We start from the raw sequence: 144,179 nt of genomic DNA on the forward strand, positions 1-144,179 counted from the left end.
TGTGCTATAGTTTTATGACTGGCAACACCATATGTTTGTTTACACCAGCATCATCAGCACAAACATGTGAGAAACATGTGAGTAACATGTTTCATTTTGATACAGGACACCTACAATGGGCAATAGGAGTATTTCAGTTCCTTTATAATCTTGTAGAACCACTGTTGTATACACAATCTCTCATCAGACAGGTCCTTATGCAGTGTATGACTGAGTGCTACTGTCTGAAACAACACTGCCTAAACTTGATGGATTTTAATACTCAGGTTGTTAAAGACATATGGATACCTAAAATCTTTCTCTTTTTAATTCCAATGCAGTGGAACTGGGTGAAGATCTGGGAGTCTGTAGTTTAAAGATTGGCCTTAGAGAATTAGCAGAGACTATTGTATTTGAAAATTACCATTGGAATTATTGATTAAAGTCTAGGAATCACAGCTGCTTTGGGGAGCAGCACAAATAAATTTAAGTGAAAATATTTTCTAAATTTTCACAAAAATTGTTGATATTTATAGTTTACTTTTTAAAATAATGTTGGCAGTATTTAATAGGAACAACAAAAGTTGTAAGTTAGAAATATAAAAGTGGATTAATTATTGACTTCATTGTAATATTGCTTTTGATGTCAGTGGGGACCAATTGAAGAAGAGTCTCTCTATCTTAGAGTTTGTTTCATTTAATCTATTCATGCAACAAACATTAACTGAATATAATACATCAGGCCCTTGCCCTGGCCAATGTGGCTCAGTTGGTTGTGGTGTCGTCCTGTGGATTGAAGGGTCACAAGTTAGGTTTTTAGTTGGGGCACATGCCTGGTTTACAGGTTCAATTCCTGGTCCAGGTGTATAGGAGAAGGAAGCTGATCTCACATGGATGCTTTTCTCTTTCTCTCTCCCTCCCTCTCTCTTTTCCCCTCTCTTCCTCTGTTTCTCTGGAAGCAATGAAAAAATGTCCTCAAATGAGGATAAAAGACAATCAATAAATAAATATAATACAGCAGGCCCTGTGCTAAGCACTAGAAATAAAAAGTTGGATGAGGCAAACTCCTTGCCTTTGAGAGTCTCACAGTCTATTGAACAGACAGATATGCAGATCTATAGATCATAATATATGTGAGCTATGATACAGTCAGGACATGGATTACATTGTGTGGGAACACAGAAGTGAGAAAATTCAGCTTTACTGAGGTCAAGATAGATTTCAGAAGGCAACCCAGGGTCCTGCCTAAAGTTTTTCTGGATGTTAGTGAGTTTCCAGGATTTCCTTTGTGTTGCATTGACAGCTTCAGGGCCACTCCACCCTTTTCCTGCAGGATCTGCTCAAAAGACAAGTATGTTTCAGAAGTAATGTCACATGGCTTGGTGCTTCCCTCCCTGCTGGGCTTCCCACATACATCGCTTTTAGGGAAAATCTGAAATGAAGTCAACTTTGCCTCAACCAGATGGACTCTGCGTTTGAGTCTGCCTGCCCCCTTCCTAGTTAGGGGCAGCATGGCAGTCGTTAGGATGAGAGCCCATAAATCTCACACAGCATTTTCTTCAGGTTTGAAGGAGCCTGCAGTTCTGCTCACAGGTGTGCATATGCCAGAGAAACTGATGCCAGCATTCAGTGACCTGTGATTCCCCTCATCCTTAAAGCTCTCCATGCTTCTGCCTTGCTGAGCTAAATTCCATGGTCAATAACCCCAACCAGAGAGCTTGGGAAGGGCACCAGGATGAAACTATTCAGACTCACTTCAAGCTACTCTTTAGAGGCCTTCATTGCCCTCACTTAAACTGTTTCCTAGCAGAATTACCCCCTCTCTTATTTAGTGCAAATTTAATTGCTTTTCTCGGGACTGCTACTCTTCCTCCCACTTTCCCCATCTCCCCCTTCTCCTCAAACTGCCTAAATCATTTTTCACCCTTTGCTTTGAAGGCAACCACTATAAATAAAACCAGAGAGGCAGCAGGTATTTGAGGAGAGGGGTGAGGTCACAGAGCTGCCCTTTGAAAGCACCGCTGGCCTCTCTCTGAGAGTCAAACTGACAGCCTGTTTCATGCCCCCATGTCCCTTTGTTGTTATCCTCACCTCAGGCAATATTTTTGTTTTTACTGTTGTTCAGCTCCCTGGAATGTGGAGCTCTTTCAGAGGCTTGTATCTGTGGAACCCTATCTGGTTAGCCTTCCTCCTGACACGGAGAGAGAAGCAGGGGTGGGAAGGAAGGCGGATCAATCGAGTGCAGAGGGAGATGTGGGTTTCTAAGACAACAGGACATAGGTGACCCTATTTCATCCCTGAAGATGGATTTGCTTAAAAATGTTACTTCCTGTTTTGAAGGTGTTGATCCAAAATAAATAAATAAATAAATAAAAGCTTTAAAAAAATGGGCTCCTCTAGAGGAAAAATTATTATTAGCTTGATTAACTGGGTGCCTGAAGCACCCTAGGACTACAGCAACCAGGGCTGCTGAATTCTGATCTTGGATGCTTGAGTAAAAATGAGAAAAATCAAAGTAGAGACAGAACTTAACATAGATTGACTGCTTTTTAGGTGCTCCAAATTTACCTACTTATTTTATTTAATTGTACCATAATGGCCCTGTGAATCATATTATTTTTCTCATGTTATGGATGCCAAAGTGAGGGTTCAGGGAGATTAGGAAGCAGAGCACAGAACCAGTGAAAGAGTGGAGTCCCTGGATATAATCTAAATCCATCTGACTGGCTACTGTGCTGAGAGAAAGTGTTGGTGTCTTACTGACTGTGAGGAGATAGGCACTTTGCTCTAATATGAGATTTTATACCACTCTGATCTGACTGAGGTATTATTTGGTATGTCTGGACAGAAATGGCACCTGGGAAGACAGAAGGCTCTATATAACAAACTAGAGCACGTGAAGAAATTGGGATGCACTAAGACATTCTTAAAACTTATCTTCCTCCCTCCTTCCCTCTCTTCTTTCTTTTTTCTTTTCTTTCTTCCTTTTTTCTTTCCTTCCTTTCTTTTTCTCTTTTTTCCTTCCCCATTCTTTTTCCTTCCTTTGGATATTCATTCCATTTAGAGATGATGAACAATGATTCAGTTCCTGCCCTTGAGAAATTTCATTTGAGGATATGGCCCTATAGTACAGCAAATTGCTTATATGATGTCCTAGGTCAAGTTTTGTTATAGAGGTTTATATACAGTCTACAAACATAGATGTGGGAGTGAGTAAGTTTGCTTGGGGAGGTTAGGAGAAGATAAAGAGAGGAAGTGACATTTCATTTGGCCCTGAACTTTGGGCCCTTTATATTTGGGAAGCAGTTAGACCAGGAGGGCTGGATTTAAAAGTTGGTCTGAGGGCTGAGACTGAGAAGGTGGTCTTGGCATTCAACATTCTCTTCAGGAAGGGCTTGGGAATATTTTTTGGAGTTTGGGTAAAATTTTGAATGGTCATACCAGGCCAACAGTTGAAACTGGTTGTCAAGGCTGTTAAAATCTACACTTTCATTCTCTTCTCTTGACTTATCCATATTTTTCACAGGACAGTGTAACAAGTCATTCACCTCACATAGACCTCTGGAAAAATGGTAAAGAAATTTTGGAGTAATCTGTTTCTACTTTCAATGGATACAAGGATTTCTTTCCATAGCCCAGTCCATTCGCATTTAACAGAATTGCCCTTGAAGAAATCCCTGAAGTCATTGGGAAAGAATTTCTTTTGTCCTGCAGAAATAAATGGAGACCAAGGAGAACAAGCAAAAGCTATTTATTATCCTGACCTTGCTCCAGCAAGGGAGTCAACCACCATCATTTGTGTTTGGCGGAGGCTGAAAGGCAGGCAGAGAAGTGGGAACATTTTCTACTGGGAAAAAAAGGCTTCAGGTGTGCCCTGATCAGAAGCTGATGGCCTGAAGAAGCTGTAGGCAGGTTAACCAGGAGCAAGATCTTTTGCAGTTGGTTAGGGGTACATTCAGGGGTGGGCAAAGGTAGGTTTATAGTGTGAGTACGTGAAACACAGAGTTTATTCTTACACTATTATTTATTTATTAATTATTGCATTATTTGTCTTCTTATTTTTCTTTTCCTTCTTATTTTGTATCTGTACTTACGATTTATCTCTTAGGTAATAATGGCTTGCCATTTAACATAATTTTGCATGCCCCTGGTATTTTTGCTTTCCTGGTTGGGTCTAAGTTTTAAATGTGGACAAAATTAGGGAGGTTGTCAATTATTAATTAAATCTTGACCAATTGGGCATGTTGATACAGAGTTTATTGTTTAGCTTTCTAGTTATTATGAGAGATAGTGGTTTGACTTAAAGTTAGCAGGCTAGCTTCCTGGGCTGGTTACAGTATATAATGGGTCGGTTTCCTGGGCTTGTTGCCGTAGGTTGTGAGTCAGAGTTTTATTTTTATATATGGTCTGGCCATTGCATTGTCCCTTTGTATTTACAGGCTCTTAGTCCATATCCATGAAATGCAGACTGGCTTCTGGATTTCTAGCTGACACCAGAAGTAGAACCTGTTTGGTAAATGCATAAGCATGTGGGGTAGAAAAGGCATAGGAGGAGCTCCATGTGGAGTAGAACTGTGCAAGGCCAAGGTGTGTCAGGTGCTGACAGGGGCGCAAAGCTGTAGGGGCTGGAGTGGGGCTGAGCTCAGGCTGCTGCTTCTAGGGCCACATCCCCTGAAAGAAGCAACACTTTTTTAAGGTTCAGGGTTTTGGGTTAGGACATCCCTGGAAATGTCCTACATGGATTTTTTGGTATCTTCATTCCTTTTGCTAGACAGTAGTTTGGATTCTATCCCAGTAAAATGCTTGGCCTCTGTCAGATAGAAACCAGGAGCTGTATACCTATTGTTGCTGTTGGAAATAAAGACAATGAGAAGAAAAGAGACTATGTTTTGATGAGACATTATAACGGATGTACAGCCTGCATGCATCTTTAGCAAAAAAGTGGCTTTTCTCTTCTCCAGCCTCGCCTGGATTCTGGAAGGCTTGTCTGCAAAGGGGAATCTTTTTTCTTTTCTCTTAACTTGTTTCATGTGTCTTACTCAGGTAGCTGGGTAAAATAGTCAAAATATTTTTATAGTGCCTATAAATGATTTACAATACACTTACTGTTTATGAGGAAGGCCAGACCGTTAGGAGTTAGTTCTGAGGCTGTGAAAGGCGCACAGCAGAACTGCCAGCGTTACAGAATTTTGCTAAAAATGCGTTAATCCTAAATCACAAAGTCAAGTATAAAATTTTAGTAGCTTCTCTGTCGGTCTTTTTTGTGTTCCTTGTCTGAAGCTCTCTGGAAACCAATGGGATCTGACACAACTGAACTTACTTGCTTCTGTGAACTCTCTTTATGAGGCTGCATTCACTTCCTGACAAAGGGAAAATGACAAGTGTAAATATCGCCTTCTAAATAATTAGTGGAGTGAAATAAAGCAATACTACTAATGTTTGGGCAAGATTTTTTAAATCTAAATTGAAGGGTTTTTTTTCCAGTCAAATGGTGTCATTTTACATAAAACATTTTAACAGTTGAAAAATTGAAAAAAATAATTAAAGATAAGAACATCTAGTTTTAAACAAGGCCACAATGAAGATACAAGGAAATAGGATGCCACATTAGCTTTTTTTGCAGGATCAGGGAGTAAGTTTAAATTATTAGCATTCTCTTTAATAACCCATAGCAAATAACATTGTTTAGTGATCTTAATGACATAAATTCTTGTGGATTAACGATGTGCTAGAAAATTATCAAGAGATCCTCATTAAATAGACACCCACAACAAATATTCAGAGATGATTACAGTTTGGAAGAAGTTTGCTTTAAAAACAACTGTGAAGTGTGGTTAGTTACAATGATTATTTTTCTTATTTATGTTAAGGTCAGTGCATAAGTCCTGAATGATGAGTGTACAAATGGTGCATTGAAGTAGAGGGTTCGACACTGTGCTCTATGTTCAAGGAAAAGTAGTCTTAGAAGTTCAGCCTGCAACTTGCTGGTCAAGAGACAGAGATGTCTGTTGCTTTGACCTTGCTTCAGTGGCCTTTATTGCCCTGATTTGTCTGCCTGACAATTGTTATGCAAACACAGATTCAGAGGGATACTCAGTTCTCTAATAACAACAAATGGAGAAATTCTAAAGTTCAGAGAAAAATACTCTGAGAATGAATCAAACAGGCATTACATGAATAATAAAGTTTTTTTTTTCTTTACAGTTGTCAGAGCTCTTTAGCAAGGGTTAAGAGATTTAGGAAATAAAAAAACCAGTGTTTTAATGGGCAGTTCTACCTTTATTCCATATGATTTCCATATCCTACAATTCACTCATTTTAAGTGCACAATTTAATGACTTTCATTATATTTAAAGAGTTGTGCAACTGTTGCCACAATTGATTTTAGAACATTTTCATTAACCCAAGAAGGTACTGAGTACTCCTGACCTATAACCTCCTATATTTTTCACCCCAATCTTAGGTAACCACCATTCGACTTTCTATCTAGATTTTTCTATTCTAGACATTTTATATAAGTGGCATCACAGAATATTTATTCTTTCATGTCTGACTTCTTTCACTGAGCATAATGTTTTCAAGATTCGTCCATATTGTGGCATGGTTCAGAATTTCCTTCCTTTTTAAGACTGAATAATAAAAACTCCATTGTACATACATACCACATTTTGTTTAGCCATTCGTCCGTCAGTGGACACTTGGTTTGTTTCTGCCTCTCGGCTATTGTGAATAATGTTCTATAAACATAGGTATACAAGTATCTGTTTGAGCCTCTTCTTTCAGTTCTCTTGGGTAAATACCCAGAAGTGATACATAGTGCTGGATCATGTTGTAACTCCATGTTTAACCATTTGAGGAACTGCCAAGCTTATTTTCAAGCAACATATTTTTATCTATACTTTAAAAAAGTAAACGGGACAATCCTTTAAATCTCTTTCATTCTTGCTTTTCAAATTGAGTAATGTTCATGTGATGCTATGAAAAATTTTCTTATTATTTGCCCTTCTACTACTAATAAAAAGGAAAACAAATTAGAATTATCTTTATGTAAGATAAAAAGCAAAACATAATGGGAAATCCTTGCAAAATTACATTAAAACTGATAATGTGCTTTTGAGGAATATTGGAACTCCTCCAAGTCCAGGAATATTTATGAATTTTTAAGACCTTGCTTCTTTGATACCAAAACACAGTGAAGATATTTTTTATTGTTTTGAAGCAAAACCCTCAAGTATCCTTCATGCAAATCTCGCCATTAATCCAGTCTTTTTTGTGTGTTGCTCCTTGAATCATTTATTTAAGTGGCAATAATAAAAGATGTTAGCAATTCAGTTGTGAGCTCTGGAAGATTTCTGTGCGCATTGACCTTTAAGCATTTACGTCTTGACAGATGAGCTGTTCTTTGCATTTCCTGTGAGATATGGTGTGGCCAAGGGGTCAGGCATGCTAATGATAAAATTACCATTTACCTTTTACCTCAGCAGGCCTGGTGCCTGACGTTATTACTGTAGGTAACCTTTCACCCGAAGCTCTCTTTCTTTTGCTCCACTAGAGATTCTGTTGGAATGAACATGCTTAGGGTGGCAGAAGACTTACAGGAAAAAGGACTGAATTTAGGGCACTTTTTCTTTTTGTGTTTCTTTTTGGGGATGCCCTTTCTCTCTCACTCAACCTGGATAAAACATGGCTGTTTATGAGGGTAGGTCTGGTGGGGAAAGGCTTCCCTTCTTGTCTTGTGTTCTTGACATTTTTGAAGCATGCCCATTGCTCATGTTCTTTCTCTAAAGCTGCAGGTATTAATGAGGCTTTATCAGTGGCCTGCTTTCATCTGTAGCTGTGACCCCCTTCCTGCTGATTCCAATGGAATGGCATTTCGGTGCTACTGGATGCCGGATACGGTTAAGTAATTAGAGAATTGCTGGCAATTTACAGAAAGTCATGCCTCAAGTTGGTGCAGAAAAAAAAAAAAATAAAACACAGAGGAACACTGGTTATAGAAGGGGCTGAAGAGGCAGAAGGCAGTTTGATTGAGTTATAGAAAGTTAACGAAAAGTGGTGTTAATGAAAACTTCCCAGGCTAGCAATTTGATGCTGTATAAACTGTATTTTAAGATATTTATTGATTAGTCTTTAAGGTGTCATGGGATGATCTAATTCTCTATAAATAACACTTAGCTAAATATCCCGAGACTCTGGGCTAGGGTAAAATAAAAATTGGAATGCTTTCATTATTAAGTAGTAAGGATCATTATTGAACGTTTACTGTTTAGTATGTTGAGAGTGGAGAACATCATAGGCATGGCATAAGTGAGGGGAAAAGAGGAAGAGAGAGACACAGGAAGGAAAAGAGGAAGGAAGACAAGAAGGAAGGAAGGACAGAGGGATAGAGAGGGGAGGAGAGAGAGTGGGAGAGAGGGCAGAAGATAAAGTGGGAAAGATAAAGAAGGAGGGGGAGGGGGAAAAGAAAGAAGACAGGAAAAAAGGAGGGAGAGAAAAAAAGGAAGGAAAGAAGGAAGGAAAGCCTTCTTTTGCACCCTTGGCTACATTTCACCTGTGACACATTTCCAGAGCAGGAAGCTCAGGCCACTGCAACCTAAAAAGAAAGAGCAAGTGCTTCCTGGGCCCTGTGGGTTAGCTAGGGGGATGCATGTGGCTCTCTGCAACCTAATCCTAGTTTCCAATTTGGGAGAGATGGATGTTTAATAAGAAACAGGGAACCCTGTGATCTCTGGTCTCTGCAAAGGTGTCTGTCACTTAGATCCTCTCTCTAACATTGCACATGTGACTTTAAGGACATTTTTCTGGTGGTTATAATAATATTTTGTAAATAATGATAATTAAATTATAATTAAATGAACCCAAGAAATACTGCCTGGTTACTTAATGTGTTTATTTAGTACATTGTAATTGTTATATGGAGTAAATCTTCAGCCACATAATCTTATTATGGTTATGTTCCAATGAGGAAATATAAATTTTTTGACCATTTTTAGCATATTCAAATGAAAGCTGGTGCTAATAAATTATTCTCATGTAGTTAGTTATATTAAATAACGTCCAAGGTTGGTGCCATGACATGATCAGGCTGCTAATTTTTATTCTTTCTAGGCATGAAGAGCATTTTCTCTGAAGGTCTGTGCCGCAAACAGCCTCAAAATCTCGCTGGGTTGGAATCACTGTTAAAGGCAGAGTCACAGCATCATCTTTAAGAAAATTGGGTCTTCCTATTCTTCCTCTTTGCCCTGATGACCTGGGAGAAACACACAGGAAAAGCCTTTTTTTTTTTTTTTTTTTGCAACTTTTGAACTTAAGTCTAATGTGTTGACAAGGTCCCAGTTAGAACCTCATTCAGGCTGAGTGAATTGGCAGAGTCACTTCACAGCTTATCAGATCATGGTCACCTTGTCTTGTTTTATTTTTCAAATCAGCCCCAACTCAGGAGACCAAAATCACAACATGAATCTCATTTCCTCTAGACAAAGGGCTCAGCCATGCATACAGTCACCCATTTTTCCTTCTTCCTTTCCTGGGCTGTGAGTGACACAGCGTGAGACAGGGGCTTTGTGTCCAACAGTCCAACATTACTTAAGGTTGGACCTTCTGGCCATGCTCCTGGGCAGAGAGGACAGGATTGAGCAGGTGTAGGTGTAGGGGGCAGGGGAGCCAAGGGTACTTTGCCTTTGTAGTGAATTCCCTTTTTTTTCCTTTATACGTTTAAACCTTGCCAACAAATTATTTCATTCATTTTATTTAGAAAGGAGCCCTAACCTTGAAAATACTTCAAGTCATGGCTTTATCTTTGAAGATGTTTCCATGTAATGATGTGGAGAAGAGAGGATTCCTAATAACCTCTTCTCTCATCTCTTCCATGTCTGCTGCTTCATTAGCTCTGTTCTTTCTTGGGCCCTTGCCTGTTGGACACAGTTGGTTTATACACAGCAAGGCCACATTTTTCCCCTACTGAATAGGCGGAAGAGTTTACTTCTCAACCTAAGTGAATGATGTTTTCTGGAACAAGGTGGGCCTTTAAACACTCAGAGATGGTACTGCCTGTGAGAGACAGAGAGGGAGAGGGAAAGGGAGACAGAGAGGGCAAGAGAGAGAGAGAGGGAGAGATTTATCTCAGTTTTGTTCTTTTAAGAAGACAATATCGGCAGCATTACTTGGTCATGCAGGGATGTGTGTAAACCTGTGTAAGTGTAATTATTCTTCTAAGCCACAAGGGAGATTACAGTGTACTCCTAGTTATAGGATTTTCACACTGAAAAGGATAAACAAATCTGAACAAAATTTCTGATTCTCATCAACCAGCCAAGCCTGACCCTTCCATTCCAAAGGGTAATGCATTTTGTAGATTGAGTGGGAAACTAAATAGGCAACCCTCTTTGGGGATGTAGATATCTCTGCTTCAGAAAATGTTTATTGATTCTTCAGGTTTTTCAGAACAACATTAATCATGCAAAAAGGCAAAGACATGAGACTCAGAATCCTGGTGTCAGGAGACAGGGGAGCTGATTTTCTTTTTACAGAAAGACTTATGTCAACACATTTCTGAAAATTAATCAATAGTTAAATAACTCAAGTGACAGATTGCTCATTCTGGTAGAGACCAAAGTCTATAAGATGCTATACAATGAAAACAGAAACAACACATAAGGCATTTTTTGACATTACTCAAAGTTCTACTGATCCTATCACATTCAATTCATCTTTTTCCATTAGCTTCGATTTAGGAAGATTAAAACCACAGTAAAATGAAATTTAGCTATTGTATTAGAAATAAAAACTCAAAGAATGTTTACCATAATTTCGGTTCCAACTTTTATAACAAAAAGTAAGGTTAAAAATTCCGTATTAGTTTAAATAGATTGTATAATATGTTTATAAGGTCTTTGATAAGAAAATGAAGCACTTTTTTAAAACATCATTTTAATTGCAATCTTGTTTCCATTTAGCTATTTTTCTTTGAAAAAATATTTTTATAGTTTTAGCATTGTGGTTTTTTGTTGCTGTTGTTATTTTTTTGTAAAATGGTCTATTTTTCTACTTACTTATTAATACCATAGTTCTTTTTCTTCTTTTTTTGAGTTCTTTGCATGTTGAAAGTTGTTGTGGAAGCTCATGAGCTTTTAGTAAAATAGCTTTGAGGTGGATAGGTCAGGGCTCAAATTCCTATCTCTGTATTTTACTGGATGCATGACCTGGGTAGGCTTCCTTGTTTCTCGAAATCTCCAAATGTAAAAGGAAATCATAGAAAAGTCTGTTAGGATGATTGTGGGAAAACATTAGTTATGTGCTTGGCATGTAGTTGGTGCTCACACTACTATCTATTGTTGCTATGTTCATTATGATTATCATTATTATCTCTGAATTGAAGCTCTCCGTTGTCTGTAAATTTTTGTCACAAAAAGATGATGAATAACCCTAAGATAAATGACATTTCAAGATAATGATCACAAGGCATGGAAAATTCTGAATTACCTTGCATTATCAAAGAAAGTTACGTTTTGGGCAATATAGTTCAAGTGATATGTATATTATAGTATATTTTAATTCTTAAAAATTGTTTAGTTATATGCTATAAATAATGACCTTTTGTCTCCTGGAATATTTAATTGAACATCTGACTAGGCTGAATAATTTTGTTTCCTATGTTCTGTGTGTCATCAGGCAAATCAACTATGGACAGAAGTTATGATTCAATTATGAATAGTGAGTAAAGTTTATAAATAATAATTGTAAATGACATTCAATAAAGATTGGTAATAATTATATAAGGTCAAACTGGTTATTCCTAAATTATATTTATATTAAAATATAAATATCTGTAATATATTTATATATACAGATATAAGGATAAATATATATATACACATACATATATTTTAATCCTTACCTGTGGTTTTGTTTATTGATTTTAGAGAGAGGAAGAGAGAGAGAGAGAAACATTGATGTGAAAGAGAAACATCTATCCATACTCGCCCTGACTGGGGATCAAAATTGCAGCCCAGGGTCTGCCCTGTGCCCTAACCTGGGATCGAATCCACAACTTTTTGGTGAATAGGATGATGCTCCAACCAACCAAACCACCTAGCCATGGCTTGTCTATAATATTTTTTTGACCTTTGAGAGAGAGCTGGCTATATAAAATACTATATTTTTAATTTGACAAAATTATTTCCTTGTGAACAGACTATTTGGAGATTATGTGGATAGTGTTTATACCAGCAAGGGTAGGCCATTATGAGTCTAAATCTCAGTGGTTTAACACATAAAAGTTTATATCTTGCTCATTTTACATGTATTGTACAATATAATTTGGCAGAAATAGGTCCAAATTTGAAGGTAAGAGAAGATCAATGTCCCAGTTCAAAGACAGTTGGGCAGAGAGAGACTTCCCTCGTACCCAGCCTTTCTACTCTATTTAGGCTTTCATCTGATGGGCTACCCACATTAAGAAGGACAATCTGCTTTACTCAGTCTATTGACTCAGACGTTAATCTCACCCAAAAACACTCTTATAGACACCACAGGAATAATGTTTGACAAAATATCTGGGCATCGTGTGGCCCAGTCAAGTTGACACATGAGATAAACCATCACACCAGGTGGTGCTGATGTTGCTGGTTGGGAATGGCACTTTGGGTACGATTGGTTCTCTTCTGTCTTCCCAATTTTCCTTGTGGGTTTGAATCTCAGCCGCCCCACTGGTAATCTGTTCCATAGCATACTCTTTATTGACTTCTTTTCTCTCTCTCCCCCATTATTTCCTAGGATCATCTTCCAAATAAATTACTTACTTTCAAAGGCAACTGCTGGGGGGGACCCAACCTAAGTCGTTTGCTTCTAATACAATTGTTCCTGGGGCCACCCTGTCTATGACCATTATCTGAAATAGTTTACGAAGAAGAGGATATTTATTCATGGTCTTTGTGGACATAAAAATGATTAGTCCTGTATTTTCAACCTTAAGTTTTAGATTACACATGATGGTCACTGTAAAGCCTGTTGAAACTCTGTACAAAATTTTCAGGTAAGGCAGTGCTGGTCTTTGGTTCTTTCTACTCTGACTTTCCCTTTTCTTCCTGCTCTTTCCAGTTTCTCCTGGCCTCTGAGGACACTCACACGGCCCCCAGCTCCTTCTGTTGCATAAGAAAGCAATTGCATGATGCTATTTCACAGGAAATCTTATTGACAGATGTTTCCTCTCTCAGTTAAATTAAAAACATTTATTGAAAACCTGCTATCTGCTAGGCACATTAGCTAGGCATAGGGAATCCTAAGATAAATCATATATACACATGTCTTGGAGGAGGAGCAAGTCTAGTTACTAAACCTACTTATACATTGGAATCACTTTGGCAATTCAAAAAGTTCAGTTTCTTAGGCCACATCTTGGGAGAGAAGATAGGTCTAGGGTAGGACTGAAAAGCAATCATTTATGAAAGCTTTCCAAGATGTATGTGATGTGCTGCCAATCTATTGGTTGTAAGATCCTAAAGAGTACTTTACCTGAAGAAATTTATTTCTAATGAGGAAATTCAGACACAGTGACAGGACAGTTACTGGGGAGATAATTTGGGGCTCAAAGTAATCTTCCTAGCACCTTAGAAATCACAATTGTGTAAGGTCAATATTACTGTATTTTGCCGTGTATAACGCACACCCATGTTTTTGTGCTCATTATACATGGGATTATACCCGCTATTATACCCATGGCATATAATCATTATACCCATTTATAATATGCATCCTTATATTTCCCTCAAAAGTTTGGGCAAAAATATTGCACATTATTCACAGCAAAATACAGTATTCTCTATACCAGTATTCTCTTTAATGTGCTTGATGCGATAATAAGGACTTACAATACCAAACAAAAGATTAGAGCTGAACTGTAGCTAAGAATCTGGTTATTTTATGGTGTTGTTGAGCCAGCCCTGGCTCAATTATTTAATTAATAACTCAGGAGACATTATAAAGCTACTGCCCTGAGAGTGACTCCATGTGTACATTTTTCCATGGCTTAGGAAATGCACCATTACCTGAGCTGTGAAAAATGCAGAAGTAAAACACAAAAGTGGTCACCATAGGCCATGTTCTGATTCTATTTAAATCAGAACATGGATTTAGAGTTAAAGGTTGAAGCCCACAGCGTGCCCTTCAGTTCCTCAAAGACTAGTTTGATTGGCTCTTTCTCTACAAAACTTTCTGTAATTATATTTTGGGCTTTACCCTTGAATAGCAAAGATACTTGACCTAAGGGGAACTATGCTAGGGCCATTTATGAGTGAGTCTGAGAAACTTCTTCAAGCTCGGCTTCAGAATCTACAACAGAAGTAAAGGGGTAAGTGAGAGATATGCAAAGCTCCAACTAGCAGCAGATAGAAGAGAATCGCTAGGACTCCACACAGTAGCCTTTAAGTACCAAGATGCTTAAAATATCATTCTATTTATTGTAATTTGATGTGTGGAATTCTGGCTTGCATTTACAATTCAGATCCCATTCCTAGGGGATTCCCATTTAGGGCCTGTTTGTAAGATTGATTCTGGGCCTTCCTTCCCTTGTGGATGCCTGAGATCGTTAGGCAAAATGCACATATATACTCAGAGACAAATGTTTATCATCATTACCTCAAGGAATCATTTGCAAGCCCTGACATGTTCTAATGTTCCTGGCACTTCAGCAGCAACGCCTCCCTCCGCCCCCCCGCTCCCCCGCCAACTCTTTCCTGCTCAACGTGTTCCCCTTCCTGCTCTCCTCCAGTCCCCTACGTCTCAAAATTTCAAAGTATTGCCCCTGTTATTCATCAGAATTTTGCTGGCAGCAGGGAAGTGGGGGGAGGAGAATTATTACCCAAATATCTCCTTCAAAAAATCAAAAGATAATGTTCTTTCTCCATTGAGGGAGAAGAGAGGATGTGGGCTCCTTGAGATATCAGACTCAAGCTGTTTTCAAGGTGTTGACTGTGTTTAATGACAGCGGACATGTTGGTGTCAGCCCCTTTGCTAAATAAGGAGAGAAAGGCCTCTGTTCTCTGCGCTGGACCTCCACACACTTCAGGGCCCACCTCAGTGGCTTTCCCAAGCAGAGGCCTCCATCCCAGGTGATAGTTGAGTTGATTCTGTCTCCATTAGGTTGTATTTTTCTCATTGCTGGATCAAGGGATGGTGTGATTCTCATCATTAATTATATGCTCTACTTTCAGCTTTTTCAACTGATGCATAGAATGACTCTGACCTCCCAGGTCCCCTCCGCCTGCCCCCCACCATTCTTCCTGGTATCTCCTCATCTGGCAAGAGCACAATATATATTTTTTATTTGTTTAGTTGTTACTGCCATTTTGTTTATTTGACATGACTATATTATTTAAAAATTATAAGACAAAAGAAAATGTGTTATCATGAATATAAAAAAATCCTTGTTAGTATTTTGTTGTATTTCTCTGCATTCTTTCTTTTACACTTTAAAAATATAGTTGCAATCATAGTGAGTATTCAATTTTGTAGCTTGCTTTTGTGCATTATCCTGTGTTGCTAAATTATCTTCATGACCATGATTTTTAATGGCTTTATTTCTATTTATTCCACCTAGAAAAGATACTGGAGTTGAGATACAATTTCTCTTCTGGTATTTCCTTAATTGACTTTCTCCTGTTGAAATATGGGCAGTTTCTTTTTTATAATTGGAAATTAGCCCAGTGCCTTGGTGCTAAAGTAAACAAACAAACCCAAAACCTGGTTGATCTTTTTAAAAGTTTGTGTGGTCATATACTCAAAGCAAAACATTTGATTCTTCCAATTTTGGGTTTAATATATTCCAATGAGAATTCCTTGAATTTTGCTCCTAGAATTGCTTGGATGTCCACTCTGCCCAGTAAATACAGGAAATTCTGCTGGGACACAGAGACTGGGACATAGGCTCTATGTAGAGCTGCTTAATGCAAGAGCTGCAGATGTCCAACCATGCAGGGGAGGAAACTTACAAAGACCTGCAATAGGGATACGACTGAATGACATGCGTGGCTCCTTCCATCTCCAGGTCACCTGGGGAAACAAGTCACAGGATTATTTGATCCTGCTCTGCAGATCATAGAGAAAACAGATGGTGCAAAGTATATGCATATGAGAGTTCTTCTCATTGTTGGCTTCTCTTTGAAAGGCCCATCACCTAAGAGGCTATACATTCTCTGGGTGCCTTTGCACTCACTGCAGTCATGAGACCACTGTTCATACATGGAAGAAAGCAAAACCTTTATTTTAATTATTAAATATTCAACAACAATTGGAGAAGGTGACTATTTTTGAACAAGATGTTTTTCTTTTTCTTTGATAACTTATTGTTTCCAAGTGAATTCATCATGGCTGCATAACACATATCGCTGTTCCTTCTTCCCCTCCTCTGCACACCAAGCCCAATTGCTGCTCTCCCCCACCACTATGTTTTATTCAAACCGGATAATCAGGGGTCACCTTAGCTTTGTCTTCTAGTTCTCAGACCCAACATTCACATTATCCTATTAATTCAACCGTGCATAGCTTGCATATCGACCTACTTTTCTACTCCCCTACTGAACTGTACTACTTCAGTCATGTTTTCTTTGCTAGTTGACCAGATTTCTCCTTTACCACACTAGGCCAACTAATCCAATGTACGTCTGTCCCTCTCCTTGCACTTCATCCTGCCTGGTCTCACAACCACTCGGTTTATTCTCTTCACTTATATCAGAATCAACTTTCTCATATGAGACCATGTTACGCATCTGGTCATGAGCCACATTGCTTCTGTGGCATGGCATACACGGAGCTTCATCACCTGCTACCTGCTTCTCTTCCCTGACCTTTACTCCCAAGTCTACTGAATCTAGACAGGTATATTTGTAACAAGCTCTGCAGGCATTTCTGGTGCATCTGATGCTGTTGTGTGGCAACTCCGATTCCAGAAGCACAATAAGGTGCCACCTGTGCCTCCATTTTTCTGTAATCAAGTCTTAGGAGAGGATGCATCATAACATATTTCAGTTACTGAGCTCTTTCAGTTTGGATCCAAGATAGAATCCTATTATGGTTAATTCTGCACTGAAGGTTTTGTTTAGAATTAAATTGTAGGACATTGATGTTGTTCATACCTAGAATGTTTGTATGTTGTAAGGCTGCCTCTGTACTAAACCAGTTACAATGTTATTCTCCTGTCTTGTTTCTGAACAGCATACTCCTCCTGATGCCCATGCCAAATATTAATTTAAGAACAAGAGAGGGGAACATGGAAATAATAGGGTGAGAAATAAGAACAAAAGAAGACTACCCACATGATAATATGGCAAAACAGAAGAAAATCAGAAATATGGGTATCCAAAACTGCAGAAATGTATTTTCATTCCCATGTTCATATATCTTCTGGCCACATCAAACATGAAATGTTAAAAACATGAGTTTTAATGATATGGCAAATACTTATTATTTAATAATAGGAAAAATGTAATCGTGTGGAAAGTGTTAAAGAAAATGTCAGGATGCAAAATTGCTGTTGCAGTATCTCTGTTGTGTGGCATATGTATAGGAAAAGAAACTTTAGAATATGAGGTTAATATTGGATCTGTCAGGTGCTGAGATTATTGATTTTTTTAAAACTATTTTTTTCTCCCCCCTGATACTCTTCAAATTTATGAGTTAACATATTACTTTTAGAATCAGGAAAATATAACTTGTTTTTATGATTGTCATCATTAAGACTGCAGCAGAAAGAGATATGAAGATGAGAGAGAAGCTGGCAAAAGTGGAGTTGAGAGAGAGAGAGAGAGAGAAGGAGAAGAGAAAGAGGGAATGGAGGTAAGATGTGAGGGAGAACAGAGCGTGGCAATAAGGCAAGGGCATGTTTTGTTTAAAGCCTTCAGGAAGCACACTCTCTTAGGGCTCCATCTTCAAACTGGGACTTCTGATTTTCTAAATAGCCTAGTATTCTCCCTGATCAGAAGACAGTATAAAAAGACAGATTTTATTATTTATTTTATTTCATTTTTACAACTTACTGGTTCTTTACAATGATATGTGCTAATAATGGCTTCTTTAAATTACCTCTAGTGAAAACAGCAATGAGATCCTGGACATTACTTTGAAGTCATTTGTGTATTGATAAATGAGTCATAAGATGGTGAAGCTCCAGTGTTTCAGGAAAATATTTCCTTATGTCCTTTCTGATTCTTTGCACTGTCCAGAGCCCTGTCCAGTCAATTAAGGAGGATATGAAGTTCCAAGCCTGAGCACCAGTCTGTTCCCTTGTCCCCAGGGTGAGTCCAGGACCTGGCTCTTGCTGTAACAGTCCTGACCTGGAGAGAGGCTCAAGTCACTGTAAGACTGGCAGGTGGATTAGGCTATGAATATGCAGAAAGCAGGAGGAAGGGAATGACTACTCAAGGCATAATGACTGAATTACAATTTTAAAATGGAATGAGTTAGATAGTTATTATCAGTGTAATTATTCATAAATGTGCCTAATTATTCATAATTATTCAGAAGCATATTATTTCCCTGATTGCCATAAGTGATCTCTGAGGCCAATTATGATTCGATTCTGGTCACGGGACTCAGTGAGCATTACGCCTTCTGTCTTGGTGAATCCTGAGCTTGGTCTCTGGCCTGACAGCATTGGGAGCCCTTTGTGTCATCTGGCCCTTTAAATACACACAACAAGCTCATTGCTTCAAACCCAGCTGATTTCAAAGCCCCCATTGTCTTTTCCCCCTTTCCAGTCCCAAGCTCCTCTTATTTGGGTTCAAGCTGTTCCTTCGAGGGCCTTTGCTGCTGCTGTTTAATTAGGGCTTTCTTGTTGTCATTCTTGGATTTGATATCTTAATAGCATTGGAAGGCACATGCAGGAAAACAGGGTAAGAAATGAAGGACCCTTGTCCAGATACAGGTTGTGTGGAGGATCCAGAAGACATGGCCATTCTTAAGAGGATATGCTGTTTGGTCAAGGGTTTCAGATTTCTTGTAAATCTAGAAGCCCTCTCAGGTGGGGTACTGCAGACATTTTTAACTCATCTGCAATAGGCTACAGCTCACTGCCTCCCTAAACAACTACTGCCTCTGGGATAATTTCAAAATAGCGTAGCCTAGGAGAATATTTGCAGTTTTTCCAGAATAATTTCACTTGACCTCAATGTTGCAAACCACTGATGTGGGCTGTGCTTTATAACCTGCTCTTTGTGTGCAGGTTCTCACGAAGGCACAGCCTTCAGAGATGGAGACACTGCTCAATTTCTACTTTTTTTTCTCCCTGGAAAACATTACAGCAATTACCATATTGTGGGGCGGCATTATCAAGTGCAAATTAGCATATAGATTAGTTCTGGGGGGCAGGGAGAAGGAGAGGTGGGTTAAAATCCTTAAAATCATGTATAGTTATGCTACACAAAGAGTGGCATGCAGAAATCTCCCAGGTCCTGGTTTACCTAGCCTAGCGTACACATTAATGGGGCCAATGGGTGTCAGCCGACAATTTCCACGGGAACAAAGACAATTGGGTTCTGATTACAGCTGAGACATGACTGGGAATTGGGCAGCATAAGAAGTTGCAGGTCAGTTTGGTAGATTTTAAGGCTTTTACCAGCTTTTTGTTCTTGTATAGAAAATCCCTGATTTGGTTCGTTCGAACACCCTTTAAATAATTGTAATTACCAAGTTCTGGTTTCCATTTGGTCCAAGAAATGAAAATGGTTACATTTTTACTGACAGGGTAAAAAGAAAGACAGAGAAAAGAGGAACATTATCCATAATTGAGCTTTGGAGATTGTGCTGAAAGAATGCAAAAAGGAGATAGTTTAACTTACTATCTTCTAACATAAGAGTATTAAAATAGATTTATGGAAAAATAAAGATTTATAGGACCCACTTTTTCTTTTTAGTTTCTCTCACAATGCAGGGGACTGACTGGTTTACAAACAATCAGTCACTTTGTCAGGTATTTATGGTGTTCCTCGCATGCGCACAGCACTGTGAGTGGTACCCTATGTAGCACATGGCACTAGCCAGCAACGCTCCAGAATGCAATGTGAGTGTTAACTCTACAACTGCTGTAGGAGAGAGTTCAGAGGAGAGGGAGAACTTTGAGGACACTGTGGATGAGAAAATTTCAATAGGATTTGGGAACTGACTTGGCCATAAATGATAAGTGGGGTGTGGATAAGCATTTGTGAGGATGTTCCAAGCTGGGGCTATAGACCCCAGGACTCAGGGGTCGAGGGGCATGTATGAAGGGAGTCTAAAATGGGGTGGCGGGAGGTAAAAATAAAACAGCTTAATGGCACTCAATGCCAATATAAACCTCTTTCAATCTTTGTAATAGACTTAAATGGATCTAAGAATTGCCTTGAAAAATTACTGTGGAAAAAGAAATCAGTTCTTTTTTCTATGTGTTATTCCTGACACATAGTTGGGCAGATAGCATTTGCTTTGTAAATTAATTAACAAATTTAATTCATTTTAATTTAATTAAATTAAAAACCACTAAGGTCAGCTCAGAGCTAATAAGCATGCAACTTTCTCTTTAGTAAGTATTATTGCTAAGTAAAAAGACAAACATTTTATTAAAATAAACACAATTCCTCTTAAAAATAATATTGCCCATTTTTTTCTGGGATTGTACCCCTCTTAGTGCTCCTGGCTGGGAGTAGGCTTAGAATGGGATGTAGAAGAAACTGCCACAGCAAAACAGAAAAACAAAGGGTGTGTGTGCAGGTGAACTGTACGACAGATGAGAAAGAAGGAGCTGCAGAGAGCTTTCTTTCCTCCCAGTGACATGAAATAATAAAAAGAAGGACATGGCTCCAGAGCCTGCAGTTTAGCATGGCTACAAAGCAGAACAGGTCTGCATAGCCTCTTTGATTGCTGGAGCCAACACTACACATTTCACGCCACATTAGGTAGATTTTAAAACCTAAACTAGTCTCATGAATGTTTTATGAGTGGTTTTATCAAGGTGCAGATTGCTCAACCAGGCAGGAATGGGGTGAGGGTATGAGAGAGCCATCTGGCCACGTGTAATTCAGCATGACGTCCTGGTTCCCAGCCCCGCACTGTTCACTGTCCGAGGATGGCTGCCTCAGCTCTGTGTGCCACAGGCTCTGAGAGTCATCTGGGGGGTCCTTTAGTATCTCTCCCACCTCGAGTTTCCAAATTCTGTGAGAATCTGGGTAAGAAAAATATAAGAACTTTGTTCTTTTAGAAAAGTGCCAACACATAGTAAGTGCTCAATAAATATTTGTGAAGAAATATTTGTTCAATCGTCCTTTTAGTTCTGTTTCATTAGGTCCTGTAGAATTTTTTTTTTTTTTGGCTTGTACTGTCTTTCATTATCTATTTTCCAACATTTAACAGGGTTGTTAGAATTTTTCTCTCCCATCCAAGTACTAACCAGACCTGACCCTGCTTAGCTTCTGAGATCAGATGAGATTGGGAGCATTCAGGATAGTGTGGCCATAGACTAGAATTTTTTTCTTTTTTTCATAAAATGAAATGTCTTATTCTCACAATTAGATTTCAAGCTATTGCAAGACAATGACTTTTTCTCTTGTCTCATCTACACCATGCAGTGAAATGCTTTGCTCAAACCAAGTACAGGGTCTGGCAGAAGTAAGGCCTATTTGAGTGTGGTTGGTAAAGTAATACTATGGGTGTAACAAGTTCTAGTTTTAAATTGAACATTTCACCTAAAATGTCATGTGGTGTACTTGAGTGTGATATTGTTATGTTACAGAATTACACGCTTGTGATTTTGTAATAAAAGATTTTATAATAAAAAAGGGGTGCTATTTGTGTTGAACCCTGCATATTGCTTAGTGACTGTGGAGAGCACTTGAGACCTGGTAGAATGGGCATTAGATTAGGAATCAGGAACTCACAGCTGTCTGTGTGCTGACAGGCTGTGTGATAGTGAGGAAGCCATAATCTTTTTGAGCCTCATTTTTGATCATATGTAAAATGGATATTAATTCATGTGCTACCTGCATAACAGGATCAAATAAACTGGATTCGTGAGGATCAATTAAACTACTATTTGTGCCTAATTTAAGGTGTTCCAGCAACTACTTCGCGAATTTAGCTGTGATGGTAGTATACCTACATGATCATTTCTTAACTTGAGGCATTCCCATTCTAAGGAAAGAACTGATCCTTGAAAGCTTAATGGATTAGAGATGAGCTAATACTATTTTTTGATTTGGTTGCAACTGGAATCAGGCTTGTCCAAAGCCAGGATGCTCTGTCTTCCCTTCAGATATTATGTGATATGTCAGACTATCGGCTCAAGAACAGACAGACTTGAGTATAAGAAGCACCTTTATCCAAATAAAAGTTTATGCTGAGATTAGAGGCACAAAATTAACAAGATATTCAAATCTGAGCAAACCCAGGCCTATAAGGCATGAGGTTCCTTAGAAGAAAAATCTCTGGGTAGGGAGTTTCTTGGAAAGGTTGGTAACATAAAATGTGATGGAGAGAGTGTTGTTGAAAATGTACAATTTGTTCAGCACTGGGTGAATTTTCCATTGTTTATTAAGGTAATCTTGTCCTACACCTTTTTATTGTGTCTTAATTTCCCTCATGTTGCATGTTTTACTAGCAGGTCCCCAATCCAACATTGGCCAATCTCTACTGTTGAGGATATTTTTACTTCCTGCTTACTTCATTTTATTCTATTTGATATTGAGCATAACATGACTCTGATTATAATTTAATTTATTACTTAGCATGGAGGTCACTCAAACAATATGATACTGACAAATTTTGAAGATGTTTCCTCACTTAAGCCTTAGTCTCTTGAGAGCAGTAGGCTAGTAGCTCTCGCTTTTCGATGAATTTAACAATCTGGAGAACTTGATTAGCTAATCTGGATTAGGGCCAGGTAATAAGTGTTTTTCAAATACTCCTTAAATGATTATAACTATAGGGAGAGCTTAAAAAGTTTGTTACATAGATAAAAATTCTTGAGCCATATTATTGATAGCCGATGTTTAAGAAATAATGCAATGACCCATTTGTGACACAAATAGTGTTCCCACCATCCTGATTTTCCATGTGGAAGTCTGATTGCATATATAATTTTATGTGTGCATGTGTGTATGAATAATATGATGGACACAACCCTATCGACTTCATTACACAAGAGCTCTCTTAGTGCATCAAGAAGGTGTCTTACTCCTGCATTTACAGTAAGTTTCCATTTACACTGACTAATTGACCTATAATCTTGTAAAAAAGTTATCAAATAATATTTATTATATTTACACTTAATATATAAAATGAAAAACAGCTACAAATTCCATGAATTTCAAGAAGTGTTATTCTCCTACCATACTTTCGGTGGCATATTTTTCTTTTTAAAACTTTTTATTTAAAAGATTTTATTTATTTATTTTTAGAAAGGGGAAAGGGAGGGAGAAAAAGAGGGAGAGAAACATCGATGTGTGGTTGCATTTCACATGCCCCCTGCTGTGGACTTGGCCTGCAACCCAGGCATGTGTCCTGATTGGGAATTGAATCAGCGACCCTTTGGTTCACAGGCTGGTGCTCAATCCACTAAGCCACACGAGCTAGGGCTTTTTTTTTTTTTTTTTTTAATTAATTTATTTATTTTTAGAGAGGGAAAGAGAGGGAGAGAACCATCAATGTGTGCTTGCATTTCCTGTGCCCCTTGCTGGGGACCTGGCCTGCAACCTGGGCATGTGTCCTACACTGGGAATTGAATGGGTGACCATTTGGTTCTCAGGCTGACACTCAACCCACTGAGCCACACCAGCTAGGGCTTAAAATTTTTCTTTAAGGACATTTTCATACACAAAAATAGAGAAAATTGTACTTGGTTCCCATTTACTAATCATCCAACTTCAACAGTTATCAGCAGTTTTGTTTATTTGGTATCTTGTCTTCATTCTTTACCTTTCAATCCCCAGTATCTGATTTAGACAACCTTATAATTCTTGCTCTGCCTTTTAAAAATCTTAATAATTGTTTAATATTATGTTGCCAACAACTCTCACTCATCCCTGATTGAAGAGGCAGGCTGTGATTCAGTCCCTGGTTTGCAAGGTTTCCTGCTAAACCTAAACCCTTAAGCTATGTTCTTGCAGACTGGGACATTAGCAAGATCTCTCGATTGAATTACAGAATTGCATTCCACCAAGGATTCAGATTTGTAGAGTACTTAACACTGAACTACATGAGGAGGCACAGGAGTAATGGGTCTTTTCAGTAATGTCATCTTTTTTTCCTTCCTTAAATCAAAGACAGTGTTACAAGACCTTTAGTTTTGTAGCATGAATGGAGCTACAAGTATACAGGGGCTGCAAATAGCCCCCAGATTTAAGTATTTGTCACCTCCTTAAGGTTTATTCTTTTAGCTGTAGTTTTTAAATATGAATCTTTGAAGAATCAGATCTTTTCTGTAACTTGAAACTTTTTGGGGGATACAGATTCAATAGTTTCCAGTGCCCTACAAGCTGAAACAGAATAAATTACCTACCTGGTTTACTCCTTCTGCTAGTGACCTGTTTTGGGACTCTGTGATGCAGTTCCCATTTAGCAGGGTGCTGGGCCCTCTGGCCTTGAGGATTGAAGTCTATAGGTTACTGTGGGTTCTAAGACAGCCTGGAGTCTCTTCTGGGCTTACTATGGCAGTAAAATAAAGAAGTTGTTGAGAATCACCCATCCTCAGGGAGGCCCACATGGAGACCAGTTTGACCCTGCCTGGGAGCTCAAGGCAGGAGAGTGTGTTTCCTGGATTCAGTGAAAACTTCATAGTTTTATCACAGTGGTTCTGAGCCTCAGAGTTTCAACTCTCTGACCTCCTGCTAGTTCAAGGAGAATGTAAATTTTCTGGAATTTTCTTAAAATGATACTTAATTTTCTTTATTTTGATTTTAAAAACCAAACACTTACAATGCTGCCTGAAAGTCTGGGAACAAAGAAAGGAACTAGAGAAAGTGGGGAAAAAAGAGAAAACTATAGAAATTTGGGAACCAAATCCTATGTCTTTTTGGGGGTGTGTATGGAAATGAACTGGTTATGGTGCTATTTAAGCAAACCTATACATGCATTAAAGTTCGTAGACGCATACACCAAAAGAAAAAAAGTCAATTTAACTGTGTTATAATTTTAAAAAGAAAATATTCATTGATCAGGAGAACAGTAAAACACTCAGTCCTGTTGACGGTTGAAAATAAAGAAGCCAGTAAATGAATATGGAAAATTCTGGAAAGAGAAAAGGAAAGAGTATCTTGAGATTATCAATTATTTTGAAAGTTGTTTAAAAATCTTAAAAAGTTAAAAAAAATTCTTATACAAATGATATTGTAAAGACAGATTTTAAAAAGTTGCCAATAATCTCCTAACTATATCACATCATCTATTTGTGTTTAAAAAATTCTATAGGCTTCAGTCAAGTTCTGTTCTTCCTTCCCTTTGCTGCAAAGGCTACCTGGCTCAACATTTCGTGGAGAGAAGGACGGAGTCCTCTCTACTCCCAGGGTCCTCACTGCTTCTCTAGAAGCTGCTGAATCAGAAGCTGCCTTTTACAATAGATGCAGATTAAAGTTTGAGGATCACTGGCTAGAGGTAGCAGGTTGCCTTGGAGATTGCTACTGAAGCCTCAGGTAAATTCTTCTTCTGAGGCTGACTACCAGCACACACCTCCCCTGTTCCCTGAAGTTGAGAGCGAGGGCATATTCCCCAGGATTTCTTCCAGCAAAATGAAACCACAATATTGGAATTGCCCACAGAAGCTTATCTTAATTACATTTTTTAATACCACAGGCAGTATTTGAGGATTATTTTTCCTTGTTATCCTAAAACATCTGCTTTTTCTCTTAAATTGAAGTTTTACATCATCTCCTTTGTCAGGTTGAGGAGAGCAGGCTGATGGGAGTGGATAGAGTCTGGGAGAAGTGGCATCTAACTGGAAGTTATGGAAGGTGCTAGTTAGCCGAGGTAGGTGCCTGGGGTAGAAAGAGTTTCCTGTGGTCTCCCATTGCTCGGCGGGGACAGAGTGGTTCCATGCAGAGCTGCTGTGTTCATACGCTCTGTGTTGGGAAGCTCTGCTGTGAATGCTTTGTCTTGAGCATGATTCCTGACTGCTAATGTCCAAAGGAGACTCCCTCTGTGGGCCTTGGATATTGGTGCAGAGAAGCTCTGGAGCTGCTGTCACTTGGTGAGCAGCAGGTGCAAATGCTGCAAGACCAATTGGTGTTTCTCCAAGGATGTCATGGCTTTAAAGGCATAAAGGTCCATATGCCTTTAACTTGATGCAGAAAAAAAATCCCAGTGAAAAAAAATGAGTTGGCAGCAACTGAGATTGTTTCCATCGTATACTTTTCTTTTTAATTAATATTTAATGACCAGTTAACCAGCAGTCTGTTATCTTTCTAATAAAGAAAAAGATATTATACCTGATAAAATACATTTATTGCCCTCATTTTAAAGTTTTAATTAAAGACCCATCCCTCATGAAAATCTTTTGAAAGATACAATCAGAAGTGCACAATAAAGAGGGAAAGAAGTCTTTGCATGCTAAAAAAAGAAGCATTTTTCCCTCATGGTTGGCCCATTAAATGTGTTTCTTGGACAAGTTTGTAAACTCATGTAGTAATTAGTTGTTTTGGAAGAGTTAGAAATGTAAGTCTGTAAGGACAAAATGTGAACCTGTTGTTTGCTCAGTGTACATTTTGTACACAGCACATGAATGCCATAGAATCATTCTCAAAGTTGAGGAATTCAGAGATTTTTACTTTTGTAAACTCCATATAAAGATATAATGGAGCTCTAAGTTAGCAGAACAATTCAGGAACACATTATAAGAAAAGGAGCTTAGTCCTTACAGGATCATCTTAAATGAACATAATACATCGTCCTAAAACCATGGATATCATTCTTACCAGACACTTAAGCTGTGCATTGCAGGAAGTGGAATCTGTGGAGCAGATCTGCATTACTGAAGATTCTGTGCAAGATAGCTAAAGAAAGAGCACAGTGAATTTGTTTTGGGTGACTAAATATCAATTAGACCAGAGTTAAGTAAATACATTCTAAACCAAAGGTTTCTCCTTCCTCTGTGTGTTTAGAACTCTTTGGGTCTACTCATCAGAGAAGACGGGAGGCGGTCTGTACACGGTTATCTTCATTAGGGTTGGTCTTAGATAATAAAATCATATATTTTTAAGTGAAGTAGAGGTGTAGAAAGTGTCTACTTTACTTTTTAATTTGAGAAAAAAAGTTTAAAGAGTTTAAGTGATTTGCTCAAGGCAGCACAGCTAGCTATTGGCAAAAGTGGGACTAGAATTCACCAATTTCTGTCCTGTGATCATTTTGCAATGGAAGAAAGGAAAATTCCTATTTGTGTAGTCTGTTTGATCAATGGGCATTAAAAATTCTGTGTAAAATGCTGTTTAACCTATGCTTGCTAGTTTTTAGTCAACTGAGGTAAATTCAAAACGTGTTTTCTATACTCCAGCAAACACAAAGGGCACCTTTTTCAGTAAATTGAAGTTAGAGACATATTTACTTTTAGACAAGAAGGATTATTTCTACGGCATTATGACAATCTTTATCCCTGAATCTGAATCAGTATCAATGGAGAATCTATTTACAACTTTTAAAAATTGGGATGATTTTGGCAATAAAGTAATTTAATAAATGTTGGAAAAAACTACCAAAATCTTTACAATGTTCAGAATTCTAACTAGATTGTATATGATATTTCTCTTACCATATTCACTTTTTGGAGTAATTACTTATGAATTTATAGTAATATACTTGCAAATATAAAATGCAAGTGTAGAATATTAAATGCCAGTAATTCTTGTTTCAGTATCCTGAAAGGTAAAATTATTTTTCAGTTGTTTCTGTTTCTTTGTAATCAGTGGGTTTATTTTATTAGCATTTCGGCTCACTGGTGTGTTTATTATCTTGTGGACTCTAAGCTTAACAAAAAAGCCCAGCAAAGTAACTTCCACTGGCAGTAATACAAATCTTAAAGCTGAGCAGGAGCCACTTGTAGGTGCATAGTTTTATAATGCTAAATTGGTTTTGGTGAGTATTCAGCATAAAAATCAACAAACAATAAACTAAAACCAACATCTTCCAATGGTATTTTCTTTTTCTATAGTAGAATGGTGGAAAGGAGGCAGTAGTGTTCCACCTAGTGGTTGAAAATGGATTGGCATGGTATACTCTGAATCCCGTTTTACAGAATATGCCGGTTATCAACACGTCCTCAAACACCAATGCTTTCTTCCTCAGATAGACTTATTTTTCTTAGATATTATTATTCTGTGTGAAGACCATAAATAATTTAACAATGATTTTAAATAAATAATCATCTCTAATGTGCTTCTCTAATGTATATTCATGGACATTTGCCATTGAGTTATATCAATAAATTGTATTTAAATTCAGGTACAGTTAAAAACTATGTATTAAAAATAATTTCAGGTTCAGCTGCTTAATTGTTAGGGGCTTTATGTTAGGATACTAGGAGTTATTTTATTTCTGTGATCTACCAGTTCATTTTTGAAATAAACATTGATTTCTATAACTTGATGTTTAATCAAATGCTCAGCTTCCTCAGTATATGTTTTATCTATTTGCTGGAATACACTCAGTAGTGACCACAAACTATTACTCTTCATATTTAACCTTACCTTTCTCAAGTGTGGTAAGTTTTTATATTCTAGACTATGGTTATGGGCATCATGAGTATGGCAGACTTGTTATAGAACTGCAGCCCAAAGAATCTGAAGGAACCTGTTGTTGAATTATCCTTGAGATTAGTGTAGGAATTTAAGATTTTCATTCTACATTATTCTGTGCCTGATACAGCTGAAACCTTGGCTGAAGTTTTATTGAGTATGAATGTGGGGGGTCTCCTAATCATTATCGCTGAAGAGAAATTCCAGAATAGTTATTTATTTACTGTCACAGACTTGGGTGTATCCTTAGGTCTTCTGTCTTTTTGCACAGACTGCCTTTAAAATCAGAGCTGCAAGATTTTTAGATAGTGCAACTAAGCCAACGTCATGATGTAGTGTCCTGAAGTTCTCCTTATGAAATTGAACTTGAAATCACACATTCTCCTATTCCTAAAAATGCTAATTTGTTCTGTTGGAAATTTTTAGACTTTTTTAAAGGTAAAAAATGTACCTTTTTTTTCCTTTAGCTTTACACATGCTTTTGGTTAAAAATAATGACATTCTTATTAACCTGTCTTACCCTTTAGAATCCTTGAGGTTATGAAGGCTTTTCAATAGGTTGTAATCACAGAAATTATAGCATACGCTTATATTCCATTTCAGCAGAAGCAAAGACACTAATAGATAAAGAGTAAAATACATTATCTGATAGCTTAAAAATGTTAATTGTGGGTAATTATTCTTTTTTGTGTAGGAATGTAAAATAGAAAATATGATTCATTTCTGGTTTTGAAACTTTGATGTTCTTTATTCTGAGATTACTTTATCATTTCCAGTCAAAGAAACAATATCTTATTAATCTATGTTCATTTCTAACATAATGGTATTAGTGAAATGCCATATAATATTATAATAAGTCCTTCCTTCCATCTTTTTTCTTTTTTCTTTTTTCTTTTGCACAAAGTCAGATGATTAAATGTTGCTAGTGAGTGGCATCCACAGTTTTTGGTGCACTCTTTGAAAAAAAATTACAGCTTAAGCTGTGATATGGTTGAAAGTCACTGTCCAAAGTTATTACTGATTAGAGAAAACATCTTTATTAGGATATAGTCAAGTAAGTTATACATCTTTTATGGACTTTTCAGAAACTAGTAGGAGGTCACATGGTGCAGAGAAAAGAATATTTAGCTTGGAGTCTTGCTCTGTTGGTAGAAATGCTTTCAGACTTTGTTCTCAGAGAGGCTTATTTCTAACTAGATTTCCTATATATTAAACTAGTTCTGTAAGACATTGAACAAATCATTTGACATACCTGGGCCTCATGTGGAGCATAAAATAATTTGGGGCAAAGTAATTAAACAGTAATTACAACTATCAGATTCTGTGGTTCACTTTCAGTTCAAACTTTAAGCAGGAAGTGAGGCTTCTTGATAAGAGAGCTTTCACATACCCCTTCATAACCATTGCTCTTCATCAGCTGGTGGGGTCAGATGGAAAAAGGCCACCCAAGCCACACAGATGCAGGATGAGGGCTCAGACAAGAGGAGGCAGTGGGTAGCAGTCTCATGCAATCATCTTTCTTAGTAAGTGAAGCAAGCAGCCAGCCTTTGGAGGAGGGATTTCCTCTTCAGAAATCACATTCTCGTCCCTAGGACAGTGCCTAAAAGCAAAGCTGAAGTTCTGTGCTTGACAATAAGTAGCAAGAAGGCCATTTTCAGAGACAAATAATAAGAGATAGAAGAGGATATAGGTTAGTTTTGAAATGTTTTTCACCAAAATAGATTGTTATCACTTGTGATGAGTGAGGAGGAAACAGTGATTGCTGTCAGAACCCTCCTGTGTACCTTTTATAGACTATGTAGAGTTGACCCTTGAATAACGTGGGGGTTAAGGGTATTGACCACCCATGCAACAAAACATGTACATATAACTTTTGAATTCCCCAAAACTTAACTACAGCAATCCCTCAGTATTCTTGGGGAATTGGTTCCAGGACCTCCACAGATACCAAAGTCCACAAATGCCCAAGTCCCTTGCATAAAATGGTATAGAATAATGCATAGAGTTGGCCTTCTCATCCACAGATTTCCAGCTGTGGATCAAAAACTGTGTTCTGCCCATGGTTGGTTGAATTTGCAGGTGACCTAGAGATACAGAGGACTGACTATGTATTTATTGAAAAAAAAATCTAGGTATAAGTGGACCCACACAGTTCACACCTGTGTTGTTCAAGAGTTACCTGTACTTAAAGGTTTGCTACAAGCCATATGTATTATCATTACGTATATTATAGGCTATATTCTTACAGTAAAACAAGTTAGAGAAAAGAAAATATTATTAAGAAAGGCAAAGGAAGAAAAAGGACTGTCTTTATTTTTAAAAAAAGTCCATGTATAAGTGGACTCATACAGTTCAAACCCATGTTGTTCAAGGGTTAAGGGTAGTTAAGTTAAAATGAGATCATTGGGGTGAGCCCTAATTCAGTATGACTGGGGTCCTTTTTAAAGGGAAAATTCGGACACAGACAGGTACAGAGGGAAAACACCCTGTGAACACGAAGGCAGAGATTGGGATGAAGGATCCTACAAGCCAAGGAATGCCAAAGATCGCCTATAAGCCTCCAGGATTTAGAGGTGAGGCCAGGAATGGATTCTTTGTCTCAGCCTTCGGAAGGAGCCAGCCCTGCTTACCCCTTGAGCTCAGCCTTCCAGCCTCCAGGACTGTGTGATGACAAATTTCTGTGGTTTCAGGCCTCCGGTCTGTGGCATTGCGTTATGACAGCCCTAACACACCTCTAACACACTGTCATTGGTATGACAGTTCTCACTACTTTTTATCATCTTTATGAGTGAAGATTGTCTGACAAGAGACTGGATGCTCAGTTAAATTTCAATTTCAGATAAAAACAAGTATTTAGATAAAACAAAACAAAATAAAGCAAGAGAAAAATGTCCTGTTTGGGACATACTGATTCTAGAAAGTCATTCATTCTTTGAAATTCAAATTTGACTGGCTGTCCTGTATTTTTATTTGCTAAATCTGATGAGCCCTTCTGGGGTAATATTTGTCACAGTCACGTTCATTTACAAGGACTGAGCAGATTCTCTGGTGCCTACTTAAGAGGAAAAAACAGAGAAGTGCAAATGCTTTTAGGCTTCCATCTCAGTGAGGTTTATTTCTGATTATATTTACATATGTTAAACCAGTTCTGCAACTAACTAGCTGTAAGACATGGTGTAAATCATTTGACATATATGGGCCTCAATCTTTTCATTTGTTAAATGAGGGAGCAGAACTAATGCTTTCAAAGTTTCCTTCCAGCTCTAAATGTCTACCATTCAAGAAAATGCTTCTTAAAGAACACTTAAAAAAGCCTAGCTTATCAAAGCGTTAGAAAGTACTTAGCTATTCTTATGGCTTGGATCAAAAGTATAAGCTGTCACTTCTTGGGAAGCTTTATTACCTCTGCTTCTTAGCAGAGGCTGAAGTTTAATATCATTATGGTATCCCTTAATGAGGATTCCCTAATTTAGGAGGGTGTTCATGATAATGATCACTTAAAAAGATCACTGATTTGAGAAATGAATGGTTCAAGTCTTAATGGGTGTTGAGAATGAAAGCTGAGTGATTACTCTTTTACTGGGCTGGTGGTGTTGATGTTTGCTCTGCTAATTGTACTTAATTTACTGTGAAGTTTTTTTTTTCAGAGACTCCTGTTGTTCGAGGAATGTTGTTACTGGGTGAGGCATTGAACTTGGAGCCTTTATTTATCGACTATCACACAAGCCTAAATAGTTAAGGCATCCTGAATTTATTTTTAGGTAACTTATTAGAGGGAGTGCACTGGAGTTAGCCTAGCAGTTATGGATTTTCCCTCCACACTGGAAGTTGGTAAGGTTGCCAATGCTTAAAAAAGAGACCAGATTATTATTTCTCAAAGATGGTTTTAGAAAGCCCATGTGCATTTCATACTTAGAGCCAGTGGGAAGTTGGGATGGTAGGAATCTGAGGTTAAGACTAAAAGGAAGGAAAGAAAATAGTCCTGATGAAAAAGCTATGAGGAGCCCTTTGTAAGAACAAAGGGCTTGGCAGAGCACCGGGTTCACTCTAGGACCTGGCACGCGGGCTTAAGAAGATACTCAGCCCTGGGTCTCTTTTGCAAGGGCTACAGGGAGGCTATTGGCATAACTGAGGTAAAGCTCATCTTCCAATAACCACATCTTGAAGAATCACACCTCAAATTACTAAGCAACCCAAATCCTTATAAAGACACCTAGAAAGTTCTGTTTACCCTCGGGGTGAGTCAATTTATCCTGTCTCATGTATGATGTTATAAAGAAGTTTTAATTACTCCCAAAAATGAGAGTGTGGGAACACCCTGATAGTTACATTCCTAATATCAATTTATCCCTCTTTCTTGATAATGGAATCTTGGCTACAATGTGTCCAGTGTCTGGAGATAAATCGTGATTGCTCCAAGCAATTCTAATAATCTTGCTCTCCAATTTCCAAGCTTCCTTTGCAGTTAGCAGGGGCCATGTGTCCTAATTCTGGCCAATAAGACAGGAGGAAGTCTGTGGTAGTTTCTCCTGGAAAAAGCAAATGTCAGTAGCAAATACATGCCTTCTCATTTTGCCCTTCCCTGAACCTTCTTGCCTCTACCTGGAATATAATATTTGAGGCTGCATGTGGTGAGAGATCAGAGGGATGATAGGGAGGGAAGATTGAAAGAGCTTGCATCTTTCACTTCATTGGCCCACAAATTACTCTGAACCTCCGACCTCTGGACATTTTGTAACAGGTCCTGCTCAGTTCTTGACTCTGGGCTGCATCATAAGAGGAACTATTTATCACCAAACAAACCAACAACATATGGTATTCTATGTTTACTTAAAGTGTTTCTTGATTAGAGTGGAACAGGTCTGTGCCCTGCAGGTTTCGTTTTCTATTTATTTTCTACCTATCACATTGAGGTACATAAATAATCACATATAGTAAGCTCTATCAAATATAATTACAAATGATGGGAGTGATTATATATGTACATTGCAGTCACATTAACAACAACTTGCTTTGCTTTGCAAGACCCCGATCATCCTTAGTCTATGGGAAGTCAAGTCACAAAGCAATGACTGGTCTCATGATTTCGGTTGCACTTTCTCTCCAAGGACTGTGAAAGAGTTGAGACACAAAACAATTAATTAACTGGACGTAGGAGAGTCATCCTGATCTGAGAACCAGGTGTCTGGTTTTTCCACTAAGATTTATTGTCCAGTATGTCAGCCAGGCCAGACTGAACATTCCTGAGTAATTAGGAGTCACTTCATTGGCATACATTCTGACCTCACCTTGCAAAACTCTCTCAAGTGTCTGAGCCAGAAACCACCCCTCCCCAGCATACCTTTGCAGCAATATCCTGGCCGATACTTTATGACATGTTGCCATGACATGAAGCTCACATGAACTGCATTACACTGCCCGGAGCCCCAGGCTACTGGGAAAAATGGTATTTGAAGTTTAAGCTAAATAATATGCTTTTAATGAGCTCATGTGCATTGCAGATCAAAAGTACCACCAAAAGGTAAAAAGTTCAAAAAGGCCTTTACATGCACAGTGAATTTGACCAAAGCAGATTTCATGCTCTTTCTGTTAGAATTTAAAAAGTGTTTTCAAGGTTCTGATCCTAAATGTTACACTTCAGCAGGTTTCCCCTTTTGCTTTCATCACACAGACCTGGACGTTTGGTGGCAGGGTGGATTTATTAACAGGGAATAACAGTGCTTTGCAATCTGTGATGCTGACCTTCTCAGGGTCTGCAAGCATTTGGGAATGTTATCTGAGTGGTCTGGCAATCTGAGAGGATATCATCTCTTCAAATGTTGGGGGGAAAGCACAAAGCAATAGGCAGCTTAGGAGAATTTACGCTTTGCTTAAACCACACCCACTTCATGAGACTCTCTTAGAAATCTCAGAATTGAGGTAGGGAGGGAGAAAGAAATGAACACTTGTTGAGTGGCTATTAAATAATAATTATTATGCATGCTACAGGCTCTCAACGCATTATTTCATTGAATCCTCAAAGTACCTCTGTGAGGTGGCTAGTGTTAGCAATCTGTTTTTCCACTGAACTATATTTTTTAAAGCATAAGTATAGTGTTTATTATAATCCTTGTATTAAATATATTTTGTAAATGTGGGTCCTCACCTTTAGACTGTACACAGTTAGAGAGTAGAGGCCCTGCTACCATCTATGGCCTACTCTGTGACGGCCCATGGTACCAAGACACATCATCTCCTTTAATCTTATAAAAACTCTTGGTGTTTGGTTTCATTTTGCTTATCTTCTAGATAAAAAAATTGTCCAAGAGCTTGGGTAACTGGCTTTTAAAATTACCCGGCCAGTAAGTGGCAGAGCTGAGGTTTGAACTCACGTCTGAGAGTCTATGTTGCTCTATCGTGCTTGGCTGCCACTCATCTTTGCATCACCCTTGGCATCTAGTGCTTCACTCTTTGTTTGACTGAATGCTTCCTGCACTGTGAGTGATCTGTTCTCCAACAGGTAACCCTGCCGTCCAGGTTCTGATCACCTGATTGCAAACCCCCTCAATGCCTTTTGTCATTTTGCTTGCATTTTCTCAACACCTTCCTAAATGCTTATCATGTGAATTGTGAGTCAAAGATCAGCAGCATCAGAACAACCTGGAAACTTGGTAGAAAAGCACATTCTCAGGGCCTTTCTTAGACTTTCTGAATCTGAGATGAGATCCAAGAAACCAAGAAAGTGGTTTTAGTCAAGCTTTCTAGGAGGCTCTGATGCATGCTGACTTCAGCACTGTCTTCGGTAGTCTCTGCCGAATCATAACATGAAACATTCCACCTATTCTTTAGAAAGCTGCCAGGAATTTCCCCCCAAATATTATATATTTATTTCTATACATTGTATTTCACTTTTTTCAAACTTCTATTTTGGACACCCTGTTTCTTTTTGTAAAAACATTATTGAAGTATACATTTTTGTGTAGTAAAGTATGTATAATACAAAATTTACTATTTTAAGTGTGCAGTTCTACAGCATTAAGTACATTTGCATTATTCTTTTTAACTAGGGAAGGAAACTTTATTTTATTTTTCTTAAAAAAATTTTTATATATACAGCTCAGTGGTTAAAGGATCATATAGGAGGTCTGTCTGGAAAAAGTCCAGCCATTGTTAATACAGCAAGAACGATTTGCACGGCATTGATGTAACCTGGCAGCCAAGGAGAGTGGACTGGAACGTGAATGTGTGAACAATGATGACTTCACTATACTGGTCAGTTGGGGTGGTAGACACCGTTGAATAAGCATGTGTACTGTGGGGCCATCACATTCAAAATGACTGAGCAAGTAGGACAACAAATCTGCATCAAATTTTGCATTAAGCTTGAACATTCCTCCGCAGAAACTATTCGAATGATTCAGAAGGCTGCAGCTATGGGCAACTAGTGATTGGCAGCTTCATCACGACAATGTGCCCACTCATACATCACATTTTGTGTAGGGTTTTGTGACAAAACATCAAAACACCCAGGTGACTCAGCCATACTACAGTCCAGATTTGGTGCCCTGTGACTTTTGGCTATTCCCAAAACTAAAATCACCTTTGAAAGGGAAGAGATTTTAGACTGTTGATGAGATTCAGGAAAATATGACAGGGCAGCTGATGGTGAATGGGAGAACTGTGTGAGGTCCTAAGGTGCCTACTTTGAAGGGGACTGAGGCGTCATTGTCCTATGTACAACATTTCTTGTATCTTCTTCAATAAATATTTCTAATTGCCATAGCATGTGGCTGGATACTTTCTGGACAGATATACTTTACATAGTGTTCCCCTTGATATTTCCAGTATCCTAAGTAGCACCATACATTATTCTCACAATATTATTGACTACACTTTCTATGCTTTACTTATTTCCCCAGGACTATTTTGTCAGTACCAATTTGTGCTTCTTAGTACCTTTACCTTTTTCACCCAGTGCCTCAAACTCTCCTCCCCTCTGACAACCACCAGTTCTTTCTCTGTATTTATGCGTCTGTTTTAATTTTTCTGTTCATTTCTTTAGTTCCTTAGATTCCACATATAAGTGAAATCATATGGTATTTGTCTTTCTCATATTGACTTATTTCACTGAGCATAATACCCTCTAGAGCCATCCATTCTGTTGTGAATGGTAAGATTTCATTTCTTTTTATGGCTGAGTAATATTCCACTGTGTATGTGTACCACAGCTTTTTTTCATCCACTCATCTGATGGACACTTGGGTTGCTTACATAGCTTGGCTATTGTTAATAATTCTGCAATGAGTCAGTGATTTTTGAAACACATTTAGCATCATGTTCTATGGGCTACAACTGTTTACACTCCTTATTCAAGGCAATGAACCCTCTACCTGCTTCTATTCAGGTACCTACAACCTTTTATTTGAGGGTTTTGCTGAAAAGACCATTACTCTCATTGACCATGAGTGTTTTGAGGGTTTGGTTTTATTTATCTTCATAGTCCTTGTGCCTAATACCCTGAAAACTGTTTATTGAACAGAGTAAGTGAACTGCTAAGTCACATATTGTTTTCTTGTGGCACAAGGCAAATCTATTAATTAATCTGATGATTTAGAATAATGCGTCCAATTCCTTTTTCAAAGAATTTTTGATAATAGATTTTTCTCCAATTAAAAAAAATCAGGACTGGGTGGGGGACAATTGCACAAGTAAAGCCATTGTTAAAAGTTAGAGTCTATAGGATGGTGTATGTTGATTGTCCATTTGGTCACTGCTTTTCAAGGAAACCAATTCTTCATTCAATGGCAAAGTGTTTTTTGCAACTAAAATGAGTAAAATATATGCTCCCTCCTTCTTCACTCCCGAAATTTTGGTGGGGGGACCCCAAATTTAAAGTTTTGTTACTGACAGCTGCATTATCATTCTTTTTTTCCTCTTTTACAGAATCAAGAGTTGGGAGTTGCTTTCCAAGTAGCCAGGGCAAGAGATTAACAGCGTGAGGCAATATAAGGCTGCTAAGGATTACATTTTTATGATCCATGCACTGAGACTTATAGATTTTCAGTAATTTATCAGAAGTTCTACTGGTGATAAGAAGTGGGACTGGTTTCCTGAGTTCTTTTCCCTGTAACGCTGACCACCCAACAGAGGGGTTCCCAAAGTCCTGAGCCTCAGGATCAAATAAAGATCTTCAAAAAAATAAAGACTTCAAAGTTCTATCATAGCCCTAATAAGTTAGAATGTTGGGGGAAATCTAGAGGAATTTGTATTTTAAAAACATGTTTAGCTACTGTGTGTATGTCTTTAAATAGAGATTCTAATGTTTGCTAAAATTTGAGTAATATAATTGATCACTATAAAAATTCCACATTCCAGGGAGAGACAGATTTCTAAGCTATTATCAGTAGTTTAGTGTAAGTTCTGGAGGCAGGTGACAGGATCCGTGGAGTTCAGAAGGGAGGCAGTTGAACCAAGAACAATCTTTGTGACTTCCCAATCTTGCCTCAGGCCAGCTCTTGCCTTTCTTCTAAGAAGTAAATGTCAAAACTAGTTTTCTTTGAAGGTGACATAGGTATTTAACACCTCAAACAAGGAGAATCCCACCAGACAGCTTTATGATGTGATAATTTACCTCTTACAAGTATGTTTTGCCTAGGTAGAATATGACTAGCTGAATTTGGGTTTCAGAAAGGAATTCTACTGAAACAATTTCTCTTGCTTTTTTGAAGGCCAATCTGATTGACTTTTAAATTTTTAATTGGAAAACTAAGTTCCTTTGAACTCACTGCATTACTAAAAGAATGGGCCAAGTATTGGTCGATAAAACATTGTGACCAGAGATTCCTGTGGTTTAAAAACATTAAATGAAGGCCTCTAATCTTACTTTTGCATAGTATACGGTGAACATGTTAATTCTTCCTGCATTGAAAAATATTTAAGTACAACCTTCTTTACTCTTCATTTGAAAATATTAAAATGAAAACAAAAAAAAATCAAATAATATTCATTGAGTACCAATTGTGTATTGGCACTGTGTTAGGTCTTGGGGGATACAGTGATGAACAAGACAGGATTTTTGATTCCCAAAGAGCTCTTAGTCATAATTAGTATGTGTGTACTATGTGTGCTATATTCTCCATTAGAGATTTTTCTGTTTACCTGTATAGTAGTTACATAGTTGTCCATACAGACTTACCCATAAGAATATCAAGCACATATATCAAGAGAATAACTATCTTTTGAGGCATGCCAAGAGAGGGATTTAAGATAAGATATTGTTTACATAGGCGATAGAACAGCTAAGGCAACATGCCTGAGGTACTGAGAGATTAGCAACACCAGGAACAGCTGGAGGGACTCAGGGAATGGTGGTGGTATCAGACTCCAGAAGCTGGCGCCTTTGGGTGGTTAGGACCACAACGGAGATCTCCTCAGGGAGCCTGGAATCCTGGACAGATGCAGCGGCTGCTGGAGATGTCTGTCAAAATAGAGCAAGAAGGAGAGAAGTTCTGGTTTCCACCTTGTATAACATGCTGAATAGTTCATTTTAGCTCCATTGTGTACAAGAGGCTGGGGGTAAGGGCAGCCAAAGAAGATGTAGGAAGACCCTGAAGGAGGTCATTAGAATTATCCAAATACTGGATATGGCTTTTAGTAAAGTTTGGAGTAGTACCTCTTTTAGGATAATTCAATAGAAAGTCACTTATTAGAACATAACTACTTGCCTAATCCTTTTAGAAATTTCTTTTCCAATACTTGCTCTTTATTGCTGACAGGCTCTTTGACTATGGGTGGCCCTCCAGAAGCCGGGGGCTCCTTTCGGTCTCTTCAGCAGTCCCCTAACTGGGGGCATTTATGATGTCTCCCACTTGTTGATTCAATTCTTCAGAGGTGCTATGAGCTCTCTTTTCCAGCTGCACATCAGCCTCTCTTTTTGGTGCTTGGAGTTTGGTTGAGGAATGTTGACCATGTTGCTTTTCCAGCCCACTTTGACTGGGTGATGATGAACTGTCTCCTGGAGGTGATGACTGTGGTTCTGCTGAGAGCTGTGCAGAGAGATTCGTCTCCATCCTGGGAGTAACATCTAGAAGTCCACCACAGTCTTCTGCCAGCGCCTCCCATTGAACAAATCTAAGAAGATGCCACGAGGAAAAGGGAGTCAGAAACCACCATGTCTGTGACAGAGCAGAGCAAGGGAAGTGGGGGAATGGATTGAAGAACAGATAGTACAATGAGGGCAAACCCAGTCGTCCTCTGAAGGAATTGATTGTCTGTTCCTTCAGAGTAAGAAAGTTGTAGAAGCCAGGATTCCTCTACGTGCACACACGGACCATGAAGAGATGTACCTCCTGGAGAGCAGCTGAGATGTGGAGGACAAAGCAGTGCTGAGGCTCAGTTCCGTCAAGTCCTCTTTCAGAACTGATTCTCTACTATGTCCCACTTTCACTTCGTTTTTTAAAAAAATTTTTTTCATCTTGCAGCAGAGCTCAATATCTGCTTTCTGCTCTCAGAGGAAATCAGCCTAAAGGGAGTCCAGACACGTTGTCAATGTGTCCACATTGACTGGCCTCTTAGATTATCAGAGAAGAAATGCTTAGCTCAAATTACTACATTGCAAGCATTGTAAAAACAAACAGATTTTGTGGCAGAAAATTTCACTGGGACCCACTGTGGGTTCCTGCCTCCCCTCTGTAAAGAGCTTTTCATCGAAGTTTGATTTGTTGCCGTTTTTACCAGGACCATGTCAAGTTGGGTATAATGTCCCCAGCTGAGAAACGTACTTCTTAAGAACCATTTTTTCCCCTGCCAATCCATTGTGGGCACATATATTTATAAAATATAATATATTTTTGAAAGTTTAATAGAAAAAGAAATACAAAGCACCAGTTCAAATATTTTTTATTAGGTTCCATAGACATGAAATTACTCTACTCTTATTCTCTGTTATGTACTCATTGCAGACCAAAGTTTCTGGTCTACTGTCCACCCTTAGAATATACAACTGAGATTGGCCTTATGCTCTCAGGAGGCTACTCTGCAGGAAGCTTGTTTTTCCCACTCCTGCCCTCTGACCTGTGAGTTTTATGGACGTCTTAACCAAGATTTAACAAAAAGTAGGATCTGTGAATCAGCAAAAACAATGTGCCAAGTTGCTCTGAGCAATAGCTGAGAAGACTCTCACCCGTTCTGTTTTTAGGGCATGGATATACAACTGACTCAGTGGAATGGGGTCTGTATCTTTTCTAATGACTTCGTTTTATGTTCTTTCAAAGCTGACAATGTGGAAAAGGCAGCGAACATATCTACAAATGACAGTTATCTTCAGGGAAAGGGAAATGGCAAATATTAGACAAAAAAGTATGAAGCAAATTTTTCACCCTGAAGGGCAAAAGAAATCATTAGAGCTATCTGACAGCCTCAGTCTCCAGGCACATGACCTGCCTCCTGGCTATCTCATTGCTATTTATATGAGCCAGGCTGTCTATCCAGCAGCTGGGGTTGAAAGCAGGTGGAATCTATAGGAAGGAACTTAGATATGGCCCAGAGTGAAAGAAACCAGCAACCCTTATATCTGTCTTTTAAAATTCTGGATTCCAAATTATTCACCTATTGTTTATAATTACTCTTCTCCCAACATGCACACACACACACTCATACACACACATTTTTATATTTTTATTCCTCTCTCCCCTCAAACATTACATTGAGCAAAGTAAAAGTTTAGGAGTTAATTACCATGTCTCTCCCACAAGATATAACTATACTTACAGAGTGGGTATTAAAATAAAGTAAAATAAAAATAGCTGCTCTTTGTTTAGGGTAAGATATTCAAATAAGTTATGAAATGGTAGGTTAAAATCCTTCTCTTACATAATCTTGACATTATTTAAATCTACCAGATTTCTTGTTTAAAATGTTGCCATTATTAAAGCGTTAGTAGGGTAATATAACAAAAGTTAAATACATATCAGCAGAATATATACTCAAATGCAATTACGTAGGGATGGAGTATTTCTTTCCGGTTGAGAAATAGGTGCTCTCTAATGCCCTTTATTAAAGTTTAAAGAAAGTGTTGACTTGGTGGTAGGGAAGTGGGTAGGGAGCGAGCTTTCTTGCGGCTGATCTTTCAGGGCTGGTGTGCTGCCTGCAGCACTGTCATTAAGTAAGGAAGGATACAGAAATGTTTGCAAAACAGAATAAAACAGAACAAAAACCCCCTCACTTCTAAATCAGCCCTAAATTCATCTACCAAGATCACTCTGTGTTTCTGACATGTCTGCATGTGCATGTGTGTTTCCAGTGAGAGCTTGATCATTGTTCTAGCAGCAGCTAAAATCCTAAGCCGCATGTCAGTGTGTATAGCAAAAAGAAGCTTGACTATATTCCCTTCACACTGTTTCAGCAATAGATCCTCATCACCACAACTTAAAAATCTGTTCCCGCAATCTTCTGAACAAGCCAAAGTTTCTCTCTCACCCTTTAGCATGATAAAAAGAAAACCCCAAACTTCTGTACCTATTGAAATTCTTCCTGCTGCCAAACATCTGTTTTCCCTCTGAAGATCACATCATCTTCTTTTAGACTAGGTTGTGCATTTAAGACCTGGAAACTGTGACCTCCGTTGCCTAGCAACCGAGAAACTCAGGCCTCAGCCCTGGTGGGTAGATGAAAAAAGGTCAATTAATGTGGCGGGCCTGTCCTTATCAATATGCCACCATGGCAGCTATTTTTATTTCTTTATAGTAATATATCATAATAAGTTTTGTAGGTCTGTATACTATGGTTCTCCCTTTTGAATAAAAGCATAACTAAGACTTGAGGGGATGTCTGATATAACAGAAAATGTAACCATAAAAAAAAAAAAAAACCAGAATAGAAATCATCTGAGTGCTGAGTACCCTGCCGGGCTGCCTGAGGCAGTTACACATTTCCATTGAGTTATTTTATGATCAGGCCAGTATGTTATTGAAATATTATCTCTTTAGCCTTTCTCATTCTGATAAGAAATGACAGGCTCTCAGAGCAGTAATACATACAGAGTACAAAATATGGAGCTGTGGACAAAATTCAGCTGGGGTAAAGAACACTGACTTTGGAGAATTTCCATTAAAACCGATCATCCCTGGGTCATATTTTCAAATCAGGCACAGTCACATTCTAATGTCACTTTAATCATGCTGAGAATTTGGAGCCTCTATCCGTGATTTAGACCAATTATTGGACTTTAAAGAAAAAAATTTTTTTTTCTTTTTTAGCAACCTCAGTGAAGATACAATTCTTAGAAAATGATGAAATGCTGTAACATTTACGATGCACAGGTAATAGTTACAATCAGGCTTTAGAGGGTCATTCATGAAAACAGGATAAGGAGAACATAACTACGAATAGAACATTTCCAGTTAAATATTCAGAAGGTGGTCTGATTTGGAAATATTTTGGAAATGATATGCAATACATACAGCTTTGTTCCCTTATTTACAAAGGGAGGAAAGGTGACCTTATCATGGTTTACTTATTGTTTTATATTGTTGTTTAACATATAAGCCATTTCATAAATGCATAATTGATACACACAGATTTATAGATATGTAAGGTGCACATGTGGTCTCTTGGTCTGGATGTCAGGAAACCTGGGTTTCACTCTTCACTCCGCATTGATTAGCATATAACCTTGGTCAGGCTGGCAACTCTTGGGGTCTCTGCATTGACTCCCAACCTGTAAAAAGAAGTTGAACTACATAACTGCTAGTGTCCCTTCCTGTAATTCTTTTATCCTCTATCAGCTACATTTTTCTCTGTTCTCTATTCTGCCATCTAGGTACACATAATCACATTTTATGCAAAGTATGATTTATATGTGATTTTGCATAATAGCCACTTTGTGTATTTTAAGACTTTTTGACCTTCTGACAAAGGACATTGAAGAGGACATAGATTTAGGTGTTCCCAATCATTAGCACCATTTTGGGGTTGTATAAATTGACCTTTCACAAACCTTAAGTTAGCATTTCTCTCCGCTCAGCCCAGTCTTCATGAACACATGGGATTCATGACTGTGTTCCTTTCTTCTTCTTTTTTTCTTTCGTTCTTTCTTTCTTTCTTTCTTTTTTTCTAAAGAGCATTAATGTAGAAGCAGATGTTGTCTCCTCCTCACAATGCTGCACTGTGAATCATCTTAGCCTCTCTGTAAAATTTTAACTTAATGGAGTCCTGGCATTTCTGATGAGACAAGGAACTTAATTTTATAGAACAACCTATTGAACAAGCTGTTCTTGGACATTCCCATCTCAACTAAATGTTAAAAGTATTAAAATTCACATTAGCACAAGAGGAAATTTTGCATGGGTAATCCTTTAATACAGTGTTTTATGGCTCTATTAGCTGCACAGCAGCTGGTGACATGATGAATTTAATCCATTAAAAAATTCAGTAAGAGGTTTAAAAGTCAGCTTTTTAAAACATTATCTTGCTGCAAGGAAAGAGAACTTCTCCTCAGGGCCAGAAGCGAGGTGGCTTCACACTGTGGCAGGTATGGGAAACACACCTGCATGACCAACTTCCACATGCTTGGAGGTTTGCACTGAGATGGAGGGGCTGGAGTGATGAGTGAGAACTCGGGACGGGGGAGTCGGAAGGGCTGCTGCAGTGGAACGTCTGACTTACAACTTCCAATGTCTCCTTGCTTTTCAGAGGTTTCACATGGATATTAAATGATGCTGTTGTTTTTAAATCATTAAACATGGTGTGTGTGTGTGTGTCATTGCCGATATGTATGTAAAATGAGAAGTTCCCTGAGCCTTTAGTATTATAGTTATTTATTTTATGAGGACATAAGATAGGATGTCTGGCCTTTGATGTAAGCTTTTGCCAAGTTACTTGGGTATAAAAGCTTTGGCTCAAGAGTTCAAGGTCTCACCTTGAGGAAGTGCTCCTGATTTGTGTATCTATGGGGCATTGGGAGGCATCCTGAGCGCAGAGCAGCTATGCAGCTTGTTCAACAGCTTGATAAAGTGAGGGACCTGTCCAGGACTACACTCATGGTGCTGTCATTTCTGAACCACTAGCCTTAACATTCTTCCTTCTTTTTTCCACTTGTGACCTGTTTTCCAAAAAAGAAATAAAAAACCTACATTGTCTACCCCTACCAGTAGATTTTGTATTGGTAGTTAGGATTAATTCTTCTCAAAGTCAGGAGAATTTCTTTGTAACAAATGTGTATTTCTGCGCAGAGACCATAACAGTTCACCTTGGATCAAATTGCCTAGCATCCTTAAATGAGTTTGTTAGTCTATTCAACCCTGGTGAACTGAAAAAAAAGGTAGCTTAACTTAGGAGTGGTTTTTGCATAAACAATTCATTTATATACTCATTCCATATTCACATAAATTCCCTCATGTTATCCCCTCACTTAGCCAAACTTGATGTAGGAAGTGAATTGCTATTTCTTGTACAGCTAATATGGATCATAAGAGCAAAACTAAAATCCACTTTATCTGCCTTGCAGGAGATCTCTAATGATCCCTACAGTTTAAACAAACCACCAGGTTGAAAACGGAAATATCTATTGTATGCTCGCGTATAAAAATTGGTTTATTTTCTTCCAACATAAAAGGCGTCCTTTTTCTCGAAGTGCATGGGTTACTGAGATATAAAAGGCCCTTCCTCCTGTTCCATGAAGAGAGACATGAACGTTCTCTAAAATTATTTTCCATAATCTCCCCTCCCCCATGCTGCCAAACATTGCCTTTTAATGAAAAGATCAATGTATTTAGAAAACAGTTGCACTTGAGAGCTGATCACCATTCGCGCTAGTGAAATCCCTTCTGATGCTGTCTAATCCTGTGTTTGAGGCTGACTGATCTGGATTCACTGCCCCCCGCCCCGTGCTTTCACAAAGATGCCTTGCATGGGTGTGCAGTAATGTGTTTCTTTTTCCAATCTATATGGTTCCTGGTGACTGAGCCTGTTGTGAGGAGGGTTATGCAGTCTGAGCGCTCAACTAATGATACTGCCTTTTTAAAATAAATAAATAAATAAAGCACAAACTCCACTAAAATGATTTCCTTATTGAAAAAAAGTACATAACTGAAATCCAGTCAATAGTGTCATCATAACCACACACATTTCCATGTATATACTATTTTCATAAGCAAGAGAGATTCTGGTTGACATTTTGAAGTTTATAGTCAAGGATAAAAACAAAAGCAGAAAAATCCTATCTTCTCCACCAGCCTAGGTATTCTGATAGAATTTGGCATATTATAGTCATTTCCAAAGCATTTAAAAATGAGAGCAATTTGTGTTTCTTGATGGTTTGATCAATTTTAATGTTTGTTGAATTGCCACTGCAGGATAATATGGACTGGGCCACGCTGCATTATTTGATGAATAATTAGTTAATCCTAGCTTCTAAGAAGCAGGACTCAGCCTCTTCCATGTTTCTCCGCTTTGCAGTGGAGGACTCCGCAGTAAGACATTCTCTTCTCCTGGGATGTGGATGAGCCATAGATGGCTTCTGCGTATGTACCCCTGGGTTGTTTCTTTTTTCATCTTTAGCTCAGAAGTCCACCCATGCCAAATTAGAAATAATTTATACCAATTATTTTTAAAATAGCCTAAACAAATATTTTTAGCCATTGAGAGACTTTCTGCTTTGCACATCCAGTGACATCTCACCGAACAGCTGTCACCTATTGATGGGGTAGGACCCTGCAGTGACTGACTGATCTCAAGCTGCTCTGCCCTTTTGAGCACGCTGTCCCAGAGACTCCCCACTGTCCTGCTGAGTGCTTTGGGAGCCTTCTTCTCCCGGGAATTGCTTCTTCCTTTTTTTTCCTTCTGAATAGAGACCCCAATGCTGTGAGAGACTTCCCCACATGCAGCCCTCCCAGCAAGTGTCACCTGATGATGGGTGCATTATTTACTACCTCTCACAGTCATGCCATTTTCCCCTGCCAGCCCCAAGCTCCTCCAACCCTTGTCCTCCTCCCCATCCCCTTTTCCTCCCTCCTCCTCATCTTCTTCTCCTCCTTCTTCACAATTAACAAAGCAAATTTGATTGCTTGCTGTGGGCTCAGAGGAGGAGGAGGAAGGGTATGGAGATTTTTAAAAAGGTGCCAGAGTTCACTCAACCTTGACAATATTGATGAACACATGACCACTGACCCTCTACTGGTCTGGCTGCCATAGGAAAGGAACTCCTATCTGAATAAGACAAGGGCTTGTTGTCAGGAAGCTTCAGTCTCTCTGGGTGGACAGCACGGATACCCAGGAAAGAGAACAGATGAGTGGCTCCTCTTGACTTGTGCTTTCATAATTCACAACCAGTTTCTTTCTCTGCTTCCTTTCTGCTAACATTCACTCATTTGTTCTTTCCTTCCGAGGATTTTGATTGATTCCCTCCTGTGTGAATGGAACTACTGTGGGCACTGGGATACAGCAGAGGTATGAATTAGATGATGGTGTATGGAAAAGTCCCACCAGCTGGGAAGGGGAGCTTATAGAATGTTCTAAACCTGTGGGGAGTGGGAGAAGAGAGTGCCTGAAGGACAGTGTGTGGTGTGGAGGCCAGGACCCTTCTTTTCCCCACTCTCCAGCCTGAGATTGAGGGTCCCATAAAACCATCCGGTTCTCTAGGGAGAAGTTTGAGAGAGTTGGACCAAATGACCTGCTCCTGTAGGTGGTGTGTGTGTGTGTGTGTGTGTGTGTGTGTGTGCAGTTCCTCAAGGACACTTGTATTAAGGCAATCTCCAAATGATTCCCCAGGGATCCCAACAAATACACAGGGAAAATAGGGCTCCAAGGACAAATTTGTTTGTCAAACACTGCACACTACAAAACCCATTAAGACAATGTTTCTCAAAATTTCATTGCACACAGATCAACTGGGAGTCTGGTTAAAATGCAGATGCTGACCCAATGGGCCTGTAATCCTGCATCTCTAACCAGTGCCCAGCTGATGTGATGCTGCTGGTGCGTGAACACTATTTTGATTAACAAAGATTACCAGATTCTTTCTGCCTCAGTCTCTAAAGGTATTCTCCACTAATTCACCCAGTTTTGTCTACATGAACATTTTAAAAATTGTGTAGCTACAGAACAGCAATGAGAGCATCTACCCTATTAGAAACACAATGAGAAACATTACACTATTAATCTCATGGTAGCTTCCTGCATTGTCAATCAAGAATCCTATTTATTCTTGCATGAACGTGTGCATTGGGTTATGTAAGTGTGCATTGGAGTGTGTAACTGTGTGGCAGATGGTTGTTTGCACAGATATGTACCACATCCTGTATGGGAACCTCTAAGAACCTTATGGACGACTCATTGCGAGATGATGTCTGTTTCCTCACCTCAAATCTGTGCCTGGGTTACAGTCTCCATGAGCAGAGCATAGAGGGAATGCAGTTATGAGGTCAGTAAAGGTAATACAGTTTCCACCTGCTCTTTCTCAGGATACTTGTTTTGAGCCTTCAGTCACCACATAAGAAGTCTGTTTACCCTGCACAGAGACCGCATGGAGAGATGAGAGGGAGAAGGGTAGGGATAGGGAGGGAGGGAGGACAGATACAAAGGAACCCCAGCTAGTGCACACCCAGCCGTTTGAATTGCCCCAGCCCACGCACTAACACAGTCGAAAGCTTTCAAGATGACCTCAGTGAGACCTCAGCTCTAGCCACAGATTGATTGCAACTGCATGTAAAACCTCCAGTGAGAACTGCCTAGCTGAGCCCAGTTAGCTCCCAGATTTATAAGCAAAATAAATGATTGCTATTGTTTGAAGCTACTGTTTTGGAGTGCTTCTTATGCAGCGATAGATGTGTATAAGAGTCCAAATAATAAAAATTAATCAGATTGGGGGCTTGCTTTTATATATTCAGTTAGGGCCAAAGAAAGACTTGATACAGCCTTTGTTGGAGCTGAGATAAAAAAGTTACTCTTAGCATTTTCCTGTGGATATAATTCTCATCGTCTGTAGTTAGAATCCAAAGCTCAGGCACTCTCTCTCCTCATACCCTTCCAAGGATAAGGTTGTATTCTATAATGCCAGCTGACACATCTGATAAACAAGCAGACACCCATTAAAATGAATGACTGTCAAAGATTTTTTTCATGCTTATTTGTTATTAACGACAAAGAATGTGGAGGTGCAATTCAAATAGTTTATTATTGTTATACGTTTTAGCAATATATTACAGTTTACGCCTTGGCTTGGAAGTTGATTACAAGTTTTATGAGACCGACTGCCTGTTATTGGCAATCTTGATGTTTTCTTTTTCCCTGTAACATGTCACAGGCAATTGATTTATATGTAGTCAATGTTTTTTTATATTATATCATTTCAATAAAAAAATTAAAGAAGAAAGTGTGCAGTAGGGAGTGGGAAGAGGGTAATGAAGGTTACATCAGTCATATGGAAGGATTTTGGAGTATATTAATAATACCTGTGTACTCTATGGAATCATTTCTAAGAACATTTAATATTCTTTGTGAGAGACAAAACAAGTCATCAGAGACTTTTTATAAACACAGGTGGTGCTTATTAACTGAGAAATAAAAGTTTTACATGCCTGATGATTAGGTAGACAAGTGTTCATGTGTTTCTACACCTTTAGAAAATGGTTCTTATTTTCTTTCCTAGTTTTCCTTTTAATTCTGATTACTTTCAATTTATATGAACATCTTGAGTTAGTGGGGCAGTGATACCTAATATATCTGTGACAGATTTTTGGGGGAAGGTATTAGCAATCTATTTTACAATGATCATCATCATAAAATATGGCATTATACACATTTTAACAGACATGGCTGTGAAACCTCAATGAAACAAACAATGACTTTATGTGTGAATAGAGAATTAGGATTTATACCTACAAGTAACAGGCTTAAAGGGAAAATTCAATTTGCCTCTTTTAGCTGTCATTGCTTGTGTGCTTTATCTTAGGATTTCCTGAATTGACTGGTTATTTTGTGATTGTTTCATTACCTATGAAGGGCAGACTCAAAAAAAAGTACAAAAAGTTAAGAGAATTCTGTGAAACAGGACGAACAAAGCACACAAGTGAAAAGGAGACTGCAGGAAAATATTTGAAAGAGGTGGCAATAGATTCTAGAACATTTGGAAAAAAAGATGTATAGTGTAAGGATTTGTGAATTCAAACCTCTGGAGGGCAAGAGAGGTGAGGTGTTGTGTGGGCATTTGGAGCATTTGGTGGAAATGTGGTTCAGAAAGCTGTATGGCATCTCAAAAGCTTGGCACAGAGGCTGAGCAGAGAAATTTGAATTTGAGGAATGTTGTAGAGATAGTTTATGGATGTAGGGGCCCACTTTCTATAAACAAGCTTTACTTCTCATAATTCTTGGTATCAATTCAACTTCCTTCTCAGAGAGCTATAGAAATAATTGTATTTGAGCATAGATTGGTGATTATGAGGTAAACAGGTGAAAAATATTTCTTTAACTGTATAAATATCTATCTGTCTATCTATCATCTATATCTAGTCTATCTATCTGACAGCATAGAAGATGGTAACCTAAAATCATTATTTAGTAATTGGGAGATGAGAAAGTAGCTTCAGAAAAATGAGTCATATAAAAAAGTAAATGTATGCATCAAAGCAGAGCACAAATAAATGAGAGACAGAAGACTTGGTTTTTGGTTTTGGCTACTGGAGGACATCTCTCCAGGTGGGGTACCTCACAGGCAGATGAAAAGAAAGGAACCTCCACTTGCTGCAAATAATTTAGCAGCTGACACTAAAGAACAGGTTTCTGGAAAATGATCAATTCCTGTGCTATTATTTTATGTAATGGAATTGACGCCCACTATGAGGGACTGAAAACAGCGCAAGTCAGAGCAGATCTCAGACATCTTTCACCTCTGCATTCCTTGAGGCATACCTTACTGTCTGCTCGTTTGCCCACTTGCTCCCGAAGCCCGTTAGGCCTTGTATCACCCAACTGCTAGCTTTCCTTGGCTGACACCAAGTGAGCCAAAAATTGAAGGAGGAGAGAGGAAAGAACTATAAAGGCCTGCTGAGGAAGCTCTGAGCCTCTTTGTTTTTAGTTTGTTATCAGTTATATTTGGGATTTAGATATTTTTGCTAAGAGGAAAGATAAGGAAACTTTATTCGGATTTTGAGATTTGTACCCGAGGCAATGCAGAATGTTTAAAGAAGCAATTTTACTTCTTAACGAAGGAGTTTCATGGTTGAAGTGGTGGCCCAAGAATATAAAATTTATGGAAGCATAATATTGGATAAAATCCCTTCATTCACCTGAGTACTTACTGAATGTATCTACATGTCAGCATGTTAGTCATTTTTTTAGTCTACTTTGCATGTTTACTATTTATTTATTTAATTTTAATTAATGTATAGCTGACATACAATATTATATTAGTTTCAGATGTACAACATAGTGATTCAACATTTACATACCCTATGATGTGATCACAATGGAAGGTCTAGCAACCATCTGTCCATGCATAGATTTATTATGATATAATTAACTACATTCCTTGTGCTGTACATTATATCCCCTTAACTTATTTATTTTATAAGTGTAAGTTGGTACCTCTATTCCCCTTCAATTTTTTTTTACCCATCCCCCTCTCCTGGAAACCCTCAGTTCCTTCTCTATATTTATAAATGTTTCTTTTTTGTTTTGTTTGCTTCTTTGTTATATTTTTTTAGATTCCACATACAAGTAAAATTATAAGTATTTTTCTTTCTCTGTCTCACTTATTTCTCTTAGCATAATATCCTCTATGTCCATGCATGTTGTTTCAAATGGCACAATTTCATTTTTTTTATTGCTGAGTAATATTTCACTGCATATATGTACCACATCTTCTTTATTCAGTCATCTGTTGATGGACAAGTAGTTTGCTTCCATCTTGGATACTGGAAATAATGCAGCAATGAACATAAACATGCATATATCTTTTCAAATCAGTGTTTTTGTTTTATTTGAAAAATAGTGCAAGTGGAATTGCTGGGCCATATAAATTTTATTTTAATTTTTTAAGGAAATGCCTTACTGTTTTCTCTAGTGGTTGCACCAATTTACAATCTCACTAACAGCAAATGAAGGTTTCCTTTTTTCCAAATCCTCGCCAACACTTGTTGTTTGTTGACTTTTTGATAATAGCTATTCTGGGTGGAGTGAGATGATATCTCATTGTGGTTTTGATTTGCATTTCCCTGATGATTAACAATGTTGGGCATATTTTCATATATTTGTGGCCATCTGTATGGCTTCTTTGGATAAAAACCTGCTGAGGCTCTTGTCAATTTTTAGATTGGATTGTTTGCTTTTTTGATGTTAAATTATATGAGTTCTTTATATGTTTTGAATATATCATTTGCAAATATCTTCTCTCATTCAGTAGGTTTTTTTTTTTGTTTGTTGATGGTTTTCTTTGCTGTGCCAAAGATTTTTAGTTTGACATAGTCCCATTTATTTATTTTTACTTTTTGTTGCTATTGCCTGGATAGACATATCCAAAAAATGTCAAAGGGTTTGACTAATGTCAAAGGGTTCACTGCCTATGTTTTCTTCTAGAATTTTTATTGTTTCAGGTCTTACATTTAAGCATGAATTTATTTTTTTATATGGTACAAAAAAGTGGTACAGTTTCATTTTTTTTGCATGTCTTCTTTGTCCAACTTTCCCAACACTATTTATTGAAAAGACTTTAATTTCTCTATTGTATATTCTTGCCTCTTTTGTCATAGATTAATTAACCATATAAGCATAGGTTTATTTCTGGGGTCTCTGTTCTGTTCCATTGATTAATGTATCTGTTTTTGTGTGACTACTATACAATTTTAATTAGAATAGCTTTATAGTATAGTTTTAAATCAGGAAGCATGATACCTCCAACTTTATTCTTATTTCTTGAAATTGCTTTGTCTACTTGAGGTCTTTTGTGATTCTATATACATTTTAAAATTATTTGTTCTAATTCTATGAAAAATGCCATTGGTAGGGATTATGCTGCTGAGTCTATAGATTGCTTTTGGTAGTACGGACGTTTTAATTATATTGATATTCCCACTCCATCAGCACCATGTATCCTTCCATTTATTTGTGTCATCTTCAGTTTTCTTTTATTAATGTCATAGTTTTCAGACTACAGATCTTCCACCTCCTTGGTTTAACTTATTCTTAGGTATTTTAAATTTTTTGATGCAATTGTAAATAGAACTGCTTTCTTAGCTTCTCTTTTGATAGTTTGTTATTAGTGTATAGAAATGCAACCAATTTGTGTGTATCAATTTTTTATCCTGAAACTTTATTGAATTTATTTATTAACTCAGCTTTTTGGTGGAGTCATTAGGGTTCTCTTCATATAGTATCAAGTTATCTGCAAATAGTGCCAGTTTGGCATCTTCCTTTCAAATTTGGATGTCTTTTATTTCTTTTTCTTGTCTGATTGCTATAGCTAGAACTTCCAATACTATGTTGAACGAAGTGGTGAAAGTTGACATTCTTGTCTTGCTCTTGATCTTGAGATGAGAGTGAACAGGGACTGAGGAATTATAAAGAGGAAAAACAAAGTGTGAAATGTGGTAAGAAAAAAAGGCATACTTACTGTATAGACAGACACATGAGTATCTCAAGGTATCCTCTATAGACTTCCAATAGTCCATGGTGGCTTATAAGGCGCCCATAGGCAAAATGGCAGTTTCAAGCAAAAGTGATTAAATCATTTTACTCATATGCATGACCCAAATTTGAAAGATTATCATAATCACATAAATCCCATTATATTCTAAATAGTTACTACATTATTAAAGGCAGCATATCATCTACATAGGCTGTGTAGGTTAGTTATCTTGGTTAATATTCATGTAAAAGGATATAGTTTTTCTTTGGGTATATATTTTCATATTACTTGCCTCTTTGTCTTAAGTTTTAAATATCCCTCTTTCATTGTGACTATTGAGTTGCATGGAATCTCCAATGTATAAAAATCACAAATGCAAAAATAATCAAAAGTGATTAATTGGGTAATGGTAGAGTAGTTTCTATCCAGTAAGTTCTAGAAATAATGACTGCAAGCTAAGACAAAATACAAAAGACAACTGCTTAGAGGCACTGGGGAGCAAATAAAAGCAGACAGATAGTGGTGGAACATTAGAAGCTAGAACAAGGGAATGAAATTGAGAATGTCTCACATTTTTTAGGCTTCAGCAGGGGGCAAGTCCCAGTTGGTGCCATGTGGAATCTCTATAACATGGGTAGGAACACATTATTTTATTGGTTTAAAGAACTCCAGCATAGAAATTCAGTTCCACAGCACTTGGTAGTTGAGGTGGGAAATCTCTGAAAGAAGGCCATAGAAGAGTGGGTTCCCCAAAGTCCAAGTAAAAACCCTTTAAATATTTGGATAACCCCGAACAACACATCTAAGGGGGTATATTTCAAGCAGCCCATTTAAAGCTTAAAAAAAAATCCAATCTGTTCTTTCAGAGTTTGATATTTGAGTTCAGCTAGGTTAAGTATCTGTTTAAAAAAATTCATTTTAGAGAAATAAACAAAATTGTTTTTCTAATATAACATGCCTAATGTTCAAGATGCAATCTAAAAGTACCAGATATATGAAGAAAAATGAAAATGTGATTCATACTCAAGCAAGAAAGAAATCAATGGAGAGTGATCTCAAAATGAACCAGATGCTGACATTAGGAGACAAGAATTTCAAGGCAACTTTTATAATTATACTCAAGTGTGTAGAGAAATATATAATAAAAATAAATGTAAATATAGGAAATCTCAGCAGAGAATTACAACCAATAAAAAAAGAGAATCATACAGAAATTCTGTAACTGAAAAATACAATTTTACAAACATTTAAAAAAAATACTGTATGCACTTAACAACATTCTTGGTATAACAGAAGAAAAAGATCTTGACTTTTAAGTTAATAGAAATTACAAGACATAACAATATAAATTGAAATGAATATAACCACATGAAACTGGAAAATATACAAATGTCTGATAGAGATGTAATTTGAATTGCAGAAGGAAGAAGAGGGAGAAATGGCAGAAAAGGTAGTTATAGACAGCACAATATAAAATGACAGTATATAAACCAGCCAGAGAAAAATGACAGTTTACATACAAGGGAATAACATTCTGGATAACCACTGATTTTTTATCAAAAACTCTGGAGACAAGAGAGAATGGAATAATTTTTTTTTAGAGTGCTGAAAGAAAAGCAAAACCTGTCAACCCCAAATTCTATATTCAGTGGAAATATCTTTTTTAAATGAAGGCAAAGAAAAACCATTTTAAAATGAACAACAAGGGAATTTGTCAATAGCAGACTTGCACTAGAAATGCTTAATAAAGTTTCCTCTGACTAAAAGGAAATAATACCAGATGGAAACTTGTATTTTTGGGAAGGAATCAAAAGCTTTAAAGGTAGTAAATATCTGGGTAAATATAACATAATTTTTGCTCTCATTTTATTTTAACTATGTATGTGTGGTTAAAGCAATTATAAAATTTTCTTGTGGGGGTGTATGTTGTATGTAAAGGTAACATATATACAAATTGTAGCATAGAAAATGGAAATAGGTACAATATTAATTGTAAAAAGACTGAAAAATTAAAAGGGTGTATTATAATTCCTGTATTATCCATTAAAAAATAATGTAAAACAATAAATCTAAAGTGCCAATACATAAATTAAGATTGAATTTTAACAATTTGCAAAGAATCTATAATGAGGCAAGAAAGGAAATGAGGACTAAAATCAAAGTAGAAAAACAGAAAATAAATACTAAAATGGCAGACCTAATTCAAAACATATCAATAAATACAGTAAATATTGTTGAACAAAACAATTTAATTAAAAGGCAGATATGATCAGATTGGATAATGAGAGTTAACTATGTGTGGTCTACATGAAATGTGGTCTAAATATAGACATAGATCAAAAGTAAATGAATAGAAGAATATATGCCATGAAAACAACGATCATGAGAAGAATGGAGAGTAATTAAAAAATTCAAGACAAAGAACATTATCAGTGATAAAAGCATTTTATAGTAGTAAAAGAACCTGTTTGTTAAGGTGTAATAACAGCCATAAATGTGTGTAAGCTTAATAGTTTCGAAGTATAACAAATAAAAATTGATAGATTTAAAGGGAGAAATAGTCAATTCCATAATTATAGCTTGAGATTTTAACATGGCCTTTTCTAGAAACTGGTAGAACTAGACAAAAAAATCATTAAAGACAGAAAATATCAGAACAACTTTATTAACCATCTTTACCTGACTGATATTACAAAATACTATAGCCTACACATGCAGAATACGTATTATTCTGAAGAATGCATGGTATGTTCACTGATATAACATAAAGGTCAGCATATGCTGAGCATTACAAATCTCAATAAAGCTTAAAGGATTGAATCAGACAGAGTATTTCTCTGATCACAGAATAAAATTACTTCAAAGCACATTTAATCACATTAAAAATAAAAAAAACAATGAGATATCTGTGAAAACACTAAATATTTCAAAATTAATGAACTCACTCTAAATAATCCAAAGATCAAAGAAAAAATCACAATAAGGAAATATTTTGAACTGAATAATAATGAAAGTATAAAATGTCATAATATGTTGGATACAACTAAAGGAGTCTTATAGGGAAATTTACAGCTTTAACTGTTTATGTTAAAATTTCTATGAAAATCAAAGAAACCAAAAGCCAAAATAATTTTTAAAAAGAATAACTAAATTGGCTGGCTTACATTTTGTAAATTTAAGACTTACCATAAAGCTGCAACAATCAAAGCAGCATGGTTTTCATAAAAGGATAGACACATAGATCAACGAAACAGAACAGAGTCTAGAAATAGACCCATGCATCTAAGTGCAGTTTATAGAGGAGTTCCCAGTAGTATGTTTCAGTTTTTCTTTAACTCTGAAATTATGATAAAATAAAAATTTAAAGTTTGAAATATAAACAATTCAAACCATCTGAACAATAGCAAATTGGAATACATACTTTTTGAACGTGTAGAGAAGTCTGTAAAACACTTATGCTAGAAAATGTGTTTATTGTTCTGAAATGTAAAATTTCCTATTACTATGTAATACTTTCTTCCATTTAAAGAAAACATTACATATTACAATAGACAATGCATATCTTAATGTGTAATAAATGTTTGTATTAACATTATAAAGCATATAAATATACATTTAAAAATTTAAGATCCAAAAGCCATTTGGGGAAAAATTGATAAGTAAAAATAAAAGCAAATCTATATTATACATTATAGCCTATGCCATTTGTGATCATCTCTAGCCCCTCATTCATTGTCTAGATTCACTTGCAGCTGGGATAAACACTATCCATGATAGTTTCCTATCTAGAGCAGCTATGGTTTTATATTTTCTGCCTGAAGGATTTCTCCAGTGTGCTTAGCTCACAGGCATGACGGCTTGGAATTACTGAGGATTTAATACCCCTAGGAGTTTCTATGGGTATATATATTCCAGCTTCCTCTTTGCTCAATGGGACACTTCAAGACATGTTGTAAACATTTTCTCAGAGATGGAGCTCCAGTTGTGCATAGCATTATACCACTTATTAACTCACCATTTTTTGCCCTTTTGTCCAATATTACTACCCTTGCTTTCTCACTTATGTTTCCCAGAATTGCATCTCAGATAACATTCTATAACCAAGTACATTCAGGGTCTGCTTTCAGGGAAACCCAAAGTACAACACATTATCTTAAAATAATGTAAGGAAGGTCAATATGTCTCGAAACTTATAGGATGTGACTAATACACTTTGAGTAAAATTTGTAGAGATATAAATATTCATTATTAAAAAATAAAAAAGATATGAGAATTAAGTAATTTATTTAAAAAGAAAATAATAAATACATATGAGGTCTGTCCAGAAAGTATCAAGCCATTCATTATGAAAAATAGAGACAGTCATTAAAGAAGATAAAAGATACAAGAAACATTGTAGATAAGACAATGGTGCCTCAGTCTCCTTCAAAGTAGGCACCCTGGGACCTCAAACAGTTCCAGTTGCCATTGGCTGCTCCATCATATTTTCCTGAATCTCAACAATGGTATGAAATCTCTTCCCTTTCAAATGTGATTTTAGTTTTGGGAAAAGCCTGAATTTTCAAGGCACCTAATCTGGGCTGTGGCGGGGCTGATTCACCTGGGTGACTTGAGGTTTCAACAAAAATCTCTGCATGAGGTGTGATGCATGAGTAAGTGTGTTGTTGTGAAGCTGCCAATCACCAGTTGTCCATAGTGGCAGCCTTCTGAATCATCTGAATAGTTTCCATACAGGAATGTTCAATCTTAATGCAAAATTTGATGCAAATTCATTGCTCTACTTGCTCAGTTATTTTGAATGTGATGACTATAAAGTATTCATGCTCACTCAACGGAGTTCACTGGCCCCACTGACTTGTACAGTAATGCTATCATTTTCCATGCATGCACATTCCAGTCCACTCTCCTTGGCTTCCAGGTTACATTGATGTTGTGCAAACCATTCTTGTTATAGTAACAATGGCTGGATTTTTTATGGACAGACCTTATCATACATCTAATAAGACTAGAAATTAGAAAATTATACAGAGAAACACAGATGTAAAATAAATTTGTTAGAAAGCAAAAACTAAAATTAATTGTGTGTTCTTTGGAAAAAACAAAACTAGCAAATATCTGAAAATCCTGGTAAATAACAGTCATGTGTCAGTTAGTGATGGGATAAAATTTGAGAAGGGTGTCCATAGATGATTTTGTCAGTGAATGAACATCAGAAAGTATACTTCACAAACCTAGGTTATAAATCTTTACAGCATATTAGTATCCAAAACTACATAAGATTACATCAAACACAAGAGAAAGTGATGTACTCAAGAGATGGGTAAGATGTATGAGGGTGCTGCTAGAATAACAAGGAATACTGTTTTATTTTATTTTTTGAAAAGATTTTATTTATTTTTAGAGAGAGAGGAACAGAGGGAAGAATAGAGGGAGAGAAACATCAATGTGAGGTTCCCTATTGCGCACTCCCTACCGGGGACCTGGCCCGCAACCCAGGCATGTGCCCTGACTGGGAATTGACCTGGCTGCCTTTTGGTTTGCAGGCCCGCAGTCAATCCACTGAGCCACACCAGCCAGGGCAGGCATACAGTTTTATTTATTTATTTATTTATTTATTTATAGAACAGAATGATTATATTTGAATACACAACTTCTTTACAACCAAAAAAATTAAACATAGAACATGGTATAATAACAAAATAAATAACAAAAACATGGTATTTCATTTGCAATGCATGCAATATGGTTAACATTTTAGTCATAAATGAGCTTTTATGGAACCAGTTACAAAGACACTAATAATCCAAGGGAACTGGAAAGATAGAAAATGAAATAATACAAATAACAATTAAGAACTAAGAATATGATGACTGAGCTGAACAATGACAAAAGAATAATTTCTCTGTAGTATCACACTGTCAAAGAACAAAAATGTTGTACTGTATAGTCTGAACTCTCATAAACACTGACAAATTGATGAGAAGTATCTATATTTAAGTGGAACCTACTGTTTTGACTCAAAATATAAATTTTGGATATTCTTTGCCCCAACATGTCTAATTAATTAAAGCATACAGTTTCATAGGAAACTTTTTTTATAAGTAGAAATAATGCTCTTTTAAAGAAAGTATAGAAACCAGTAACATATTTGTTTATTATCATTGTCAAGTATTATGTACTGTTCATAACTGTATGTACTATACTTTTATACAACTGGCAATGCAGTAGGTGTATTTACATCAGATTCCTGCAAACATTGTAATGCGTTGTACTGTGACCTTATGATGGCTACAGCATCACTAGGCAATAGAATTTTTCAGCTCCCTTATAATCTTATGGGACCACTGTTGTAAATGGAGACTGTTGTTGGTCAAAATATTATATGGCATATATCAACAAAAAAAATGACAGAACACAAAGAAGCAAAATAAAAAAAGTGATCATAACATTAGAAATTGATAAATAAAATAATTTAAAGAGAATTTTAGGCATGTTTATCTAATAATTTGAAAAGCTTGGCAAAATGATTTTCATGGAAAATCTGAATGATCATAATTAACTCAATAAATTGATAGCTGAATATAATCATGTAAGAAATTAAAAACTTTTTTGAAGATTTACTTAAAGCTGTCCTAGGGTTGGATTATTTTGAAATAACTTTTTTCAAACTTTTAAAGCATAGCTCATTTGTATGCTACACATGCCATTTCTCAGCATAGATGGGAAACATTCCAATTTCTTTCACAAAATAGTGTAAATTTAATGCCAAAACTTTAAAAAATAAATCAAAAAGGAGAAAAACCACTGAACATTTTTTCTTCTGAATATGCTTAAGATAATGAAAAATATCTACAATCAAAAAGCAATAGTTTACTAGGCAGTAAAGAGCTAGAGGCATTGCCATTAAAATTAAGAACAAAACATGTATGCATGCTATTGTCACTATCAATTTATGGTGGCTTGAAAGTTCCCAATATTAAATATAAGACAAAAATTATGCAAGAGGTAACGTATTTGTTACTGAGAAAAAATATTGTTTATAAAAGACATAGTTGTCTTTTAGAAATTGCAAGAGATCAATGGAAAAACTGTTAACACAAACAAGGTTAGTTAGCTGATTAATTAGGTTAATGACTGTTTTAAGTAAGAGATTCCCAAAGATAATAGATTAAATAAGATAGACATTTCATTTCTCACAACAATCCAGAGGTCAGTGGTCAAGAATAGTAAAACTGCTCTACTCCATGTGATAAGTAATAGACTCAGCCAGGTTCCTTCTATCCTGTCCAATAGTCCACTAGAACAAGGATTGGCAAATCTTTTCTGTAATGGGCCAGCATGTAAAAATTTTAGGTTTTGAGGTTTCGATAATCTCTGTCAAATTTCCTTTCCTCCCTCCCTCTGTCCCTCCCTTCCTCCCTTCTCTTCCCTTCTCCTTCCCCACCTTCCTCCCTCCCTTCTTTCCTCTCTCCTTCCTTCTGTCCCATCTTTTCTTTTTTAAAAACAACCATTAAAAACATATTAAACCATTCTTAGCTCATGGGCCATGTAAAAAGTATGGCCAAAGGTCAGATTTGGTCCCCAGGCCATAGTTTGCTAACTCCTGCTTTATAATTTGTCATCTTTTTCATGGTTAAATATGATTAATCTCAAGTCTGTGTTCCAGAAGAAAAATACACAGATCTTGGAGATGACTTTAAAGCTGCACATACCACTTCCATTCACATTCCACTGGCCATAGTCACCTGTCCACACACAACTGCAAGGGAAATTGGAAAATCTAGATAGCCATGTAAAACAAGAAAAATGGAAGGCTGTACTTGGATAGGACAAGTATAAATTTGACTTACTGGTCAAAGTAAGAATTTAAAAAACCAAGTTTCTGGAATATCAGCAATGGCCAATCAGAAAATATAATGGAAAATGGGTCTTTTACAATAACAAAATGTCTTTAATAAATACCTAGAACATTTTGAACCAGAAATGTTCAGACTCTACCCAAAGATAATTAAATATAGTAAAGAAAGTAAAATTTAACAAATGAAGGAAAAATAAGCAAAAGTGCTAGATGGAAAGACTTTTTAAAATATGCATGTCAATTTCTGAAATTAATTGGTAAGTGTAATATAATTCCAATAGATTCCAATAAGATTAACTCTATGTGTTTGACAGGATAATTCTGAAATAGAGGATGACACTCAAAAATAAATGAGAGAATTTCAAGAAAATATATTTGAAAATAAATGAAATAAGAGGAACTTAATCTACCAGATATTTAGTTATGGGTGCTGTCAGTTAAAGGGAGAGGTCCAGGAAAGATAGTGTGGTTGAAACTGCCAAACCATGACCCCTTCTAAGCATGTTTAGGTCACAGGAGTTTGGGAACAGAAGGTTCTGATTCAACCACTTTTTGGTGACTGTAGGCAAGTGATTAATCTATCTGAGCATCATAATAGTCAACCAGTAATAATACATGTCTTACAAGGGTTTATTAAGAATCAGAATTTGTTCTGTACTACTTCTTTATCTTTCAATAAACTCTTAGAGTAAAAGATTTCATCTAACTAAAACAATAATAAATCTGATGTCCCCAGCAGAGGCACATCACCTAGGATTGTAGCACATGATGTCTATGGTTACTGATTATGATGCTGAGGAACAGGGGGACTCATAACTGGACATGAGTTTCTCATGACATGCTACAAAATGCCACATAGCAGTTCAGCCAAGAAGTGGTTGTCCGTTTGGGGAAAGAAAGCTGTTCTGAGTTTTAGTTCTCTCTATTTCTAGCTATACAATATTGGGATATTAATTTCACTATATCTTCTTATCAATATTCAGATAATGATAGCAGAACAATAATAAATAATTTATTATTTACTCTGCCCTCAGCACGAGGTATTTATAATACATTAAATCATTTAATTTTTAAGAGCCACATATAGTTATTATTTGTATTTTGCAGATATTGAAACAGAGATAAACAGATTTCTATAACTTGACAAAAGTCATCCAGCTATTTAATGTGGACTTCAGCAGCTTCACCATCAGGGTACTGTTATTTGTGTAAGGGTAGCTATACAATAAACAATTGTTGCATTTGGATTAGGATAGAGAAATATGTGTGCTCACATTACAGAGGTGGTAAGTAGAAGCTGGACGCTGTGATCTGTCTAGACTGTCTTGTTGTACAAGCTTTATTTAAACAAAGGGTACTTTAAAGGCTCAATGCATCCTTGAATCAAGGTGTTTGTAAAGCACTTAGGACAGCATTTGGTATATGGTACACATGCAGTAGATGAGGTTCGCCATGATATGAGTGGGTGTAGCAGAGTGCCTAACTCATTATCAGCCACCTAGTAAATATTTATTGAAGAATGCTTTAATAAAATCTCTAATCTTCAAATGTCTTTGATATACATGGTTTTCCTAGAGTTATGATTTTAAGACAGTGAAAGATACTCCACAGTGAAAAGACTTGTAGTCATAAATCAGTGTTTGTCTATGACACAGTCTTCTCTATTAAAATTTGGTTTAGAACAGCCTGAAACTTTGCATCAACAAACATCGCTTAAATGTTTAGGAGTAGTAACTGATTATTTTCCCGTTCTGGTTCATGTGTTTTATTGCACATATTCATTGTAACCAGTTTTACACAATGCAGTGAAATTGTAAATTTCAGCAAAAATGATGGATTTCAAAGCAAACATATTTTATTTGTAGCATTTCATAATATGACTGCTTTCACTTGTGAATCAAATGTTTGAGTTAGGACAACAGATATAGCAATACTATTTTATAAGAGTTTTGTGGGTTCAATAATGCTCACTTGTGTTAATCTTTTCTGAAAGTTTTGGCCAGAGACTGCTTCATGATTACAATGTTTACCAAGTAGAAATGTCTCAGAAAAACATTATTTTGTTGGGGCAGACTAAATAATTTGCTGGGCAAAAATAAAATGCTGAAGATAAACATATATGTTTAAAAATTGGGCTTTATCATAGAGTTTTGTTTACTAGTATAGATGATATCTATATTTCAGAAAGTTGGAACTGGTTTCCAGTATTCTATTGTGCAATTTTAGATTTTCTCTTCTCTAGCTTTAGATAGTACATTGAGTCTCTCTCTATATAGTGACTATCTGTATGTAGTCACTGGAAAATGGGGTGTCTACATAAGAGAGAAGCCTCCCTATTTCACCAACTCTTAAAGAGATGAATCCTTAAAAATGAGAAAAATAATAGTGGGGGTGAGACTGGGAGAGAAAGAAGGAGAGAGAGATGGGGGGAGGGAGAAAGAAAGAGAAAGGGAGAGAGAGAAAAAAAAGAAAGAGGAGAGGAAGAGAAGGAGAAGAGGCTGGGAAAATAATCTTGCACTTTTATTAGCTTCCAATCATTCCTAAATAGCTCTTTGAGACACCAATTTATTGTACCTGATAGAGTTGAGAGACAGAATTGTGAGACTGATAATGATATTAATGTGCAGGTCATGGGCTTGGTTAATTCCCTTTCAAAGGGATGGAAGGAAGAGGGAGAGTGAGAAGGGTGAGTGTAACCATTCAGTCCCTCACTTTCAAGCTAACTGGGAACTGTTTCTAATGAATGTCCCTGCCTCCATCAAGGGCATTTCTTCCATTTTACAAGCACGCGGGGAAGCAGACATTGCTCAAGTACAAGGGTTCAGTTTGCACTGAGCCACAAATCACATTTCATTTATCAGGCCCTACAGATGACAGGATATCATCAAATCCCTGGAGAGTCATATTCATTAAAAAGAAATTTTAAGTAATTACAACAATTAATTGACTTGAAACAGTTTCTGGTGGATAAGGTTTACATAATTCATTTGCCAGACAAAACAAGCCTGATCAAGTTCGGGAGCCTGCTATTTCCGAGCGTCCTCTGTCAGGCACTGTGCGTCCAGGAAAGGGGCTCGTCACCGTGAACCCTCCCTCCCTGACTTTCCTTTTTGAAAGGAAGGAGTAATTTGTAAAGCAAAAAATTTAAACTTAAAAGAATTTGACAAATTCTGTTTGGTGTCCACATTATGGTTCTGTGGCACTTCTTTACTTACCCATGTTACTAAAACTGATGAATGAAAATGAGTTATAGTAACTGAGAACTCTGAGAGCGTGGTTTTGAGGAGCAAGACAAGGCCTTCCTGAAAGCCAAGTAGTCATTTAGGATGAGCTCTAGACCAGCCCAGGAACTCTATTATACACAAAGGAACTTGAGTGAACTCATTTAATATTTCGTCAACATCTTCAACAATTAGTCATAAATTCTTTAAATTTTTAAAATTTAATGGGGCTTATGATTAAATTTGGAGAGAGATATCACAGTGCAGCTATAGCAAATAATTTCTTTTATGTGCTGTGAAATATGATTTTCCAACCACCTGGTAATACTGCAACATAATCTAACCATGTTATCAGGTTTCTGCTATATCAGCACCTATTTTTGGAGAAATGATTTAGAGAACTTCACATAACAAAAAAGAACCCTCTAACATAGTTTTGATGCATCTCGTTAGGGTGGTAGGAGAATGGATCATGGTAACTCTTAAACAGCACAAAAGTTAAACAGCACAAAAAAAGCATATACTATTGAATTTTTGAGATTGTTATATTTTATATAATGGGCTAGGGAGAGTTACTAAGGCTTTTAGGACTGCAGGGCAGCTTCATTAAAAGGGTCAATGATGGGGCAGGTACTTAAACCCAAGAGTGATGGTCTCTGAAGTGTGTTTTTCCCAAATCAAGCCACAAACCACCTGCCTTGGTATCACCTGGGAAGCTTTTTGAGTATATGCAGGGCCCAGAGCAGAATCGGATCTTGGGGATGAGAGTCCTGGACCTCTGCTGTTTTAACAGGCATCCTGAAACCCGATCATCACTGGTGAGTTTCAGAGTAATTGAAACACCTGTAGAATGAATTTCAGATTATTGGTGTTTTTTTGAAATTCTTCTTCTCTCTGTACCAGCCACTATTGTTCAAAGAAACAGAACCAATAGGACATAAAGGGTAGGGGAAAAGTAGGTTTATTGTTGTGAGCATGCAAAACAGTTTATCCTTTTCTTATTATTAATTACTGTATTACTTTCTGTAAGAACAACGCTAAGCCTATGTTTGCCTCACCCTGTACATCTATATTGACATAGATATGATATATTTATTTATTAGAAGAAATTGGCTCATGTAGTTATGAAGGCTGAGACCTCCCTATGCAGCCTGCAAGCTAGAGACCCCGAAAAGCTGTGGATGTAGTTTAGTCCAATTTTGAAGGCCTGAGAACCAGGGGAGCCAATAGTGTAATTCCCAGTTCAAGGTCAGGGGAAGATGAGATAAGATGTCCCAACTCAAGGGTGGTGAAAAAAAGAAAAGAAAAAAAGAAAGGAAGTCTTAAAAAAGAGGGGTGGACAATATTCTCTACATTTTGTGCTACTGAGGCCCTCAAAGGATTGGATGATGCCCACCCACAATGGGAAGGACAATATACTTTACTGAGCCCACTGATTCAAATGCTAGTTTCATTTGAAAATACTCATAGAAACTCCCAGATATAGAGGAGGAAAAAGATGGCGGAGGAGTGAAAGGGAGTCACGCTGACCTCCTCCCAAAACCAAACTGGAATTGCAACTGAATAATGCAGTAATCACCTGGAAAGCAGTGGAGCGATAGTGGGAGAGGAGCCTTGGTGCCGCGGACAGTGGATTCTATTCTCACACATCCCAACGGGTGAGAATTGCGGTGGAGGCTCGAGAGGGTGGACTGGGTGCGCACGGGCACTGGCACCAGAGGGACATTGAAACAGCCAGTTAGCGTCCCCCCGAGAAGAACGGGGTCTGAATCATAAACAGGAACCCCTAAACTACAGCAGCTAAAGCCGAGAAAATACAGACAAAACGCAACCCCAAAAAGCTTAGGGGCGCTCTCTGCCAGAGACAGGTGGCTGAGGATGCAAAAAGACATTTAAAGGGCAAACGCAAAAGTTGCAGCAGCAGCCACCCTCCTTGATCGCTGGGTACAGGCGGCAGCAGGGTGGGCTGGTGCCTGGGAAAAGACTGGTGAGGAAAACTTTGTGAAGAGAACTGAGACTGCGGCCGGTGGAGCCCGGGTGATAACGCACTTCCCACTCTGCAGCTACCATCTCGCTCAGGCATAAGGGAATCAATTAACCTGCCTTTTGTGCGCTCCGCACACAGCTTGTACGCCTGTGAGCTACGGGGCTGAGTGCAGACTGGCTGGGAGAGCCGTGAGGAGAGACTGGAGACGGAGGCATTGGGGAAAGAACAGGAGGAGGAACCGGGGAGTCCCGACTCCCTCCCCGTTCGGTAGTCTCCATTGTGGGCTGGAAAGGCGCGACCCCAAAGAGGCAGAAGCGGGGCGCGCATGAACCAGACTGCCTGCGATTGAAACGCAGTCCGCACAGGGGTTGGATCCTCGGCCGAAGGGGTCACAGAACTGCCCAGAGGCCCCTGAGGGGAGACTAGAAACGGAGGCACTGGGGAAAGAACGGGAGGAGGAACCGGGGAGTCCTGACTCCTTCTCCTTGCCGAAGTCTCCATTGCGCGGGAAGAGGCCACACCCCCAAAGAGCCAAAAGCCGAAAAGCAAACATAGACACCCCCAAAACACCCAGAGCAGGCGCGCACACTTGCGCCGAGTGACTGGCGAGGGTTGGCGAGCGTGTGTGTGACCCACGCGGGCTGGCGAACGCTTGCACCTGCCGGCAAGGCCTCACACAGACTGGCACCCATACGACCTGCGAGGGAGTGCACAGAGGGGCAAGGGCAGGCGTAAATTGACCTACCCACCGCGATTGCGGAGCGGCCCACAAAATAAGTAGAGCTGCCCAGAGTCCCTGGAGGAGAGACCAGAAACAGGATTAACCGGAGAGTCCTAGAGCTGATTTCTTCCCATTTCCGTAGTCCCCATTTGGCGAGGGCAAGCAACGCACCCAAAGAGCCAAAAGCGGGGAAAACACACAATAGAAGACCCTAAACTGACCAGTGCCGGGAAGCTCGCGTGCCAGGGAGGCCAGATGAGCACGGGAGGTCGCGAATAAGCCCCCTGGTCTGGGGCAAACACATGCGAGCCCAGGCAGGTGGGGGACCCTGCCGGGCTGGGAACGCGCTCAAGGAGCTCTCGTGAGAGAGCAGAGAGATCCCAAAAAATAGCTCAGCCCTGACCGAAGGGGTCACAGAGCTGCTCCAAGCAGGAGTCAGACACAGGCATTAGACTCCTGAAAGGCTCAAACAAACAACCCAAGGCCCTATAGGGTCAACAACTGACATCATCAGAGGCAGGCCCAGAAAGAAAAGTAAAGGACAAAAATACTTAACAGACTCTCACAAAAATGGGAAGAAAAAGAAGTTCCCCCCAAATGAGTGGAAAAGGGGACTCCCCACAGAGAGAGCTCAATGAAATAGAGGCAAGGGAACTATCAGATATGGAATTTAAAACAATGGTTCTAAGGAAGCTCAATGAGCTCAGCCAGCTCAAAGATAACTATGAGAAACTGCAGAGAAACTATCAGGATCTTACAGCAAACTACATCAGCCTGGAAAAGGACATAGAAACTATCAAGAAGACACAAGAGGATATGAAGAATACCATTTCTGAATTGAAGAACACAGTAGAAGGAATCCAAAGCAGGCTGGATGAAGCTGAGGATCGAATCAGTGAGATGGAGGACAAGGTAGAAAAAAGCTCCCAGAAAGAACAAGAAATGGAAAAACGGCTCAAAAAGAATGAAGAAGCATTTAGGGAAATGCAGGACAACCTGAAACGCAATAATATCCGTATAATAGGGATACCAGAAGGAGAAGAAGAGGAGCAAGGAATAGAGAACCTCCTTGAAAAAGTAATGATGGAAAATTTCCCTAATTTGAGTAGAGAAAGGCTCTCATGGATCCAGGAGGCACAGAGGACCCCACTCAAGAGGGACCCAAGGAGGTCCACTCCAAGACACATCATCATTAAAATGGCAAATGTCAAAGACAAAGAGAGAATCCTCAAGGCAGCAAGGGAGAAGGAGAAAGTAACATACAAGGGGGCCCCGATCCGCCTAGGAGCTGACTTCTCAACAGAAACACTGCAAGCCAGAAGGGAATGGCAACAAATATTCCAAGCCATGAAAAGCAAGGGCCTACAGCCAAGGCTGCTCTACCCAGCTAGGCTCTCCATTAAAATAGAAGGAGAAATACGGAGTTTCCCAGACAAAAGAAAGCTAAAAGAATACATCTCTACCAAACCAGCACTCCAAGATCTGCTAAGGGGACTGGTTTAAGCAGATGAAGGAAAAGAATGAGACAGAGAGGAACACAAGTACAAAGAGAAAAGATGAGTAAGTTTCTATCAGTAGTATCTCTCAATGTGAATGGACTAAATGCCCCAATCAAAAGACACAGGGTAGCTGAATGGATGAGAAAACATGACCCACACATATGCTGCCTACAAGAGACCCACCTCACAGCAAAAGACCTACACAGATTGAAAGTAAAGGGATGGAAAACAATATTCCAAGCAAATGGACATGAGAAAAAGGCAGGCGTTGCCATACTTGTATCAGACAAAGTAGATTTCAAAGCAAAGGCCATAAAGAGAGACCCAGAGGGGCACTTTATCATACTTAAAGGAAGAATCTATCAAGAAGACATCAACATTGTAAACTTATATGCTCCCAATATAGGAGCCCCCAAGTTTATAAGGAAATTGTTGGATGACTTCAAAAAAGATATAGATAGCAACACACTGATAGTAGGGGATTTCAACACCCCACTGTCAAAAATGGACAGATCTTCCAAACAAAACATGAATAAAGATATCGTGGCGCTGAATGAAACACTGAATCAAAGAGACTTAACTGACATATATAGAATCTTACATCCCAAAGAAGAAAAATACACATTCTTTTCAAATGCTCATGGCAGTTTTTCAAAGATAGACCACATGATAGGACACAAAGCAAGCCTCAGTAAATTCAGGAAAATAGAAATAATACCAAACTTTTTCTCAGACCACAAGGCCTTGAAACTCGAAATCAAACTCAAAGAGAAACTTCAAAAACTTGGAAACTCATGGAGACTGAACAGTACACTATTAAACAATGAATGGGTCAATAATGAGATAAGAGAAGAAATCAAAAAATTTCTGGAAACAAATGAAAATGAACAGACAACTGTCCAAAACCTATGGGACACAGCAAAGGCGGTCCTGAGAGGGAAGTTCATAGCAATACAGGCTTACCTTAAAAAGATAGAAACATTTCAAATAAAAGACCTAACACTACAACTTCAAGAACTGGAGAAACAACAACAAATAAATCCCAGAGCAAGTAGAAGGAAGGAAATAGTCAAGATTAGAGCAGAACTGAATGACATAGAGACAAAAAGAACAATTCAGAGGATCAACCAATCCAGAAGCTGGTTCTTTGAAAAGATTCATAAAGTGGACAAACCTTTAAGCAGACTCATCAAGAAAAAAAGGGAGAGGGCCCAAATTAATAATATCAGAAATGAAAGAGGAGAAATAACAACTGATACCACAGAAATACAAATGATTATCAGAAACTATTATGAACAATTATATGCCAAGAAATTTGAAAATCTGGATGAAATGGACAAATTTTTAGAAAAGTATAATCTTCCAACACTGAAGGAGGAAGAAACAGAAAGCTTGAACAGACCGATAACAGTTGGGGAAATTGAAGCAGTAATCAAGAAACTCCCAGCACACAAAAGCCCAGGGCCAGACGGTTTCCCAGGAGAATTTTACAAAACATTTAAGGAAGAGCTAACCCCTGTCCTTCTCAGGCTATTCCAAAAAACCCAAGAGGAGGGAAGACTGCCAGACTCCTTCTATGAGGCCAGCATCACCCTGATCCCAAAACCAGATAAAGACCCTACAAAGAAAGAAAACTACAGGCCAATTTCGCTGATGAACATAGATGCTAAAATCCTCCACAAAATATTGGCAAACCGCATCCAGCAATACATTCAAAAGATTATCCATCACGATCAAGTGGGATTCATCCCAGGGATGCAGGGATGGTTCAATATACGCAAATCAGTAAACGTGATACACCACATAAATCAAAGAAAAGACAAAAACCACATGATCATCTCGATAGATGCAGAAAAAGCATTTGACAAGGTACAGCACCCATTTATGATCAAAACACTCAGCAAAATGGGAATCAATGGGGCATTCCTCAACGTAATAAAGGCCATATATGAAAAACCTACAGCCAATATCATACTCAACGGGCAAAAACTGAAAGCTTTCCCACTAAGATCGGGAACACGACAAGGATGTCCGCTCTCACCGCTTCTTTTCAACATCGTATTGGAAGTCCTAGCCACAGCGGTCAGACAAGAGAAAGAGATAAAAGGCATCCAAATAGGAAAGGAGGAAGTAAAACTATCATTGTTTGCAGATGACATGATAGTGTACATAGAGAACCCTGTAGACTCTACCAAAAAACTCCTCAACCTAATAAGTGAATTTGGCAAAACAGCAGGATACAAAGTCAACATTCAGAAATCAAAGGCGTTTTTGTACACCAGCAATGCAATAGAAGAAGAAGAAATCAGGAAAAATATACCATTCGATATAGCACGAAAAAAAGATAAAGTACCTAGGGATAAATTTAACCAAAGACACAAAAGACCTGTATGCAGAAAACTATGCAACATTGAAAAAAGAAATTAAGGAAGACACAAATAAATGGAAGCATATACCGTGCACATGGATTGGAAGAATTAATATCCTTAAAATGTCCATACTACCAAAAGCAATTTATAGATTCAACGCAATCCCTATTAAGATACCAATGACGTATTTCACAGAAATAGAACAGACATTTCAAAAATTTATATGGAACCATAAACGACCTCGAATAGCCGCAGCAATTTTGAGAAAGAAACACAAAGTAGGAGGGATCACAATACCGGACATCAAACTCTACTACAAAGCCACTATACTCAAAACAATCTGGTACTGGCACAAGAACAGACCCATAGACCAGTGGAACAGAATAGAAAGCCCAGAAATAAGCCCAGGTCTCTATGGACATCTAATATTCGACAAAGGGGGCAGAAGCATAAAATGGGGCAATAACAGCCTCTTCAACAAATGGTGTTGGGAGAGCTGGACGGCTACATGCAAAAAATTGAAATTGGATCATCAGCTGACACCACACACAAAAATAAACTCAAGATGGATAAAAGACTTAAATATAAGTCACAACACCATCAAAGTCCTAGAGGAGAACATTGGCAGGAAACTCTCAGATATCCCACGCAGCAATTTTTTCACTGATATGTCTCCTAAAGCAAGGGACATAAAGGAAAGAATAAACAAGTGGCACCTCATCAAAATAAGAAGCTTCTGCACAGCGAAAGAAAACATCAGCAAAATGAAAAGGGAGCCAACCATTTGGGAAAATATATTTGCTAATGATACATCAGATAGAGGTTTGATCTCCAAGATATACAAAGAACTCACTCGACTTGACTCCAAGAAGACAAACGATCCAATCAAAAAATGGGCAAAGGACCTGGGCAGATGCTTTTCTAAGGAGGAGATACAGAGGGCCCAGAGGCATTTGAAAGCATGCTCTGCATCACTGGCCATCAGAGAAATGCAGATCAAAACCACCATGAGGTACCACCTCACACCGGTCAGAATGGCCATCATAAACAGATCCACAAACAACAGGTGCTGGCGAGGCTGTGGAGAAAAGGGAACTCTAGTCCACTGTTGGGTGGGAATGCAGACTGGTGCAGCCACTATGGAAAGCAGTGTGGAATTTCCTCAGAAAGCTGAAAATGGAACTGCCTTTTGATCCAGCGATTCCCCTGCTGGGACTATACCCTGAGAACACCAAAACGCCAATACAAAAGAACCTATGCACCCCAATGTTCATAGCAGCACAATTTACAATAGCCAAGTGTTGGAAGCAACCTAAATGACCATCAGTAGATGACTGGATCAAAAAATGATGGTACATATACACAATGGAATACTACGCAGCAGAAAGAAAAAAGAAGTACTAAACTTTGCGACAGCATGGATGGAACTGGAGAGCATCATGCTAAGCGAAATAAGCCAGGGGGCGAAAGACAAATACCATATGATCTCACCTATAAGCGGAACCTAACCAACAATGCAAAGAAGCAAGGCAAATATGACCAGCAACACTGAAAGGAAAACAAATCAACAGAGACAAGAGGGAAGGGGGGCGCAGGGAAAGGGAAGGGAAGGGGAAAGTCAAGGAACATATAGCAAGGACTCATGGACAAAACCAAAGGGGAAGAGCTGAGGGAGGGGAGGTGGGAGGGGGCAAGGGAAGGAGGTGGGGGGAAGGCAGAGACAAATGTATTTAAAAAGTAAATAAATTAATTAAAAAAATAAAAAAAAATAAAAAAAATCAGAAAAATATGTGGGAAGAATAAATAAAGAGCATTCGTCATATATGCCATGAGTACAATATCTACATTCCAATTCATGGAAATTAAATAAACAATGTAAATTGAAATGTAAAAAAAAAAAATAAAAAGAAAAGAAACTCCCAGATATAGTGCTTAATCTGGAGACCTGTGGCCAGTAGAGCTGACTAATAAAATTAACCTTTATATTCTCCAAGAATTCCCTTATCCTTACTTGTTGAAAGTGGCACATTGCTGCACCCTAAAATTCTGAAGAGAACTTGCAATGTTACATATTTTGTCCATTCAACAGGCCTTATTGAACACCTGATGCTACATATCAGTCATACCCAGAGCTGGAGCTGAAGAATTAATAACCTTTCCAAAAATTTGTTTTGCATTTTTTGTATTTCTTCATGGATAGAGAGATTTTAATCTTGTTGTTCTATTTTTTAGGTTTATGATTTCCATTTGGTTAAAAAAATAACTTCTATTTCTTTTGGAGATTTTCTAATTTTTTTAAAGAAACATTTGAATGTTAAAGCATAAAAAACTGCTACATTAAAAAAACAATGGCTGATTTAAAATCCTTGTCAGATTATTCCAGCATTGGATTCATTTGATGTCGGTATTGCTTGGTTATCTTTTCTCATTTAAGTTGTGATTTCCTTGATATGACAGGTAATTTTCTATTGTGTCCTGGATATTCTGGCTATTATATGAAGGGATTCTGGGTCTTATTTAAATCCATTACTTTACTAGGCAGTCATCCCGAACAGGTGAGTAGCCAGCTCCAGGCCTAATGTGGTGGGCTGTGATTCCAATGGCAATTTCACTTTCTGAGTCTTCATGGTATTCTTTTGTCTGCTTGGTTTATCTTGTGCCATGGGGTCTCTCACTGGTCCCCACTGGTGGTGTCTAAGGGGCTGACAGGGGGTTTCCCCAAGTGAGTCCGTTTTCTACTGCCTCCTTTAATGGGGATCAGGCTCTCTGTTGGGGGCGGGATGGGAGGAGAGCTTCCTTGTTGCTGCCAGTAGCTCTGGTATTTCTCAGCAAGGGAGAGGAGTCTGCAGCCCTGCCTAGACAGAGAGTATCTCTCCTGGTGGCTTAACCTCCTGGAGCATGGTGCCGGTTTGCCTTTTTTTAATTGGAGGAACCTCCTGCTTGTTCCAGGGGCAGGAATGAGACTACCTGGGCTGCCTTCTCTTACTAGATTGGGCCTGGGAAATGCTGGGCCTGGGTAACCTTCCTCCACTGGTGGGGGGACATAGGACACACTGCCCTATGTTGTTCCTATAGGTCTTGGGTCCCAAACCAGATGGCTTTCATATCACCACCTTTTGGAGTTTTCCTTTGTTTGCTTTTTGTGCTAGTCCCAGGATTTACAGTTGTACTTGGCTGGGAGGAGCAGGGGGAAATCGGCCTATGTTATGGATAAGTTTTTAAAAATAATTTCCCATGGAAAGTCCCATGGAAAGATTTTTAAAAATAATTTCAAACCAAAGTTTCTTGTTAAGGCCTCAAAGTTATTTTAGATAATTTTCTGTGATGCCTTTTAAATGAGATAAGAAACATTGATAAATTTCTGTGTACCTAATTATATTTCTACTTAAAATCATAAATCAAAAATATGGCAGGGTTTGGATCTTCAAGTCAAAATGGCAGCATAGGTAAAGGCAGTACTTGCCCCCTCCCATAACCACATCAAAATTACAACTAAACTACAGACAACCATCATTCAGAGCCACCCAAAATCTAGCTGAGCAGAAGTCCGACAACTAAGGATATAAAGAAGATGCCACACAGAGACTGGTGGGAAGGACAGAAATGCAGAATTGGTTGATCCCACACCCATGTGTGGCAGATAAAAATCAGGAGGGATATCTCAGTAGAAGAGGTCCTCCCTAAAGAGCATGGGGTCCCAGCCACATACTAGGCCTCTCAGCCCAGGGTTCCGGTACCAGGAAGGGAAGTCCCCATCACTCCTGGCTGTAAAAACCAGTGAGGATTGAGGCTGAGTGAGAAAAAGTCTTCTGGAGTCCCAAGCAGTTCCTCTTAAAAGGTCTGCATATAGACGTACTTGGACTCCCTCCATCTGAGCTCTGCACTGGGGGGGCTGTTAGAAAGCTACCAGGTTCACACAGGGAGGAACTTAATTGTCCATAATCAGGGCAAAAGCTGGGGGGGCGCAGATTTATCCCAGAGAGAAGTATTGGCACAGGCCAATGTTCCTTTGCTGAGTCCTCTCCCCACAGAGCCAGCAGGAGGGTGCCATGTATGAGTCTCCATCAACCTCACTAACACTGTTTGTCCCACCTGGTGATTCCCTGAGATTCCACCCACTCAACTTTCAGGCCTGCCCAAGCTGTTTCCAGTAGCTTTCTCATACAAATGGCCTGTCTTGTCTCCTGTTTCAGACTTTACTAAAGTCTCTCAAACAAGCAGCATCTGGCATTGGCTTGCCTTGCACAACTTGATAAGTGCTCCTAAGCCACACATTAGTGGCAGCCAGCCTTGGTTTAAAGCTTGTCCTTGCCTGTACTTCCAAGTCCAGCACAAATAGCAGCCATCTGCAGATCACTTTATAGCTCATGCTGGGTGACCCTGGGCAGAATACAGGTGTCTGCTCACCTTGGCCTGCACTTTCCTGGAGGCCCCAGAGTCAGAGCATCTGGACACAGACCCAGATGATGTTTGACTATCTCTGGAGCATGATCTCCACAGGGGACACACTCAGGGGGCAGATTTAGCGGGCACCAGAGCCCCACTGAATAAGTCCTGTTCTGTGGGGTGGGCCCCTGCATAGCTGATCTTCCACAGTAGTCAAAACCATTACTTTCAGCCAATTAGCCTGGGGTTAAATCCCTCCCATTGACATGCCAGCAGCAATCATGGCTCAACTACAATAGGAGGGTGTACACAGCCCACACAAGGGCCAACTGTAGTGCCTACCTTTGGTGAATGAGGAGGCTATGCCACTGGACCATACAGGGCACCTACTGCATTAAGCCACTCTACCAAACCTGAAAGATGTAGCAGCTCTACCTAATACAAACACAGGGAGGATGCCAAACTGAGGAGAGATCACCCCTCGCCATAACATGTCCTATATGAAAGAATAGAATAAAACTCCAGAAAAAGAACTAAACAAAATTGAGACAAGCAATTACTAGATGCAGATTTGGAAACATTGGTTATAAGGATGCTCAATGAACTTAGGGGAAGAGTAGATGAACTTAGCGTGAACTTCAACAGCATAGAAAAGGACATGAAATCATAAAAATGAACCAGTCAGAAGTGAAGGATAAACTAACTGAAATAAAGAGTAATTTATAGGGAATCAATAGTAGAGAAGATGAAGCTGAGAATCAAATCAATGATTTGGAATTTAAAGAAGCAAAAAGCACCAATCAGAGCAGCAAAAAGAAAATAGAATTTAAAAAATGAGGATAGCATAAGAAGTCTCTGGGAAAAATTCAAGCCTAGCAACATTTGCATCATGGGGTTGCTGAAAAGAAAAGAGAACAAGAAATTGAAAATCTATTTGAAAAAAATAATGACAGAAAAATTCTATAACTTGGTGAAGGGAATAGACATACAAGTCTGAGAGTTGTGGAGGATTTCCAGCAAGATGAGTACAAGGAGGCCCACTGCAAGACATATCATAATTAAAATTCAAAAGATTAAAGACAAAGAGAGAATCTTTTTTTAAAAATCCTCACCTGAGGATATGTTTATTGATTTATTGAGAGAGAGAGACAGAGAGAAACATTGATCAGTTGCCTTCTGTTCGTGCACTGACTAGGGATGAAAACCACAGCATAGGCATGTGGCCTGACCTGGGATGGAACCTGCAAATTTTTGGTGCACAGGACAATACTCTGTCCTGCTGAGACACCTGGCCAGGGCCAGATAGAGGGTCTTAAAAACAGCAAAAGAAAAGCAGTTAGTTGACTATAAAGGAGTTCCAGAAACTTTGCAGGTCAGAAAGGATTGTCAAGAAATATTCAAAGTGATGAAATGCAAAGACCTACAACCAAGATTACTCTCCCCAGCAAAGCTCTCATTTAGAATTGAAGGGCATATATAGAGATTCGCAGACAATAAAAAGCTAAAGGAGTTCATTACCACCAAACCGGTATTACATGAAATGTTAAAAGGGTATTATTTAAGAAGGAGAAGGGGAAAAAAAATCAAAATATGAACAATAAAATGGCAGTAAATACATATCTATCAACAACTAAATCTAAAAAACAAAATAAATGAACAGGCAGAACAGAAACAGGCTCACAGATACAGAGAACATTTTGATGGTTGCCAGATGGGAGGGAAATTGGGGGGCTGGATGAAAAAGGTGAAGGGATTAAGAACAAATTGGTGTTACAGAATAACCCTGGCAATGTAAAGTACAGTATGGGGAATATAGTCAATAATGTTGTAATAGCTGTGTACGATGTCAGATGTGTATGAAATTTATTGGAATGATCGCTTAGTAAGTTATATAATATCTAATCACTGGGGTGTATACCTGAAACTAATATAATACTGTATATAAACTATAATTGAAAAATGAAAAATGATTTTAAAAATAAGAGACAGAAAAACTCTATAATCTAGGGAAAGGAAACAAAAAGAAATATTTTGTTTTTAATTTCAAGTTATACATGAAATATTCTCATTTAGCACCTTTTTCCTGTTTGTCACCCATGAATGGATAATTACTTGAGACAGAGGCAGTTTTCAGAGTTCAATGCCAAAAGTTTTTCAAGGTCTGGGGTAGTGATGCAAAGCTGTCTGGTGGCAGAACTGCCTAGAGAACTTTAAAAAGTCCCTGCCTCCTGGGTCTTACACTCTAAAAATTCTGAGTCATGGGGTACAGCTTCTGAATGTATACATACATTTTGAACTTCCCCAAACAACTATGGGTGATTGGTTACATCCAGTAACTACATCTAACCAAGAAATTGGTACATTTCCAAAATGTGACAGAACCTAGAAAAAGAAGGCTCTTCATCCAGGCTAACACTTTATGTAGGGAAAGCCAAAAGGAAAATTGAAATATTAACCTTGAGGTGATTTTAGTCAGCACATTGTAAAAGGCAGAATGAAAAATAAAAAAAATATTAAGGAGCATGACAAGGGTTATATAAGGCGTGAGATATCTAGTATGCCAAAAAAAAAAAAAAAAAAAAAAGGAAGTGAAATAATTGAGTTGGTGAAAGACAGCCTTGGCGAAGATGTGAAGATTGTCTCAAATATTTTCAGGAGTGTTTTGAAGAGGACTTAGACTTATACTGCTTTGGAGTATGAACCTGCATCTTCAGCAAACTTCTTAGGCAGCTCTGAAGCAGGCAGTCTGTGGACCTCACTGTGAGAAGTGAGCTGCTGGAGCACTCCCAGTTTGGGAAAGGATTCATCCAGATCTTTATAAAAATAGTTTGGGTGCTTGAGGTTGAACAAGCTGTGGAAAAAATTCAATAGGGTGCTAACCAAGATGGAAAAGGAAGGAAGGAATGGAGAGAAGGAGGAAGAAAAGAAAGTAAGGAAGAAAGAAGGGAGAGAAGGAAAGGGAAGGCAGGAAGATGGAAGGAAGGAAGGAAGGAAGGAAGGAAGGAAGGAAGGAAGGAAGGAAGGAAGGATGGATGAAAGGAAGGAAGAAAGGAAGAAAGGAAGGAAGGAAAGAGACAGGCAGAAATGCTTTGGGTTCAGAGAATCTACTTCTGATTTAATGTTGGTTATATGACTTTCTGCAATAAAGTCCAGCAATCTGGAAACAAAGCAGAGAAAATGAAATTACATAAACTTATAATTGGAAAAGAAAAAGACAGAGTAAAGAAGACTCAAGGAATGGAGGAAATTTTGGCTGTCTGTAAAAGCAGGTTAAAATGTGCGGTCTTGGCAAACTAGGAAGGCCAGTGCACTGAGGAAGAGATGAACAGACCTGGAAAAGTAAGGTCAATGGGCTGGAGATTACCACAGAGGCAAGGGAAATGTTTAGATGTAGTGAGGAAGTAGAGAGGGTTCTAAATTTGGAGTGGTTTCCACTTTTCATGGTGTGTGAGCTGAGGAGAGAGCAGCAGTCCCCACTGGAGTCACCCGTGGAGTGTTTTGCTTAACACAGTGGTTCTCAAATGCTAGTGTGAGTCAGAATCACCTGCAGGGCTTGTTAAAACCCAAGATGCTGGACCCTACCCCAAGGGATGCTGACTCAGTAGGTTTGGGAGATTGCCCCAGGCTCCTGGATGGTGCTTGTGCTGTGGTCCTGGGATCACTCTTTGAGAAACAGCGACCTAGAAGAAGCCAGGCATTCATTAAATTAAAACCCTTGGAGGAAATGAGGTCATAAGAAATTCATTTACCATAGAGGATTTGAAAGGGCAGAATAGCTTGGCTGGGGAATTCTGTGTTACAAAGAGCTGATCTAGGGTGAGATTTGGGGCATTCTCAGGTGGCTGGGGAGGGAGGGGTTAGATGGATTCCAGAGGGTAGCCGAGTAGCTACAGAAGTCTGCATGGGCACTTCACACTTATCCATCACTCGTTATTTAACTTTGGCTCCTTTCTGTTACATATTAGCATGACTAACTTTGTCGATTCCAAAGACAAATGTGAAATGAGAGGCAGCTCATTTCACTCTGCCTAAAAAGGGTTTTGGTTCAGATCCAGAAGTGAGTATGATTGGCACCTTCACAAAGAATGAATAGTTTGGCAATAGATGCCTTTAGCAAAACCTGATAGTATGAAAAGTTTATTTATAGTTTTCCTTCAAGCATTTTTTTTGACTTTCCATAACCACTATAAGGCGCAATCTAGAATCCACAGTGTATGGATGTACAAGGCTTTTCACAGTCTGGCTTTGGAGTATTTTCTTCATGAGGCAACATTTCCCTCCTTCTCTTCACTTTTCCCATAAATGATGAGCCCAATTTCATTACGTACGCCATGCTTTCTTTAGCACCTAGGCCTTCACACATGCTCTTGGGTTTGCTTTGAATATTTTTCTCTTGCTTTATCAGCTAACTTCTATTGATTCTTCTAATATCAACTTAAGGGTCTCTTTCAGGGAAAAACTTCTTTAGTCAACAAACTACAGAATATTTGTCCTCTCCTCTAACTTAACAACTTGCCTCACAGTTGTAATTTCATGTTTATTATCAGTTTTACATTTTATACTGCTAACTCTAGAATGGCAGAGAGGTGACCCACTCATCTGGGTTGTTCTGGTTTTACAGCTCTGAGCCCCATATCTTGGGAACCCCTCAGTCTCAGGCAAACCAGGATGGTTGGTCATCCTAGGCATCCATGGTCACAACACACCCCAGATTTAGCAGTGTGTCCAACATACGCTGCCTGCTCAAAATATTTGCATTAAACAGAACTGCACAGTGCTTAACAATAGGGAGAAGAAGTATCCCTCCCTCTCAACATCCTTAGGACTTCAACAAACATTACTTCAGAAGATAAAATAGATAGCTAAAAGTCACTAATTAAAATGATTTGGGGTTTTTGATTTCAAACTTTGAAAGTCAGTAAGTGGATTTAAAACTATAGACGTATGGGAAGATAATATGTATGGCTGATATGCTGAGTATGGGAATATTCATTCATTCATTCATTCAACAAATAGAACTTGGTTTTTATGCCTGTCCTCAAAATGCACTCACTTTGCCACCAGCTTCACTAGTAAATTATGTTTACCTTACTGAGACAGCTCTCAGAAATTACTTAACAAAATGGAAATACTCTGGTAGGAGATTACTTTAAGCTCTATTTGCTACAAATCTGAAATGGAGAAAGGGGATTGTCATTAGCTTTAGGACAAACAGTGGCAGACACGATCACTTCTAGAGTGGCCAGGGTTAGGCTGTGATGACATCTTATTTCTTTTTTGATGTCCTCTCTCTCTGCATGATCCCTGGGGACATGAATGTCTAAGTAACATATGATCTGTGTCCTTGGAGAAGTGAAGTGGCTCCCAAGGAATAAAATGTACTGAGTCACACTCAAGTGAACAAACTCAGTAATTCACCTGTAACAGCTTCTGTAATTTAAACAGACTCTCCATTGTTTTGAACCTTTGAGTATTTATTAACACAATGTGTTTAGGAGTCAGTGTCAGGGATTTCAGTTTTCCAAACAGGAAAATTACAAACCATGTCTTGTTTCCACAGAGAAAGAGTAAGGACAAATGCTGTTAGTACAGCTCATCTCCTAGAAAATTTAAAACACCCTGACAAGCTTCTCCAGCTCAGAAGAAGGGAGACCCATGAGAGCCGGGTATGAAGAACAGCTGTGGGGCAGCAGTTCACAGGGAGGTGTGTGGTAACCTTGTTACTGCTCATAAAAGGGAGGACAAAGGAAACGAAAATGCTTCTTCTCAAGCCTTTGATTTCTACTTTAATCTCAAAGCATACCTCTACTTTAGGCTCAGGTAGAAAGGTAGAAAAAAGAAGGTGAAAAAAGAGTCGGGGGCGAAAATGGGGAAAGATGCTTAAGAGTGCTTGCTGTTCACCTGCACCGATTCCTTTAATAAAACAGGAGCACTGTTCCCTTTCTTTCCCTCACCTCAAACAGTGAAGATGGAGGAAACTGGAATAATTTTCAAAGTGTTCTTGACCCTGAAAGCTATCTTAAAGATACGTGCTTCTGCACATGATGAATCTCTTGGTGGAGAGTAGAATCAATCAACCCAAATCTATCAGTACTTGTTCTAGTTTACCTGCTGCTATGTAAAAAATTAACCTAAAACTTTAGTTGCTTCAAAAAAAATAACCATTTTATTATATCTATGGCCCTACAAGCTGGACAAGGCAAGGAAATTGATTTTCCTCTAGGTCCTCTGGAGGGAGTGAGGCTCTGCTGACACCTTGATTTTGGCCCTGTGACACTGATTTGGGACTTCTGATATCCAGAATGGTAAGAAAAGAAATGTGCATTGCTTTAAATGATCAAGTGTGGAACAGCAGCCATAGGAGACTTATGCAGCCAGGATGATTGGAAGACTGGGCTGAGCTGGGACTATTGACCAGAGCATCTGTGGTGGCCCCTGCAGCCGGGGAGCTGGCCACAGTGTTCCCTGTGTAGCAATCAGGAATCTCAGAAAGAGTGTCCCCAGAGGGAAGAGTGGAAGCTTCCAGTTTTTAAAGGCTTAGGAAAAGCTATCACAGAACCTGCCCAGGTTCAGGAAAGAATAATTTGAAGACTCATCTCCTACTGATTGGGGATCAACAACATCACGTTTGCATGCTTATTCAATCTGCTGACTATCAAAATCCTAGCTTCGTGGCGGATAAAATCATTTATCAGTTTGATGTTAAAAAAAAAAGAAAATGGTAGAGATTCCTTTGTATTCCTTATGGAGTCCAAAGTCACATTGGCTTGTCACCCTCAAAGAGGTTAAAAAGAAAAAGAGTGAACTTTTCAAATGATATTCATTCATTTATTCATTCATTCACTCATTCATAGTCTTTCTGCATAATTTGCTAGAAGACAGGCACTGTATCAGCAAGTGTGACCAGTAATAGAGAAGGCATTGTGGCAAAATGGATGAATCTTTGCTGAAAAACTGATTTCAAAGTGGGAAGCTTGGCTTTCTCTCTTTTTTGTTGTGAGCATAATGACTCTGAAGGAGTATACAGAATCTGCTGCAGCTTCGCACGGAGCAGGACTGTCACCTCCACTTCTGACCCCAACTGTTATATGGATGGATGTTCAGTGTGCTTCAGGCATTATTGCTTTTGATCCTCATAGGATACTACCTCTTACATTGTTATTTCTAATAACAGGAAACTGAGTCTGAGAAAAATTTCCTAGCTAAGTAAATGATTGAGCCAAAACTTGGGGCTGACCTACCTCTTTCTTGGAGCTGAGAGGAGATTCCTGGGGATGGATACATGATGCAAGTGCACAGAGAGGTGGGTTTCCCACACATTTCCTATGGCATTTCCTCATCTTTGCAAAAGCATGCTGACTTCACACAACTGGCTGACTTGACAGATGTTCAAGTGCTTGAGCATCTGGAGTAGAGACAGATCTGAGATGGGGTTTTTGCATCAGCTTTGTGCAGTGCATTCTGGCTGATGTCTTGGGGCTCTTTCAATGATACTTTTGTATTTTCTGCTATAGTGGAAAGTCATTCAGTCAGGACAATAAGGATCTGTAGTTAGATCACAAGAACACATGGGCTGGACTCCCCGTGTTTGTAGGACCTCAGTTGCCTTCCTACTGCTCTACGGTATGTGTGAGTGTTTACAGCAGTCCAAGAAAAGTCCTTCAATTAATAGTTCTCTGTGAGATCTTGAGGCTTTTAAGAAATAATAATAATAATAATATGAACAATAATAAAGATGTAGCTTCTAATGCAACAATAGGAGGTCTCTGAGGTAAGGGATTATTTTGTGGCTGTACATTTGTGAAACTACTTTTCTCATATGAGAATGCTGATAAGACATCCAGGACTTGTAGCTGTGTTCAGGTTCACTTTGTGGTGGGAAGGGTTTCCAGAATCCTGGTTCTTTGCCTTTCTCACCATCCACTTCTGCTTTTCACTCAGACTGACTCTAGGCTAGGCAGTGTATTCAGGTTCTTTAATTATAGTTTTTCTTTTGTTTTAAAAGGTACATTTCTTCCAAAATCCTTTCCAAGGAAAGTATCTCTAAATTTTCCTCTGTCTTGTGACCCACACTACAGAGGGCTGCTGACCACTGAAGACAAAATATTGAGAGAAATTTTGTAAAAATGAGGTGAAATTGAGTTATTCTCATAACACTTCATAATGAGTTTATTACTATAACTTAAGATTCAAGAGCAACTGATGGCCAGACTTTCAATGTTATAGACTTTACTAAAAAAGATGGTAAATAGGCTTCACAGTGGTATTCTGATCTTACCATTAATCAAGAAAATGAAAAGCAGAAATATGTTGGAAGCTACTAGATATAGCGAGCACTATCCCCAGAATGAAACAGGCAAGGGCCATATGTAAAGTAGGATTTGGTTCAGTTGCATGTGACAGAAACCCCCCAAAATGGTGTCTTATTCAAGATAATAGTTTAGTTTATCTCACTGCAGAAGCCCTGCAGTAAACCCTGGTATGATGGCTTCTTAATTGCTGGGGATCCAGCTTGGTTGCTCTGATTTATCTACTGTCCTTGGTCTGCTGTTCCCTGGTCTAGGAAGCCTTCCTGAAGTCCAGCCAATGTAAATGCATTTTGTTCATCAGGAAGAATAAGGGAGAAGGACAAAAGTAGGTAAGGACATGAACTGGCTATCATTTAAGGGGCATCCTAGAAGCTGTTACACATACTGCTACTTTTATGTCTGGCAAAAAAACTATGAGGGGGTAAATATTTAACCTGGGTGAACATGTGGCCAACTAAAACCCAGAGCTTCTGTTGCTAATGAAGTGAAGACAGAGAAGACCAACAGTGGCAAGAACATGGGCAGCTGTGGCACATGCTACATCTGTAAGAAGATATACAAACATGAGGATCAGAGAAAAAGATGACCTGATTTCACCTGGATTTCAGCACAGAATACAAACATGTTAACAAGAAATGCCTGCCTTTCAAAACCCACATTAAAATCAATTTTGATGCATGTCTACTTTTCCTAAAATCTTTTTCTAGTAAAATTGTGAAGTACCTTATATTCTGGCAGAGATGATAACTATCTCATTGAATTTACTACCTCTAACCCATGAAGTAGATATTGTCCTCCTGGCTCAGAAGAGTTAGATAGATGGTTTGACTCAGAGCTAGGTTTGAAATCAAGATGTATCTGGCTTCAAAATCCATATTTTCACCATTTTAAAATATTTTACATTTCTTGAAAATGCACCAAAACCTGTGGACTTCAGGCAAGAGAGACTCTTCTTAGTTCCCCTTACTGAGACATAGATTGGTGGCAGACAGAGGTAATTTAAAGTTGAGAAAGATGGTGGTCTATACTATGAAAAAAATTGCAATGAAATATTGTTCCAGTCTGTCCTGGTCATAAAATTCTTTGTCACCACAAAGGAATAGAACTTAGGCTTCTTGGGTCCTTTCCTGCAGGATTTTGTGAATTTCACACAGCTACATAGTAGGTTCCACCTGTATTTGTGTTACAGCCTGGTAGGCAGCTGGTATAAACAATCTATACAGAATTTACATGTTTCCAAATACTATGGCAGATTCTAGGATGCAGAACAGATGTGAAAAATAAAATTGGACCATTTATATCTATTGTAAATTGAAGGGGAAAAAAAATCCCCAAGTAGAAACACAGCTTGGTTTGGTGTTAGCAGAATGTATGTTTTAAAAACAATACACTTGAATAAATTTGAATGACAAAATGTTATTGGATAAAGATGGTTAAGTACAGTGCTGGAATCAAAATAACTCCTAGAAGCCAACTGCTATTCTTTATCAGCATTCTAATTTGATCAGGCATGCAAAGGGTTAAGCCTTAAATTCAGCAGATTCCTAACAACACTTGGCTTCCAGATTTTCTCTCAGAGAGTAGATTTGAGTATATTGTCATAACAGAAATATATACATTTACTGTTTATAAGGCCAGAAGTTTCCCCACAGTTACTTCCATGTATGAACTAGCAATATGGAAGAAATTTTGAATTTTGATGGACCATCTGCTCCCAGACAGCTAGGTTGTCTGGAACTATCTCTGTACTTCTGAATCATCTCTGGCCTATAGCCAGGGCTTTTCACCTTATCAGAGGCTTCAAAAAGAGTTCCAGTCTGAGGTGAAAACAGTGATCTGTAAAAGATCAAGGTCTTGAACATTATGTTTCAAGCAGAAGAATAATGACAATCTCCATGGGAAAAGGAGGTCAGTTGGACTAGCTATATTGAAAACTGGCAAGCCATAGAAACTGGAACACTGAGCAAAGTGAACCTCTGAATCTCATAAGGTCTTAAAGAAATCATCTGTCACTGACTTGCTCTCATTAGTACTTTGAGATTTATTGTTAGGTTCAATCACAGGAGATATAAATTTTATCTCCTGTACATTATGTAGTTTGCCTTTAAAATAGGCAAGATGATTTCTTTCCTGGCAGTATATTTAAGAATTTAAAGTACTATTTGAATACTGGTTTCCAAACTACCACCAGTCAAGGAATCATTCAGTATTTATTGCTGCTTATTTTCTGTTTATTGAGCTATGATGGAATGCTTTTGATGATTTACCATTGAGGAAGGATACTGAGTATATGAGCGGCATTTCTCCCACCCCCAGCTTTATTGACATATGATTTGATTGAAAAATAAAAATTATACGTATTTAAAGTATAAAATGTGATGTTTTGGTATACCTACACATTGTGAAATGATTACCACTATTATGATAATTAACATCCATAACCTCACATAGTTATCTTTTTGTGTGTATGTGGTGAGAATACTTGAGATCTAACCTCTTAGCATATTATAAGTGTATGACTTCAAGATGGTGGAGGAGTAAATGGAAGTCACATTGAGCACCTCCCAGGACTAATCTGGAATTTTAACTAAATTGTAGATAAACCACCTGAAAAATAACTGAACAGTAGTGAGAGAGAAGCCTTAAAACCTTGGACAGACAGAAGAATTGGCTTTAGCACAATCTAACTGTTAAGGAGTGCAATAGAGGCTCAAGAAGTGGGCTGGGCACCCACGGGCAGCACTGCCAGAGGGATACTGAAGTGGCCAATTGGATCCCCATGAGAAAAGCAGGGTCTGAACCATAGGTGGGGATTTCCAGTCTACAGCACCAGAGCCCAAAAAGTACACAGATAACAGCCAGCTGCAAAAAGTGGCAGGGTTGCTCTCTAACAAAAATGGGTAGCTGGAGACGCAAAGAGTCATTTAAAGGGCCAACACATCCGTTTTTATTGGCAGCCACTTACCCTGGACTCTGATAAAGGCAGGGACAGAGTGGGCTGGAGCCACCTGAAAAGAGACTGGGGAAGGATGCTTTGGTAGAAGAACTGAGAGTAGCCAGCAGGATCCCGGTGCTGACTCACCCCCCATGCGGCAGCAGTCATTTTGCTCAGGCAGACAACTCCCCTGAGTGGCAGCAGCATGTGAGAACACAATAGCCCTGCCACCAGGAAGCTCTGCCCCAGCAACAGTGATGTACAAGCCTGACAGCTGAATACAGAGCAGCAGTCACAGATAGTAGATCCCTAGCTAAAGGGGACGCAGAGAGGTCTAAAGACACTTGAGGAGAGACTGGAGAAGCTTTGGGGAGAGAACTGAGGGAGCAGACAGCGGGATCCTGGTGCTGACGCCTCCCCCACACCACAGCAGCCATCTTGCTCAGGCAGACCACTCCCCATGAGTTTCAGCAGCATGAAAGGACAAAAAAACCCACCCACAGGAGAGACTCTGCCCCTCTCTGTCATGCCTAAGCGAATCCTGAGTGCAGAATGACTAGATTAACAAGTGAAAAAGACAACCACAGACAGTAGATTCCTGGAAGTTTCAAAAAGACTGCCTAAGGTCAAATGGGGTCTCCTAACATAGAAGTTCACACCACAGAGTCAGGAAATCAAGACAGATCAATTAAAGAAGCAGAGGCAAAAAGGAAGAGTCTCACAAAGAATGGGAAGACAAAGAAACACCCCTCAGTCAAAGGGAAAGGAGGAATCCCCACAAAGAGAACCAATTGAAAGAGGCAAGTAAACTGTCACGTATTCAGTTCAAAGCAATGGTCCTATGGAATCTCAATGAGCTCAGTGAGCTCAAAGAGAATTACCAAAAACTACAGGGAAACTATGAGGAACTTACTGCAAACTATTTCAGCATGAAAAAGGACATAGAAACTATCAATAAGAGACAAGAGGAAATTAAAATACAATTTCTGAATTGAAGAACACAGTAGAGGGAATCAAAAGCAGGCTAGATGAAGCAGAGGATCAAATCAGTGAGCTGGAGGACAAGGTATAAAAAACCTCCTAGAAAGAGCAAGAAAATGAAAAAAGACTCAAAAAGAATGAAAAGGCATTTAGGGAAATGCAGGACAACCTGAAATAGAATAATATCCATGTAACAGGAATACCAGAAGGAGAAGAAGAGGAGCAAGGGATAGAGAACCTGTTTGAAAAAGTAATGATGGAAAACTTCCCTAATTGGAGGAGAGAAGAAGCCATAGAAGTCCAGGAAGTACAGAGGGTCCCATTCAAGAAGAACCCAATGAAGCCCACTCCACAACACATCATCATAAAAATGGCAAATATTAAAGACAAACAGAGGATCCTAAAGCAAGCAAGGGAGAAAGAGGTAATAACATACAAGGGAGCCCCGATACAGCTAACAGCTGACTTCTCAGCAGAAACACTGCAAGCCAGAAGGGAATGGCAAGACATATTCCAAGTAATGAAAAGCAAAGGCTTGCAACCAAGACTGCTCTACCCAGCAAGGCTCTCAATTAAAATGGAAGGTGAAATAAGGAATTTCCCAGACAAAAGAAGGCTAAAAGAATATACCTTCCCCCAACCAGCATTGCAAAATATGCTAAAGGGACTGCTTTAAGAAGATGAAGAAAAAAAGTGAGAAAGAGAGGAACACAGGTACAAAGGGAAAAAATGAATAAGTACCTATCAACAATACTTCAACAGTAAATGGATTAAATGCTCTAATCAAAAAACATAAGGTAGCTTAATGAATAAGAAAACATGACCTGCACATATGCTGCCTACAAGAGACTCACCCCAGAATAAATGATCTACACAGAGTGAAAGTAAAGGGATGGGAAAAATATTCCAAGCAAATGGATAGTAAAAAAATAATCGGGGTAGCTATACTTATATCAGACAAAATAGACATCAAAACAAAGGCCATAAAAAGAGACACAGAAGGACACTTCATAATACTCAAAGGAAGACTCCATCAAAAAGACATAAACATTGTAAAACTATATGCACCCAACCTCGGAGCACCCAAATAGAGAAGGAAAATGTTGGAGGACTTTGAGAAAGATATAGACAGCAGCACACTGATAGTAGGGGATTTTAACACCCCACTGTCAGCCATGGACAGATTTCCCAAACAAAACATCAACAAGGATATTGTGGAACTTAATGACGCATTAGATCAAATGGACTTAACTGGCACATACAGAACCGTTCTTCCCAAATAAGCAAAATACATATTCTTTTCAAATACACGAAATATTTTCAAAGATAGACCACATGATAAGTCAGGAAACAAGACTCAGCAAATTCAAGAAAATTGAAATCGTAACAAGCATATTCTTGGACCACGAGGGTTTGAAACTAGAAACCAACCTCAAGGAAAAAACTCAAAAACCTTCAAACTCATGCAGACTGAATAGAATGCTATTAAACAATGAATGGGTCAATAATGAGATAAAAGAAGAAATCAAAAAGTTTCTGGAGACAAATGAAAACAAACACACAACAGTCCAAAACCTATGGGACACAGCAAAGGCAGTCCTGAGAGGGAAGTTCAGAGCAATACAGGTCTACCTGAAAAAAGATAGAAACATTTCAAATAAATGACTTAACCCTACATCTTCAAGAACCGGAGAAAGAACAGCAAACAAAATCCAGAGTGAGTCAAAGGAAGGAAATAATCAAGATCAGAGCAGAATTGAATGACATAGAGACTAAAAGAACAATTCAAAGGATCAACAAATCCAGGAGCTGGTTTTTTTAAAAGATAAAAGAAAATTGACTAGCCTTTAAGCAGACTCATCAATAAAAAAAGGGAGAAGACCCAAATAAATAATATCAGAAATGAAACAGGAGATATAACAACTGATTCCGCAGAAATACACAGGATTGTAAGAAATTACTATGAACAGTTATAGGCCATGAAATTTGAAAACCTCGGTGAAATGGACAAATTTCTAGAAATATATAACCTTCCAACACTGAATGAAGAAGCAGAAATCCTGAGCAGACCGATAACAGCTGGTCAAATTGAAGCAGTAATCAAAAAACTCCAGGCACACCAAAGCCTTGTGGTTTCACAGGAGAATTTTACAAAAAAATTTATTTTACATTTAAGGAAGAGCTAACCCTTGTCCTTCTCAGACCATTCCAAAAAACCCAAGAAGATGGAAGACTCTCAAACTCTTTTTATGAGGCCAGCATCACCATAATCCCAAAACCAGATAAAGACACAACGAAGAAAGAAAACTACAGGTCAATATTGCTGATGAATGTAGACGCTAAAATTCTCAACAAAATATTGGCAAACTTCATCCAGCAATACATGAAAGAGGTTACCCATCACAATCAAGTGGGATTCATCTTAGGGATTAAGGATGGTTCAATATTCGTAAATCAATCAACATAATACATCACATAAAGAAAAGGAAAGTCAAAAATCACATGATCATATCAATAGATGCAGAAAAAGCATTTGATAAGGTACAGCAATATTTAAGATAAAAACACTCAGCAAAGTGGGAGTAAAGGGATATACTTTAACATAATAAAGGCCATATATGAAAAACCTACAGCCAACATCATAGTCAACGGGCAAAACCTAAAAGCTTTCCCACTAAGATCAGGAATAAGACAAGGTTGTCTGCTTTCACTACATCTATTCAATATAGTATTGGAAGTCCTAGCCACAGTGATCAGACAAGAAAAAGAAATAAATGGCATCCAATTTGGAAAGGAGGAAGTAAAACTGTCATTGTTTGCAGATGACATGAGAGTGTACATAGAAAGTCCCATAGACTCCACCATAAGACTACCTGACTTAATAAGTGAATTTGCCAAAACAGGGAGATGCAAAGTCAATATTCAGAAATCAAAGGCATTTTTGTACACAAACAATAAAATATAAGAATCATAAGTCAGGAAAAAAAAGCTCAGTTTCTATAGCAACAAGAAAAATAAAGTACCTAGGAATAAACTTAACCAAGGAGGTAAAAGACCTGCACTCAGAAAACCACACTACGCTGAAGAAATAAATTAAAGATGACACAAATAAATGGAAGCATCTACCATGTTCATGGATTGGAGGAATTAACCTCATCAAAATGTCCATACTATCCAAAACAATTTATAGATTCAATACGATCCTTATTAAAATACAAATGACATATTTCACAGATATAGAACCAACATTTCAAAAATTTGTATGGAACCATAAATGACCCTGAATAGCTGCAGCAATTTTGAGAAAGAAGAAAAAAGTAGGAGGGATCACAATACCGGACATCAAACTATATTACAAGGCCACTGTAACCAAAACAGTCTGGTACTGGCATAAGAACAGACATATAGATCAGTGGAACAGAATAGAGAGCCCAGAAAGAAACCCATGTCTCTATGGTCAATTAATATTTAACAAAGGAGGCAGAAGCTTAAAATGGAGTAAAAATAGCATCTACAACCAATGGTGTTGGGAGAGATGGATAGCTACATGCAAAAAATTGAAATTCAACCACCAACTGACTCCATACACAAAAATAAACTCAAGATGGATAATAGACTTAAATATAAGTCGTGACACCATAAAAGTCCTAGAGGACAACATAGGCAGGAAACTCTCAGGTATCCCACACAGCAATATTTTCACCAATATATTTCCTAGGAAAAGGGACATAAAGGATAGAATAAACAAATGGGACTTCATTGAAATAAGAAGTTTCCACCAGGCTAAAGAAAACATCAGCAAAATGAAAGGAAACCAAGCATATGGGAAAATATATTTGTCAATGATACCTCAGACGAGGTTTTGACCTCTAAAATATATAAAGAACTCACATGATTCCACACCAGGAAGACAAACAGTCCAATTAAAAAATTGTCAAAGGACCTGAACAGACACTTCTTCAAAGAGGACATACACAGGGCTCAGAGACATATGAAAGGATACTTAGCAGCACTAGCCATCAGAGAAATGCAAATTAAAACCACAATGAGATACCACTTCATGCCAGTCATAATGGCCATCATAAACAAGTGGCCATCATAAACAAATCAACACACAAGCAAGTGCAGGCGAGGTTGTGGAGAAAAGAGAACCCTAGTGCTCTGTTGGTGAGAATGCAGACTGGTGCAGTCACTATGGAAACAGTTTGGAATTTCCTCACAAAGCTAAAAATGGAACTGCCTGTTGATGAAGCAATTCCACTGCTGGGATTATACCCTAAGAATCCCAAAACACCAATTCAAAAGAACCTATGCACCTCAATGTTCATAGCAGCACAACTGACAATAGCCTAGTGCTGGCAGCAACCTAAGTGCTCACCAGTAAATGAGTGGATCAAAAAACTGTGGTACATTTACACAATGGAATACTATGCAGCAGAAAGAAAGAAAGAACTGCTACCCTTCAGGATGGCATGGATGGAAATGGAGAACATTATGATAAGTGAAATGAGCCAGGGGGTTATAAACAAGTACGATTTGATCTCACCTATAAGTGGAACCTAATCAACAAAACAAACAAGCAAGGAAAATATAACCAGCAACACTGAAAGTAGAAAGGAATTGACAGTAATGAAAAAAAAAAAGGAGGGAGGGTGAAAAAAAAAAAGGAAAAGAAGGGAAAGGGTCAAGTCAAGGAACATGTATAAAGGACTCCTGGAAAAAGCCGAAGTGGGGAAGGATTCAAGGAGGGAGGTGGGGATGGGTGGGGCAGGGGAAAGTGGTGGCGAGAAAATGGAGACAAATGCATTTGAACAATAAAAAAATTAAAATAAATTACAAGTGTACAATATATTATTATTAACTACAGTAATTATTAGGGTTCTCCAAGAAACAGAACCAATAGGGTACTTATAGATATAAAAAGAGATTTATTATAGGAAATGGCTCACATAGTTACGAAAGCTATGAAGTCCTGCAATATGCCATTTGCAACAGGAGAACTTGGATAATTTAGACCAAGTATGAAGACCTGAAAATCTTCAGACTCAGGGTAGCTAATGGTATAACTCCTAGTCCCAGGCCAAAGGTGTGATAACCAGGGGACAACTTGTGTAAGTCCCAGAGTCTAAACATTCAAGAACCAGATGCTTCAACATCAAAGGGCTGGAGAGGTTGGACATCTTACCTCAAGGAGAGAGAGAGTAAATTCTCCCTTGTTTTGCCTTTTTCTCCCATTTGGGACCCTGTTATTCAATGGATTGGATAATGCCTGCCTACATTGGTGAGGGTGGGTCTCTTCATTCAGTCTATTGAATCAAATGCTAATTTCTTCCAGAAATGCCCAAACAGGAATATGAAGAAACAATGTTTTACCAGTTATCTGGAAATCCCTCAAGCCAGTCAAGTTGGTACATGAAATTAACCATCACAGCCCTGACTGGTGTGGTTCAGTTGGTTGGGCATCGTTCCATGAAGCGAAAAGTTGCAGGTTCGACTCCTGGTTAGGACACATGCCTGAATTGAGGGCCAGGTCCTGGGTTGAGCATGTGAGAGAGGCAGCCAATTGATGTTTCTCACTCACATCAATTATTCTCTCCCTCTCTTTATCCCTCCCTTACCTTCTCTCTAAAAATGAATAAATAAATCTATCTTTTTTTCCTATCTTTAAAAAGTAACCATCACAGTAAGTGTGCTGTATATTATGTTTCCAGAATTTATTCATCTGACAAATGAAAGTTTGTCCTTTGACCACCAACTCTTTGTTATTCCCACTCCCCAGCCCTTGGTAACCATCATTCTACTCTCTGCTTCTTTGAGCTCAATTTTTTAAAGATTCCACATATAGGTGAGATCATATAGTATTTCTCTTTCTGTGCCTTTCTTACTTCACTTAGCACAATGTCCTCCAGTTTCATCCATATTGTCTCAAAAGGGAAGATTTCCTTTTGGAAGGTTGAATGGTATTCCACATAAACCATTTTCTTCACCCATTCATCTGTCAACAGACACTTAGGTTGTTCCCATAGCTCAGCTACATTGAATAATGCTACAATAAACATGACACTGCAGGTATCTCTCCAGGATAGTGGTATTACTTCCTTTGGATATACCTAGAAATGGAATTTCTGGATCACATGGTAGGTCCATTTTTAATATTTTGAGGCATATGTTCTCTATAGTGGCTGTACCAATTAACATTTCCACCAGAAATGTAAAAGGGTTTATAGGGGGAATTTTTAAAACACAGAGCTGAGAAAATAGTTTCTTTTTTTATTTTTATTTTTAAAGATTTTATTTATTTAATTCTAGAGAGGGGAAGGGAGGGAGAAAGAGAAGGAGAGAAATATCAATGCGTGGTTGCTTCTCATGCACCCCCTACTGAGGACATGGCCTGCAACCCAGGCATGTGCCCTGAATGGGAATCGAACCAGTGACCCTTTGGTTTGCTGGTTGGCACTCAATCCATTGTGCCACACCAGCCAGGGCTCTAATTCATTCCTTCCTTCCTTCCTTCCTTCCTTCCTTCCTTCCTTCCTTCCTTCCTTCCTTCCTTCCTTCCTTCCTTCCTTCCTTCCTTCCTTCCTTCCTTCCTTCCTTCCTCCCTTCCTCCCTCCCTCCCTCCCTTCCTCCCTCCTTTCTTTCCTCCCTTCCTTCCTTCTTCTTCTTCTTCTTTTTTAACTCCAAATCGTTTTGTATGTGAACTATAAGGCTGAAGAAGCATAAACTTTCACAGAAAATTTCTTTCTGAATTTACAAAAGTTTGGGAGTATCAAGCTTCTCCTTTGAAAGAAAGTCAGCTTCATTCATCCCTTATTTTGTGCTTTGTTTTTGTTCACTCACTCATTCATTCATTCATTCATTCAGCATCATTTTGAGTGCTTTCTATGGGTGCTAGTCATTAGGGTTATGTAGAGAGAAAAAAAAAATATATACACCCTGTAGCTCATAGCCTAAGCGGGGGAAAGACACATGAATCAAAGGATCAAAGCTACTGTGAATTTGGCTTCAGAAGAGAAGTTCAAGGGTAAGAACCTTCTATGTGATCCTTCTTGAAGACATGTCCAGACTTTGGTGTGTGGCACAATAATGCACAGCAGAAATCAGGAGGTATTTACTAGGATAACATGAGAGTTGGCAGCAGGGCTTTTAACTGATGGTGGATGGCATAGGTTCCCATGAAGAAGATATTATGAGCTGAGAGCAGAAGACAAGTGGAAAGGAGGAAGAAGAAAGGGAGATGAGAGAATATATCAAGGAGGCAAAACAGTTTGTACCATCTCTCATGATATGAGGGATGTATTGGAAAGGGGTTCAAGTGTTGAAGGAATGAAAGGAGTTCAGATTGTCAGAGAGCAGAGATGGAGGGGCCTTGGAGAGAGGACTGGCATCTCCAAGTCCCTATCCTTACTCCCCACAGCCAAACCATTTTCAGGCTCATCAATAAACCCAAATGGAAAGGAGAAAGCTGGAGTTGACCTATCATGAGGGATTTCATTTCTGAGCAATGAATGACATTTAATTCTTTCCCCTGTACTTTTTTTTATTTCCACATTTCTAAATATACTTATTTTTTATTTATTCATCTGCCAATTTTAGGCCCATTTGTTATATTCTGTTTATGTAGATGAAGACTTAGCTCCCTTACACTGTCTTTCATACCTCACTCTCCCTATCTCCCCAACATGGTTATAATCACTATTTTTTACATTGTTCATAATCAAGAACTTTGTGAATATTGTTCACTGCTGAGCATACTGTATACTGGGATTATGTGTTTTTCTTTTCCTTGCATTTTTTGGCTTTCCTTAAATTGATACTTGCCTCATTTTGTCATTAGCTTTGCTTACTCTATCCCTAGTATTTCCCCCATCAAATCTGCAAACCAAACCAAAAACAAACCAACAACAGCACCACCACTCCAGCATTGAAAGCACATGCGTGGCCACCAGCACTTGGGGAGCAGGGTGAGGGAAGGGGGCCCATTACTCACTCCATAGACTTTCTATTATCCTTCTGCTTTTAGGGTGATATCACCCACTGTCCACCATGCTCGGCATCTGGAGCCTCTCTAGGTGAATTTACCCAGAGACTAAGCCTGTATCTCCTGCTCTGTTGTGGGGAGGCATTGCCAGGGTTCTAGTTGCAAAACAGTTTCCTCTGTCTTTCAAGTCAGTTACCAGCCTTCCATTGTCTTTCCAGCTTCTAACAAATTGGTTAAACTTGCTCATCTGCTGATGAATCCTCTCATGTTTCCTTTGTCCCTGTAGGCTTATGCTCATTTTATTCCATTTCTTATTTCAATAGCACTGCAGGAGAGAGCAGGGGTGATGCACAGGGCCAGCCTGTCATGCTACCTACGGGTCCCTGTGCTTTCATGTTCGGTTGTTCTCTCAGCCCAGAGGTCACTCCTGATTCTGACCTGAGACCAGTGGGGACCTCACTTGGGAAGCAGGGGATGGCTGTCATGCTAAACGCCAGCTCCCCTGCTTGCTGCTGTGCATTGTTGTGCCACACACCACAGTTTGGAGGTGTGTCAAGAAGGATCAAATGGAAGGTTCTTACCCATCTGTGGTTTCATGGGGTTGCATGCTCTGTGGAGCTGGAACAAAAATGAGACTGAAAGATGGTAAGAATGCTTTTTTATTACATCTTTAAACAAAACTTTAATAATAGAAATATCCTTCCCCCACCTCTCTTTCTCTCTATGTATAACTTAATTGAATTTGGGTGTCTGGATTGTAGATATTTATTGAAAAACTCAGAACAACAGGGTCTGTCCTCTTGCCTCCCGGGCAGGTCCACCCTTTCATCCTACAGTGCATCTGCCTTCTATTATTGCAGCTCCTCGCTGCTGTCTGGATGAAGACCTGCCAATGGTGAACGTGGGTTCTGGGAAATGTGGAGGCTTTTGCATTGCAAAATAAATGGAAATAAGAAGAGAACATTTTGTTTGAAGATACATACATATATATATCTATATATATATAGATATATATAAAAATATAAAGGAAAGGTTAATGAAAGAAGAATCAAAATAAAATATAAATGAGAGCATGCCTGACCTCTTCAGCAGGTGAGAATAAGCCTTATGGACATGGGGACATGCACATTTCTTCTAGTCACTCAGCACAGAGGTGGTGAAAAATAAAATGGAATTACATCCATCTTTTCAGAGGCTGTGCTCCTGGGTTAGGGTTGGGCATGCCACGTAGCAGCTAGGAGTGAATCTTTGCAGCTGCTGGAAACAGGGATTTGTAATGGAACTGCTGACAGACCCTTAACCATGGCAGTGCTAGCAGGAGCTGCTATAATATAGTCAATAAGGTGAATGGGCTCGGCTTATCTCATTTCACAGCTGAGCTGTGTATTGCCAGATAAATCAAATCAGGGTAAACGGCTTCATCTAATAAACTGGGCCAACATATAATGTATTTGTTCAGGTTCGCACTTTCATTGATTCTCATTTGATTTAAGAAGAGATATTTCAGCTCGTGTTTGAGCGTTTTTAGTATTCATCCCTCCTTCCGGTAAGGAGAGACTGAGAGGCAGGTACACACAGCTGGGATTTTTTTTTTTTGTCTTTTAAATAAATTAAGTTTTCTGATTCTTGGAAGTTCTTCTGTACTCCATCTTTATGCATTGAAGTGGGGGAAGGGTGAGGGTAGGACCGCTTGGGGAGAAAGCCAAGAAGAAGCAGGAAAAAGAACTCCATCTCTTCATCTGAATTTCCCAATAATGTTTTAGTGATGTTTGCTAATGTATCATTCATTAACCATCAGCCACTATGAAAAACATAATCTATCTCACAAAGTGGACATTATTATCGCATTAAATCATTTCACAATATACCTGAACGGTTCCACATGAGAGGCCTGGCCTGGCCAAGCTCAGATGCCTCCAGGGCAACTCTTCAGCAGTAATGAGATACGAGGTCTGTCTGTGATGAATACGATATTACTCGTGTCAGTGGTTGCGGACGGCACCCAGAATATTTCTCCTTACAGGTTTTTTTTTGTTGTTTTTTTTTTCTTTTCCCATAGCAAAGGAACTCAGGCAAAGCACTATTAACCCAGTAAATGAAGCTCTAAAGATCATAGAGTATGTCCATTAGGAGACAAGGCGGTGACTAATCCAATTTTTCTTGCAGGGAGAGATGCTGATGCTTTAGTAACATCTGGGGACAGCGGACCCTGCATTACAGATGAGGCTCTGTGTTCTGTCCTCTCTGTTCCTCTTCCTTCTCTGCCTTTGTCTAAAGACAATTAGTGTGTTGTCCCCTCCACTCCCTCAAACTCCTCTTGCCAACAACCTCTTTGAAGGTGATTAAAAGAATGTCCATGGTGGTGGAAAAGTGTATATGGGGGATACATGGCAATAGAACAAAAAACAGTAAAAAATAATAATAACGTAACAAAATATTTTAAAAAAGAATGTCTGTGGTTGGTGGAAGAAATGGAAAAGGGCAACTGGTGGGCGAAGAGAGAGAGCCAAATGGCCAGCCCTCCCATTTCACATTACAGAACTGTCTCGACATTTCGGATCTGTGTGGTAGACAGGCTGGAATCTGCCAAAGGGTGAGGCAATGCGTCCTGGGGGCCTCTTACCCTTTGCTCCCATTCAAAGCATATTAAACAGTCTTGCTTCTTGGGAAATAATCCATATTATCATCTCTCATAAGGGTATTTCCCACTTTTCCCCCCTTGAAACACTGTTTGCAGGCCTTTGTTTAAAATGCTGATGGAGAAAAACAAGATTCCTGATGGCCAGGCAGCCAGAGGGTAGCCATGGGATGAAGCTCTAGAGTTCAATGAAAATACAAAGAAGTGATTCTTTACTTAGCCCTGCCCTCAACCTTCCTCCCCTTCCTTTTCTTTGACACATATTTGTTACCTGTCTCCTTTAGCCATGCCGAATGCAGGACAGATAAACAAAAAGCTACATGTGCCTGCCTTTAGAACGGCCACAAAGGAGCTGCACCAATGTGCCCATTGAACTGAAGGTGCAGTCTGGCTACTGTCATCTGGAACCAAATGGGGTGTTTGATTTTTTAATGACACCCCTATATCATCGCTTCCCAAGAGAACATCAAAAATATATTCCCTTGAAGAATAGCCTAGGGATCAGAAAACATATCCTTTTCCCCCACAGGTTTGTTTTCTGCAGTTAATCAATTCAGTAGGATTGGCTTAATTTTCCACACTGAAAAATGCAGTTTGAAACACTACCTTTGAAAGTCAAATTTATAATATTTCATATTACCCTGGTTTATCAGCTCAGGTGATGTGGAAAATGTAATTTTGAAAACATTTTGGCTTACTTGTCGTCTTTAGAAAGGACAGCATCATGTGAGTCATGATTTTGTATCTAAATGGATGTACTCTCAACTTCCCTTCTCATGCTAAAATGACTTCATAGATTTTTATTAGTTTCAGTGATTTTTATTTACATTGAATAAGTCAATCAACCTCCCCCTGCACACACCCCCATCCTTGCCCCACTATTTTCTTTCTTTTTTCCTTTCTCATTTGACTAGAAACCAGTTGATAGGACATTTTAGTGCCAATGTCTGTATTATTTCTACCATGATAAGACAATATCTGTGCCACTTTATCTAAGTTCTTTATATTTATTTAACTTTTCTTCAATTTATAAGGCTTACTGTGATTTTTAAAAAAATTAAATAACCTGAAAAATATAACAGAATCTAGAAACTTAGAGAGGTCAAATATTTAGCAGGACACTATTTTGGCTAACACTAAGATAATTATTTTATTTCATTAATTAATTTTATTAATTATTTTAACTACATATTGCCTACATCATTAGCTCAGCTCTAATTAATACTTAAAAATAAATAGCCATCCCTTTTTCTTGAAACTTCTGCTTCATTAGGCTATTCCTATGAGACTACCCTCTGTTCTCTTGCCAAAATATTTATTGTTTATTGATTAATTTTTCCAGAAAAATGTTTATTGATACTGATCAGAGTAGTCCTAGGTTTTACAATTTGCTATATTTCCAAAAGCTTTCAGAAAAGTGGTTGGTACTGAGGAGACACCAATACATTTTGTTGAATTGAATGAACTATAATGGTCTTCTAGCTGGTTTATTAGGTTCTGCCATTAGCGGGTTCAGGGATGTTTTAGACAAGGCAGCTAAAGGCACCTTTATTTAAATTCCCCAGATTGCCATTCATGGTGCTCCATATCACCCCCTTAGATGTACCGATGGTTTTGCCTATCCCACGTAATACCACTCTCAATATGGTGTGCTCCTTGTGGCTTCCATACTGTACCGAGGCTGGGTCTCCTGCTGGTAATTTGCCTTTCCAAATTTGCTCCTATTAGAACAGTAACCACCATTCAAGGCCCTTTGCAAGCCCCACCCTCAGAATCTCTCTCTGATAGCTGTAGTCTACGCTAACTTTTCTTTTTTCCACTCACCTGCAAGGTAAGTAGATTTAGTCCTATTTCCACATAAGCAAACTAAAGCTCAGAGATGTCATGTGGTCTGCCCAAGGTTTTAGGGTAACACGTGGAAAACGGAGAGGCTGGGAGTGAAACCCAGCTCTGATTAATTTTAGACCTTCCTCATTTCAAATTTTCTATGCTGCCTCTCAAGGCAGAGTACTGAGGCATGACACCATACCTTCTCTGAGACTGACCTCTGTTAAACATGGTCACTGGCTATACAGGGGAATTAGTTGGAAACTTTCAAAAATCTCGTGGCCCTTGCCCCTGCCCCAAGATTTTATGAGTTGGGGTCCCAGCAATTTTTTAAAATTAAAATCATCCAGTGATTCTAATGTGCAACCAGAATTGAAAAACAATCAGTTGACTAGACAGTGACCCTCATGAGCTGGTTTAACTAGTTTCAACTCTACCAAGATGTGCTATTTCCAAGTTTTCATTTCTTGTCTACAAGGAGAGGCTGTCAGCAGATTTTTTTGCCTTCAAGATCAATGTCTATGAACCTTCCTTTGATCCCCAGACTATCAACTCAGTCAAAAAGAAAATGAGATTATTTGTCATGAGTTTATCTTAGCAAATTTATATTTGTTTTTAATTGTTACATACATAACAAAATTTACTCCTTTAACCATTTTTTAAAATCCTCACTCAAGGACATGTTTATCGATTTTAAAAAGGTGGGCGGGGATAGAGAGAGAGAGAGAAGAAATATTGATCAACTCTCTCCTCCATGTATCCTGATGGGGCCTGAACCCACAATATAGGTGATGCGCCCTGATGGGGGATCAAACTGGCACCCTTTTGATATGAGGGGCAATGCTTCAATCTACTGAGCCACCTGGCCAGGGCTATTTTAATTATTTTTAAGTGTCCAGTTTTGAGGCATTAAATACATTCACTTTCTTGCGCAACTATCACTACCATCCATCTCCAGGACTTTTTCATCTTTCTTGACTCGGTGTCCATTGAACATTTACCCTGCATTCTCCCCCAACACCAGCCACTGACAAACACCATTCTACTTTCCGTATGAGTCTGCCAACTCTAGAATTCCAGATATTTAGAGAGAGAGAGAAAGAGAGAAACCACATTGGCATATCTTTTACTATACTATATTGTTAAAATTATTCCATTTTATTTTTATTTATTGTTATTATATATTACTGTACTTAATTTATAAATTAAACTTTATTATAGGCATGAATGTATAGGAAAAAACAGTATATATAATGTTCAATGATATCTGAGGTTTTAGGCGTCCACTGAGGGTCTTGGAACTTATCCCCCATGGACAAGCAGGGAACTCCTATCATTGAAACCACAGTGCTCTATTTGGAGGAATTTTGTGAAAAATAAGCTAGGAAAATAGGTAAAATATTGCGTGGGCATTAAGGGCTACCTCCTCAAGGCCTTCCTAACTTTCATCCTCTCCCTCTGACTTACTTGCTCACTGTCCCTGCCATGTGTCCTAGCTCCTGACAAGTCTGAGTGGTCCCATTTTGCATGGCATCTATTAGCTTAGGGATGGACATGGGACCCAGTTCAGCCAGTGAAATGTGTGGGGGTGGACCTACTGATCTACTGATCTTGCATCTAGAAAAAGATTCCTTCCTTTTTTAGAAGAAGCAAAAGGAAACATGGCTTCTTGCGGAGCTGTCATTTCTGCATATGAAATGTGACACGAGGCACTGTGCACCCACCTGGCAACTGTGACGGAAGACCCCTCAGGACAAAGCCAGCAAGCCAAGAATGGCAAAGTTGAAAATGGGAGGAAACCTAGGTCCCTGAAGACATTGTGGAAGTGCAGAGTGTACCAATCTTAAAGCTTTCTTACCTCTACTAATTTTCTGAAGTAGAAACCTGGAGATACCTGTTATGGTGGCCAATCATTTGAATTTATTTTGAGGAATTTCTCTGATTGTGGCTCATGAACAACCTGCATCAGAACCTCCTGGAATGCTGGTCAACAAGCAGAGTCTGGTCCCATGTTTTCAGAGTCATGGAGGTGCTAATTCCGGTTATCAACAAGCTTCAGGACGTCTTCAACATAGTGGGTGCTGATTAGCATCCAGTTGCCTCAGATAGTTGAGGTGGGAACACAGAACAGCAGAAAGAGCTCAGTGCTAGAAAGCTTCATGGGGAGGGACCTGCTTCCCAGAGGCACTGGTATTGTCATCTGGAGACCTCTCATTCTGCAGCCTGTCCATGTTTCCCCTGAAGATAAATGAAAAACAATGGAAGAAGAAAATGGGGTTGAAGCAGAGGGGTGAGGTAAATTTCTTCACACCAAAAATAAGCTTTACACAGATTTTGATGAAATTCAACAGGAAACTGAGAATGAAACAGAAAGACTTTCAGGAAATAATAAGGGAGTAAACCCTGAACCAATTAATCTTAAGATTTTTTCACCTAACCTTGTCAATCTGACACTTGTGGATTTGCCAGGAATGGTCAAGGTCACAGAACTCTCACTGTAATCACTAAACTGGATCTCATGGATGTGTTAATGGGAAGGGTTATACCTGTCCAATGGAGTCATTGAGTAGTTAACAGAAGCCAGCTAGATATTAACAAGTGTAATTGATTCAATCCCTGATAAATATGCTTTCCTTCAAGAGAAATACCGTTCTTTGGCTAACTGAAATGGAACAAAGTATCTTTGCTAGGACTCTAAACAGGTTACTAATGCATCACATCAGAGATTGCTTACCAGAGTTGAAGACAAGAATAAATGTTCTAGCTGCTCAATATCAGTTTCTTTTAAATAGCTATGGTGAACTTGTGGATGATAAAAGCGCTACTTTACTCCAGCTTATTACCAAATTTGCCACAGAATATTGTAACACTATTGAAGGAACTGCAAAATACATTGAAACTTCAGAGCTATGTGGTGGTGCTAGAATCTGTTACATTTTCCATGAGACTTTCGGAAGAACCTTAGAATCTGTTGACCCACTAGGTGGCCTTAACATTATTGACATATTGACTGCCATTAGAAATGCTACTGGTCCTCGTCCAGCTTTGTTTGTGCCTGAAGTTTCATTTGAGTTACTGGTCAAGTGGCAGATCAAATGTCTAAAGCCCAGATTACATTGTGTTGAACTGGTTCATGAGGAAATGCAAAGGATCATTCAGCACTGTAGCAATTAGAGGAGCTTTTGCGGTTTCCTAAACTTCATGATGCTATAGTTGAAGCAGTGACTTGCTTTCTTTGTAAACAGTTGCCAGTTACAAATGAAATGGTCCATAACTTAGTGGCAATTGAATTGGCCTATATCAGCACAAAACATCCAGACTTTGCTGATGCTTGTGGGCTAATGAACAATAATATAGAGGAACAAAGGAGAAACAGGCTAGCAAGAGAATTATCTTCAGCTGTATCAAGAAACAAGGTTGCATCTGGAGGTAGTGGAGTTGGAGATGCTTTTCAAAAACCAACAGGCAACTGGAGAGGAATACTGAAAACTTCAAAAACAGAAGAATTATTAGCCGAGGAAAAGTCAAAACCAATTCCAATTATGCCAGCCAGTCCACAAAAAGGCCATCCTGTGAATCTACTGGATGTGCCAGTTCCAATTGCACGAAAACTATCTGCCTGTGAGCAGTGAGATTGTGAGGTTATTGAATGACTCATCAAATCTTATTTTCTTAATGTCAGAGAGAATATTCAAGACAGTGTGCCAAAGGCAATAATGCAGTTTTTGGTTAGTCATGTCAAAGGTACTCTTCAGAGTGAGTTAGTAGGACAGCTCTACAAGTCATCCTTATTGGATGATTTGAGAACATGGCCCAGCATAGGAAAGAGGCAGCTGATATGCTAAAGGCACTACAAGGAGCAGGTCAAATTATAGCTGAAATCCGAGAGACTCAGTACATGCTACTGAGACTTTGTTGAGTTGAAAGTTGCTAGTTACTGCCTACTTGAGTAGATTTTTATTTATGAACTCCTGTGTATTGCAATGGTATGAATCTGCTCACATGAAGACTGGCTATAAACTGAAAATTGTACTCTGTATTACAAACTGAATCACACATTTAATCCAAATAATAAATGGCCATTTCTTAAAAACAAAACAAAACAAAACAAAACAAAACAAGCAGAGTCCTCTCCAGATGCATATTATAAGTTCTGTATATGGAGCCTAGGAATTTTCATTTTTAACTCCACTATTTACTCTTAGGTTCACTCAGGATTCAGAATCTATATTTTCAGGAAAAGAGCAGTGTATTATATTTTCTTTTTTTTTTTAATTTAACCCCCCCCCCCCCCCCCCCCCCTGTATTATATTTTCTGATGTCCTTAACTCTTGAAGCCCATCTCAAAATCTGAAGATCACAGCACCCCAGTCAGACCTGAGAACAAAGTCCAATAATATGAAACAGATCAGAAGAGACAAAGAGATCAGAAACACCTACTGCAACAATTAGAGGAAGAAAAAATGCTGAAATCCAAGAGGGTAGAAATAATTCAATGAGAAAATGGGTTTCCTCAAAAGTATATGCAGTAGGCAGATGGTAAAGTGGAAAGTTGGCCCATTAAGGAATAGTTACAGTAGGTTATTGGAGACTGGGGAAAAGGAAGTAAAAGATGTATTAAATAGCTTCAACCCATTTATGCAGAAAGGTGACATATTTTTGGGTTATATGTGTATTTGAATGAGTATTAGTGAGAGCAAGTGAGCCTGGAAAAATGCAGCAGAGTTTAAAGATTGCCCATGTGTTGCAAGAATACATCGAATGGTCCACTTATGAACTGAAAGAGTGAAGCCCTTACTGAGTATCTCACCAGGCAGCAAGTGGGTTTGACTCCTGTGTTCTCAAATGGCAGTTGTGAAAATGATAATATCAGTTCTGTAATATGTAAGAATTAAAATACATTTTTTGCCAACAAAGCTATTTAGGTTTATTTGTTGAGACACTCACGTACACATGTACACACCCCCACCCCCATTCTTAAACCACTTAAATGCCTTTAGGCCTTTACTTCTCTTCACAGTCTTCAATAACTTCCAATCACTGACGCCATAAATGCCCAATTTTACAAAAGAGATACTCTTGGGAATGTGCTTTTGCCTCATGCACTACCTGGAAATGACTAAGTCCCTAATTAGGATACCGACTTAGATGATAGTTTGCAATTTTATTTCTCGGGCCCCAGAGAGCAGACATTGCATTTCCACACATCCCATGGGTGGTATGTTTTCCTAATATGGAAGGCTGGTGGACCTGTCTTCAGTGTACTATGATGAGCAGAATTCTTACATTTCAATCAGGAACATTTCACCAACTGTCCACTCTCAAATCTATCTACATCTATGTATATCTTTGTTGTGAATCTATCTACATCTTTACTGATCACATCCTCTTTCTTACTTAAGAATATAGAAATATTATTTTCTCTTTAAATTCCGTTTATTCAAGGTGCATTGGATTCAGTTCCCTCCCATCTTTCAGGAACTTGATAGTACCTCTCCTCTAAATATTTAAAAAAAAATAGACATATTTTAGAGCAGTTTTAGGTTCACAGAAAAACTGAGCAGAAGGTAGAGATTTCCCATATACCCCCAATTCCCCTCATATGCACAGCCTCCCCCAACTGTCAATATCCTTCACCACAGTGGTATATTTGTTACAATGGGTGAACTTACATTAACATAATTATCACCCAAAGCCTATAGTTTACATTTTGATTCACTCTTGTACACTCTATGGGTTTTGGCAAATGTATTAATGACACATATCCACCATTATAGTATCATACAGAATGGTTTTACTGCCCTACAAATCCTCTGTGTTCTTATTCATCCCTCCATTCCCCCAACCCCTGGTAACTGTGAATCTTTACTGTCTCCATAGTTTTGCCTTTTCCAGAATATGATGTAGGTGGAATCATATGACATGTAGCCTTTTCATATTGGCTTCTTTCACTTTATAATATGCATGTAAGATGTCTCCATGCCTTTTCATGACTTGATTCTTATTTCTTTTTAAGTGCTGTATAATATTCTATTGTCTGCATGTATCGCAATTTATCCATTCACCTAGTGAAGGACGTTTTGGCAATTATGTATAAAGCTCCTCTAAACATCATGTCCAGGTGTTTTGGTGGACATATGTTTCAGCTCATTTGGGTAAATACCAAAGAATGTGATTGCTGGATTGTATGGGAAGAATATATTTAGTGTTGTAGGATATTGCTAAACTAGCTTCTCAACTGACTTCCCCATTTTTCATTCTAATCAGCAGTAAAGGAGACTGTTGCTCCACATCCTTACCAGCATTTGGTATTGCTAGTGTTTTGGATTTTGGCCATTGAAATAGACGTGCAGTGGCATCTTATTGTATTTTAATTTGAAAATTCACTAGTGATTTATAATGAGCATCTTTTCATATGCTTATTTACATTCTGTATATCTTTTTTGCTTAAGTGATTGTTCTTTGTCCTGTTTTTATCAAGTTTGTTTTTATTATTGATTTTTAAGAGTTCTTTGTATAATTTGGATAATAGCTCTATATAAGATATATTTGTTGCAAGTATTTTCTCCCAGTTTGTAAGTGGTCTTCTCTTTCTTTCATAGTGTTTTTTGTACAGCAGAAGTTTTTAATTCTAATGAAGTTCATATTATCGATTCATTCTTCCATGGATATGTCTCTAGTGTTGTATCTAAAAAGTCATGGTCATACCCAAGGTCATATAATTTTTCTCCTATATCATAGGAGTTTTATTGTTTGTATTTTATATTTAAGTCTATGATTCACTTTGAGTTAATTTTTGAAGGGTATAAGGTCTATGTTTTTTTATGTATATGTAAGTCCAGTTGTTCCAGCACTATTTGTTGAAAGAATCTTTATTGTATTGCCTCTGTTCCCTTGTCAAAGGTCAGTTGATTATACATTTGGGGGTCTATTTCTAGGCTCTCTATTCTGTTCTGCTGATCTATTTGTCTATTCTTTCACCAATACCACACTGCTGATCACTGTAGCTTTACAGTAAGTCTTGAAGTCGGGTAGTATCTGTCTTCCAAATTTGTTCTTTTCTTTCAGTATTGCATTCACTTTCCTAGATTCTTTTGTCCTTTAATATAAACTTTAGAATCAGTTCATTGATTTCTCCTCTCAATTTTGATTCCTGCTTTCTAATTTAAAATTTGTCTATAGCCATTCAAAACAAAACAACAAGATAGCCAAAACTCCCTTTTTTCCAACGCTATATCTCTCTCCAACTTCTGCTCTCTTTCCCTGCTTCACAATATGACCTCTTAGATGATATAGCAGTGTCTGCTGTCTCTATTGCCTGCCTCTCACTTCTGGCTCATCCCCCTGTCATCTGGTTTTTACTCTCATCTGTTCCACTAAAACAGCTCCTGGTGATATCATTAGTGACTCCCATGTAGCTAAGTCAGCTGATATTTTAGATCTTCTCTTATTTGACCTCTGAGCAACATTCAACACTATTGACTTCTGCTGGCTCTTCACTCTCCTTGGCAGCTTTACTTTCCTCAACGTGGACATCAAATGTCGGCGTCCTCAAAGCTCAGTTCCAGGCTTTCTGATGTTCTCACTCTGCTCTCATCCTAGGTGATTCTGTCCTACTCCAATTGCCTCTGTTTTTTTAAAAAATAATCCTCACCTGAGGATATGTTTATTGATTTTAGATAGAGAGGAAGTGAGCGGGGGGGGGGGCGTAGGGGAGAGACATCAATGTGAGAGAGAATCATCAGTCAGTTGCCTCCTATATGCACCCCAACCAGGAATCAAACCCTTTACCATTTGGTGCACTGGACAACGCTCCAACCAACAGAGCCACCCTGGCAGTACCGATCGCCTCTTCATCATATCCTATTACTAACTGACAGAGTTTACTCATATCCACAGATTTCCCAGGTGACTTTCCTTTGTAATAGTTACTACAATTATGATTATAAATGCAGTCATTTATTTATCTACCTCCCTAGGGTTAATGCTCTGAGACCCTAAAGACTGAGTCTATTTTTGGTTCACAATGTTTCTGTGAACTTGGCTGACACATAGTAGCTGCTTGACCAATGTTGTTGAATGAAGGACCTGTGAGAGGAAACTTCACAATCATACTGCCTGTTCATCTACCAGGTAGAATAGTCATTTAGATTATATTTATTTCAGCCTCATCTCTCCATGGAAACTATACTTGCTAAGCTGATCAATATCTTGTTCCTTGTCAAACATTTTGCCTTCTTTCCTCTCATCTTTATGAAATTTATTTAAGAGACCTAAATACATTCCCTCCCCAGTGGTCTTACCCTCCTTCGTCCTCACTTCTGCATGCAGTTAGCTGCCTGTTTGGAACATCTCTTGTTTCTTTGTTGATTTCTCTTCTTTCCTCTTTTCAAGAACTCAAGTAATAATTCAGAGCAATTTGGATTTCTCCCTGTAAATGCAACTTACAGAATTTAGATAAGATTATATCTCATGTGGAAATCAACTACCACCTGATATACATATTGTAGAAAATCAATTTCCAGTATGGATCTCCCACTCTTTACAGCATATTTTTGGTATTTTGCATAGATTTAGGAACTTTATTTTCACATAAATCTAAATATTAATATAATAAATATATAAATATAACACAATACTAAATATGCCCTTATGTGAATTCATTATTCTTTCCCAGCTTTGCTTCATGTTCCCCTTTTAATTTTAGCCTTTCTAATAGGTGCATAGTAATATCTCATTGTGGTTTTAATTTGTATTTTCTTTTTTTAAAGAAATTAAAAAAAAAGATTTTATCCTTATTTATTTTTAGATAGAGGGGAATGGAGGGAGAAAAAAAGAGAGAAACAACAACTGGACAGACCCAAATGGGGACATGGCCTGCAACCCAGGCTTGTGCCCTGACTGGGACTCAAACTGGTGACCTCTTGATTCACAGGCCAGTGCTCAGTCCACCAAGCCACACCAGCCAGGGCCAGTTTGTATTTTCCTAATAACTTAGGATGTTGAGCATCTTTTCAGGTGCTCATTTGCTACCTTATATATTCTCTCTGGTAAGGTGTTTGTGTAAATCTTTTGCCCATATTTAATTAGATTTTTTCTTCTTGAATTTTGAGAGTTCTTTATGTACCTAGATACAAATCTTTTAGCAAATATATGCTTTGCAAAAATTTTCATACGGCCTGTGGCTTGTCTTTTATTTTTTTTTAGCAGTGTGTTTTGATGAGCAGATGTTTTTACTTTCTATAAGTCCAATTTATCAATTTGTTCTTTATGGATTGTGCATTTGGTGTCATGTTTAAAGAATTTCTGCCTAACCCAATGTCACAAAGATTTTCTTCCGGAGGTTTTGCATTTAGGTTTATCATCTTCTTTAAATTAATTTTTGTATTAATTGGTATCAGGTATGGATCTTATTTCTTTTTTTTTTAATTGGATGAGGACTTTCTTCTTATTTTGTAGCCTCACATGTATTTTAGGCTTAACACTTGGGACTTATCTTTGATGATGATTTATACTCACAGTTTGGAACACACTGGTTACAGCGGCTCTGGCTAATACTCTGCAAAGTAGAGCTTAGCCTTGAAACCCAACTTCCTGATGATTACTAGGGCCAAACTTTACTGTTATTAGTGCCAGCCTCACGTATAGGATCCAAGCAGGACTTTCTTTCTCTCTCTCTTTTTTTAAAAATCTTACCTCATCATTTCTTTGCTATGTATACCTCTTGATCTACATTTTTATTCTTTAACTGTTCACATCACATCTCTGAGTTAATTACAGTAGGGTGGTAGCAGTACCTTCTCTCTTCCATGTATCTAATTAATACATGGCTCACTTAGAGCTATTTCTATATTCATTCCCAGATTCTCATCTCAAATACCAAGCCTCGTTCATTTAGTTTATTGGACTAATTCACCCATTGTTTATTGAGCTTTACAACGTGCCATGCAATCTGCAACAAACACAGCTGACCCCATCCTTTTTCTCACAGAGATCATAGTCTAGTGGTGGATACAGACAAACAGGCAAGCTATTGCAGTATACTGAAATGGGTGCTAAAATGTTGGTAATTATAGGGGCTTCTGAAAACTGATTCTTCTCTTTTTAATAGTACCCACCTTCAATACAATTTGACTTTATTCTAAAGAAGCACATCTGTTTATAGCTTTTTTTTGGTCTAATCATCCAATAAATTTGATCACTTGAAATGAGCAATATGCCATTTACAATAATAAAAATCTCTGCAAGAGGTTAAAATTTGAATTATATATTGGGTTGGTCAAAAATTTTGTTTGTTTTTTTCTGTAAGATGGCTCTACTGGCGCTTTGTTGTCTTTAACTTCATTTGGAACAATTTTGTTAGATTGTATTGTGACAGCTGTCACATCAACATGAATTAAAAAAAAACCTCATCAAAATTGGTGAATTTTTGTGTAGCCATTTTAATATTGAAGATGGAAGAAAAACCACACTTTTGGTATATTATGCTTTATTGTTTCAAGAAAGGTAAAAACAGAACTGAAATGCAAAAAAAAGAAAAAGATTTGTGCAATGTATGGAGAAGGTGCTGTGACTGAATGTGTCAAAAAATGGTTCGAGTTTTATGCTGGAGACTTCTCACTGGACAATGCTCTACAGTTGGGTAGACCAGTTGAAGTTGATAGCGATCAAATTGAAACACTAATTATACCATGTGAGAGATAGCCTACATACTCAAAATATCCAAATCAATAAAGTTATTGGTGAAAATGAAAAATGTGTCTTTTATTTCATGGAAAAAAACCATACAAACTTTTTGGCTAACTCAGTAATTAATAATTGCTGCCAGCTGATTTTGGCTGTAAGCAAGTAGTCTAATTAGTGAATCACTACTCATACAATTTCAGTAAGAATTCCTTTGCTTCTGCCTCTGAACACTTTTTTTCCAATGGATTGCATGTGAAAGTACACCTATTTTAGCATTGTAAGACATAATTTAATTCTTTATCTGTCATTTGCTGCATGACCCATAACCTTCCTTCTGTACCTCAGGGCTTATTATATAAAATTGTGGGACTGGAGTTCTGATTTGAAAATGCTAGAATGCACCATTTTCTTAAAAATCACTTCTCTTACTTTACATTTCAAGACTATTTTTCCTCTGTCTCTGACCACTCTTATAATCCTGTAGCCATTTTTATGTAATTAACATAATTATGTATAGCCATGTGCCTATATACATTTTTATTTCAGATGTATGATGTCTGGTTGTATGAAAATGTTGCTCTATGTTTTTCCTAATATTTTAAATATATGAAGCCAATAATCTGTTCTTTTTTATTTGAAGCACCTCTATATCCTTGGCATGTAGAATGAGAAAATATTGGTAATGAACTGAGTTTGCATAAATGGCTTGATAATAGATAAAAGAAATCCTCAGTAGTCCAACAGGTTTGGCCATTTCAGGTAATCAAGCTACAATCTTGGCCTACTAAACTGATTTTTCATTACACATGAAGATTGAGGATCTGATCTGTCTCGAGGAACAGTCTTCCCTTTTGGTTTTGCTTGTTTGGAAACAGCCTCACTTCTGAGCTCCTACCTGGCTAATTCCAGCGAGGTCCCACTGGGAACAGGGCAGGAAGAGAGGAGTGATGCACAGACAGGAGAGCTTTAGTGCTGCTGATGACTGCACCATTGCCCAGAAAATGCAGGTTAATGTGGACAAAGGGAGACTTGTGAGAGGCAGCAAAGCAAACCCAACACCTATTAGAAAGAACAGTCACGCAGCATGCTGATCACAAAGAAGGGCGAGGGTCAGAATGTCAGAGAAACTCCCCCAACTCCCTAATAAAAAACAAAACAAAGCAAAACAAAACAAGTCATGCCAGAGTCAGGAATTAAAGAAATAGCAATGGAATAAATGCTGCATTAATTCATGTGGGCTTGGATTTCACACTGTGCCTAGGTCCAAGGTCACTCCATGAGTCTCTAAGTCCCTGCAGGACAAATAATTTATACTGATGGGAAGGATGTGATCATGTGGCAGGATACATATGTATTGTCAGTATTCCCAGTAAGTTTTGGGTCAGCTTCATGTTTGGCAAAAGCAAATAACTCTATTATAAAACACGATAATAAATGACAACATAGAAATACAAATAAAATTATGTGATTGTTTAGAGAAGGGAGAATTCAATTTTATTCAAGATTTCATGAAGACATGGAATTTGAGATCAGCCTTGCAAAACTGGAAAAACTTTGTCAAGGTGACATTGTAGCGGGAAGACATAAAAACAAAAGCAAATGGAAAAGAAATTAGGAAATAAGAGTTTATGGAGAATATTAACTGCCCAGTTTATTCAAAAGATGAGTTAGAATATGGTGTTATAAATAAAGCATAATGATTGGTTGAGGACAACCCATGAAGACCTTAGATGTCACCCATAGTTTTGTTTTTCTATTTGTCTCCACTTTTTCAAGGGTATTCCCCTGCTAGTCTCCATCTGGGGCCTCAGACCAGAGTCAATCTGGTGAGAATATGTAAAAGCCTTCCTCATCCATTTGGGTTTGGATGTACATAATGTTCCCTAAAGTTAGAATCCAGAGAAGTTTAGCCCCACTGGTGGACTCCAACATGCACATCTCCTGATCCCCCAAGTCTCTTCTTCTATTATATAAAGAACCCAGAACCCAGAGTCCCAGAGCCTGCTTGCACCTCTGGTATCCAAAGAGACCACAGAACTCCTTTATTCAGAACCATGTTAATCAAACTGAGTGTCTACTTGCTCTGTGTTCCATAATCTGCCCAGTTGTTGTGCCTGGTAGCACAGCGGACCTCTAAAAGTAGATTCTATTCCACTTAAGTTGGATCCAGGAATCCTGCATAGTTCTTGATAGTCTCTTCCTCCAGGGCTGTTCACCCCTCCCCTCCAAGTTGGGTCTTACTATCTGTAGATTAATTGTTCCTACACCTGTGTAGCTTCTTGGCTGGATTTGCACCTGCTACATACTGAATGTTAATGAGATGTTTTGGTAATAATCACTTATAGAATTAAGAATAAACCTATATATCATGCCTTATTAAACCTACATATATGAGGTCTGTCCAGAAGGTATCCAGCCATGTAATATGGGAGATAGAGACATTTATTAAAGAAGATACAGGATACAAGGAACATTTTACATAGGACAAAGACACCTTAGTCTCCTTCAAAGTAGGCACCTTGAGATCTCACACAGTTCTCCCAATCGCCATCAGCTGCCCTGTCATATTTTCCTGAATCTCATCAATGGTCAAAATCTCTCCCCCGTCAATAGTAATTTTAGTTTTGGGGAAAGCCAGAAGTCACGGGGCCCAGATCTGGGCTGTAGAGGGGCTGAGTCACCTAAATGATTTGATGTTTCACAAAAAATCTCTGCACAATACATGATACATGAGTGGGTACATTGTTATGATGAAGCTGCAGATCACCAGTTGCCCAAAGCTCTGGCCTTCTGAATCATCAGAGTAGTTTCCACAGAGAAATGAAGAAGTTTAAAGCAAAATTTGATGCAGATTCATTGCTCTACTTGCTCAGTCATTTTGAATGTGATGGCTACACAGTATACACACTCACTCAAGGGTGTCTACTGCCCCCACTGACTAGTACAGCAAAGTCATCATTGTTCACACATGCACATTCCAATCCACTCTCCTTGGCTACCAGATTACATCAGTGTTACCCAAACTGTTCTCATTATGTTAACAGTTATGACTTTTTTCTGGGAAGACTTTGCACTAGTAGCCTTTCAGTTATCAGTGTTTTTGGCCATCTTCTTCTCTATCATGCTAATATCTTTCAGCTTCAGGTTATTATCTTCCTCACCTGCCCATCATGCATAGTACCAAAACCTACCTAAGATACTTCACGAGGACAAGAATTTGGACTTCATTTGGGCACATTGGAGTGTTTCCCATTGCTTACCCATCTATTGTACATTAGGTTTACTTCAGTAGGGTTTACCTTGCAAGGATAATTGATCTCTTGTCTTCCACCGTTTTTATATTGGAAAGCTCAACCTCAAGGACAAACATGGTACACAAGACTGCATTATATAGAATTTCTGGGGGACACAAAGTTAAACTTGACCCTGGGGAATGTAAACAAAACCTTATAATAGAAGGATGTATAATAGAAGGAAGGTCACAACAGTAATGGAGAAGCTGGAGAAATGATTGGAAACGAGAAGGGCAAGGCAACTACAGAGGGTTAGGGAGCTGAAACCATAGAGATAGGCTTATAGTAGGAGCTTAAGCTTGCAGTGGCTTCTACTAGTACCCATGTGACTTTGTTTCTTTTCCTCTTATGTTATTCTCTAAAGGTTCAACATCACAAAAACAGTGTTTCCTGCCTAACCATGTCCCCATGTGAATGTCTGAAAGAAAGAATTTTCCCTGTCAACTTCCATAGTAAGAGGCAAGCATCTGAATTTATTGTCTAACAAAGATGTCACACAATGGAGAAGAAAGCATTTCTCAAAAAGAAATTAAGATGCTATTAAAGCCCCGACTGGCATAGTTCAGTTGGTTGGGCACCCTCTTGCAAAGCAAAAGGTTGTCAGTTTGATTCCCTGTCAGGGCACATGCCAGGGTTGTGGGATTGGTCCCGGTCAGGGCACGTGTGAGAGGCAGCCGATTGATGTTTTTCTCTCACATCAATGTTCTCTCCCTCTCTCTCTTCCTTCCCCTCTCTCTAAAAATATAAATAAAAATTTTAGAAACTATTAAAAGGGGAAAATGGATAATGTGTTGATAAACACTTACAAATACCTACTAATATCCCATTCTCTAGTTGCTTCTATTATCATTTCAGACTTCACACATTTTAAGTCTTCAAAAGACATTTTGCAAATAGGGTGACAAAAGCAGTCACTAAAAATACTTTCTGACTCTGTCCCCACCTTCTCTGCAGAAGGTCCAAATGACCAAGCTTCTCCCAAATGGTTCTGGGCGTGCCCCCAAACTCTCTCACGTGTGCTCTGACAGCTGGTTTCACAGGGGCTTCATCATTGGACCTGTAAAAGATATTGGGGGTTCCTCTCCTCCATGTTCTAAAGTTCTGAGAGGATATTGGGATCAAAAGTTCGGCTGCTGACATTACCACAGCCTTAATCGCTACTGCTTCTGTGGCCCTAACACTCTGAGTGGGGCTGTCACCCCTGTGGTCACCAACCAGAATGCTTCTGGTGTCCAGAGACCCATAAAGATACGGTAAAATGTTCTTTTTAGCTTTAATTCTTTTTCCATTGTTTCCACGCTTATATGTATTGGGTTGGCCAAAATATCTGTATGGATTTTTCTGTAAAATAAAAGACACATTCTTCATTTTCACCAATAACTTTATTGATTTGGATATTTTGAGTATGCCGGCTATCTCCTGTGTGGTAGAATGTTGATTGTTCTCAATTAATGTCTTGATTTGATTGCTATCAACTTCAACTTGCCTACTCCACAATGGAGCATCATCCAGCAAGAAGTCTCCACCACAGAACTTTGCAAATCACTCTTGACATGTTCCATTGGTCACAGCACCTTCTCCATACACTGCACAAATCTTTCTTTGCATTTCAGTTGCATTTTTACCTTTCTCGAAATAATAAAGCATAATATGCCAGCAATGCCACTTATTTTCTTCCATCTTCAATATTAAAATGGCTACACAAAAATTTACCAATGGAGGTAAGTTTATTTTAAATGCAGGCTGCTATCATAGCTGTTAAAATACAATCTAACAAAATTGTTTCAAATGAAATTAAAGACAGCTAAGCACTACTAGAGCCATCTTATGGAAAAACAGAATGAACTTTTTGGACAATCCAATATCACAGGCGTGATTCCATGGGCTGCTCAGTGGAAAATTTGAGTGGCTGTGTGCCTCTCAGAGTCCCTCTTGTCCTCTGAAGATGGGCCAATCCGTTGTCTTTGAACCAAAGTTATGGGCCTCCTCAACTTTCCCCTTGTGATGGGTTATTTACACCAAGGCTCTTAAGGATCTGAATGTTCCACCTGGGCTGACACCATCTTTGGTCCAAGTTGAGCCCTGGCTACCTGTACTATGTGTGATTCCCCAAACCAGCCTTGTATGTCCTACTTCTGTTCCTTTGTCTTTCTCTTTTCTTGTGGAATATAATTTCCAAACTGCATTTACCTGTAGAACTCAAACCAGTTTTCAGCCTCATCTGACCTAGCTTTGTAATTAATTGCAACAAGTCTACATTTTATCCCACAGCACTACCTCATAGCACAGGACACTATATTGAAATTATCCATAGTTTCTATCCAACAAACTGTGAGCTCTTTGAGGATAGGCCCTCGCACCAACAGGCCCCGGATACGTTTATTCAGTCATTCAGTATTAAAATTGAAGGTTAAACAAATTTCCCATCAAAACTCTTAAACTACTAAGTTCAAGAAGAATGTATGAAAAAGGTAATAAATATCACATGTTTTAAACCAGGTAGTTAAAGTCATTTTTCAAAAAATTTCCTAAGAGAATAAAAAATTTCTATTAAATATTAGTATTTTAACAGAGCTCATGTTTCAAGATACTATGTAAATAAATTCTTTGCATTCCATCTTCGTATATATATTTTTCTTTCTGGTTATTGTTAGAACAAAAAAACATCATTTCTACCTAATTTTTTCTAAAATACACTTTGGTTCATTGGTATTTCATGAAAAAAGAACCCCAACATTGCTTTTTGTATCATTTTCTTTTCTACAACTGTAGCAAGTATAATAATGAACTCATGTCAAAATTGAGGTAGGAATTTTAATGATCTCCCTAAGACAGTTTTCAGGCATTGGATTTGGTGGGAAGCAGAAGAAACTTGATTAAAGACTGTTTTGTGGAAAGTGTGAAGTAGAGAAAAGAACAAAGTGTGGAAGATTTGGCTCTAGGAAGCCCAGGGAAAAGGAACTTTGCACAAACAAATGCAATTTTTGAATGCTAAGTGCTTTATAAAGATGGTGAATTACAGAGATAATACCAAGTCTCATTATTGGATTTTCCTTAGGAGACTTGTTTTTCAGAAAATACTCACAAGTTAAAATCTGGGCAGTTCTGTATCATGTTCCTGTTTTTCTTCTTTTGCCTGAAGTAGACACTCAGAATCTTCATCATGCATTATCTGATATCACAGATGCTTTACAGGACCTGAAATTATCTGTGAGGTATTTCAACTTATATTTTATGATCTTTTGCCTATTATTTGTCCAGTGCCGCCCTGTTCAGGGAAACTGCATAGCAAGAACATTAGGTTTTAGAGTTGGAAGGGGCCTTTGAAAGTTGTCCACCTCCTGAAAATCTGCCCAGTGTGTAAATCCCTTCTAGCATGTCCTTCAAAAGAGAACATAGGACCTCTTTCTGAACAGTTTCATCTCAAGCAGGTCATTCCAGGCAGCCCATTCAACTTGGGGTGGGAACAAGTGAGACCTCAGGGTTACATTTTTCTAAATTAACTGTTCTGAACCAGTTAATCTTCATCTGTTAGTACCAGTGAGGCCTTCTGGAGTCATACAAAAGGAACATAGGCTGTCTTCCAGATGACAATTCTGGAAGTAAAGAATACTGTTGCACTTCACAAAGTGTACTTAGTTTTAGAAGAACCTACCTTAGTTTTCTTACCAGTACTTCATTTCATCCATGTAGAGGAAGCACATCTGTGATGTAGCAGCAAGGCTGGATGCCCCAGGATTCCAGCCCCAGCCCTTCTATTTGCTAGTTGTCTGAAAGTGGACATCTCCTTACTTTGAGAAGTTATTTATTGTAAGGTTAAATAAAACACTAATTTTATTTAAAAAGAAAATAGCTGAAAATAGACATTTTTCCTGCAAAAGAATTCCAGATAATTTTATATATGATTTTATAATTTTATATATCAATAAATATCCTCAAGGGAGTAGAGCATAACTCTCCCTTCCTTAGGTGTGGCTTCACATAGCAACCTCTTTGGGAGAGCACGGTATGGCCAGGGGAGCGCAGGGTAGCTTTACAGTGGAGAACCCTGAGAGCCACTACCTCAGCCAGGTGGTTGAGGTCAGCAGCAGCAGTTATGAATCATGTTCATACCATGTGCCCTTCATATGATGTGATAAAAATGGCAGCTCTACCTCTGTGATTTTCCTTCTCAAAATTCATAATCCCTGTCTTATCATGAGAAAAACATCAGACCAGTTCTAGTAGAGAGATATTCTCACAGTATATCAGATCTGTCTGCCTCAAAATGATCAAGGTCATCAAAAATGAGGAAAGTCTGAAAATTGTCAAAGCCAGAGGGTGGCTAGAAGATATGATTGCTAAATGTAATGTGATATCCTGGTTGGGTTCTGGGAACAGAAAAAGACATTGGATAAAAACTAAGCAAATGTGAATAAAACATGGACTTTAGTTAACAATAATGTATCAATACTGGTTAATTAATCATCATAAATATAAATACTAATGTAAGATATTCATCATAGAGGACACTGGGTGTGGAGTACACAGGAACTCTGCAGTACTTTGATGGTTAATTTTATGTGTCAACTTAGCTGGGTCATGGGATGCCCAGATATTTGGCTAAATATTATTCTGTGTGTTTCTATGAAGGTGTTTTGAATGAGATTAACATTTAAATCAGTGGATTTTGAGTAAAGCCAGTTACCCTCCCTAATGTGGGTGGGCCTCATCTTAACAGCGGAAGGTCTGAATAAAACAAAAAGATTGGCCTTCTCTGGCAGACTGCCTTTATACTTCTTCTGCAACATAGATTCTTCCTGGTTATGTATTAATTGCCTTTGGACTTTAACTGTAGCATTGGCCCTCCTGGTTCTTTAGCCTGCCAGCCCACCCTGCAATTTTGAACTTCTCAGCCTCCATTGTTATGTGAGCTAATCCCTTATAATAGATCTATCTATCTATCTATCTATCTATCTATCTATCATCTATCTATCATCATAATCTATCTATCTATCATCTATCTATCTATCTACTTACCTACCACCCATCTACTTATTATCTATCTGTCTTATTAGTTCTGTTTCTCTGGAGAACGCTGATTAATATAACTGCTTTTGCAACTTTCTGTAAATCTAAATCTATCCCCAAAGAGTTTATTTTTAAAAGTTTAAAAAATGTAGCCTGGAGAGAGGCAACACATTGACTTAAATTTATTCTAAGGTAAATTTTAATTTTTAAAAAGATTTATTTATTTTTAGAGAGGGAAAGTGAGAGAGAAAGAGAGGGAGAGAAACATCAATGTGTGGTTGCCTCTCATGTGCCCCCTATGGGAGACCTGACCCGCAACCTAGGCATGTGGTCTGACTAGGAATTGAACTTGTGACCATTTGGTTCACAGGCCTGTGCTCAACCACTGAACCACACCAGCCAGGGCTAAATTTAAATTTTGAATGCTGGTTCTTTTCTGGGAAATTTGGGGTAAAAAGCCAGAATTTATGTTAAGGAAATTAATTTTTTTAATTTTAATTTCAAGTTCACACATCACTTTCCTGTTAAGAAATCAGCTCCCCAGATATTCTGATACATTAATTTCCCAGATAGTGAATATATACATACCTGAGACTAAAAAGAAATTTCCATGGTAAATAATTGCATGATGTCAGGCCACTGTGTCAAGTTTCCAGAAGGAACGCATGACCATTCTTTCCTGTCCTTCCCCTTTCCATTTTCTAGCCATTATTCCCAAACTTTGTCCATAAATCCATTACTGTTCTCTGTAATATTTTAGCTCCCAGGCCAAGAATTGAAGTACGTGGAAGGGGTTGAACCTGGAATATGGTGAACAAGACTGACTTTGTCAGAAAGCTGGTGGATGTTGTGGTTCTGCCTTGATTAACTCTGTGGCCTGGTAACTCATCCCAACCTGGCCTCTGACACTCCAGCAGCCCATGTCTGTAGTGGCGTGAAGAAGGCATTTAGAAATAGAAGAATAATCAATGAAGTAGAGTAAAAAACTTGAAGAAGGAGTAACTAAGTTTTTCATTGATAATAATATTTTTTTTTTGGTAATATACATCTTTCCAAATGACTTTTTCTAACTGGAAATGCAGTAACAAGAGATTTTTAAAAAAGAAGGCTAGAAATGAAGCAAAAACTTTAAGGAATTCCTTAAATTCTGTCTCCATTGAGTTCTTTAGTTTACACTAGAAAAAAACTTAGAGAAGGAACACGAAATATGTGGAAACACAAGGCTGCAGAAAACAAAAATTTATGAGCTCAGTTTCTAGGGCTTTTTCTGTCTGTCTGCCTCTTATACACTCTCTCTCTCTTACAGGCACACACACACCCAGAAACTCACACTCATTCAAAAATAATGGACACACACAGCTGAAAGAAATGTTTATAATTCTGACCTCAGTGACTCCACTAAGATCAGTCCTTTAGTGTTTAATATTGTTTCAGAGTTTGTGCTGTTAAATCAAAAGGTTATCTATAATACATCTGGTGCTATTAATGCAAAAGATCAGGGGTATTCAAAAGACATTTATTCATTATTAATATAGATAATAAAAGATCATTTATGAGGCTTCAGATGAGATTTTTATCATCAAAAACTTAAAAAGCAAAATGTATTTTTGCTTTAGGACAGACATGTGAGGTGTCTGTAGTGGGAAATATGGGAGTCAACACAGAGATGTCAAATTCACTCTGTTTCTAAAGATGTTGACACTTTTTAGCAACAGATTAAAAAGAAAAAATTTTGTGCTTTAAATTTGTATTGACAGAGAGTTCATGATTTCTTCTCATTTGTTCTTTATTAAGATGTCTTGCTAATATTCTTTGTTTCTCTCTCTTACATTTGTGGCCTTCGACTGCTTATATAAATTGAATGGGGGAGGACAGGTGAATTCATAAAAATATCGGGGAATGTTGGCAAATAAATGAAGAACCAACTTAACTCCAGCATCTTTACATACTAATGAGCTACATAACCAGCTTATATGAATACAAGAAGTAAGGAGAGAGGGAGGCTTAAAATATATTATTTTGGAATAAGGCAATATAACCTTAGGAAACTTTAAAAAGCTCTCCTATCTGAAGCATAGCATTACTAATCTTACCATTAAATTAGGCTGTTGAGGCTGATTGCCATGGAACTTAAATGGGTTTTTAAGAGAGTTGAGGGGATTTTCAGAATTTCTGTGATCTGAACTTTGCAAATAAACATCAGCCAACCAATTCTCCTGCTAACATTATGGCTCGAGATATACTAGACTTTCAGTTTGTAATCCACCAAAGTGAGAAATAGAAAACTAGTTGTTTTCTACTAGTTGTGTCAGATGTTCAGGAAATGTTTGCTAAATAAATAAAAATGTCCTGTTAGCTCCCAGTAGCACAGTTGAAGTTATCTTGCACAAAAGGATGGTGGGCATATTCCAAATGCATTTATTCATTACCGTTAAACATAATAAAAAGCCAGGTGTGTGGCATTTCAGGTGAATTATCTTCATTAGTGAATGAAAAGGGAAGATTTGTGGACTAAATGGCCCTGGATTATCCTGATTTCAAAATTAGCTGACAATTTCAGGATGAGAATTTAAATAAAAATACCATCTCACATTGCTTTAAACCTGCTTCATTAATACAAGAGGACAATTGGAGGTTATTAAGCCCAATGTTGTACTCAATAAATATGCAACAAAACACAATTTTTTTCACTGTTTGTATTTTTATTTTTTTCCTGTTAGATTGTAGATTTATTTTTTAATTATTGTTCATTTACAGTTGTCCCCATTTTCCCCCTACTATTCTCCCCCTACCCACCCCCACCTCCCACATCCAATCTTCCCCACCTAGTTGTTTTTGTCCATGGGTCCTTTATACATGTTCCTTGACTTGACCCTTCCCCTCTTTCCCCTCTTATCCCCTTCCCCTCTCCCCTGTGGTCACTGTAAGTTTGTTCTTTATTTACGTGTGTCTGGTTCTATTTTGTTCGCTTGTTTGGTTGATTAGGTTCCACTTATAGGTGAGATCATATGGTATTTGTCTTTCACTGACTGGCTTATTTCACTTAGCATAATAATTTCTGTCCCATCCATGCTGTCGTGAAGGGTATGACTTCCTTCTTTCTTTCTGCCGCATAATATTCCAATGTGTAAATGTACCATAGTTTTTTGATGTAGTCATTTACTGATGGGCACTTAGGTTGCTTCCAGCGCTTGGCTATTGTAAGTTGTACTGCTATGAATATTGGGGTGCACAGGTTCTTTTGAAGATGTGCTTTGGGATTCTTAAGGTATAATCCCAGCAGTAGAATTGCTGAGCCAAAAGGGGGTTCCATTTTTAGCTTTTTGAGGAAATTCCATACTGTTTCCCACAGTGGCTTAACCAGTCTGCATTCCCACCAACAGAGCATGAGGGTTCCCTTTTCTCCACAGCCTCGCCTGCACTTGCTGTGTGTTGATTTGTTTACGATGGCCACTCTGACTGGTGTGAAGTGGTATCTCATTGTCGTTTTAATTTGCATTTCTCTGATAGCTAATGCTGCTAAGCATCCTTTCATATGTCTCTGGGCCCTGTGTATGTCCTCCTTGGAGAAGTGTCTTTTCAGGTCCTTTGTCCATTTTTTAATTGGATTGTTTGTCTTTCTGGTGTGGAGTCATGTAAGTTCTTTATATATTTTGGAGCACAAACCCCTGTCTGAGGTATCATTGGCCTATATATTTTCCCATACGCTTGGCTCCCTTTTCATTTTGCTGATGTTTTCTTTAGCCATGCAGAAGCTTTTTAATTTGATGAAGTCCCATTTGTTTATTCTTTCCTTTATGTCCCTTGCTCTAGGGGACATATTTGTGAAAATATTGATGCATGGAATATTAGATTTTCCTGCCTATGTTCTCCTTTAGGACTTTTGTGGTGTTGCAACTTATATTTTAGTCTGTAATCCATCTTGAGTATATTTGTGTATGGTGTAAGTTGGTAGTTGAATTTAATTTTCTTGCATGTAGCTCTCCAGAGCTCACAACACCATGTGTTGAAGAGGCTATTTTTACTCTGTTTTATGCTTCTTCCCCCTTTGTCGAATATTAATTGACCATAGAGACATGGGTTTCTTTCTGGGATCTCTATTCTGTTCCTCTGGTCTATGCGTCTGTTCTTATGCCAGTACCAGACTGTTTTGGTTACAGTGGCCTTGTAATATAGTTTGATGTCAAGTACTGTGATCCCTCCTACTTCGTTCTTCTTTCTCAAAATTACTGCAGCTATATGGGGTCGTTTATAGTTACATATAAAGCTTTGGAATGTTTGTTCCGTATCTGTGAAATATGTCATTGGTATTTTAATAGGGAGTGCATTGAATCTATAAATTGCTTTGAGTAGTATGGAAATTTTGATGATGTTAATTTTTCCAATCTATGAACACAGTATATACTTCCATTTATTTGTGTCTTCCTTAATTTCTTTCTTCAGTGTAGTCTAGCTGTCTGAGTACAGGTCTTTTACCTCCTTGGTTAAGTTTATTCCTAGGTACTTTATTTTTCTTGTTGCTATAGCAAATGGGATATTTTTCCTGATTTCTGTTTCTGATATTTTGTTGTTGGTGTACAAAAATGCTTTTAATTTCTGAATGTTTACTTTGCATCCTGCTGTGTTGCCAAATTCACTTACGTTGAATATTTTTGGGTGGACCCTATAGGGTTTTCTATGTACGCTACCATGTGATCTGCAAACAGTGACAGTTTTACTTCTTCCTTTCCAATTTGGACGTCTTTTATTTCTTTTTCTTGTCTGGTCACTGTGGCTAGGACTTCCAATACTATGTAGAATGGAAGTGGTGAAAGCTTTTAGTTTTTGCCTGTTGATTATGATGTTGGCTGTAAGTTTCTCATATATGGCCTTTATTATGTTGAGGTATGCTCACTCTACTCACACTTTGCTGAGCATTTTTATCATAAGTGGGTGCTGTACCTTATCAAATGCTTTTTCTCCTGATGTGATCATGTGATTTTTGTCTTTCCTTTTGTCTATGTGATATATTACATTTATTAATTTGTGAATATTGTACGATCTCTGCATCGCTGGGATGAATCTCACTTGATCATGGTGCATGATCTTCTTAATGTATTGCTGGATGCGGTTTGCCAATATTTTGTTGAGGATTTTAGTGTCTGTTCATCAGTGATATTAGTCTGTAGTTTTCTTTCTTTGTTGTGTCTTTATCTGGTTTTGGGATTAGGATGATACTGGCCTCATAAAAAGAGTTTGGGAGTCTTTCCTCTTGGAGTTTTTGGAAAAGTCTGAGGAGGACAGGGGTTGGCTCTTCCTTAAATGTTTTGTAAAATTCTCCTGTGAAACTGTCCAGTCCAGGGCTTTTGTGTGCCGGGAGTTTTCTGATTGTTGCTTCAATTTCACTAGCTGTTATCGGTCCATTCAGACTTTCTGCTTTCTTCATTCAATTTTGGAAGATTATATATTTATAGAAATTTGTCCATTTCACCCAGGTTTTCAAATTTCTTGGCATACAGTTGTTTGTAGTAGTTTCTTACAGTCCTTTGTATTTCTGTGGTGTCAGCTATAATCTCTCCCCTTCCATTTCTGATTTTATTTATTTGTGTCCTCTCTCTTTTTCTCTTGATGAGTCTGGTTAAAGGCTTGTTGATTTTGTTTATCTTTTCAAAGAATCAGCTCCTGGATTTGTTGATCCTTTGAATTGTTCTTTTAGTTTCTGTGTCATTTAATTCTGCTCTGATTTTGGTTATTTCCTTTCTTCTGCTTGCTGTGGACTTCGTTTGTTGTTGTTGTTCCTCCAGTTCTTGTAGATGTAGGCTTAGGTTGTTTATTTGAAATGTTTCTATCTTTTTTAGGTAGGTCTGTACAGCTATGAACTTCCTTCTCACAACTGCCTTTGCTGTATCCCATAGGTTTTGGGCTGCTGTGTGTTCAACTTCATTTTGCAACTAAAGAAAATTTATGTCTTATTTCTAGGCCCATCTCAGATACTTTGTACATCTAAAAAACCCCCAAAACTTTAATGCAGTTGTCAAACCTTGAGGAGCAATGCAGATCATTAAAATATACACTTACAAGTTAGGCAGTAGTCAGGTGTTATTATAAAGACTTTATATTGGATAAAGAATTGGTTTTTCTGTGCACCCCAATATTTATAGCAGCGTTATTTACAATAGCCAAGTTTAGAGTAGGTGGAGGCAGTCTGGCTCCCTCACTCAGATGTGTGGCTACTCAGAGGGAGCAGCTCCTCACAACCTTGAAGGAGTCTGATAAAGCAGTGTTCCCACAGCCTTGATTCCCGGGTCTCAAGGCCTTGAGCTCAGATGTGATAAACTGCCCTATAGTTACTTCATTGTAGCCTGCTTTGTATAGGGTTAGTATTTAAGGGGTAGGAGCTTTGGATGAGGTGGGGAGTGTTCAACAGTATTGGGCCAAAAATGTCATGAGCCCAAGCCCTACCTTCCCTATTCACCTGAACTTGCCTTGAGTCACTTTTCTTTTTCTGGATTAAAAGCTTCTCAAAGGAAACATTTTGCCAATGTGGAAGAAGTAGAACAAAAAATGGCAGAAGCACGAAAAGTCATCAAAATTGATGAGTTCAAAAATTCTTTTGAGCAGTGGAAAAACATTTTAATAGATATATCAAATGGCGAGTACTTTGAAGGTGATTGAAGTTTAAATATGTAAGAATAAATACACAATTTTTTATAAATTCTGTTTTGGGGATTTCCCCCTTATATCTTGGCCGTTGCTTGTTTGAGACAGTGTTTTGCAAGCAAAAATTTTCTTGAATCTTGCTATCATCTACAAATTTCACAAGTGCTATAAAATGACATTTATTGGAGAAATAGGTTGACACATTGACCTGGGTAGAGAAGCTATTTTTCAGTTTATTATAGAACATCCTCAGGTTTATGGGACCTGTCATTAATATATTGTTACCATATTACTAAAGAATAGAAACTTACTATTATTTTGTCTTCACTATTTGTGCAACTTTTCCTTTCTTAGGTAATAAGTTTTGTCACTAACTAGTCTTCTTTTTGAGACATTTCACTAAATACAACTTTTTAAAAAACAGCTTGCATTTGTTCAGTGGTACATCCTTATTTGGAGTTAAGTTGTTTAAAGTAGGGTCATGTGCTTCCAATTCTTTGTGGGTCCTCAGAATGTCCTGGTCAGGGGCACTTAGCATATGAGGCTGACTCTCCAGACAGATGGTTGAGTGATATAAAGAAGAATAAGTACCATATGATTGTTCTCACTTATATGTAGAATCTAAGGAACAAAATAAACTGACAAACAAAATAGAGCCAAAGGCATAGACACATGAAACAGATGGACAAATTTCAAAAGGGCAGAGGTTGAGGGGACTGAATAAAGGAAAATGAAGAAATTAGCCAATGAACACATAGGCACAGCTCATGGACAGAGAGAATAGTGTGGTGAAGGCCAGGGAAAAGGGATGGGAACTGGGTGGAGCTGGGCATGGGGGAAAATGAGGGGCATCTATAACAGTGTCAGTATTCAAACAAAATAATGAAGGACAGACGTCCCACTAGGTTGCTCCTGGACTCTGGGTGGGTGTGACTCTAACATGGAGCTCTCTTGGTCCTACTGTGTGTGAAAAGTAGAAGCAGAAAGTGTAAGTAAGCACCCTACCTTTTAGCAGCCTGGCCTCGGACAAGTCATTTAACCATTCTGTACTTTCTTACATGTACAATAAGAATAATTATATTAACCTTCTAGGGCTATTATGAGGTTAATATTAGATAATGTACTTAAAGTGCTCCACAAATATAGTGTTCAATGATGAGAGTTATTATTGTTATTACTTCATTGGTGATAGGTGGGACTTCAGGCAATTATATCAAAAAAGACACGTTTGGTTATTAAAAAGAAAAGCATAATTTGTTTTTAATTATTAAAATCAAGGGAGTATTTAAATTTGTTTGGTTTAATTAAAAAGAACAGACAAAAACTCTGCAGGACAAATGACCAAGTTACTGCAACAAAAAATTGCAAAGAAAAAAAATAAGCAAAAGATTAAGAGACTGGAAGAGCCATAGTGATCAATGGCAACGTATGAGGGGGGACCTCAAAAAACCCAGAATTTACTTATAAAAAATTGTGTATTTATTCTTACATATTTAAACTTCAGTCACCTTCAAAGTACTCTCCATTTGATGCAACACACTTATTGAGATATTTTTCCTACTGCTCAGAACAGTTTTTGAACTTATTGATATTATTGCCTGTTAGTGCTTCTGCTGTTTCTTTGTTTCACTTCTTCCACATCGGCAAAACATTTCCCTTTGATGACTTTTTTCATCCACAGAAACAAAAAAAGTCAGGGCAAGAGATGGAGTGAATAGGGAGGGTAGGGCATGGGTGTGTCATAAATCATCCATCATGAAATGGGCAAATGCGTTGAGTCTTCAAAAAAAATTCACCAAAGCTGAATGCAGCCGCTCCCAACAAAGGCAGCTGGAACACTGATAAATATGGGTTCCTAAAGCACTCACTTAATGAGGAATGCCTGTGCAAGGGGCCCGCCCTCCAGAAGATAATTCTATTTCTTTTTGGGTCTCCCCTTGTAAACAACATACATTCTTGAAACTTGAACAGTAGGTGGCACATATTCTCTTTCCTTGTGCATGTGACAGTTCGGTGGGAACATAGACGAAGCGAACTTCTAACTGAGCTGAGCATGGGTTGATGGGAGGTTTGGTAGTGATGCATAGTGTTCTGTTTATATATTCTGGTCCAAGTCATAAAGAGATGCACCAAGGGAGGTGGTAATAACATCTTCATGTTAACTCTTCGGTTTCAGTTAATAATAACAGTATTTTTAAAAAATATGTTAAAGTAAAAAAGGCTTGAGCAAAATAAAAAGAGTACTTCCATTATACAAATAAAGTTTGTTATAAACATTAATGCACTATCGTTTTCTCCTTCTCTATTTTCATGTAGTTATTCCCTTTGTCATAGACTTAATCTTCCATTCTGCCACTGACATCTCCAAGTCAGCTTTTATTGATTTTCTTGACAGTATTTTCCTCTTTTGGTCTTTATTCCATTGTTCCATTTTCCAGATGCAGTTCTGTTTTTTATTTACTCACAGCTTTTTTTAAAAGACCTTTATAAAATCACATCAATTGTTTGCTCCTCTGGAGAAACTATAATTTGCAAAAAGCTTAATTTGGATCTCTTACGTTCTCTATACTTCAGGATTTTAATGCATACTGTTAGCACAATATAGTCCCCACATTTCTCAGTTCTACCAAATTTTATTCTCCAAATCTAGATCCTCCATGTAGTCATAGTTTGTTAAAACATGTCTTTCTCAAAAAAATATGAAAGAAAACCAAATAAACATTATTACTACATCAAAGTTGCAAGCTTTCCCACACCATCATTTAGCATTGTTGTTTCAAGTTTTTAAGAAAGCAAATGCTGAAACTCATTAGGATGCTGTTTTCATAGTAAGAAGTCATTTTAATGATCACATATGTTGTTGTTTTAAGGTCCCATTTTATAATGGAAAGAATATACTCTAGAGACTATATTGAGGGTTTGATTCTTGCAATTGTGACTTCATTATGTACTAAGCTGTTTATTAATCAGCCTGACTACATGGTCTGTTTTTATTCACTTTGATTTCTTTTGTGTTTACAGTTCAAGGTTTAAATTTTTAGTACTAAAATTGAAGATGACTGCTTTTAGTTGTTTGTTTGCTTATTACTCCAACTAGATTTCTAGACATTTCTGGCTGAAAAAGGAAGAGAAAAAAGAAAAAGAGGGGAGTAGTATGTCAACACATTTGCTTATTATGTATGGAGCCCTTTGAATGAGCAAATTAGGCTTGAAGTTCAATTTGAGATTGTATTGCAGAGGCATTTGTTTTGCAAAATAGATTTTTTTTTAAGTTTGGAGAGAATGGGACCACTTATGTGCTGTGATTCAGTTTCCCCTCCACTCCCCTTACCCAAAGGGACCTCACTTCCTACTTTTGGACTTTCAAGATTTTTCAGTCTCTAAGAGACTCTTATCATGCTAATGATAGTGTAGAAATTTTACCAAAACAATAAGATGCAAGACATTTCATAGGATTTATTTCATTAGTCCAATTAGCCAATTTCCAATTTATCCTGCTCAACTGATGAATTCACTAATGGGGCTCTCCCATAGTGGGTAAAGATTTAAGAGGGGGTTACTAAAGCATCACATAACATTTGGAGAATGGTCCTCTGTTCCTCCCTTCACACAGGTCACCTGAGAGGGGAAAATGTACCTAGGGTATTAACTACAAAACACAAATTGAAAGTTCAATAAATTAGCTGCTTTGACTAGTGCTTTATTGCTATAAATGGGATGCAGGAGAGCAGAAATGCCAGAATAAATGGAGAAAAATTAGAGGACAATCGTCCCTGAATCAAAGGCCATCAGCCATCCATCAAGCTAGAGGCTAACATAGATGTCTGGTCAAAGCAACAAACGTCTGGGAGCTTGAAAGCATAGGAAGTTGTCCAATGAGGTCTGAAGACAGAAAGCAGGTGATGGTGTCTGCAATTGTGTTGTTCCTTTCTCCTACCTTAGTGGGTCCATTTTAGTAGTCATATCCGTGGTTTTTACCTTCCACTTGCCTTCATTTATACATGTAGGAGGGTTTATTTACTCTCCCCATTTGGATGTGCAAAGAAATTTCAACTCCTTTCTTTTTCAATCATTGATGCCACACTTCTTACCAGCTCTTGGTACTGATGGTGGTGGTAGGAAACCTATTTGGTACAATCCAGTTTAACCCTTAGTCTCATTTAATCATTTGAACAATTTTTTGAAAAATATTTAATTCAGACTCAAATTTAGGATCAATTCTCAGTCTTCTGGATTCTACTTTGCTGTTGTCCAAGATGGAGGTTGGGGGAGGAGCTCCATGACCACCTTGGGTTTGGAGTAAGGGATCACTCAGCCTCAAACTGATTACTGGTGCATTTCTGCTGACATCTGCTAAAGTATTTTTGGTGTGCCTCATCTCTGGCCACTCTGCAGTGCCCACATTCGACATCTGGGGCTGATAACCCCATGGTTTCTTGTTTTTCAAAATGAGTAGGGTCTGGCCTGCTTTCTTCTCATATTTATGGGGTCTGAGGCAAGACCCTATAATATGTAAATATAAGGGGGGCCAGCCCCAAAAAAGGGTCAGCCATTTGTACTGGGTTTGCCAAAAAATTTGTTTTTTGTGCTATGGCTCTAGTGGTGCTTCATTGTCTTTAACTTCATTCAAAACTATTTTGTTAGATTGTATTTGACAGCTGTCATATCAGCATGCATTTAAATAAAACATCAAAACTGTGCATTTTTGTGAAGCCATTTTAATATTGAATATGGAAGATAATATGCAACATTTTCAGCATATTATGATTTATTATTTCAAGAAAGGTAAAAACATAACTGAAACATACACGCACACAAAATTTGTGTAGGAGAAGTTTACTGTGACTGATCGAACGTGTCAAAAGTGGTTTGTGAAGTTTCGTGGTACTATTGACATTTTGGCCAAATAATTCTTTGCTATGGGACTGTCTAATGCATTGGAAGATGTTTCACAGCACCCCTGGCCTCTACCCACTAGAAGCCAATAGTAGGATATAGCCAACATACTCAAAATATCCAAATCAATAAAGTTATTGGTGAAAATTAAAAATGTGTCTTTTATTTTATGGAAAAATCATAACAGACTTTGTTGTCAACACAATAAAATGTCACATTTTTTGCACATTTCCGATGCAGTTTGTTTTCAATTCAGGCATAGCATATTGTTCTAAAATTTAAAAAAGCAATTTTAATCTTTTAAAGGTGAAATAACCAAAGTTCTTTTTTATTGCTAACATTTCTAGCAAGCGATAATTCAAGCCACATACTGTGAATACTATAAATTCAAAATTAATTTCATTTTCCAGCAAGATTACAATTCACTTTTTATTTGAACATTTCTCTTGAGCATCTTGTGCTGTTTTGTTTAACATTGTGCTACTAAAGTGCTTGTAAGATCAAAATGAACACTTTTTACAATGATTTTTTTCTGCTTGGGCATATCCAGAAACTATTGTATATGATCTATGATTGTTTTAAAGAACATCATTGCTATGTCTCCCATTCATCAAACGCACCTCTTGTGAATACTGAGTTTGCTCTTGAGTGCTCTGGGATCACAAGTTGGAACATGACAAGAAGCAAGAAAATGGACTGTTCTAGGAAATGGTACCTCATTAGGCAGGAATTCTGCTTTATGCTTACTGAGAGGAAGAGTTTGATACACTGAGTGTGGCTTCTGCTCAAAATCTCCCTGCTGCGAGGTGGTGTCCATCTCCAGCATCAGCAGTGGGACCACTTTGGATCATCTCAGCATTGGGAAGCAGTCATCCTGTTTAAAGAATGTATGGCAAAGCATGTGAGGTGTCTACCTGGCACCTGAAACGTGTTAGTCCTTAGAGCAGATGCTTGGTGTCATGTGCCACCCTGAGCCCGGATCCTGAGTGATGGAGCTGTCCATGTGCTCTACCCCATAAAGCTGTCTACGGAAGCATAGGGCTTTTTTTCACCATGGAAATATTTCATTGGGAGAATTAGGTACATTCACATGTTCCAGTTTTAATTTCTACATTCCTTATAAAATAACATTTGCTTATTTTTGTATATTATTCTTAATAATTATTTTATGTGATTTAATTCTGCATTTTTTTGTTTTTAATTCCTTATTTAGCCAATGTATCTGCCTGGGTGTGTATGTGTATGTGTTTTTGCTATGCTGTACTCCTCAAAGCATGGCGTAAGTTCAGGACTGGGGCCTGTGAACTTCCCCATGGACTCAGCCCACTCCCATCTGTATGGATGCAGGAGACCCTTTTGAGTGGCTGCTGTGTCTCAGGCTAACCACCTGCAGGCTTAGCTTTGAAGTCAGCTTGTTCTCAACTACACTGGGTCCCCTGGAAAGCCCTTTGGTCCTCAATCCAGTGTCAGTACTACATGGACACCTGGGGCAGCTGGAGAATGCAAAGAAGACCCTATCTCTGCCCACCTACAACACTGCATCCCCCTATCTATGATGAGGTGAGCCCTGCCAGGTACAGCAAGAGCTCTTTGGCCCTCAGCATTCAAAGGGCCTTGTCTACATAGGCCCTCGGACGGTGATACCAGGGCATAGCTCCTCTCTCTTTTTCTGTCTGACTTTCTCTTTCCATGGTCTCTTGGGGTAGCAATGGGAGGGATTTTCTCTTCCCTAGCTTGTGACTTTCCTAATTAAAAAAAAAAATTCTATGATCTACTCACCTGAATGAACCCTTGATGTGTTAAAAGAGAGCTAGAGATTTAGAAAATCTTTTTGTCCTCAAACATGCTAGCCTTTTAAGACTGTTGTCCTGTCAAATTCTATTTTTGATGTCAGAAATAAAGGAATGAGTCCATGTGTACTCCCCTTTTCTTTTTGATTCTGTTATAGTCATAGTTAAGCTTGAACACAAATTAGAATCACCTGGACAGCTGATTAAAACACATAACGCTGAAATTCACCCTCAGAGTTTCTGGTTCTGTAGGACTGGGAGGGGCCTGAGAATTTTTGTACCTAATGGGTTCCAGTGATGCTGATGTTTCTGGTCTGGGGACCACACATGGAGACCTTACTCATCTATAGCAATTGTAATCACGGCCATCTGACACCTCACCCCAGCCATGGAATGGATACCTTGGGCTTACCAGAGAGAACATATATGTGTATGGAAAGGTAAGATAGGAAGGTACATTGTTTCTTTTTCCAAACTACTACCTCCCTTAGCAAACTCACTGAAAAGTGTCACGTCTAAATACTTGTTTATTTAAGTGGAGTAAAGTTTAAGAGTATAAAATTTAAGAGAAATCATCTGGGCCAAGGCCAACTGTGCTGAGAGACAGATACTTTTCCTTGCCTATCTGGGATTTCTATGACATGTTCTTTCTCCACAATAATTTACCAGGGTGAGATATTTTTAAAACATCAGAGTTTTTTTCTAGTTTTCATTTTAAATTATACTTCATTGAAATTTACCATAAATATATCTTTCTGCCTTGGAAGGTTTTTTCGCTTCCTCACAGTAGCAATGTTGCAACATCATTGATCACTTAATTAGGACTTCCTTTGGGGGAAAATGTTAATGAAAATACTTGAGAGCACCAGAAGCATTCTTCAGATTCAAATACCAAGTCACAGTACAGCCAATCTATTCTTTTTAAAAAATGGACTCGTGTCCCTCCCTAAATCTTGTGGTGCTTCCACTTTAAAAGGGATTTGTTTGAGTGAGGAAGACATTTAGTGCAGTCTACATCAATCTTGCATTATTTGTTTCCATAATAAGACATAATTGCAGGCATTATAAATCATATAAAATCAGAAGTAGCACTAAATTGCTTTGTTTTTCCAAATCTAATTATTAAATGGATTCTTTTACGGCATATTCCTTTAGATAGATGCTCTTCTTGCTCCTTCATTTGGCACAAGAAGCTGGCACAAATTACCAGATCCTTTAAGCACCCATGTCTTTGCATTTGACCAGACCAGTTAATAATTGTGAACATGATTTTGAACCCATCTTTGTCTCCCACCACTCGGCTTTTTTTCTTCCTTTTGTCCCTACAAGCAATATGTTAATGTACCTCATAAATGCAGTGCTGTTCTCAGATGCAGAACATTCTCCCACTGAAAAGGCAGTGAGCTAATTAATGCAGCCACCTCTACAGCGAGTGCAGCAATCACCCTGCGTGCACATTAGGACACTTTTGAACAAGAAGTGACCATCTGCAGAAAGCACTTAAGATAAAGGGCTATAAGATAACACAAAAGTGATTGGAACAGGTTAAAAAGATGCAAGTCACAATATCTGGGAGTGCGATGTGCCAAAAGAAACACTGTTCCAAAGAGCAAATGTAAGGTAGTGCATAACATTGCAAATGTTCACCATCACTGGCTTCTTAAGTATTCATAAAAAGAGAGATTGATATGAGAGGCAGGGAGAGAGACTGATAAAAAAGATGGAAATATGCCTGCCCAAACCATTAATGTGACAGGCAAGCTGTTTATTGTCTACATATAATATATCACTTCTGGTCATTGTGAAGACATTTTGGGTGTTTAGAACCATTTTAGGGAATTTAGAGGTCCAAATTTAGAGTAATTTTGATGTCTTTAAAAAGATTGGCAAATTTGCAAAATGATGTAATCTTTAAGAAACAAACATAAAACAGTTGATTTTTCATTCTTTACCAAAATCATAAGACAAAGATTTTTATATTTTGGGGGTAAGATTTGATTTTGGATAAAATGTAATTTTTTAAAGAAAATTATGAATATAATTGTGTCTTCCTTTCCAATTATTTAGAGAAGGAAATTAAAATCTATTTCATGCATTGTATGAAAAAAATCCCTGCTTATACTTTTTAAAAAATGTTTTCAAAGAGAGGGGAAAGGAGGGAGAGAAAGACCAATGTGAGAAAAATATTGATTGGCTCCCTCTCCTGTGAGCCCCAACTGGGAACCAAACCCACGGCCTAGGCCAGTGCTTTGACTGGTAATCCAACCAGAGACCTTTTGCTTTGCGGGACAAGACTCAACCAACTGAGCCACATGCATCTAGGCTCTGCTTATACTTTTAAGTGAACACTTATTTCCTGGCCAAGATGGAGGTATAGGTAGATACACTTTGCCTCTTCGCATAACCAAAAGGAGGACAACAACAAATTTAAAAACAAAAAATATCTAGAACTGCCAGAAAACTGAACTGTATGGAAGTCCAACAACCAAGGAGTTAAAGAAGAAACATTCATCCAGACGGGTAGGAGGGCTGGAGATGGGCAGCTGGGGCAGAGAGGATGCATAGCAAGGTGGCAGCTGGAGGACTGGACGGTCCCATATTTGTATGGGGATGAACCAGGAGGAACAGCTGGGAAGTGAGACAGACTGCACAATTCAGGGTTCCAGTATTGGAAAAGAAAGCCTCAAAATCTCTGGAAGTAAAAACCTGTGGGGGCTGTGCTGGCAGGAGAAACTCCCAGCCTCACAGGAGAGTCCATGGGAGAGACCACAGGGTCCTAGAATGTACACAAACCCACTCACCCAGGAATCAGCACAAGAAGGGCCCAATTTGCTTGTGGGTAGTGGGGGAAGTGACTGAAAGCCAGTTGAGAACCGAGCAAGTTGCTTAGTTCTCTCTCAGACCCCTCCCCCACACACAACTTCACAACTTAGCAACCTGGTTTACCCTGCCCTGGTGAATACCTAAGACTCTGTCCCTTCTAATGTAACAGGTGTGCTGGGACAGAGAAATATGGCCCAAATGAAAGAACAGATCAAAGCTCCAAAAATACAACAAAATGATAAAGAGATAGCCAACCTATCATATGCACAGTTCAAAACACTGTAATCAGTGTACAGAGTAATCAGGATACTCATAGAATTGATTGAGTATGGTTGCAAAATGGAGGGAAAAGTGAAGGCTATGCAAAGGGAAATAAAAATATACAGGGAACCAATAGTAAAGGGAAGGAAACCAGGACTTAAATCAATGATTGGAAGCAGAAGGAAGAGATAAACATTGAACCAGAACAGAATGAACAAACAAGAATTCAAAAACATGAGGAGAGGCTTAGGAATCCCTGGGACAACTTTAAATGTTCCAACATGTGGATCATAGGGGTGCCAGAAGGAGAAGAGGAAAAGCAGAAATTGAAAACTTATTTGAAGAAATAATGAAGAAGAACTTCTCCAATCTGGCAAAGGAAATAGACTTCCAGACAGTCCAGGAAATTCAGAGAATCCCAAAGAAGTTGGATCCAAGGAAGCACACACCAAGGCACATCATAATTACATTACCCACGATTAAAGATAAGGAGAAAATCTTAAAAGCAGCAAGAGAAAAGGAGACAGTTACCTACAAAGGAGTTTCCATAACACTATCAGCTGATTCCTCAAAAGAAACCTTGCAGGCAAGAAGGGCCTGTAAAGAAGCATTCAAAGTCTTGAAAGCCAAGGATCTACACCCAAGATTAGTCTACACAGCAAAGCTGTCACTTAGAATGGAAGGGCAGATAGAGTGCTTCCCAGATAAGGTCAAGTTAAAGGGATTCATCATCACCAAGTCCTTATTGTATGAAATGTCAAAGGGACTTATCTAAGAAAAAGAAGGTCAAAAACTAGGAACAGTAAGATGACAACAAATTCATGACCATCAACAAATGAACCTAAAAAAAGCAAAAACAGATTAAGCAAACAATGAAAACAGGAACAGAACCACAGAAATGGAGATCAGAGGGGAGAGGGAGGGAGAAGAATGGTGGAAAATGTATAGGGAATACGAAGCATAAATAGTAGGTCCAAAATAGACAGGGAGACGTTAAGAATAGTATAAGAAATGGAGAAGTCAAATAACTTAAATGTACGACCCATGGACATGAACTAAGGGAGGTGGGGAATGCTGGTAGAGGGAGGTGTAAGGTCGAGGGGAATGGAAGGGAAAAAAAAATGGGACAACTGTAACAACATACTCGATAAAATATATATAAAGAAAAAAATGAACACTTATTTATCTTTGAAGTGCTGGTGGTTTTTTTCTCATGACTTTTACCACTTTTTATTATTATTTACTTATTTTTAATTTATTTGCAAAGATAGGTTTATACATTCTTTTATTAATTTCAGGGGTACAATGTAGTGATTAGACATTTATATACCTTAAGAAGTTTAGTACCCATCTGACACCATACATAGGTATTACACCACCTTTTATTCTTGAAAATGATATAAAGCTGCATTGTATTAGGTCATAGTGTAGTCTTCGATTATATGCCCCAAATCTTCTCTTATATATAACTCTTCTCACTGTGAGAATCCTACGTATTTTCGTAAAGAACAAAGAACCTTCTCCAAATAACCTTAATAATCTTCAGTGCCAAATTTACCATATTTAACTTTCAATAGAAGGTATTGGTATGTAGGTTCCATTTTAATTTTTGCGAAAAACTTTTGTTAATTTTGAACTATGTCCCAAATACTCCAGAGTGAGGTAAGGAAATGAAGGGAGGGAGGGTGGGGCTCCGGGAGGGTAGGGCCCCCCAAGCCCTGGACGCATAGCTCCTGCCCCACAGCATGGGCACCCTGCAGGGCCACACACAGCACCTCCCAGCCTCTCTGGAGAGGACAGGCATTTGAGACTTTTTAAACAGAAAGGACATTTACTTCCAGCCAGAGGGTTAAAAATGAGGAATGCTTTTACCTCATGAGACCATAGTAAAGGTGTGCAATTTAGTGCCCTGAGTTAAAAAAAAAAATTGTAAAGTAACTGAATAAAAAAGTTAAATATTCTGCATTTCCCCTAATGCTAAAATAAATAAATAAATAAATAAAACCAGTGGGAGGAAAGATAGCAAGAGATAATAATAAAGTCAGGGTACAGAACAGAGGGCCTTAGCTACTGTCCAGAGGGACCGCCATCTTTTAATATAGTCACTTAAACATACATGCATTGCTACATTTTTCATTAGCCTTAATTTTTTCATCAATCATGTTAATTTTTACAGAGGGCACTTAATAATAGCTAATTAACACTTATGACTTTTGAAATTAAAAGACCTTTGGAGAGATTACTGCTGATTGGGGATTTTTTTTTTTTTTTTGTTCCTTCCATTTTAGAAAAGAGAAATAGCAGGAAGGTATGAGGCTTGGTGTGTTGAGAAGGGATTATCTGCTTCATGGTCATCCAGTCAGGGAGGATTATGATACCGGTCCACGCTGATACAGTGACCTTCTCTGACACCAGCCTAGAAAAATTACATCACTTGAGCATTATCAGCCTGAATTAAACAAAGGAAGATTCGGAGAAATATTTACCAAAGTAAAATGTATAAATGACGCAAAATAATGTCAGAGATAAACAAAAAGTAGTAATCTGGTATAGTTCCTCAGAGCAAAATCACATGAAAAATCAAAATTTATTAACTTGAAAAAATGTTGAAATTTTTAGGGAGAAATGGATTATATCTTATTCATTTACAGAGGTTTCTGAGTTGTATTTTCTGTTATATTAACCAACTGTGCTTACCTGTATCTTTCCTTTGCATCTTACTATTTATTGTATATCAGATCACAGTCTGTGTTTTAAGAACGTATGTTTTAACTGTCCTTTTACTATCTACAAAATGCCTTTGGTTGAGTACTTGTTTTATGTGTTGTGTGTATGTATACAGAAAAAATATACTAATATGTACAAATACTACATATATACAAATATTACACTTGTAGAATTTGTATATATTTATAGTATATATATAGATATAGATACACCTATCTAAAAATATATCTAAAATTTTTTTATTTTATCCACCAGTAGATGTCTCCCTTCCCTGACTGAAGATTTAAATTTATAGACATGACTGAGTTTTTCACCAAATCTGATTTTTGCATGAATGAAGAAATAAAATGTATCTCTAAATTTTAGCATCTACTTGAAACTTGTACAAATTTAGCTATGTATGTAGGAATGAAAATACTGACTCTCTTCTTGGGAGATCCTTTAGTTTACTACAAAAATTGGAATACATTTCCCAATACTTTTTTGTTACCTGTGTTAATGGTGAATAAAGCATTTAGTATAAAATGTAGTTTAAGGGAGAAAATTCATACACTGATAAGTTAGTCGTGGCTGTGTTGAAAATTTTCTTCAGAAAAATTGCAGATTTTCTATAGAAAATTGAAAAAATTTTGAGTCATTCTTTTAGTGCCTCTGACATTTTCTTTTCCCTTTTCCTGGTTTATTTCTTCCATTTTCCTTCAGTTGCTTGTAGGACCTTAGTTTCATCTCCTCTGTATCTTCCTTATGAAGTATCTTTATTTGGGTGTTTAGTGGGCCATTAATTGCTTTGCCAGAGGTTATTAAAGCTCTGCGGCCTGTAGAATTTCCCAATGGGTGGTATGGAAGAATAATTCTTAAATTTCTTGATGTTGTACAGGCTGAAAAACTTTTGTTTGTTCGATTTTCTTGGTGATGGTGTCATGGTGTTCTCTGCTCCAAGAAAATTTTTCCTGACATTATTCTGAAAATATCCAATAACCATCTGCAACATTCTGGACTGCAGCTATCTCATACTGAATATATATATATATATTCCAAAACTCTTTCCCTTGAGGCATGTTTCTTCCTATGTAGCTACGTAGTGATTTTGGGGACTTTCTCATGGGTGAAATGCACTGAAGATCATACACAATTTCAAGACGCTATATGTACTTCTTGCCTTTTCACACAATTGATTGAAAGCCATTCGTTTATTCTGACCTCATGGCTGAGAACCACTGGTCTACATAATTCATTGTCTTCTTTTCATACATTGGTTATAGCTCTAGAGGATGCTTAGAGTAAGTTACTGTATTATCCAATTAGTGTTCTGTGAAATGACTATTAACCCAGAGCAGAATATAATTTTTCTAAGTTTAATACATTTTAAACTGGAGGTTTAACTTTTTTTTTAAGGTCTTGTAATTTTATTCAATTTAGAAATGTGTAACTCTATTTACTGATGTTTTTTAAAGAGAGGGAGAGGATGAGGAGAGAGAGAGAAAGAGAGAGAGAGAAACGTTGATTTGTTGTTTATGCAGTCATTGGTTGATACTTGCATCTGCCTGACCCAATGTAAAACCCACAGGCTTGGTGTATCAGGATGACACTCTAACCAACTAAGCACGTGGCCAGGGCTCAATTTTTTTTAATAACAATTTTTTTATTGTGGTATGATATATTATACCTAACATAAAATTACAGTTTTAATCATTTTAAAGTGTACAACCTGGTGGCATTTAGTACATTCACAATGTTTTACAAATATCATCACTGTCTGGTTCCACCATATTTTTATCACCTCAAAAGAAAACCCCCTTTAACAATCATTTTCCACTACTCCTTTCCCAAAGCCCTGGTAACCAGCGATCTGCTTTCTGTCTGTAGGTATTTTCCTATTCTGGACATTACATATAAATGGAATTATATAATGTGGCTTTTTATGTCTGGCTTCTTTCCTTTAGCATAATATTTTCAAGGCTCTACCTCCCCCACTGCCAGCTCTGTATTAATGCCTCATTCCTTTTTATGGCTGAATAATGTTCCATTGTACTTATGTGCTGCATTTATCTATTGTTTGGTTATTGTGTAGTGCTATGAACATTTTTGTACAGGTTTTATTTTGAACACTTGTTTTTTTATTCTTTTGAGTGAATTTGCTGGGTCATATGATAATTCTGTTTAATTCAATGAGGACCCTCCAAACTGGGGTGTCACTTTTACCATGTGAATGTTTCTTCAAGGAATCGTTAATGTAATGTATATGAGAGGCTTCCGACTTCAACAGAAATGCAGAGTTGGGCATTCCAGGGTGCTGTAATAATAATCAAAATTATTGCTATTAATTTAGAATCATGCTTGCAGCTGTCAAGTACATTATGGTTGTTTACATGTTTTGACAGTCTTTATTTATTTGAGCTCTATAACAATGTAGGCTGAGAAGCAGAGCTAACACTGTACTCATTTTATAAATGAGCTAACCGAGGCCCAGAGAGCTTAGCTTCCCTTTTTACCTAGTAAGTGCTATGCTCAGGACAAGATCCAGGTCTCTTAGTTCAAGGACTTTTATACTGTTCTTGTTTCTATTTAATTTTTAACTATAGTGATAATATTAGTTCTGAGTCATCCATTTTAGTTGCTCATGGCAAATGGCACCATTGTTACTGTGGTGACTGACTGGCAATGGTTTGTGGCTATTAGACAAAAGTATTCTGTGACCATATTACTTATCAAAGTTTTAGAATTGTACACATGCTCTGAACACTGAGCAACTGGTGCGCCTCAAGAAAGTGGTTCTCTCACCTTGAGAGGAAAAAGAATGACAGTGATGAATTAATGAACACTCATTTCATTTTCACATCTGTAGTCAGAAGACTATGGTAATGATGATTTCTCCCTGTAGCATCTTAAGTTCCAACTTTGTTTTTGCCTTTATTCATAGTGATAGCAGAATAGAATCTCTTTACAAGGAAAAAAAGTCTTTGCTAGTTAATATCTTGACTTGCAAAGAGAACAAAAGGCTGACTTTTCTGTAATTCAATACCTAATTTTTATGAACAGTTACAGCTAGTAGGGGTGATCAAGGGAGAAACTCTTAGAAGGGCAACTTTTTATTTTTAATCAGTTTTATTTAAACAATAACCTCTGTTTTATGTATAGCTTTTATTCTACTGTAATCAGATAAGCAATTAGGACTAGTAATTTAGGGACACTCTAGATACAGTATGTCATGATCTATTTTCAGCATCTTTCTAAACCTCTATCCAAACCAGCTAGTGTCTCCTAGAAATTTGGAGCTACCTTTGATAGGAATAAAGAATGAAAATATAATTCTCAGGAACATTTTTCTTTGGTGGTGAAATGCATTCTCTGCCAAGACAGTTACCTCAGTAGCAGCCAACACAGCTTTCCTTTTTATTTTTAAATTATTTATTTTTATTGAATTTCTCCCATCACCATTTCTCCCTCTTATATCTCCTTCTCCTAGCAATCACCACACTGCTGTCCATGTCCATGGGCCCTTTTTATTTTTTTCTCGATTTCTTAATCCCCACTCCATAACTGTCATTGTGCTCTCTGTCTATGACTCTGTCTCTATTTTGCGTGTCAGAGTAGCACCATTCAATACAGTAGCCTTAAGCTATATGTGACTATTTACATTTAAATTAATTAAAATTCAAAAAATTAAAATTTAATCCATTAGTTGCACTAGACACATTTCAAGTGCTCGACAGCCACATGTGGCTAGTAGTTCCTGTTTTGGACAGCACCGATATAGAGCATTTCCATCATTATAGTAAGTTCAATTAGAAACTTCTGCCTTCAATAATTTGGAAAAACCATCTGGAGTTCCAAAACCACAACTGTGCATCACAGAAAAATGGTTGCTTGATTCATAGCCTTGAATTCTAGAAATGAGGTCCAATGGAGCTGGAGGAAAACCTTAGAAATCATCTGAGATGAGCCATTCACTTTATAGACCTCAGGGAGGATGGTTTGGGGTAGGGCTAGTGATAGCAAAAGTCCCATGACTAGTTACTGTATACATTTCATAACTTTATATTGTGCTTTTTCTCACAAAGGAGGCTTATAAATTTTCCATTAGTGTTTTAAAAGTTAAGGTAAGGTCAAATAGTTAATTACCAGCTTATTATCATCATTTTCTTCATCACCAAGCTCCTTGAGATTCTATATTTATTCATCTTTCTTTTTGCTGCCCGTTTATTCTGAAATCTCTTGATACATAGCTTCAGCCCTTACTGTCACTAAAATTCCCCTATCAAGGTCATCAATAACAGCTTAATCACTAAGTCCAAAAGCCTTTTCTTATTTTATAATTTATTTTTTTGAATTTTCTTTTTAAATCTTGGAACATGGAAGAATAGTTGGCTGGAAGATCCTTCTTTATGTTCTTTTTTCCTTCAACCTTCTGTTCCACTGTCTGCTCTTCCTTGCTGTCCCTCCAATGTTCCTTTTCCTTTCCCCATCTTCTAAATGGTGCCTGTCAAGGACCCATTGTTTAGCTATTATTGTTCTCCCTAAACTTTCTGCTTTGGCACATTTATCTAATGTCAAACTTCAGCTGATTGACTCCCCCCCTATAACCCTAACTCTGGTCTGGTCTGTTTGAGTTTGGGTCCCACAGCTCGATGCCCCACAGGAGCCCTGAACTTAACATTCCTAAAGCCTTAACTGGTTATCTTTCTCCTCCATTCCTCCTTCTTCCTTTGCATTTTATTTTTATTAAAGACACAATAATTCTCTGAGCTACCCAGAATGGAAATCTTCCAACCATCACTGCATCTTAAGGATAAGTGATATTATCCTGGTTTGTCCGGAACTGAAAGATTTTCCAGGACTGGGACTGTTAATGTGGAAACTGCAAAAGTCTCTGGCAAACTGGGGTTGGTCGCCCCACTGCTATTCTTCTTGCTACCATGTCTAAGTATCCGGCAACTTGCTTCATGTCCATTTCCACAATCTTTCTCAAATTTGTCTCTTTCTTTTATCCCAATCTGGTTTTGTTCTGTATTATCTCTCATCAGATCTCTTGTAATGCCCTCCTGATTAATCTCCCTACTTCTAGTCATTCTTCCTTCAACCCATCCCAAGATCCACAGCTTGGTAATCTTTCTATACCTCAGCTTAATCATGCCGCTTCTTTATTCAAAAACATTCCTTGAAGTCTTGGGGATGGAACAGAATGTGGATTGGTAACAAAAAGCATATTAAATACTTTGAAGAGTGAAGTTAAAGCAAATGGAAGAACAGAGATTTATTTTTTTTCTCTGCTAAGACCAGAGGTCTCAGGCACCCAGTTATTAGATCTGGGAAAGGACTTAGGCCTGCGGTCATTGGCACGGGCATTTAGCCAGTGGAATTTTTTATTCGCACCACCTCCTCTGCCACCAGCTCTGCGCTGCTTTGCTGGTGTTTTTACCTCTCCCTTGTTGCTAACTGTTTTTGACCAGGGAGCATTATTCCCAGACATTATTTTGCCTGGGGAACTATTTTTCTCTCTCTTTCTCTCCATATCAAGAGGCAACAACAGAAAGAAGCCAAAATACAGATCAATTTAAAAACATAGTTTCCGCGCTGCAAAAAATGCTCTGCCCTGCTGCTTCCCAGTAGCAAAGCTTTTGGCCTGGCATATAAGATTTGTAGCCAGGCTCTAAACAACTGTTCATATTTTATCTTACTCTGCCCTCATTCAGCCACTGATGCTGTAGGCACTGAGTAACTCACTCTTCTCTGTGATCATCCTCTGCCTTCCCATATACATGTTTGCACATGGCACTTTTGGTCTATTGTTTTTTACTCCCATATCCGCATAACCTAGCCTACCCATACTTCAGATATCAGCTCCATGCCATTTCCACTGTGACGTGCATGCCATGGGTAATAGAAGCGATCTCCCCGTCCCTGCCCCCCACAGGGGCCATGGCCTTTTGAGAGTCATTGAATTTTAAGACCTTAATAGCACTTTGTGTTCTCAACCCAAAAGATGTGAGGAAAGGTCTCATCCAAGCTGAATGCAGAAAGATACCTTTTTA

At 38.1% G+C, this 144,179-nt stretch overlaps 1 pseudogene; it reads left to right on the top strand.

Moving 5' to 3' along the window:
- The first annotated feature begins 102,045 nt into the window (after nucleotides 1-102,045).
- LOC129085573 (dynamin-1-like protein) lies at nucleotides 102,046-103,941 on the top strand (annotated as a pseudogene).
- Nucleotides 103,942-144,179: the final 40,238 nt, after the last annotated feature.

This window comes from Pteronotus mesoamericanus, unplaced genomic scaffold (genome assembly GCF_021234165.1).
Source record: "Pteronotus mesoamericanus isolate MK-2021 breed Mesoamerican mustached bat unplaced genomic scaffold, CSHL_Meso_final scaffold_31, whole genome shotgun sequence".
NCBI lineage: Eukaryota > Metazoa > Chordata > Mammalia > Chiroptera > Mormoopidae > Pteronotus > Pteronotus mesoamericanus.